At 50.8% G+C, this 115,581-nt stretch overlaps 6 protein-coding genes, 1 long non-coding RNA gene and 1 pseudogene across 7 annotated transcripts; 5 read left to right on the top strand and 3 right to left on the bottom strand.

Moving 5' to 3' along the window:
* Nucleotides 1–12,690: 12,690 nt before the first annotated feature.
* Nucleotides 12,691–28,508, top strand: LOC141936539 (uncharacterized). The gene is made up of 14 exons (XM_074853589.1): nt 12,691–12,821; nt 13,118–13,145; nt 13,471–13,693; nt 14,010–14,180; nt 24,030–24,091; nt 24,245–24,398; nt 24,772–25,028; nt 25,344–25,429; nt 25,878–25,972; nt 26,611–26,716; nt 26,974–27,079; nt 27,234–27,371; nt 27,720–27,868; nt 28,275–28,508. The coding sequence occupies exons 1-14, from the start codon at nt 12,691–12,693 to the stop codon at nt 28,381–28,383; spliced, it is 1,815 nt and encodes a 604-aa protein (XP_074709690.1). The 3' UTR covers nt 28,384–28,508.
* An 863-nt stretch (nt 28,509–29,371) lies between these two features.
* LOC141936538 (uncharacterized) lies at nt 29,372–35,439 on the bottom strand. Its single transcript, XM_074853588.1, has 5 exons — nt 35,331–35,439; nt 33,652–34,142; nt 32,048–32,254; nt 31,242–31,321; nt 29,372–30,944 (listed from the first exon to the last, which is right to left on the bottom strand). The coding sequence occupies exons 1-3, from the start codon at nt 35,437–35,439 to the stop codon at nt 32,093–32,095; spliced, it is 762 nt and encodes a 253-aa protein (XP_074709689.1). The 3' UTR covers nt 29,372–30,944; nt 31,242–31,321; nt 32,048–32,092.
* Nucleotides 35,440–35,481: 42 nt separating this feature from the next.
* Nucleotides 35,482–45,224, top strand: LOC141936621 (hydrocephalus-inducing protein-like). The gene is made up of 5 exons (XM_074853755.1): nt 35,482–35,567; nt 36,091–36,222; nt 40,522–40,746; nt 41,254–42,554; nt 42,841–45,224. Exons 1-4 carry the CDS (start codon nt 35,550–35,552, stop codon nt 41,782–41,784), a joined length of 906 nt encoding a protein of 301 aa, XP_074709856.1. The 5' UTR covers nt 35,482–35,549; the 3' UTR covers nt 41,785–42,554; nt 42,841–45,224.
* LOC141936625 (uncharacterized) lies at nt 36,446–39,876 on the bottom strand. Its single transcript, XR_012626771.1, has 2 exons — nt 39,749–39,876; nt 36,446–36,928 (listed from the first exon to the last, which is right to left on the bottom strand). It is a non-coding gene; the product is annotated as an uncharacterized LOC141936625 (long non-coding RNA).
* A 10,001-nt stretch (nt 45,225–55,225) lies between the features above and the next one.
* Nucleotides 55,226–64,271, top strand: LOC141936617 (TBC1 domain family member 22B-like). The gene is made up of 8 exons (XM_074853743.1): nt 55,226–55,553; nt 56,465–56,644; nt 57,146–57,216; nt 57,566–57,772; nt 58,221–58,286; nt 59,197–59,311; nt 59,697–59,790; nt 64,132–64,271. Exons 1-4 carry the CDS (start codon nt 55,280–55,282, stop codon nt 57,575–57,577), a joined length of 537 nt encoding a protein of 178 aa, XP_074709844.1. The 5' UTR covers nt 55,226–55,279; the 3' UTR covers nt 57,578–57,772; nt 58,221–58,286; nt 59,197–59,311; nt 59,697–59,790; nt 64,132–64,271.
* Nucleotides 64,272–66,825: 2,554 nt separating this feature from the next.
* On the top strand, nt 66,826–69,798 carry LOC141936635 (E3 ubiquitin-protein ligase Topors-like). Its single transcript, XM_074853768.1, has 3 exons — nt 66,826–66,853; nt 66,939–69,441; nt 69,745–69,798. Exons 2-3 carry the CDS (start codon nt 66,942–66,944, stop codon nt 69,774–69,776), a joined length of 2,532 nt encoding a protein of 843 aa, XP_074709869.1. The 5' UTR covers nt 66,826–66,853; nt 66,939–66,941; the 3' UTR covers nt 69,777–69,798.
* A 20,190-nt stretch (nt 69,799–89,988) lies between these two features.
* On the top strand, nt 89,989–95,191 carry LOC141936537 (serine-rich coiled-coil domain-containing protein 1 pseudogene; annotated as a pseudogene).
* Nucleotides 95,192–103,162: 7,971 nt separating this feature from the next.
* LOC141936622 (TBC1 domain family member 22B-like) lies at nt 103,163–107,731 on the bottom strand. The gene is made up of 7 exons (XM_074853756.1): nt 107,404–107,731; nt 106,313–106,492; nt 105,741–105,811; nt 105,185–105,391; nt 104,671–104,736; nt 103,646–103,760; nt 103,163–103,260 (listed from the first exon to the last, which is right to left on the bottom strand). Exons 1-4 carry the CDS (start codon nt 107,675–107,677, stop codon nt 105,380–105,382), a joined length of 537 nt encoding a protein of 178 aa, XP_074709857.1. The 5' UTR covers nt 107,678–107,731; the 3' UTR covers nt 103,163–103,260; nt 103,646–103,760; nt 104,671–104,736; nt 105,185–105,379.
* Nucleotides 107,732–115,581: the final 7,850 nt, after the last annotated feature.

The following is a 115,581-nucleotide window of genomic DNA, read 5'->3' as shown; positions in this document are numbered from 1 at the left end:
GATGTTTAAAGAAGAATAGGGGTGTCAGGGGCTCTATTTCCTGGGGACAAAGACATCAGAGGAGCCCTTGATAAAATTGAAATTAGGTCCCCAGGGAGAAGAGTTTGAGTTTTTAGTAGATACGGGTGCCGAGAAATCGACTGTAAAAAGTATTCCGAGGGGATGTAAAGTAAAAAAAGAAACTGCTCTAGTAATAGGAGCTAAAGGGGAACCATTTAAAGTACCAATTGTCGGGGATGTAGAAATAGAATCCCAACACCGTATCGTTATAGGGGATTTATTGTTGCTACCAGAGGCTGAAAATAACCTTCTGGGAAGAGATTTAATTACGGAGTTAAAATTAAAAATAATAATACAAGAAAAAGAACTAAAAATTTATACATTAACGGAAAAAGACGAACAACAGATAGATCCGAAGGTCTGGTATACGAAAGGAGAGACTGGAAAACTTGAAATAAAGCCTATTAAAATTAATTTAATTGATCCGGAGACACCAATTCGGATAAAACAATACCCCATTCCCCTAAAGGGCCGAGAGGGGTTGAAACCAATAATAGACGAATTATTAAGTAAAGGCACATTGGAACCTTGCATGTCTCCACATAACACACCTATTTTACCAGTTTTAAAATCAGACGGATCTTACAGATTAGTGCAAGATTTAAGGGCTGTGAATCAACGAACTGTAGCTCGTTTCCCTGTGGTAGCAAACCCCTATATGCTACTTAACCAACTATCCCCTGACTATATTTGGTACAGTGTAATTGATTTAAAAGGTGCATTTTGGTCCTGCCCCCTAGACGAAGGGAGCAGAGACTATTTTGCATTTGGATGGGAAGATCCATTTAATAATAGAAAGCAACAACTTAGATGGACAGTACTTCCCCAAGGGTTTACTGAATCCCCCAACCTCTTTGGACAGGCATTAGAGAAATTATTACTAACATTCAAACCATCCTCAGGAATAAAACTCCTACAATATGTAGATGATCTATTAATAGCTGGACAGACTGAGAATGATGTCAGGACAGGGACTATAGAATTATTGAACTTCCTAGGAGAAAAAGGATTAAAGGTTTCAAAGTCTAAATTACAGTTTGTAGAAAATGAAGTAAAGTACTTGGGACACCGGCTCAGTAAAGGGGAGAAGAAATTAGATCCTGAAAGGATATCAGGAATATTGTCTTTGTCACCACCCAAAACAAAAAGAGAAATTCGTCAGGTATTAGGATTATTAGGATACTGCAGACAATGGATAGAAGGATATAGTGAAAAGGTAAAATTTTTATATGAAAAGCTGGTGTCTGACAGGTTGAAGTGGACTGAGGAGGATGAGAATAGATTTCAGAAACTAAAAGAAACACTGGCTGAGCCTCCAGTGTTAAGTTTACCAGATGTTAAAAGACCTTTTCAATTATTTATAACTACCTCAAATCAAACTGCTTATGGGGTTCTAACCCAAGATTGGGCTGGAAGTAAAAAACCAATTGGATATTTTTCAAAATTGTTAGATCCCGTAAGCAGGGGCTGGCCAACATGCTTACAGTCTTTAGTGGCAGCCGCCTTACTAATTGAGGAGGCACGAAAAGTGACCTTCGGAGCCAATATTACAGTGTTTTCTCCTCATGATGTGCGTAGTGTACTACAACAAAAAGCTGAGAAATGGCTCACTGATAGTCGACTACTGAGGTATGAGACTATCCTCATAGAAGCACCAGAACTAGAATTGAGAGTAACCAGTGCTCAAAACCCTGCTCAATTTTTATATGGAGATCCTAGAGGTGAATTGAGTCACGACTGCATTGAAGCAATAGAATTACAGACCAAGATAAGACCAGATCTAGAAGAAGCCGAATTATCTGAAGGCCAAAGGTTGTTTATAGATGGGTCCTCTAGAGTTGTAGATGGGAAAAGGAAATCAGGATATGCAATAGTCGATGGAACCAAGTTAGTGGTTAAAGAATCAGGCCCTCTCAGTCCTGCATGGTCAGCTCCAGCATGTGAACTATACGCTCTATATCGAGCTCTTGAAATTTTGAAAGACACGAAAGGCACTATATATACAGATTCTAAATATGCCTTTGGGGTGGTTCATACCTTTGGAAAGATCTGGGAAGAAAGAGGAATGATTAATACTCAGGGAAAAGATCTGGTGCATCAAGAATTGATAGTTCAAGTGTTGCAGGCATTGAGAGGTCCTGAAGAAATAGCCCTAGTGCACATAAAAGGACATCAAAAAGGAACAGGATATCAAACTAGAGGTAATAATCTAGCAGATGAAGAGGCAAAAAAGGCAGCTTTAAGGGAACCAATAAAACTATATGTAATTGAACAGGGGGTAGATTATGGGAAAAAGGTATATAACCCTCAAGAACTAACTGAGATTCAGAAGTTAGGGGCTACTATGATAGATGGGAAATGGATTCTTCCAGACAAGAGGGAGATACTACCTAAAGGATATACTAGAAGAATAATAAATAGATTACACCAAAGCACTCATTGGGGCACTAAGGCTTTAAGTGATCATTTCCTAAGGCATTTTGGTTGTATTGGAATATATGAAATTGCAAAACAAGCTACTTATGGTTGTTTAACATGTCAAAAAATTAACAAAAGAACTATGAGACAGGCCGCAGCTGGTGGAAGGAAAACAGCTTATCGACCTTTTGAAAGGATCCAAGTAGATTTTACAGAACTACCAAAAGTTGGGAGGTACAGATACTTACTAGTAATGGTGGATCAGTTAACTCACTAGGTAGAGGCATTTCCTACCACCAGAGTGACTGCTCAATCAGTAGCTAAAATATTGCTAGAACAAATTATACCACGATTTGGAATTATAAAAGTATTTGATTCGGATCAGGGTACTCATTTTACATCTAAAATTATAAAATTAATTACAGAAGCCCTAGGCATTACTTGGGAATATCACACTCCATGGCATCCACAAAGTTCTGGACGGGTAGAGCGAATGAATCAGACCTTGAAACAACAGTTATCCAAATTAATGATAGAAACCAAACTCTCATGGATTAAATGCCTACCCTTAGCCCTACTTCATATTAGGACTATGCCAAACTCGGAGACAGGCCTCTCACCTTTTGAAATGTTATACGGAATGCCATATTCCCAAGGTATGCCTCTGGGGCATCCACTGATAGAAGACGTAACGATTCAACAATACATTAAAACTATTGAGAAAAATCGAAAAGAATTAAGAATGAAGGGAATATTGGCCCAGACGACTCCTTTAGGATTTGCAGCATAAAATACAACCTGGAGATAAAGTAATGATTAAAATCTGGAAGGAGGAAAGCTTATCTCCTAGATGGGAAGGACCATTCCTGGTGGTGTTGACTACGGAGACAGCTGTAAGAACTGCTGAAAGAGGATGGACTCGTATTTCCAGGGTGAAAGGACCAGTCACAGGTGAATCAAATTGGAAGATCGAGTCAACGTCTGGAGATTTGAAGCTCTGAATGCGACGGAGTTAAAATAGGACTGGACTTACCAAGGCAGACAGAGCGACATCAACAGTAGTAAAGATCCTGAATCGTCCACATGAACCCTGTGTGTATGTATATATGTTAAAAAGTTGTAACATTCACAGGTTTTTTTCGGTTTTAGACTGTTTTGCATGAAAACATAAGTCAGTTTATATAGTTGGACAAAGAAACTGAAAAAAGGGGAAGTAATAGAGTGAGGGAAAAGCTGAGAGTAAGTCCAAGTGAGGGCAAGACCGGGTTGGCCTCCATTTTTGCTGTTAAGAAGACACAAACCCGACCGTTGGCAGCAACCCAATGGGTCCAGGGGTAAACAGAAAAATGTGCCATACCGGACCTCACGATGGCGACTGGCTTTTTCCCCTCATTTTGTGTGTTGGCCTCGTGATGGCTAAAAAGGGTCAAAACACTACCAGCTTATCTGACCCCTTTGAAGAGAATGAGTTTGTTCTGTTAGCAAAAACTATAAGTAAAACTTTCAATTTAAGTCATTGTTGGGTTTGTGGGGGACCTTTAGGATTGTCAAGTTGGCTGTGGGTTTCTGTGCCGCTTTCCCCATCACAAATTGTAAGTAACTATAGTGATGTTAATAATACTACCTGGGAAGATAGTGAAAAATGGCCAGTTCAATTTCCTAACAAGGGTAAATTTTGTCTGAACCGAACTCAGAAAGGAGGAGGAGTTGATGTGGGAGAGAGTAAGTGTCAATGGACACTTACACATAAGTTAATTAACAAAGATAGAGGTATCTATATATGGTTGTGGCTTAACGAACAAGGACGCAGCAAAGGATTCAAGGGGTTCTGGTCAGACAAAAATGAAACCGAATATGCCAAACTACAAGGAAACAGTTTTTATAATCAAACTTGCAAATGGAAAAATGACACTGGGTCCTGGTATTGTACTATACGGATAAATAACAATTTAAACGAAGTTTTCAGCCCTTTGGGTGACAAAAATACGACTTATTTTCAAACCCCAAGGACTGCAGAGGGACCATTTGCCAAAGGTACGAAGGCCAAAAAAGGCCACTATTGGATATGCAGACATACTGCCTACAAACAATTACCGACAAACTGGTCAGGAATTTGTTATATAGGGATTATCCGACCTCTATTTTTCCTTCTTCCAGAGGCGGATGGCCCCCAATTAGGAATAAAATTATATGATAAATTAGGAAATAAGAGTATTACCCGTCATAAGCGATCCATTGATTTCAAAATAGGTGGAACACAGAAGTGGGGGGAAAATGAGTGGCCTCCTGAGAGAATAATTAAACACTATGGACCTGCCACCTGGAACCCTAATGAACCAATATCAGGGGCAAGAGAACCAATTTATAATTTGAATCGTATAATTAGACTGCAAGCAGTTTTAGAAATCATTACGAATAAAACTGCTAATGCCATAGATCTTTTAGCTCAACAAGCTCAACAGATGCGCACTGCGATCCTCCAACATCGCATGGTCCTGGACTACCTGCTCGCTGAAGAGGGAGGGGTATGTGGAAAATTAAATGTCTCTAATTGTTGCCTAGAAATAGATGATGTAGGAGAAGTGGTCCTTCAATTGACCACAGATATCAGAAAACTGGCTCATGTCCCTGTCCAAACATGGAGTGGCTGGAATGGCGATCTATGGTCCTGGTTACCTGGAGCCCCGTGGGTAAAACAGCTTTTATTTTACTTGTGTGCATTTGCTGCCCTAATGTTTATACCATGTATGATTCCATGTTTTATTAGATTGATTCATTCAGTTGTTCAAGGGATGCAAATCTCTGCAATACCAATGGATCCTGAATTAGCCAAAGGAGGAGAGGTAAACCCACTAATGATAGTTAAAATAAAGAAAACAGAACACCCAAATCCTGTACAACAAACCCTAACACGTTTTGAAACCGAAACACGAATCAATTTAATAAAACAAAAGGCGAGGGATTGTGAAGAATGTGGTGGTGATTCGTGTTAAAATATGATGACTTTGTTAAGAATTTACCATGTACATAAGTTAAAGGAGATTTGTCATGGTTTTATTGTTAAAAGGAATTTGGAGGTTTTTTTCCTCAGTGACAGGTGCTAAGTAGGTGGAAAATTACTGGCGGGACCCCCATCAGAAGTCCCCAGCAACACCGGATTGCGCAAGTAAAATATGATTGAAGGAATCCCGGCCAGGAGCCCCAGCAACATCAGAAAGCCCGGGAAAGTTTGAGGGACCCTGCTGCGCATGTGAAGGAGGGACTATAAAAGAGAGTGACGTAGCACCACCCGGTGCTCGTCGGTGCGGAGTGGGAAGCCCCCCCTGCCCCCCGGCGTGCCACATTTTTTTGCTTGTTCTTATTGCAAATAAATTTATTAAAGATATTTTCGCCTCTGCCTCGGCATTTATAACAGACTGTATGGGGAATTGTTGCAGAACCAGAGTGTAGGGCTGGGGACTCAAAATGTTTCAGCAGCAATGAAGAGAGAAGTATGCAAAGGTTTCAGCTGCCAGCCTGCACACACTGGGTGTGCATGTACTCGAATGCACGGCTGCATGGCCCCAGGCTGCAGAGGTCATTGTGTAGAAAAGCTCTTGGTTACTGGAATAATTCTCTGTTGGAATAAATCTGCATCTGGGCAGCGGAATGGGATATTTACCCTGTGACACAGAGGTACCTCTCGGGCAAAGGAAAATACTAAGTGATTTTTTTTCACAAATGTTAATTTTCATTCTGATTTCATGCTGCCTGAACTGTTTTGTCAAATCCTGACTGTTCTCCCCAGCTGTCCGTCACCCACTCTCATGTTTTGGCGGCTCGTGTCACAGACAGCCTGGTAAAAAGATCCTGGTTATTTTCTCTTTCCTTTTTTTCCCCTTTGAGAAGTCTCCTGAACTTTTTGCAGCTGTCCTGACTCTCCTCCCCTGTCCTCCCTGGGCAGCAGTGTGGCAGTTAGAGCTGCCCCCGCCGGGAGGAGGTGTGCTCTGCCGGCTGTTAAAGAGTTGGCAGCGCTGTGCTCTGTGCTCATCTCCAAAGCTTCTCTGTTCCCCTGGGCAGTGGATTTTAGTGTTCTGCCATTCCGAGTACAGTAACATCTGTACAGATACAGAACCTCTAGTTCATGGATTGGGTTCACGAAGCCCTGATTCTTTTAATCTCCTTTGGAAGCCCCACATTTTCTCTCTCCCCTCTTCTCTGTCAGACTGTTTCACAGCTGGCCTTCTTCCCCAGGCTTTGCCTCGTCCCCTGGTCAGACTCGAGCTGTTCAGTTCCTGCAGGCCCAGTGGCTGTTGGGGGATCTGAGCTGCTCAGAGGCAGCAGGGCCTGATCTCTAAAGGAAGCAGATTTTGTGGTCTGACTCTGATCTTGCTGAAGCTGCTTTTGTCACCCTTTCAGAAACCAAGCGAGGGCTGAATCAGAGCTGGCGGTTTGCTGAAGGTACCAAAGAATGGCGGGTTTAGAAGTCAATGCCTGATCCCGTGGACAACCTTAATGCTGTTTCTTTGGTAACTTGTCGGAGGTAGTTTATTGTGGGTTTTGTGTAAGGTGCTATAAAGCAATCCCATGCAGCTGGAAGCCAGAGGCAAGACTATTTATTTCAGGGCTTTGAAGATCTCCACTGCTGTGACAGCTGTCTCGCTGCTGCAGTGGTTGGGTTTTATTTTGCTTTGGAAAAACTGAACAAAAATATTCCTTCCATTTCCTTTTCCCTGAGGTGAGAGAATTCCTGGAAGTCTCCAACTAGAATTAAGGGGTGTCTCATCTTTTTTCCCTGGACTGGGCTGAGTGCAGCTCCCAGAAGGCCGGGGTTTGGAAGGCTGGGAGCGCTGACCCGACCAGTCCGAGAGGATCCTGACAGCAGGGCTGGGCTGCAGGTGTGGCTGCAGGTACTGCGGGGAGATGCTGGGTGTCTGGGTGGGCTGACCTGGCTGGTCTGGTGGTTTTGAGGGCGCTGTACTCTCTGCACCAGCTGCTGATAAGGTGTTTTCTGTCGGCAGGTCTGGTGGCCCATCAGTCTGTGTTCTCAGAGATGAGCCCGCAGGAGTCCCTCGCTGGGGCTTGGCTGCAGAGAGCTCTGTGGTATCTTGACAGTGTTTGACATTTCCCAGACAATGCTTCAACCTGCCAGTTGACGCTGTTTAACACTCTCCTCTGTAAGAGCCTTCCAGCGGGGATGCCTATCAACTCTGGCTTTCCCTTCAAAGAACTGTTACCAAAAGTCACTGTATCTTTGTCACTTGCCAAATGCCACCAATGAATCTCTACTTTTGTTGCTTTGGGCTTTTACGTGTTGCTTTTAATTAGGATGTGTGCTTTTCTGGGCAGGGGCTGGTGGGCAGCTCTCTGGTGACCAAATCCAGGAGGAAACAAGAGGGTTTCCTGTATTACCTCTTGTACTTGAAGGAACAATCCTTTAGCCCAGGTGTCTTTGGACGTGTCTTTTGGGAGGGGGCTACCAGGCCTCCAAATCCAGCAGTTTGTCGTTTATTCTTTGTCCTATTTCCGTTTTGCTTCTGGCCCTTAATCTGCAGCAGCAGATTGGGGCTGCATGATGCACAGAGGTTCAGGGCAGGGTCACCTGTTCCTCCAGGACAGGATCTGCTGATTCAGCTCAGTATTTTAAGCAAGATGGAGCCAAATGAATTCTCCTTGTAGCAAGAGCTGGTAGCCAGGATGGATGGGGAGTTCATTCACAGTTACTTCAACACTGAAGGAAATTCGATTTGTGTATTTAAAATTGCTTTCTTAACCAGTGTTTACCATCTTGGGGTCTCAGGGGTTAAAATACCTCTGGCAACTTGGATCAGTGTATGGGGATTTAAAAGTGCTCTGGATTAAGCAGGCAAATGAGTTAAACTGCATTTAGCTGGTTCCCTGGCTGTGAATAATCCAGCCAACCCTGTGCTGAAGACATTTGGGGCTCATCTGCTGTTTGCAGTGGAGGTTTCGGACCCTTTCTCAAAGCTGTCACCGGTCTGTAAGTTACGGCTTTACTGACCAGAAGGTAGGAGGCACTTTGGGAGAGGCTCCTTGTGATGGAGACTGGAGACCTCTGCTCTTCTGTCCTGGATGTCAGGCAGTGGCTTTCACAGTGGTCCCATCTCTCAGCTCAGCTCTGCTTTCTGTCATTAGGAGACAGCTTTGATTTGCCAGGGCTGAGTGAATTGAGACATCCCCTACTGCAGATCTGCACGAGACATACCCCTCTAGCAAGGTACAGGACAACCTTACAAATACAGAAAGCTAAACCTCCCACTAATTACTCAATGGGAATGCAGCAGGCAGATCTTTTTGTCTAGATTGCATCCGTGCTGCTGTTAGCTTCGGGAACCCAGTGCTTCCAGCCCTGCATCTTCCTCCCCGTTCTCCCCCATGCCCTGGGCAGATCTCTGTTTCAGGGTTGGCCCTGCTGTTCCATGAGCTGTGCCCTCTAGGCGTGGTTATCAAGTGTTAGGACAGACTTTGGGTGTTGCGCTGTGTTGTTGCAGTGGTTGTGTCAGTCAGATGTGGACAAGTCCCAAGTGCAGATGTGTGGTGACAAGTGCCCGTTATTTGGCCCTGACTGCAGGAAGAACTGAACCCCTTCAGCCTTCTCAGTCTGGGTGGCAATGAGTGATGGAAGCTTAGCTGAGCAGATCTTGGCGCTCAGTACGAGTTCCAGCTCTGCTTTTCTGAGCCCATGAGCTGGGCTTACTTACAGCTGGCCTGACTCTCAGGAATGCTGCCTGCTTTCTGACTTTTCCTGCCTTGTGGGGCTTGGGGGCTTCGGGAACCCTTTTCCTCCTTTCCTTTCCATCAGCCCATTTACCACATGCTCTATCAGGTTGTAATAGCTCAGTTAAGCTTTGGCATGAGGAAATGATGCTCCTTTTTGCCACTGGCCTGGCCGGAGCCTCAGTGCCAGCGGCTCATAGCCAGGCAGTCTGGGTCTGCATCTGTGCCCACAAGTGCTCCCCATGTGGGGGGTCATTCTGACCCGGCTCACTGAGGCTGGGTCCCTGTGAGGGTCAGCACTGCCGGAACAACAGTGGGCTGGTGGTTTTTAAGAGGGGTGTTGTTACACATCATCTGCTGTAAACAAGCGTGCGGAAGAGACCCAGGTGTGAAGCACGAGGCTTTGCTGGAAAAGCAGCTTGTGTGGTTGTGTGTATGGAACTGTGCTTTGTGCCCATTGAGAAGGTGAAGCGCTGAGTCATTTCTGGCTCGTCTTTGGCCTGTGATTTTGGGAAGTGGGGCTTTGGGTCTTGAGGGGTGTTCTGCAGGGCTCTTGGATATCTGTCTCAGTCTGTTTCCCTAAGGGACTGGTTTTTAGGCGTTGGAATGGGCTGCCCAGGGAGGTGGTGGAGTCCCCATCCCTGGAGGTGTTTAAGAGTTGGGTCGACATAGCGCTGAGGGATCTGGTGTAGTTGGAAACTGTCAGTGCTAGGTTAACGATTGGACTAGATGATCTTCAAGGTCCTTTCCAACCTAGATGATTCTGTGATTCTGTGTTTACATTATCTTACAGTCAACGAAGATTGATTATGGTAGAAACCAGGCAATTTCCTTTTGACTTTAATTTCAATATTCTTACGATGATCTTGTGGCCTCTCATCTAATAGTTCTGAAAAGCTGGTTGATGTCTATCACTGAATGGGCTACAGACCAAAACTGTTAATTTGGGTGCTTGGAAGACTTGTGTGTAGCTCCCACTCTGGCAGAAGGCAGGTGGGGAAGGGGCAAACAGGCACTTTCCCACGCAGCTCTGCAGTTAGCACTGACTTCTGCTGGCTATGAGCTTGCACGTCGTCTTTGCCAAAATGGTCTTCCTGGGAAGACTAACCCAGGTGGGGAGTTGTTTCCTTGGTTTCTGCGTTCAGCACCTGGAGCACAACAGGGTGGCTGCAGGTTGAGGATCTTGAGTTTCAGAAACTTAATCTAAGCTGGTTTGCGAGCGTGGTGATAGGAAGGCAGTTTCCTTCCAAAGTCTTTTTCTGCAAATCAAACGTCCGGGATTTTCTCCGGCAGAGGGAGCTTGGTTTGATTGATGGACAAACACATGTACACGCTTGCATTTCCTGTCCTATTTGTAGTTCACAAGAGTGTACGGCGCGCATCAAAATAAACATCAGTGCTGGCAGCTGGTTTGCTCTTGACCGTTTCAACTGGAGCGTAACTCCCTGCACCACCGTTTCCTGACTGATGCGCTGACATTTCCAAAGGTGCGTATCTAGGGAGATGCCTCTGGGCATTTGAAACAAGCTGGCAGCTCCCAGGAGAGCGCCGGTGCTGTGTTTGGATACAGGTGTGCAGCTCTTTTCCCTGAAATCCTCCTCGCCCTGTTTCTGGTGGCGCTTGGGGGGCTCCCCCGGCTGGGCGGGTTGCAGCTGCCGTAGCCACGGCGATGGGAAGGAGAGCGGGGATATCCCTGCCCACCCTGCCTTTGGCTGCTCCGCAGAGCTCGGTAACTGATTATGAGTTCGCCTGTTCTGTGCCCCGGTGACGGTTCCCGGGCACGGGGAGCTCGGCTCCACCCGTGGTCGCAGCCCGGGCTGTCTCCAGCGCGCCGAGGAGCTGCGACGGCTGCCACACGCGCGGCGGGGCTGAAAGGCCGAGGCAGGAGCACCAGCTCCATGCAGGGCCGGAAGGCAAAGCTCAGCCAGCACGCCCAGGAGCTGCGCACCATCACCGCCTGGCAAGGTGCTGCCCCTTGGGCTTCGCGGGGACGGGCCGGTGCGGGCGGGGGGCTCTCGGGTCCCCCCATCGTCCTGCGTGGTACCAACAGCACCTTCGTGTGCTCCAGAGCAAGAGAGGAAGGCTTTCACGCGGTCCTGCGAGGAAGAGCTCTGCAATCCTTCAACACCGCATGGTTTTGGATTATTTACTAGCTGGAGAGGGAGGAGTATGTGGAAAACTAAATGTATCTAATTGTTGTTTGGAAATGGACGATGTAGGTGAAGTAGTCCTTCAGCTGACCACAGACCTTAGGAAACTATCCCATGTCCCCGTTCAAACATGGAACGGCTGGAGTGGTGATTTATGGTCTTGGTTACCCGGAGCACCATGGGTAAAGCAGCTTTTATTTTATCTCCTATGTGCATTTGCTGCCTTGATGTTTTTACCGTGTGTTATTCCTTGCTTTGTTCAGTTAATCCAACATGTTGTATCTAACACCAACTCATATCTACTGTTTCACCTGATGGTCTGATGGTGTGAAGCAGATTCGGGTTGCTCGCCAATCAAAGCCTGAAGATATCTTTTAATTGTTTTTATTTGTCTTTGTTTAAATTTAGGATAGACGCTTTTATGCCTAAACCACACGTAACAACCACCTTTTTTCCCCTCCCTGTCCCCAAAGACCGGGAGCACATCCCTTGGCTCAGCCTGGGACACATCTTGTTTGGTTGGTTAAAAAACTGTTAGTTGGTAGTGTTAGTTACCTTTTTATATGTTTATTTAGAATATTGTTAACATTGTACGAATAGTGGTGGTGTTTGGTTACCTTTGTTTAAATCTGGGATAGAAGTTTCTAGGTCCAAGTGACCACGCGCCTTGGGATAAAAGGGGTGTGGAAAGGGATTTTCCCGCCGCGCATGCTGACCCCAACTCCAGCAGACCAGAGCAGCAGACGCGTGGACTGCCAGGGCCTCAGACACTTTGTGATATTTTGTTAGAACTGCGGGAAAAATGGAACAAATGATGGGATTAATTTTAATTCACTTTGCAGCCTTTGTCTTGTTAACCATTATCTTAATTGTTATTATAATACTTCTTTTTTGTCCCTGTGAATGTCAATCATGTAAACTGCCGTCGTGTTCTTCTGCCGATTTGTCGGAGCCTTAGAATTGGTTTATAAGATGTTTTGGTTTTATAACGTTAGTTAGTTTTGAGCATGATATATTTGTTAAAGATGTTATTGGTTATATGTTTGTTAGTTAAAGATGTTCATGTTTGTTATTGATGAAAAATCTGCTGGAAATCTTGTTTGTTGTATTTTGCACTTTTTCTGGCCTTTCTCTTTTTCTCTCTCTACGGTTATCTTTCACGCCACCACGAAGACACCAGTGTTGAGCCACGGGGTGGTGTAAGGGACTGTGTTATCTGTCTCAAACATTGCTGTCGCACCACCCCCATTTCCTGTCCTCGGCATCCTGCTGACGGAGGAATACGCTCTGAAGAAGACGAATTGCCGCCGACGGGACCACAACATCCGCCCGAAGATAAATCGGGATGAGGAAGACGTGCAGGCCGGCCCGGGACCACGGGGCGGCACGTATTGCAATGAGCTCCGAGGAAACGGGTGGACTCTTCGGGGAGATCGTGGGAACTGGGACAATAAAAGGACAGGGCACTCCTTTTTCGTGAGCACGCTGTTCACCCCTGTCATCTCATCCTTCCTCGGAGCTGAGACTTTGGCGGAGCTTGGAGCACCATCACCTGCACCGAGACCGAGCCAACAGGACGTCGCTGGATTCGTGGTGGTGGTCATTAGTCTCGTTGCATCTCTACCGTTTGCTTGCTTAGGGATTCTGACTTTTTTTCCTTTCTTGTCTCTCTGTCCTATCGCTGTTATCAGTTGTGTGTACAATAAAGTTCACAAGGCTGTACGGCATCTGACCGCGTTTGTGTCTTAATCTCGCTCTTGGGATCGTTTAAGAACCCTCCCCGATATCGGATCAGGACAGGTGGGCAGGGACGGGCAGAGCGGGCAGCACCGCTTCAGCACCCTGGAGAGCGCCCGGCGGCAGCGGCGCGGGGACCGTGCGCGGACGCGCCCCCGCCCGCGGAGTCCCGGCCCCGCCCGGAGCCGAGACACGGCCACGGCCACGCGCGACCGGCCCCGGGAGACGCGGCCGCCACCCCCCGCCGCAGGCGCAGCGGCACAGTCGCGCAGGGGCGGGGGCACACGGGCACCGGGGCCGGGCGGGCGCAGAGCCCCGCGCAGAGACAGCGCGTGCGCACGCACCCGCGCAGGCGCACACTGAGACACGCGCGCACACGCACGCACAGGGGCGCGACACCCGTGCGCGCTCCCGTGGGCGCGGCAACACCCGAACCCCCACAGACCCCACACGGCCCCGCACCCCACTCGCGCCGTCGCACACGCACTTTCTCACCCGCCGCAGCCCCCGTCCGCGCTCCCACAGCCCCCCCACGCGCAGGCACAGTCCCACGCGGACACCCAGCGACCCCCTGACACAGTCACACCCGCGCACGCACACCCGGACCGCGCGTGCTCCCGCCCCCCGACACGCGGACACACACGCCCGCGGGAGGGGCGGGGCAGCTGCCGGCCGCGGGGCGCGGGGGGGGCGGGCGCCGGCGCGGGGGGAGCCAGCCCACCCCGCGCAGCCCGTCCCGGCGTGCCCCGGCGCCGCGGCCCCGAGGCGGGGGAGCAGCGGCCGGCCCCGCCCGAGCTGGCGGCAGACAGGGACAGCCCGGACCGCTCCGGGGCTCCCCCGGCGCCTCCCGCCCCACGGTCAGGCTGCGCTCGCGCCCGCCGGGGGGGGGCGGCTGGTCTGTGCGCGGGCGCGGGGGGGGGCGCGGAGCGACGCGCGGGGCCGGCGCCGGGCTCCGCGCCGAGAGGGCCCGTCTGAGCGGGGCCCGCGTCCGCCCTCGGGGCCGCTCCGGGCAGCGCCCGCCCGCGGCTGCGCGCTGGGGACGCGCCGCCTCCGCCGCGCTCGGTTGGGGCCGCGGGCAGCGCTGCCGCGCTGGGGAAGGTAAGACCCGGTGTTTTTCCCCATTAATGTTTTTGTTTGTTTGTTTGCTTGATTATTTTTGTTTGTTTGTGTGTCTTGCTGTACTTAACCTATTTTAAAAACAACAAATTAATTGTTTAATTAGTAACAGGTAGCTGAACTCTAAAGAACAGGCAAATCTCCATCTGCTGGAGAGGACTTTTGCCTGTTAACTGAACTGTTTTGTGTACCGGCCTGTTACAAGAGCTGGAAGAATCACACTGTTTCATGGATAGTTTAAATAGATTTTCTGGTAAACTGGTTACAGGTGGTTATTTTCTTGGGTAAGATAGTACTGCTTCTCGTCAGGAGATGTCCTGATCAGTGTATGAAGTCAGGTAACGCTGGGTCAGATCAAAAATGCCACCAGTGAAGAGCGTGTTCTTGAGCAGCATCTTTCGTACTGACCTTGTGCTCTGCCCCAGCACACTGCACAGCTCCAGGGAGAGCTGAGAGCCTCTCTGGTCTGGGGCTGCTTCCTGCTGGGGCAGCTCAGGAGCTGCTGCTGTGAGTTGTTGTGCATGTATGTAAATATTCATGGCTTTGTGTAAGGTGTCTGTGACTATGAGTATGAAAAGAAGCGTGTGACCAGCTGTGAAGGTGTGGAGGATGTAGAAAGCGATGACTGGCTGGAACTGTCTGGCAGTTCAAAACTTGTTTGTTACCAGCGTTATTTTTAATCAGCTAAAGTGCCAGCTAATTGTATATGTACTTATATTGTCCATACAGTTTTTGGGACAAGCAAATTTTATATGTGTGGCTTTAATAATATACTGTGCAAGATATTCCCAAGCCAGCTGTGTGTTTTGTAATACAAGCATAAAGGAAAAAGACCTCTTGGAAGGAGGAGCCACAGTCAGAGCATCACGCCCCGTGGAAATCTCCACATTGCTTGGGTCACGAGGCAGCTGATTTCTCTCTGTGCAGTGACAGTACAATTGACCTCAGACTTTCCGTTGGCATTCTGAAGGCAATGAGAATCAGGCCTTTACCTTTAATCTTGAGTTAAGTCTCTAGATTATTCCATGTGGCATAGCATGAGTTTGTTAAACCTCCGGTTGTGTCAATGAGTCTCCTGTAGCTCAGCATCATAAAGCTCCTTGTAGGACAGGTATGATTATTCAGAAGGTGTATAATTCCTTAGCCTGCACACCCAATGAGCATTAGTACAGTCTTTCATACAAGCCTGCAATAATTGTTCTATCCAGTCTGGAAACGATGTAATGCAAATTCATTTTCTCTTATGTTCAGGATTTCAACTAATATATTGGCTTATGTGATAGGGTTGGGATTTATTTGGGCTCTTGGAGATTCATTTGCTTTTCCTATAGAAAGGCAGATTTAGTTCATAAGTGCATCTTTCTATTAAAAACCTGGGGCAGTAACAAGGTGGCGGTGTGAAAGTTGTCTTGGCAATATAGAATATGACAATCTGTCCTTAGCCCAGGATGTTGGTCAGGCCTGTGACCTGCTGAAGTCAGGCCTCCGATACTTTTTAGTTTTTATCAAGTTTTCCACTGAAAACTACTTGTGAAAATATACTTTCAAATGTGTTGGTTTACTCTGTCTAAACAGAATAAGATTAATGTAAAACACTAATGTAAATTCACACATTAATATTAATCTGTGAGCAGTCACTTTTCTGGTTACTGTTTTTTTTTTTCCTGATGTTTACATCAGGTGAGAAGAAATCTTTGTTCACAAAATAGTTTGTGTTAATCATTGTTTACTGCTGCCCCAAGAAATGCAGCGTGAAGAACTGGAAGGCTGACTCTGGGAAGACACTGATGTTTGGAGCGTGTATCTGAGATATCTCAGTTCCATTAGAAATCGGATTTCTATTTCTACATTTGGACACTTCTCAGCAACAAGGGAGTAGGGTCAATGAATCCGGGTGAATCGATGAATCCGGGTCACTTCTGATTTCCCCCCAGCAGTGGTGGCTGGGCATTACAGCCTTGGCTCAGAGCTCACTGCAGTTAATGGCCATCTCTGCCCTGCCGTCAGCGGGCTGTGGGGCGTCGTTAGACAGATACACAGACTGATGGTGCAGCTGGGAGCTCAGTAACCATGGAAACCAGCAGAATATACTGCAGGTTTTAGAACTTTGATTAGAATTTTGATTTTTTTTTTTTTTTTTTAAAGAGGAATAGGGTTTTTTTATCATGGTTTGACAACATGGTATGTGTTCATTATCTTGGGAAGTGCTTTTGCTCTGCAGAATGTAATGTGGGTAAGTCCCAGGTGATAACCGTGTTTAGGGAAAACAAGGTACTATGAAATGTTAGAATGAGTATAACAAAGCAACCTTTGTAAGTGCTTGTGTTGGCCCTAAGCTGTTAGTCATGAAAGGTGGGCTTGCTTAAGAGGAGGAAAGAAAGATAGATGTGATTAAAGAAAAAAAAATATAAAACTCTCTCCCTTCCAGACATCTGAAGCAGTTTAGGACCATTTGATCTGTGATCTTAGAAAACGTGTACTTTGAAACCCAGTGAATTCTCTTGCAGAGAGGGAACAATATAAATGCAATAGCTGAGGGTTAGATTGTGATACCCTTGTGTAAAAATCAAAACCCAGTGCTTCATTCTTTAACTGGTGCTACTTGACTTGGTGGAGCTGGTCAAGGCGCAGTTCAGTGTGACTCACAGAGTTTAGTCCCGACTGTTTAAGGGAAGGTCAGAGGCGTTTGCTGAGGCTTATCTAGACGGCCACAGCCCCGTCAGCAGAGTGTGCTGGTGTTTGGCAACACGAATGTTTCCTTGCAGGAGAAGAGGGTTTGTTTGTCCTGGGAATGGTTTGAGTAAATGTCTCTGGTGCTTGGTCTCCTTGGTGCATCCATTGAGGGAACACCTCCTGTAGTCACCCGTCTCTCCTCCTTTATGCCTCAGAGGAGATATTTTTAAACTCGAGAATTTGGAAGATTGATAACATTTGCAGTCAGTGGCAGAGAAGGCAGACTAGCTGGACAGCTGAGCAGAAAACCCCAGTCAGTGTGCCCTTGCCAAGCTCTGAGCACTGTGTGATGTGTGGAACAGAGCGGCTGTTCCTAGGCAGGAGGTGCCGTGGTTGGGCTCCACATGCCCACAGAGAGCTTCAGATCCCAGCACCTTCTGGGAGGGGGCTGCTCTGGCCCCACAGGTGGGTCAAATTCTTGTGCATGGGAGGTGTGCTTTTCTCCTTTGAGCCATCTGCAGATAATATAGACTGACACCAGATGTGCTCTGGCGTGCTGGGCTGTGTCACAGCCTATAAAATCTGACAGGATCCCTCGTGGCCAGGGCATAAGTCTCCTGAGAAAGGCTGAACATCTGCCCAGCCCACCAGAGCGATGCCAGGAGAGTGAAATGGTTTCTCCGTGACCTCTGAGGACACGGGTTTGAAGCTCAAAGTATGAGATGTGTTGGGTCTTATTTAGAACACATAAATGTTGCTGTTGTTTGGTGATTCCTCTCCAAGCTTTATTAAAAGCAGGAACACATCCCGGCTGTCTGTGCCCTGAGCTGTACCAAGGCTGCACACCCTGCTGGCTGCAGGGTCACTGCAGGTCCCTGCTCGCCTCTCCCAGTGTAAAGTTTTATGCTCTGTATTTCTGATAATGTAGGCTCATATTGCTGATTTTTCTGAATATTTCTAAGCAAATTTTTTCCTTGCATTTTGTCTTTTTTTGAGACTGTGGTAAGAACTTCTTGGTGTTGTCTGGGGGCTCTGCCCTGTATCCTTGGGTCAGAGGGTGAGCTTGTGGGGGTGCAATTCTCACCCCTCCCTGCCCCTCCTTATTGGGCTGCTTGGTGCTGGGTGTGATTCCCCTCACCTCCCCCAGCTGTGCCCCATCTGTGGAGATAAGGACTGAGAACGTTACCGAGCCTGGCTCCTGCCCTCCCCACTGCTGGGAATCGGTTATAACAGCCCCTCATCTCCTCAGGGCCTGGGATGGGGTCAGATGGGAACAGGAACAGAGAGACAGAAAATAATTAGAAGCTAATACCAAGTTTTGGCTGCAACTTTTCCATTCTTGACAGTTCACCTCTGTCCCTTCTCACAGCCTTTAAAGGTTTTTTATAACTAATGAAAAAGTAGGATGGAGAGAGGGAAGAATGGGGGAAAAGGAACAGAAAATGCAGAAAAGGTGGAAAAAGGAGAGGAAAAGTAACAGAAGATTGTAAGGGGAGAAGGGAGTAGCAGTACAGAAAAGGATCTAGACAAGAAAATTAAAACAAAAAAGTGAAGAATGAAATTCTGGTTTAGCAGGTGTAAAATGTTGTTCCTTTAGTTCTAAGAAACTGATGAAAGCTGGAAATTGACTTGTGGAAAACAGACTCTACAGCTCAGAGTTATACAGCAGGTATGTTTACTCCAGCGCTGGGGTGCAAGGGGATTTCTCCACAAAGCTTGCACCTCAACAGCACATTTTACCAGAAACTTATCGAGTGTGGATATACATATTCATTGATTACATAACACACACACACATATGCATGAGTGAGGCTGGGTTAGCTCTAGAGGCTGGGGTCAGCAGTTTGTGTTCTCTTTGCACCTGCCCATTGCCTCCTGGGGGGCGTCTTCAGGGGTCTTTGGGAGGAAGGCTCGTAGTCTTTCTCACCTTGTTTTTTCCCCGGAGCGTGCGCAGATTCTCTTGGCCAATTTCTTGAATAACCAGAGTGTTTTCAGCCGGTTTACTCATCCTGTCTTCAAAAGGAACCAATGGAACTTCTACCATCCGTACATGGCTATCTTTACTCATTACCGAGGCCCAACTCATTAGAGCACACCCGTTCCTCAAGGACAAAACCATGATATTTTGCTGAACACTGCAGTTCTTGGTAGATTTTCACAGTGAACTGCTTTGTTTTGATGGACACAGCAGTCCTTGGTAAAATTCCAGAGAACAGTCTGGGCAAGCAGGATTCTCAGCAATATTCAAAAATACTATAAGTTGCTGTAAGTAAGTAAATAAGGCTCAAAACAAGTGATCATTTCTCTGTATCACTAGAGCAATGCAAATAAGTTGTATTAAGATGGTAGCAACTTAGATCTTTTTTTACATCCACAGATATTTTTGAAAAAGTAGTTGTGACTTCTAAGTTAGGTCAAGTTATCTAAAAATCATAAACAGGACAATTTTTTTCTCATTTATATTAATGCTGGGTTAAAGAGCAGACATTGATTTGGAAACCCCCCCACCATGTCCCCACCCCCGTGCCACGTCACTTGGGGTGTCCCCTTGTCCCTTGGGGTGACATCCCCATGTGTGCCCCCATCAAGCTCTCCTCCAGAGCATCGCCGCCGACCTCGGTCTCTACCAATTGCTTCCACGTTTCGGCACCTTCATCCGGGAGGGGGTGAGCCCCAGGGGTGTTCCCAACACGTAGGGTGACCCAGGTGTGTCCCCAAAGGTGGGGTGGCCCTTGTGACAGCCCCCCACACTTTTTGGGGTCCCCCTTTCCCCTAGGTCCACGTTAACGTGGCGCAGAACAGCCTGGCGCTGCTCGTCTACCTCATGGGGATGGTGAAAGCTCTGATGGACAACGCCCACCTCTACCTGGAGAGGGTGAGTCTGGCCTAGAGAGCGAGGACACGGCGCCTGCCAGAGGGTGTTGCTGGGGCTGACGTGGCCGGTGCTGCCTCTGTGCTGCCCCGTGCTGTGTGCGGGAAGGGTGACACTGCTCGGCTCTGCCGGGCTGAGGTGGCTGCACATCCCTGCGTGCCTGCACGGCTGGAACCAGATGGGCTCTGCCACACCCACAGGTGTGCTGCTGCCTTTTTTAAAACTGTAGTAGGCATACCACCCATGAACTCTCGGGGAATCCCCCGTCCAATTCCCTCAGCGGTTTCTCTTCGCTCTTAAAACTTGCGGAGGGGAAGGAGACAGATTTTCGGGCTGTTCCACTCTGCGTACCGAGGGCTTATGTTTACCCGTTCCCCCGGTAAGGCCCATTCTCCGGCCGTAACTTATTAAGTCCTGAGCTATCTCTCCCCAAGTCATGCTTCTCCCCCTGCCCGTCTCCACCCTCGTGGGGCTAATGCATTCCGCAAACGATCTTGTAATTGTGCTGCATGTGATTTCAAAAAGTCCGGCAAGCCCCGAATCAGGGGAGTCATTTGATCGGGGTTAGCGATTAATAGCATCGGGGCAGGCTGCTGCGGAACCAAACGCCTGTCACGCATTATTTGGAGACAAGCAGCCTTCTGCAGACTTTCGGTCAAATGATTTATGGTTGGGGTCTCAATACATACTGGATCCCCCCTTTCCAAGGGGTCCAGACCCCCAGCCCAATAAGCAGCTTGTTAACGACCACGGCTCTCTGTGGTCGTCAGTAACTAAGAAAACCCCTGGCCCCCAGTACCCCTGGGCCTCATCTTCTGCTAACAAAATTCGGTCGCCACCAGTCAAAGACACCCTCCACACGTATTCAGTCTCAGTTTCCTGAGCTCGTCTGGTATATTTCTCCTGAATTTTCGCAAGCTCAGTCGCTGGATATGGTGTAGTTCGAACGGTGACCTGCGGAGCTCTTCCACCCTGACCCTCGGTGGTCTCCGTTTTAATTAATGGTCTTAAATTTGCCCCCTCATTTTTGGGGTCAAAAAATTTCTCGGCTTATCTCTAAATCCTTTGTTGGATACAAGGGTCTGGCTGCTGCTTTTGCCAGATTCGTAACTCCCTGTTCACTATCCGGAACAGAGCCGAGATCTGTCCGGTTGCAGGTTTCTTTTTCATTCCCCTCTTTTTCGGACCGTGAGATTTTTTCTCGGTCCAAGGCACCTAACAGAGCCGTGTGAAGTCGCTGAGTGGTGTTACGCTCAGCAGCTAATTGGCTTTTCAAAACTTCAGTTTGCTGTTGCCAGAGTTTAGCTTTTTGTTCAGTAACTTTACATTCCTCGACCAGTTGATCCTGGAGAGCTTTTACCAGATCTTGTAAGGATTTGATCATTTCCCCTTCTAGTTGTTTCTTAACACGTTTCTCTTTTTGGGCTGCAGTCAGTGCTGCCCCTAATACAGCGCACACTACAGCTTTTCCTTTGCCTGGTCGCGACCCTTGCACCCCCGCAAGTGCACTGATAGAGCTTGCCACTGCTTCTGGATGATGCCAATTATCGTGGGCCCAAACCTCTACTAAAGGAGGAGGACAAGCCTTATACTCCTTCAGTTTCTCAAAAATAGGGGAGCAGTCAAGCACCGACATTTCCTGCCCAGTCATGGCTTGCCACTGCTCGAACCTCTCCTGGCTTAGAGCTCAGAGGTCACTTCCCGATTCTCCCTGTCCTTATCGGATAGAGAATCGGTATCCCTCCGACCCTCTCCCAGCGTAGAGCTGAGGGGCCAATTCCCAGTTCTCCCTGTCCGAGTTGGTCGGATAGAGAACCAGTATCTCATAAGACTTTCCGACACCGAAGGGGATCCTGCCGACTACGCCAATTTTAGTGTCACGTCCCGCTCAGACGAGGGAGACAAGTGACTCAGATTCACAAATCCCCAACGGAGCGGACAACAAGTCTCCAAGTCCAAACATTTATTAGCTACCCACAATGAACTAATTGAACACACGATAGTTGGCTAAGTATATAGCAAGTTGTGGCAAGCAATACAATGTGCCTTGCATTTCTTAATGGGAAAGGGAAAAGAGGGAGACAGAGGGAATGGGGAAATACAGATCACTGGTCTGGGTGTCTGCGCTGATCCCGCCGGCGAGGGCTCCAGGAGGCACAGGAGGCAGCCGTCTTTTTTGCTTCACTGCACTCTCCAGGCCCCCCCCCCCCCCCCGCCCCTTTCTTTCCCCCCCTTGATTTATACACACTTTCCTCGGGTCCGTCCCCTAGGCCGACCCACATACCTACGTATCGCATGTACGGGGAGTGGTAAGGTGTTTCATGGGATGATGTAATTAGCATGATCATGTTAGCCCTCGTTAGCATATTGAGGGGTGTTAACTGTAATATGCATTTCGTGGATAATGAAGCAAAGGTCATTCACCGGACAGATGGCCCTTGAAATTTGTCCAGGTGCCCCAGAGCAGAGCCGTCCTGTCTCCACAGGGCTCCCTCCTCCAGCTGCATCTTGTGTTATTCGGGCAGCCTTTTCAGCTTCGACCTCCACACCATCCACCCTGGGACTCAGAGTTTTGTGTTGCGAGTGTTTGAGGCATTTCTTCCATCAGCCTCAACTGTTGCTTTCTCAGGCTGTTTTTCTTCGTTTCTCGCAGGCCTGGTTTCTCGTCTCTCACAGGTGGGCCCCTCCAGCCCCCTTCTGAACGCACGAAGCCCCTTTGATAGAGTGCACTTCACATTTGCTAGTAGCCATGGCTAATGATGATGTCAGTAGCTATAGGGACCATCTGGGAACAATCGCGAGGTCTTGAAGCAAGAAGAACAAGCTTCAATCTCCAAACCCTAGAAAATAGGTAGAATGTCCTGGACCTTGACGACAATCTCTGGGATTGTCCTGCGGATGAGTTATTTGACAACCTGGCAAAGTGACTATTCAATTACTTAACTTGGCAGTGAAATGAACTTTTCAGTGTCCTAAAGTGAACTACCTTCGTTATAAACCTAAAAACCACAGGTCAGAAAGACCCCCGCCCAGGTTAAGACCCTTCCCCCGAGCATGCGTAGGAGTAGAAGCATTAGGTGATCCGTGTTATAATGGTATGGTAATCACTAACCAATCAGTATCGAATAGGCGTGTTTGGAAAAGTTCTAACCTCTGCTTTTTGTGTATAAAAGGAGCATGAAAACCTGCTGTTGGGGTGCTTGGTCTGTGGAAATGTCCACTGAGGACCCAGGCCTGCATAAATACAGTACTGGTTTATTGCACGCCGGGCACGAATCCGCTTTTCGGGTAACACCTTCAGCATTAACGCAAGCTCCTTCCGGGCTTCCAGGAGTTTCCCCGTGGCCACCGAGAGGGGATGAGTTGAGATACGCAGGCGGGAGTGTCAGCGCAGCAGCCTGAGGTGCCCAGCGGGGCTGCCCTGCCCATGCAGGGTGGGGCGGGTCCCCGCAGCCCTCTGTGACACGGCGTGGTGTCACAATGGGACCCCCGCACCGCAGCGACATCTCCCTCTCGCCACTGTGCCCCCAGCCACACTCCCCGGCCAGGCCTGGGCAACGCCAGGGCTGCTCTGGCCAGCACTCTGCTCCGCAGGAGCTGCCCTGCTGCCAGGAGGAGGCGAGGGGAGGCCGTGGGAGAGCCTTGGAGACGCTGCCTGGGGAAGCAGCGACAAGGAGGAGGAGGAGGAGAAGGAGGAGGAGGAGAGGGGCAGAGAGGGGTTTTGTAGCAGGACGAGCACCTCTTCCCCAGCTGCTGCAGTGCAGGGGGGCAAAGATGGTTAAGTACCTGCTCTTTAGCCCCTTGGAGCACAAGGATCTCCCAACCCTCAGGGAGCTCACCAGCAGTGGTAAGGCCCGGGGGACCCTTGCAGGAGCGCTGTCGGAGCCAAGATGAAGCGGAGATGAGCTGTGGAAACCCTCAGGCTGGGGTTGGGGCTGTAGCGGGGGTCTTCTGGAGGGCACTGGCGGCTGCAAGGAGAGCCCTGCCTGATGGTGCCTTGGGCCTGGAGGGTGGCTTTGATAGCCCCGGCCTCTAGCCACCGCTGTCTGTGTCGAAGGGAACACAGCTGATGGCTGCCTTTCCTCCACAGGCCCGGCCTGGGCACAGGGCGGGCTTCTTGGAAGCTGGGGCAGTCAAGAAGGCAGCTGGGCAGCCCCGGCGGTGCAAATGTTTGCTCAGGGCGAGGGGGAGCTTGAGCGCGCTCCGCTGTCCTCTCCGTGGGTAGGGGGTGCTGGGTGGTCAGCCGTTGGTGACTCAGCATGGCACGCCTTGCCTTTGCTTTCCAGAAATCTGCCAAGTCTGGGCTGGCGCGTCTCGGTACATCCGGAGGGAGCTCTTGCAGAAGAAGGTGAGCCTTGCCTCCTGCCCGTGGCCTGTCCTGCCCCCTGGGCCTCCAGAGCAGGGCACAAAGCACCATCCCCAGAGCCACGTAAGTCACCTGGCAGCCTTCCTGCCTCTGCACAGCCCTGCCAACGCTCCCTCCTCTTGCTCGCGTTTTCAGGCGGTGGAGATCGGAGTTGGGACATTTGCTCTTGTCCCAGCACGTGCCACGGTGGGAGAGGACAAGGTTTTGCCTGTTGAGAGGCCCGTGTTCCAGCCACGCAGGCTCCTGAAGAAGTTCTACAAGCTCAAGTGTGCAAAGACCGAAATCCCTGGTAAGAAGACGGGTGCTGCCCCTGCACAGCCCCTGCATCTGGCTTGGTGCCGACACCTCCGGGACAAGGCCGAGCAAAGGCTCTTCCCACCTGGAGAGCGCTGAGCATGGGCACACATACAGTGACCCCGTACCCTGACCCTCCCTGGGGAGCCAGCCTCATCTCCCAGCTCCCCCTACGCTCCAACTGGTTGCTCAAAGCTTCTCTTTGCCTTCTGCTGCCCATCATGTCCGTTCCGGGGACATAGCCAAAGCTGAAAGGGGAGGGCTCTCTGGCAGAGCATTGGCCAAGGGGTGGGCACTGAGGGCACGTAGTCTCCGAGTGGGCTGAACTGCGGTGGGAGTGAGTTGGCTGCTCTGTCCTTGTTTCCTAGACGAGACACCACTCGTTCAGCTGGACTTTGAGCAGATTGCCGCCGACACCCACTTCCGCAAAGAAATCGTGGAGCAGTGTGTACACGAGACCCTGCTTTTCTTCGCCGAGGCCCTCCGAGACAACAAGGAGGTGGAATTCTCCTTCGAGGGCATTGGCATCCTTGCTGTGCGAAGGAAAGTGCTCAGCATGACCTTCTTGGATGACTGCCTGCTGGAGCTGGATGCGACAGGGAACATGCTGGCAGCTCTTCTCGGGGTGAGCTTGTCATTTCTCTGGGGCTGCTCCTCGCGGCTCTGTGGCAATGCTGCCAGAGCTCTCCCCAGCTGCTTTCTCTTGGCTGCCATCATCTGCCTCGCCACCTGTCCGAGACACACTCTCGATGAGCTAGGCCAAGTCTCGGTAGCACCTTGGCCTCTTCAAGGGAGGGGCTGACGACATCAAGGGAGAGGGTGGTGTGAGGCTTTCTGAGAGGCAGCCTTTGTGTCTGTGAGCAGTGAGACAGTTTGCCGCCTTTGTGTGCCACCAGCACGTGTTCTGGGCATCTGCTGACATGTCCCTGTCCCCTTGCAGGACCCCAAGATGATGCGCATAGTGGCCTTCGCGGGCAAAAACGATTTCAGTCGTCTCAGTCGAGACGGGGTCATCACGCTGCCAAGGTGAGCAGGATGGCTTCTGCAGCCCCTGGCTGCTCAAGGGAGCAGCCGCTGAGCCCCTGCTGTGGGGGCACCCTTTTGCCGAGGCTCCTCTCCTGAGAAACTCGGGCACGACCAGCTCCTTCCCAGGAGAGCTTCCCGGTCCGCCCGCCACTCGCTCGCTCCTCCCCGTCTTGGAGAGTGACGATGTGCCCTGAGAGAGAGAGAGAGACAGGTGGGAGGGTCTGCGGGGGGGCAGTGAGGGGGGGCGTGTGCTGGGGTCGTCAGCTTTCTGACAGGAGGGCGAGGGAAGCAGCGGCAGAGGCTGAAAGAGGCTGCGGGGCCTCACTGGGAGCTGCGTCCTCCGAGGATGTGGCAGTGGCTCCCACAGATGCCTGCCAGCAGCTTATCGGCGTCAGCCCCCGAGGGAGCATGGTGCCCTTTTGCCCAGCTGGTGCCTTCTTGTTTCCAGGCTTGAGGTTGAGGTCCCGCACCAAGCATCGGTCCCTGTGACTTCTCTGAAGCCCAGGAGAGAGTCGGCGCCTTGGGGCGGGGGTTCCCGCAGAGGTAATGTCCCGGCCGAGTGCGGGCAGGGGGCTGTGGGCTCCTCTCGTCCTCGCGAGGGCAGAGAGCCAAGGTCCCTGTGTGGGGTGTGGGAGAGGAGAAGGAGCTCTGCGAGCCTGCACGCCCGTCCTAGCACACATGGGGCGACCCATTCGGGAAGAGGCTCTGTGCTGACAGAGGAAGGGAGCCGAGGGCTCTGCGACCCCTTTTGCCCTGGGGGCTGCCTTCCGGCAGCTCTGCCTGGAGCTGCCAGCGAGGCCGGGCCGAGCCTGCGCTGATCTCGCAAGCCACATATTTGGGTCTGAGGAGGAAAACTTTTCTTTTGGCCCTTGCCCAATGGAGCCCTGGGGTTCCCCAGCACCTCCCAGTTCCTCCCAGTGGGGGTCCCCGGTGTCGGCAGAGGTGCGAGAGAGAGCCGGGGAAAAACCATGCCCTGGGAGGTGGGGGGCTCAGTAGGAGTTCAGCGCTGGAGCAGGTCCAGTGTGGGCAAGGGACAAGGACTGCCCTGGACCCGTGGTTCCCAGGGGGGGCAAGGACTGTTGGCGAGCTTTGCACAGCACGACCGAGCAGCTCTGCCGCTCATGCCGGCCCGCACGGTCCCAAAGACACTCTTGTGCTCTTCTCTTGCCTCCTGCTTGCAGTGAGCGTGCTGGATCCGGTGTTCCTGGCTCGGCGGAGGGTTTCTCTGGTCAGGCAGCAGGCGAAGGCGGGCGAGCAGGCTAAAGCCAAGGAATCTGGCCCAGCCAGGTGAGCCTCCTGGAGGACTGGTGTGGCTGGGGGCGTGGAGGCACACCGTGCCCTTGCTGTAGTGGCAGTGAGATGTTTCCCTTGGCCAGGGTGCCTGTGCTACTGCCGAAAGGCCCCGGAGACATTGTCCTGCCGGACACATGCTGCTCCTGCCCAACTGCCTGGTGGGGCCGGGGCCGGGGGCAGGCTGCGAGCCTGTCCCAGAGCAAGTGCCTCAGACTGGGCTCCCACAAGCTCAGCTTGCGGTGCCTCTGTAGGTTCCTGCCAGGAATCCAGAAGTTCCAGGAGGAGCTGAAGCAGCCCAGACCTCCAGCTTTGCCGCGATTGCAGCTCCCTGCCTGTGACGCGCAGCCCTCAGGAATGGTATGGCCTAGGGATTTTCCAGCCCTGTGGCACATTTCGGGGCTCTGGACCGGGGCAGAAGAGGCAGCAAGAGCTGCCAACTCTCCCAGCCCTCCTGCCCTGCCCGAGCCCGAGGAGACTAACGCTGCGTTTGTGGTGTGTGCATGGCCTCCAGGGAACGAGCTCCCTCCGCACCGAGAGGGCAGAAAAACGGCTCCGGCTGCTGATGGAGTTCAAGCGCCAAAAGATGGAAGCGGAGCTGTGGCACCATTACCGTGCCAAGAGAACGGGGCAGAACGTGGAGCGAGGCCAGGTATGGCATGCACCTCACAGCCGCCGGGAAAAGGGCATTTCCCCTCCCTGCGCCCTGGCACGGTCACGGCAGCAGTGCTGTGGCCAAGGGGCCAGGCAGGGCTCTTCTGTCTGCCCGCTGCCCTGCCCGCTGCCCTGCAGGAGCAGCTGTCCCTAAGGCCCCAGGCCGAAACGTGCAGTTGGCCGTGGCACAGGCGGTCTGTTTCGTGCCCGTACTTCTCTGCGAGGGGGCAGCACCGCTGCCGTGAGGACTAAGCCAAGCCTGTGCAAGTCACGCCCTGGCTGATGCCTTGGGAGCAGCCCCAGCTATTGGCAGCAGGGCTTTAGGAGAGTCCTTCTGCCTTTGCAGAGCCCCTGCCGCTACCTGTTTGAGGAGCCCCATTGCCCTCCCCACCTCCGGAGAAAGGCCTACGCCGAGGAGCTGCAGGAGAGGCTGCAGAAGGCAGCGAGATGCCAAAGCCCTGCAAGGCAGACAGTGCCGGAGGAGCGGGCGGCAGTGTAAGTGTAGTGTAAGTGCAGCAGCTGGGGAAAGCCTTGGGCAGCTCCCACCCCTGGAGGTGTCCGGGCTGGAGATGCAAGGCTGGCTCAGCTGGCTGGGCTCTGCCTTCCCAAAGGCGCAGGCAGCCTGGGCTGGCCCTCCCCGCAGCGACTGCCGGGCACCCGGCCCTCAGCTGCGATGCCCGCTCTGCCCCGGCTCTCGGCCCTGCCCGGCTGCACCCCCGGCTGTTCCGCGCTCTTCTGGCTACAGACTGGCTGGGGCACGAGGGCCCGCGAGAGGCCGCACAGAGCAGCGGGCGGGCCTCGGCCGCGCCTCCGAGGACTAGTGGCCTGAGCCGGGCTTTGAGGCACTGGGGGCCCTTCTCCCCAGCCACAGAGCTGAGGCCCTTTCTTCTGTGTCCTTCAGCAAGGGAGAGACAACGAGGCTGTTGGAGCGCCGTGGGAAGGCCCAGGGACTGCCAGCCACGCCAAGAAGCTGCCAGCAGCCCCGGGGAGGCCAGCGGCAGGGGCCTTAGCCATCGCGGCAGCCACCCTTTTCAGCGGGAGAGCTGCCAGAGACGGGTGGCGGGGGCGAGGAGTGCCTTCGCAAGGGGGAACGTGACAAATAAAGGCTGCTGGTGCCTGGGCCCAGCCACAGTGACCATGCTGCTCCCTGCATCGCCTTTCTCTGCGGCCACGGGGACAGGAGGGGCCCTGCAGCCCCCTGGTCAGAGGGGTTTCCAGGCAAACGGGCCGGGGGGACCGGTCCTGCCAGCCCAGCACGACAGGCCATGCGACCAGAACAGCGGTGTCCCACATGTGTGCTGCTGCCTGTAGCAGTTCTGTTCTCTGCTCTATGAGTTTTGGGAAGGACCTGGTGGCAGAGGGCTGCAGAGAGCAGGGGGGCGGTGTACTCCCCAAAGAGGCTGTGGTGCCACACTGGGTTTTTTCCTGCTGGCCGTTGGCAGGTGGTGCTGGGGCCGGGCGCTGCTGCCTGCCACGGGGCCTGCACACCCCGAACCGTAAGCAGAGCATTCAGCGGGGTCTGTCGGGGGTGGCCGATCCCAGCTTCTGCCTCCCCTCCCGCTTGGAAACCCCCATGTTGTCCCCCCCGTCCCTAGAGACCACCGTGCCCAGCCCCCAGAACCAGCGACGCTGTGACATCAGCCTCGTTGCCAAGGGCACCGCAGGCACCACAAGCCCTGTGGGCACTGCCTCGGCTGCTGCACTGATGGTGACAAGCCCTCAGTTCTGGCAGCTGCAGTCACACGTTTGTTCCCCCTCCTCATCGTGCTGGCCCTGTGCTGGCCTGTGTACAGTGCCTGGGACAGCTGTGCGTAAGTGGCCAACGCTCTGGGAGGGAGCTTGGACACCCTGATGGGGTTCCCTGGAGGGTGCCCGCTGGTCCCCTGTGGTCACACCATGGCGTCCCCAGCCCCACGCAGGAGCCTCGTCATGCCACGGCCAGCCTTCCCCTCAACCCCCCTTCAGACACCAAGGCCAACACCAACACAATCAGGCGGGTTCAGCTCCTGCCCCCTTCTACTGCAGAAGTTGGTGGAATTCTTCACTTGGTTGCAGGAGCTCCTGCAGAACCTGAGGGAAGGCCTGAGCAGCAGGATAGACAGGATCCAGTGCAGGCTGCAGTGCACCACAACCATCTCCTGCAGGGGCTCTGCCTGCTGAGCCAACGGCAGCCTCAGCGCCAACGGCCTGCTCAGTCCTGCCCACGCCCTCCGACTGCACAGAAACACCCATGTTTGTCTTAGCTGTTGAATAAAGTTGCCATGTTCCACAGCTCACCATGCTTCGGTTCCATTCCGTCTCCTGTCCAAGGCAAGGATTCCATGCCCGGCACCTGCAAAATGAGGCTGCAGGCAGCCAAGTCGGGCACAAAGGGAAAGAGTCACTCTGAGGGGTGATCCCGAGCCTGGTCAGAGGGGAGGGGGAGGGTGCGGTGGGAGAAGGGGCCACTGGTCACAGGGGGGCAGAGGTCTTGGGGACAGCAGCTGGAACACAGGGTGTCTCAGGACGGCTGCTGGTGGGACCCCGGTGTGCGTGACAGTGCCCCAGTGAACTTGAAACTGGACTCTCGTGACCCAACAGACACAGCTCTGGACAGAGCCAAGCTGTGCCTGATGCCAGAATGAGGGGCTGGACATCCCACCACCAATACCCCAGGCGCTTGGTGTCCCTGCTGTGCTGAGCAATCTCTGCACGTGCTGTGCCGGTGAATCCGGGGAGTGAAGGGTGTTTGTGTTTCACTGGTAAACACCCACTCCTGCCCATCGGGAAAGGCAGAGAAGGACTGGCCTGTGCTCCTGGCTATGGACGGGCTGGTTACGAACCCAGGGGCGCTGGTAAAGGCCTTGGCCTGTCTGTGTCAGTCTGTTCTGTCCTTCACATCAACCGTGTGTTTCTGTGCGTGTGTTTGTGTATCTGCCCTTTGGGATGCAGCATCAGTCCTTGGAACACACACACGGGGACAGCAGCAGCCACATCCATGAGGCTGTGACAGGAGAAATCTCCTGGGTGTGAGTCCCCCAGATTCAGCTCTAGTGGGACTGAAAGGAGAAATCCCCCGTGCTCAGCAGTGTCCTGGCTGCTCCCTGACAGAACGGGGAAGGAAACCCAGAGAAACTCTGCAGCAGAGATCACGATGGGCAGAGGCAGCGCTGGCTGTGAAGGCAATGGCGAGGGCTGGCAGCTGGGCTGGCACTGGACAGAAACTGGGCTGCCTGCTGACAGAAGGGCAGCAGGATGCGAGCTCAAAGCTTTACACAAAAAGTTATTTAGTGATTGTTCTCTCCAGTAGGCACCATTAAAGCATCTTGGCAGGACCCTGCCCTGCAGGCCCAAACATGGCTTCTCTCTCCTGGCCAGCTTTGCCTTGAAGAAACCTGCAGTAACGACATCACCAGAGCTCTCGGGGCCTGAGAAGATTCACTCTGCCAAGGGCAGCTCTGAGTAGCCCCAGACATCCAGAGCAGAGGGAAGAACAGTCCCAGGGTGCAGGGCTGAGGCAGACGGGGGCTTCTCTTCAGGGCAGCTCCTCTTCACCCGACAGATTGTCACCCTCCTCCTGCAGGTCAAGGCTCTGGGAAGGAGCAGGACAAAGAGCTGCTGAGAAGTACGAAAGCAACAGCTGCACTCTGCTGTGGGTCTGTCAGATTGGGTCTGGGCCAGCGTGGGCTCTTCAGAGGGTCCCCACCTCAGCCCTTCCACCCCAGACACCAGCAGCACACAAACCCCGGGGGTCACCAGCACAAGGCCACGCTTCCCACGCCCACCCGCAGAGTTTTACCCTCTGCCCCAGGCTCTGCTTTCCCCGAGGGAAAAGAGAGCAGAGCTGCGAATGACTCCAGAGCAGCACAGGAAGTGGAGCCTTTCTTACCTCCAGTTCTCCCGCGACCTGGCCCAGGAAATCTGAATTCTGTGGGTGAGCAGCTGCTGGTTCGATGCATCACTGAAGAGCTGATGGGAAGGAGAACGCTTGTCACTCTAAGCAGGGGGCACTGGGTGTCTGTAACACACGGAAACTGTTCCCACACCCCAACAAAAAACCCCAAACCTCTGCAACTCCCTGCAGCGACCGCCCCTCCCACGCAGCCCAAGAGCTGCCCCAGCCCATCTCCTGCTCTGTGCCTGCAGCAGCCTCCGTGTCCCTGGGCTGCACAGGGCTCTCAGGGGTGGTGACCCCAAGAGCTGGGTTCTACCTTCACTGCACTGGTGCCACCTGCATTTCTGTAGGTCCTACCCAAACCCCTCTGTGTGCCCCAACCCCACACATTTCTGTAGGTCCTACCCAAACTCCCATGTCCCCCACCTATTCCTGCAGGTCCTACCCAAACCTCCCATATTCTCCATGTCCCCCACATTCCTGTAGGTCCTACCCAAACTGCCCATATTCCCCACCCTCACCCATTTCTGTAGGTCCTACCAAAAACCCCCATATACCCCACTCCTACACATTTCTGTAGGTCCTACACAAAACTCCATATTCCCCACCCCCTATCATTCCTGTAGGGCCTACCAAAACTCCCCTATACTCCCCATCTCTACATATTCCTGTAGGTCCTACCAAAGCCCCCCATATTCTCCATCTCTACACATTGCTGTAGGTCCTACCCAAACACCCCTGTGTCCCCCACGCCCCCACATTCCTGTAGGTCCTCCCCAAACACCCCCATCCCCCCACACCTCGAGGACGAGCCACGTGGAGACGGTGATGAGGAGGGGCAGGACCTAGTAGGAGTCATATCCTGTGTGGGGTTTTTCTTCCAAGTATATCATGACGTCATGGCCGGCGGTGGTGTCACGCTCCTCCGCCACTTCTCCCTTGCAAGTGTTGCTCTCCGTGGCGACGTCATGGCTGTGCTGCAGCTCTGCGGAGGGAGGGCTCTGCCCCTGGGGGTGGGAGGGGTGGGTGCTGATGATGTCATGTGACATCACGTGCCCCCCCCCCCCCAGATGCTGCGGAGGCCCGTCTGGGCCTGGAGACTCCCCCTGAGGCTGGGCCTAATGCACCAAACCCTCGCCACCACAAGTGCCCAGTAGAGGGGGGACAGAGCAGTTGAGGGGGGGGGCAGATTGGGGGGGCTGGGGGGTAGACTGGGGGCTCTGGGGGGGCCACGGGGCAGGACAGGGATTTTGGGAGGGCACATTGCGGGTCGGGGGGGCCACAGGGTAGGACAGGGGCTCTGGGGGTGCAGACTGAGGGTCTGGGGGGGCAGATTGGGGGTCTGGGGGGTACCATGGGGCAGGGTGGGGGCTCGGGTGGGGGCTGTGGGTCAGACCCCCCTATAACCCCCCTTCTCCTTCCCCTGCCAGGCAGCCTCCCCATCCCCTACAGCCACCAAGGGGCAAACAGAGCCAGCCGTGAGTCTGGACCCCCTACTGTGGGTCCGGATTCCTTCCCCCCCCCCCCCCCCCCCCCGCCCCGTGGGTGTGGAGGGGGAGGAGCGGCTGGAGGATTTGGGGCTGATGCAAAACTTCCTCCAGTTCCTGCACCTCCACGTGGGGCTGCCCGGGTGGGGGCCATGGCCGTTGGTGAGTGGTGGGGGTCTCTGTGGGGCTGAGGGGGGGGTCTCTGTGGGGCTGGGGTGGGATCTGTGGGGTTGGGGGTGTCTCTGTAGGGCTGGGAGGGATCTGGGGGACTGGAGAGGGTCTTTGTGGGGTTGGAGGAATCTGGAGGGCTTAGGGGAGTCTCTATGGGGCTGGGGAGGGATCTGTGGGGCCGGAGGGTCTCTGTAGGGCTGAGGGGGGATCTATGGGGTTGGGGGGGGTGTCTCTGTGGGGCCAGGGGGGGTCTCTGTGGGTCTGTGAAACATCCCTGTGGGGGTTTGTGTGGTGGGGATTTGTGGGGGCTGCCTCGGGGCAGGTGTGGGGGGGGTCTCCCTGGGGGCTGACCCTAACCCCCCCCGTTGCCCCCCAGGGACGCTGGGCCCCGCCTGGCCCTGCTGCCGCTGCTGGTGCGTGGGCAGCGCGAGGCCGCCCGCCTGCCCGCACCCCCCCACCTCCAGCGGCTCCGCGGGGGCAGCGACCAGCTGCGGGGGGGCTCAATCCGCGCCACCCGCAGTCGGGGCGCTTGCCGGGATGTCCCGGCCCCCGGTGCCCCCCGGGAAGGACGGGGAAGGGGAAGGCGAGGAGGGGGAAGGGGAAGAGGGGAGGGAGGACCCCAGCCCCCCCCCAGAGCCGCCGGGTTCACACCCCCCCGGGCGGGGTGAGGCCGCGACGGGGGTGTGATGCCACCCCCGAGGTCTCCCCCCACCCCAGGTCCCCCCCTACCCGCTTTCCCACCTCACCTGAGCCTGCAGGGCCCGGAGGAAAAGCCGGAGCCGAGGGGCCGCCGCCGCCGCCATCACGGTGTCCCTGAGGGGAGCGGGGTCCGCCATGGCGAGTGTGGGCATTGTCAGGGCGGGGGCGGGGCCATCGGGCGCATGCGCAGGAGGCGGAGGGGGGTGCGGAGCGACGCCGCAGCCGCCATGGCGGGTGAGGGCAGCCCGTTCGGGGGCAGGGCCGGCGCGGCGTGACAGCCGCAGGGCAGGAAGGCACTTTCCTCCCCTCAGCTGCCGCTGCCGCCGCCATTTTAGAGGAAGAGCCGGTCGGGGCGGGCGCTGCCGCCTCCTCCTCTTGCTCCTCCTCCTCGTCCTCCTCTTCTCCCCACCCTCCTCCCCGCCGGCCCCTGAGGTAGGCAGGGGCTCCCCGCTGGGCGCCCCCTCCCCGCGGCACCCCCCCCCCCCCAGCCCTGCGCTGGGGACGGGGGTCTCCGAGTTCTCCCTGGTACCCCCGGACCCTCATGCACCCCTGTTCCTGCCCCGCCCCGCCCCCCCCCGCGGACCCCGGGGGACAGGGAGGGCCCCCCACCCGATCTCAGAGCGCTGCGTGTGGCACTGGAGGCGGCTCTGACCTGGGACCCTGGGGAGGCGACGCTGGCCGAGCTGAACCCGATTTTGGGGGCCCCCCCAAGACAAGTGTCGGCACCTGGACGGGGCCCGGCTGCTGTGTGACAACCTGTGCCTGGTATGGTGGGGGGGGAGACTCCAAAATGCAGGAGAGAGGCACCCAAAATGCGGGGTGGGGCACCCAAAATTGAGAGGGAGGGAACCAAAATACGGGGGAATGGGGTATGGGGGGTGGTGGGAGGGGGTTTGGGGGGATGTGGGGGTTTGGGGTGGCCGCAAGGTTTGGGGGGGCTGCGGACGGCGCTCAGCATCCTGGAGAAGTACAGCCGGAACCTGCTGCAGGGCACTGGGACGTACTGGGGTGTGCTAGAAGAGTTATTGGGATATACTGGGGAGCACTGGGACATGCTGGGGGCTCTGGGAGGGTTACTGGGACATACTGCGGGGCACTGGGAGATGCTGGAATATATTGGGGAGTGCTAGGATGGTCACTGGGAGGGATACTGGTACGTACTGCAGGGCACTGGGATATATTGGGGAGTGCTAGGAGAGTCACTGGGGCATACTGGGTGGCACCGGGAAGGTAGATGAGATGTACTTGTGGGCACTGGGACATAGTGGGGCGCACTGGGGCGATTACTGGGACTTAGTGCAGGGCTCTGGGACATACTGGGATATATTGGTGTGTGGTAGGAAGGTCACTGGGATATACTGGGATATATTGGAGAGCACTAGGAAGGTCACTGGTACATAGTGGTGGGCACTGGGAGGGTTAGTAGTACGTACTGCAGGGCCCGGGACATACTGGGATATATTGGGGAGCGCTAGGAGGGTCACTGGGACATAGTGGGGGCATTGGGAGTGTTACTGGGACGTATTGTAGAGCACTGGGATATATTAGGGAGTGCTAAGAGGGTCATTGGGACATACTGGGGGCACTGGGAGTATTATTGGGATGTACTGCAGGGCACTGGGACATACTGGGGGGCACTGGGGGTGTTGCTGAGTTGTACTGGGGTGCCCTTCCTGGGGGGTCCCCGAGCTTTGTGGGTGACCCCGAGTCCGGACCCCCCCCACACCTTTTTTACTGCAGAGCTGGCAGTGCCCCCCCACAACCAGGGCTCGGGGTGCGGCTGTGATGTCTGTCACCGCTCTGGGGCGGTTCCCCGCTCCCCCGACCCTCCCCATGTCCCCCCAACACTCCCTGGGCTTTCGGGGGGTGACCAACCCCCCCACACACCCCTTCCCAGGAGGCCGAGGGGCGGCGGCAGGAGGGGCTGCGGGAGGAGGGGCAGCGCATGGTCCCCCTGGTCAGGGTGAGCTGGGGCAGGGCCTGGGGGGGTCTGAGGTGTCAGGGGGTTCTGGTGGGGGAGTCTGGGGGTACCACGGGGGGTCTGGGGGGCTCTGGGGATCCTCAGGGGGTGCTGGGGCGGTCCTGGAGGGGTCTGGGCGTGATGGTGAGGGTCTGGGGGGGGTTTAGGGATCCTGGGAGTGTTCTGGGGGTGCCAGGAGGGGTCTTAGGGGGGGTCTGGGGGTTCAGGGGGGGTTGTGGAGGGGTCTGGAGGGTCTGGGGGTCCTGAGGGAGTCTGGGGGTGTGGGGGTGCCAGGACACATTTGAAATTTCTGAATTTTGAAATTTGGAAACCTCAGAACTTTAGATTTGAATTTTCCAAATTCCAAATTTGAAATGTCTGGTGTTATGGAATGTTGGAATTTTGAATTTGAAAATGACAAGTTTTGAAATGTCCGCTTGGTGGGGACGAAATCCCGTGCAGGCCACAGGATTCCGTGAGGTGCAGAGCGATCCCCTCCATCTCCCCCTTTTTGTTGTTGTAACAGACGCTTCAGCGTGCCACGCGTGCGCTCCAAGGGCCTGTGCGGTCGGTGATGGGGAATGCCGGGCAGATGCTTGACTCCCGGCTGCGTGGCAGGACGCAGACACAGCTCCAGAAAAGGTATCGACAGACACAGGTACGTATTTTAACGTTCCAAATGCACTGGAGTGACGTCAGATTGCTGTAATTCTGAGGAGTGAGTGCCCGAGGGCTGACACCACTGGCTGTTGAAGAGAGGGAGTCCTCTGGCATTCAGGGCAAGTGGCGATGATGTCTTTAGCCTGAGGCCTTGATAAAGAAAACTGGTTTTGTATTGCCCTGGCGTTTTGGTGGAAAAAATGCATGTGAAAGCCGAGCTTGCTCAAAGACATTTGTATTAGCCATGTAACATGTGCGTAGTAACCGGAACAAGGATACACACAGGTTCCTGACCAGCAAGGAACAGTAGGCGCTGCCTACCCTTCATGGTCAGTTTGGCAAACATTTCTGGACGAGTAGTGACTGTCTTGTGCATTTGGTGTGACAAAAAAAAAAAGAAAAAAAATCCATTCAACAATAACAAGAGGGTCACTAAATGTTTCATCCCACTGAAACAGCAGAGCGTAGGGCTGCCCTGGAGGGTTAAATAACATCAGTTGATACGGCCGGCCGGGCACACATCGCGATGCTGGTCTTTCTGAGATGGCGTTAGCTACCCGGTGGAGATCTTGTTTCGCTGTCTCTGAAAGTACTCTGGGTGATGTCAGTGAAGGATCTCCTCGCAAAATATCAAACAAGCTATGCAGATCATCATTAGTTAGGCCCAACAACAGCTGTATCCAATTTATGGCTCCCAGCAGTTTCTGTAAATCATTTAAAGTCTTAACATCAGTTTTAAGTTCAACCTGTTGTGGGACAATGGTCTGTTCACAAATTCTCCACCCCAGGTACTGCCACGGTGATGATCTCTGTACCTTCTCAGGTGCTATTTGTCACCCCACTTGAGATAGTGAGTCTTTGGGTAAAGCAAGAGCCTTTTCCATGATCTCCTGTGTTTCTGCTGCTATGAGGATGTCATCCATATAATGATCTATAACAGCCCGGGGGACCTGCATTGTAATGGGGCTCAAAGCCTTTGCAACAAACCACTGACACATCGTGGGACCATTTTCATGCCTTATGGTAAAAAACCCAGTGGTACCGTCTTGCAGGTTCACTAACATTAATACTGGGAACAGAAAAGGCAAATTTAGGTGCATCATCCGGATACAAGGGAATGGTAAAAAAACCCAATCCTTTAGATCAATTGTTACAAGATGCCAGTTTCGGGGAATCCTTGTTGGGGAGGGCATTCCTGGCTGTAACGTACCCATACCCTCCATGGCATCATTAATGTGTCGGAGATCATGTAAAAGTCGCCATTTACCACTTTTCTTTAAAATAACGAACTCCAGGGAGTTCCAAGGACTGGTGGTAGGTACGATATGTCCTGCACTTAATTGTTCCTGAACTGAATCATTAAGGTGACACAACTGTTCCACTGGCGAGGGCCACTGACCCACCCACACGGGTGATTCTGTTTTCCAGGTTAGTTTCAGGGTGGGTTTAGGGGTGGGTTGTGCTGCAGTGGCGATTAAGACAAATTTGATCCAATTTGAGTTCCCCATTGAGCCGTACAGTCACGACCCCATGATGTAGCAGGGGTTTCCAATATAAATGGATGAATATTTGCTACCCAGTTTTCTGGGCCCCTTACATGAATGAGATCTTTGCTTTGAAACGTTACAGCATGACCACCAACCCCGAAAAGCACTCGAGTTACCCGAGCTAACGGCCAATCTGCTCACAGATACTACGGTCACATCCGCACCAGTATCTAGAATGCCTGTCAGTTCAACAGATTCTTCTGCTTTGGTGAGGGCACATTTTATCAGAGGTCGACCTTGAGTCACTGTCTGAGCCCAAAATATTTGAGGAGTACCTGCTGATCCAAATCCTGAGTCACCCCGGCTTCTCGGCATACTATTAGGGGGAGCCGCAGTAAAACAAACAAGCTGAGCAAATTTTGACCCTTTTGTTACTGAACATGGGGGTACCAGGGTCCAGGCCATGATTCTTATTTCCCCTTCATAATCAGCATCTGTGACCCCTGGTAAAATGAACAACCCCTGTAAGGTTGTAGATGATCTTCTGACAATATCCCCTCAGGCAGATGGTACAAGGGTGCACTCTCCCCACAGAGTACGCACCTAAATTCAAGACAACAATGAACACAGAATTACTGCCTCCCACTAGAGGAGATATTTCACCTGTGACACTTCCAACACTGAGCCCGAACAAACAGGCAGCACCAGTGACCCAGCGGGCAGGCACTAGGGCGCTCTGTCCTAAGGAATGTTCCCTCGTCCTGCACTACCCCCCACTGGTACAGAGTCTGCCCTGCGCTGCGTTCCTCCCCGGCCACTTCCCTCGCGGGATAACGGAACTGCGGGTCAGAGAACTCCGCACTCCGCAGCTGGGCTGCGTCTCACACCTGCAGAACAGTCACACACCCACACAAAGGGGCCCTTACACTTATTACTCACACAACATAAAATGACAAATACTACAAATATCAAAACACCATTAAGAATATAGAAAGCCATTGCTTACTGATTATGTGGTGGTGGCAGACAAGGGACGCCGCATCCCAGTGTCAGCACCTGCCGCTTTTGGCGGTGGGGGGGGGCATGGGACGAGAGCACGGTGCTGGGCTCGGCCGCAGGCAGTCGCCCTGTGGCGGGGGGGACTCGGGGAGGCCCGGGGCAGCCGCCGCCAACTCCGCACTTGCAGGTGGGGGGGTGCAAATGCTGAGTACAGAGATCCAACACTCGGTTTTCCAGATAGAATACTGTGCCGGCGTTAGTACCGTTTTTAAAAGTGCCAGCCAGTTCCATGGGACCAATTGATACCCATGAGCGATTGCCTCCAGTATACCTGCTGTAAATGAGTTTTGAAGCCCATCCTCACTAACGCTTTTCTGTAGTTCTTCAATAACAGAAAAATGCAGTCCTCCCCAACGAGGCTGACGTCCTGGCTCATAAATTACAGGAGCAACAATCTTTCTCACCATGTCCATATCCCCTTGCGCCAAGGCTTCTTGCCTCACTTTTACCCACGGATCATCCCCAGCTAAGGGAGGACACAGGCCAGAGTCTCTTTTAGGATTTATGGTGTCAGGGTCTAAAAGATTATCACAGTCTACAGACTCAGCATATTCAGCGGCCCCAACTGGTAAAGCAATGGGTGGGGGCGATTCTGTCCCAGTAGTACCTAACTCTCTGTTTCCCAAATCCTTCATTTCGGCAGCCGCATGAAAAATTTGAGCTACAGCAGCATCAGAAGCAGTGTCAGCTTTCATGGTTTCCAACATCTTTTTAACTATTCCCCAAGTCTGAGCTGCCTTTGGTGTTTGAGAATTTCTTATAGTGATCACTTGTCGTAGTTCTCCCCCCAAAGAGTCCCAAAGTCCTAAGTCAAACATATTTTGTGGTCTGAAAAAAAGTCCTGTCCGCTGTCCCCATTTTAATAATTTAGACAGCGCTTCTGGGTTTGTTGATAAACCCTGCCAGTCCGCTAATCTCATTAAAAACCCCTGGACTGACTTTTCTTCCGTGGATACCGCGCTTCCCCTGGCTGCTCACCTTGTGCGCACTTTCGCGTCTGTTTCTTTGCTTCTTCACCCCGCAGCCGTTCCCTCCCTGCCTTGTGTTTACCTTCTATAAGAAGGGCGTTGTCCCCACCGTTGACTGAGTCGGTGGCCGTATATCACTTTGATCACACTGATAGCAGGTCACGTCGGGGTCACCGTTTGTGGGGACGAAATCCCGTGCAGGTCACAGGAGACAAGACCACAGACAATCAATATGATTGGAAGTCAAGCTCAAAGCTTTATTAGCAAGCAAGCCCTTACATACTCTTGTGCCTTCTAAAAATAGCAGCAAGCCCTTATAGACTGTTGTGCATTCTAAAAGTAGCTCCCCTTGGTACTTTCCACAAACATTGCTACCCGCACACAGCCAGTAGATAAGTTCCTGCTTTTGCAATTCCAAAAGGTCCCTTCTTTATCAGTTTCTTCCTTAACGAGCACATTCTTTTCTTCTGGCCTTCTGGTAACTATTTCTTGTTTTCAGACATCGTTAATCTTCTGCCCGAGTGCTGGTTGTACTTTTCCATTGTCAGTGTGGGCAGAAAGTTCAGTAAGCCAGCATGCACACCAACAGGGGACGGGCCCCTGAGTGAACTGTCCCCCAGACGTGGCAAGGCTCTGCCCCAGAGAGAGGGACCTGGAGCAAGGGAGGGTCCTGGGCTGCCTTCCAGCACTGCTGGAGCTCACCAGGGACCAATTTCCCCTGTTGCAGGTCCTGCCTTCCCCATCTCTGCCTGACCCAGTGGCTTCTCCTTTTGTTCTTCCCAGGCTGATCTTGTCTTTGAGTACCAGCCCCTGAAAGTGGGTGAGAGCACCGGGCGCCTGGTGCTCTGGAGCAGCGACTTGGGCTCCTTCTACTACAACCTGCACCTGAAAGCCACCGTGAGCGGGCCGGAGAAGCCCCTTTACTTCTACACCACACTGGGCTCTAGTCAGACCATCACTACCACAATAATGAATTACGCCCGGCAGAAGACCAACTACCACCTCCAGGTGACCCCAGCCTGCCCTGGGCCCTTGCTGGGAGGCAGCTCGTCCGGCCAGCATCAGCCCTCTCTGTCAAGGGATCCTGCCCCTCTGGCTTGGCCTGACAGAGCTGGGGTGGCCACGTGAGCCTGCGGGTCTCCCCACCAATGCTGCGCTTGTCCCCAGCCGGCCTGTCTTCACTTGCAGATGTTCTCTGCTGCCGTTTCTGGAGCTGCTCTTGCAGGTCCCGTGGCCCACGCAAGACTTCCCCGTTACTGCCAGGGCTGGGGTTTAAGGTCTCCCAGATCTTGAGTGCAGGGTTGTCCCTGCTGGGCATGTTTGGACAGTCCTGATGGGCATTCCTCACAGGCAGGGGGTGGGGGGGCCACGCGCAGTGACAGGCAAGGGACAGGGACCCTGGCCAATGTGACGGTGGGGACCTTCTGTTTCTTCCTGTGTCACTTCTCTGTATCAAGGTGCTGGCTCTGCTTTTGTGACCCACCCCCCCCATGGTATCTTCTCTCCCCTGTGCAGACCAACTGCGCCGACTTCCTGACAGAGAAAACCATTGGCGTGGCCCCTGCCAGCCCAGGAGGCTCAGAGGTGAGCGTGGACGTGACCTTGGAGCCCTGCCAGCTGGGCGAAGCCAGGGCCACGCTGCAGCTCTCCTCCCTGCTTGGTGGGGAATACAGCATCCCCCTCTTCGGCCTGGCCCTCCCCTCCAAGTCCCAGGGCCCCTTCCCCACCCAGGCTGATGACAGCACCTCCATCCCCTTCAAGAACATCTTCCTGCAGCCCATGGCCTTCCAGTACCGGGTGGAGAACCCGGCCTTCACCCTCAGGGCCCCGAGAGCTTGCGCTCCAAGCAGACCCCCTCCCTCTCCGTCTCCTTCAAGGGTGGCCTGGCCCCTGGCGCAGCCCCTGTCAGCAGCGAGATGGTGGTGTCCTGCCCTGGGGCAGGGGGTGTCTCCTGGGTCCACTACCTCCGGGGCCTTCCCCCTCACAGGTGACCCGTGCCCCCCCCGGGCGCCCCTCAGGCTCAACGCAGCGGCCGTTGGGGCGTGATCTGAGGGCGCAGTTACTGCTGCAGCGGTCGCTCTGGACCAACCCCCTTCCCTTTGCAATAAACCCGGTGGCTTTGTAAAAAAATGTGCTGGTTTTGGACTAAACTGCCAGTTTTGGACTAAACCTGCTCACTTTGGAGTAAACCCAGCGTGGCCCGAAGCGGCGGGGCTGGTGGTGCCGGGGCTGAGGTGGGAGCAGGAGGCCTCCGCACTGCGCGGGGGCGCTCTGCAGCGTGGCACAGGGGTCCCGTGGTCAGGCCAGGGTCCCGTGGTGGCTGAGAGGGAGGCAGTGGTCGGGTGCTGAAAGACAACCTCTGCGGGGGGTGGAAGGCAGCGGCCCTCGAGGCCAAGGAGGGACCCGCGAGATAGGAGCGGGGATGGTGCCACTGCAGGCTCCCCCAGCGCCCCAGGGACAGGGGGGTGGAGGCCGGCACAGAGACCCAGGGAGGGCCTGGCAGGGGAGCTGGGGGGGGGCGGGAGCCGGCCTGTGCTGCTTGGCTCACACTGCTGGCTCACACTGAGCCTGCTGTCAGCCCGCGCCCCTGCATCCCTTCCTGCAGGGATGCTCTCCAGCCACTCCTCTCCCAGTTATGCTTGTGCCTGCCATAGCGCCCTCCCAAGTGCAGAATCGGGCATTTTGATTTGTTAAATTTCATCCCATTAATGATTTGCCAGGGCTCCAATCTATCTAGATCCCTCTGCAAGGCCTCCTGTCCTTCAAGAGAGTAATCAGCACCTCCCAGTTTGGTATCACTGGCAAACTTGATAATGGTACGTTCAACTCCTCCATCCAGATCGTTGATAAGATACTGAACAGAGCTGGCCCTAGGACTGAATCCTGAGGAACGCCCATGGTGGCTTGTCTCCAACCAGATGTAGCCTCAGTCACTACAAGGCTTTGAGCTCTGCCCTTCAGCCAGTTCTTCACCCAGTGCACCGTGAACCTGCTCACCCCACAGTTGGACAACTTGTCCAGAAGGATGCTGTGGGGGACAGTATCAAAAACCTTTACTAGAATCCAGAAAAACTACATCCACTGCCTTCCCTTCACCACTAGGTGGGTGTGACCATACCTGAGGCGTGAGAGGCAGCTTTTGGTGGACACTCAGTGGGTGCTGTGGATGCCCCTGTGCTGACAGTTTGCGGTCTCTTCGACTGATCGTTTACGCAGAATGTATGGGTAATGCTTGCTGCTGCAATGGGACCAAATACACTATCTCTGTCCTTAATCACACTACGGTTGCCAACTGTTTTTAGAGAAAATGCTGACAGTAATTGCAACTCCTTAATGAAATATATAGGCTTACTAGTCACTAGTGAAGGATGTAGCTTAGACAAAATGTAGTTATTAATAAGGATGAAATGCTGTAAGAATGTGTGTATTCAACTTTCTTTGTTTAGCAATATTAAGAATTAAGAACTCAAGTGTTTAACCTTATTAGAAACTCCCTTGGTTCTCCCCCCTGAGTGGTGGCCAGGCTCTGGGTGGAACCCAAGAGGAGGATGAGATCAGATGTTTCCGTTCAAAGAAAATTGCCAGTTATTTTGGCCTGTTGATTCAGAGGCTGGACCTGCCTGCAGCGACTCTGGATGCCTCACCTACGGATGGAAGCATCATGTAGGATTTCCGCTTTGCGAGGAAGGGCACTCTGAATTCTCGCTGCATCCAGGGTTCCCCAGCAATTGTGGATCTGAATGTTAGTGCCCCATTAAGTAAGTGTGCTATTTTGTACCTTCCTTATTTTGTAACACTTAGTCATATGCTTTATGGCAGTGATGAGAGTGCTTGTGTGAAGAAGACGTGTACTGAATCTGATTTTGTGTGCATCATGGTCAGTGTGTGCCTAACAGATGGCAGTGTGATGGGATCTGGACTGCGAGGATGGGTCTGACAAGAGTGCTGAACTGTGCCAGGTGAGAACATGCTGGGTAAATGAAATCAGCTGTGGTCCTCAGTCAACCCAGTGTATCCCAGTGTCCTGGAAATGTGATGGTGAAAAAGACTGTCCTACTCTTTTCAACTAGTAACTGTAACTGCTGTATTATTTTTAGCCTTTTGTAGAATTATTTTATGTCTACTGTGGGTTTTTTTGAAGTTTGTCTAAACCTTAATTGATAAAGCTCTGGAACAAGTCTTGCAGGTGCAGCTGTAAAACAAAGAAGGGGGAGATGTGGGTGACATCGGCCTGTCAGCCCTGCACAGCCCCTGAGAAGCAGCCAGGCTTTGATGAGAAACAGGCCTTGGGAGAAAGATCAGAAACTGCCAAGTTGTGCCAAGGTGGTGGGGAAAAACAACGGCCAGCTGCAACACTGAGCTCTGGGAAAGTGCTGAGCTGTGAGAAGTTACCGCCGCGTGAACAGCGCGTGAACGAGAGGGTGATTGGTCTGCACAGCGCGTGTTAGAGGGGTCTGATGCTGGTAGGAGAAAAGGTTGATAGCTGTCTAATTGCTGATTTGCTAATGATGAAGTAAGAGCTTTGGCGAGAGCATAAGTATGTACTATTGGAAAAATAAATGGCTTTGCTTGTTATAACTCTCATAGAGTTGTGCAGGTCCAATATTCTCCCTCACTGAAGACTCTGACATTACATGGCTATTCGCAGACAGACGAACCAGGTATTCTGCAGGAAGCCAGAATCAAACTAAAGATGATGATACAGTTCTCATTCCCACTACAGGCCTGTAGGATCCTGATTGCTCTGGGTCATCCACCCTGGGTCTGAACCTTACTGGTTTACCTGAACAACCAAATCTGGCACATGCTAAAACCCTTTTACAGGAAATAATTGACATGATCCAGATTTCTATGGAATTCAAGGATTTACCCTCAACCTGAGCTGAAAAGTGCATTCTAAGTGCATTAATACCATCCACACAGGTTAGAACCAGGATCTCTTCTGCCTCTGTAGCTCCTAACTACTGATATCTACAGGAAAAGTGTTACAGCCCTCTGACAGGATGTGGCACAGGGATGCACCGTAGAGCACTGGAGGGCACTGGGATGAACTGCTGGGCACTGGGCAGCTCTGGGGGGCACTGGGATGAACTGGGACGAACCAGAGGGCACTGGGAGTTTGTTGGGTTATTAACAGCGCGTGGGCGCAGGTATTTACAGGGGGTCCCCTGGGGTGGGTGGCCCGTGAAGGGGGTCCCGGGACCCTTGGGGACATGGGGGTGTCCTGGTTTAGCCAGGATAGGGTTAAGTTTCCCCGGCAGTGGGGGGAAGCTCCAGCCGGGTTATTCAATACCATGCTGACGTCACCTCCGCGCACCGAAGCGCGGGAGCGTGGGAGAATCGGTGAACGTGTGTTTTGTGCCATCGCTCTCCTTACTGCTGGATCGGTACAGATCTTGCTCTCTTCATTGCTATTACTGTTATTGTTATTGTTGTTGTTTGTTGTGTCACTGTTGCACTGTTGTATTAAACCTCTCCTTATCTCAGCCCCGGGGTTTGTATTTCACTCCCTTTGTGGGGGAGGGGCAGTGGCCGCGTGGTCTCAGACCCCGGCAGGGACTAAACCATCACAGGGGGGCACCCAGGTCACCCCCTATCCCCCTCCAGAGGGGTCTCAGCACACTGGGGGACACTGGGGACATTGAGGGGGGGACATGGGGACACTGCAGGGCATCCAGGGACACTCTGGAGACAGCCAGGCCACCCTCTGTGTCTCCATAGAGGGGTCCTGGGACACTGGGAGACCCACAGAGACACTGAGGGACATCCCCTCATCACCCCCGTCCTCATAGAGGGGTCCCAGGAACATATGGGGACACTGCAGGGGGGGAACATGAGGACACTGATGGACCCCCAGGCCACCCCCTGTCTCCATAGAGGGGTCCCAGGACACTGGGAGACACTGGGGGGGACACTGGGGGACACCCAGGCCACCCCCATCCCCATAGAGAGGTCCTGGGACACTTGGGAACACTGCAGGGGGGACACAGGGACAGCGGTGGACCCCCAGGTCACCCCCTGTCCCCAGCAGCGGGGTCCCAGTGGGGTCACTGGGCAGACTGGGGGCACTGTGCCACCACCTGGGGGGTCCTGTTGGCTTTCCCAGTGGAGGAGGGAGGTGGTTGTGGACTGTCCCAGGCTCTGATTTGGGGGGGACAGTGGGGGAGGTGGTGGCAGAGGGGAACAGTTTGGGTCCTGGGGTGGGGGCACCCATGGGGGTCCCAGTGTCCCCCTTGGTGTCACTGGTGGGGGGCAGGGACACCACGATGTACTTCTAGATGCTGCTGGTGACAGTGGCACTGGGGACCGTGGGCACCGCTGACACCAGTTTGACCACAGGCTGGACACTGGGGACAGTGGTGGTGCCAGGGGAGGTGGCCGTGAGCACTGGGCTTGGGCTGAAGATGATCACCTGGGGGGCACGGGGACCGTGGGGGAAGTGGGGACAGTGTGGGACACAGGGACCGTGGGGGGACATGGGGACAGTTTGGCATTCCATTGTACATGGCTGAGCGAGAGAAAATTAATGCAACCTAAGGAAGTGAACTTTCCTCCTGTAACGCCTGAAGGCAAAAGCTCCAGCACTTCTCTGGGTGGCTGTGCTGTTGTTCTGCAGGTGAGTAAAGCCTCAGCTCCTCGTGGAGGCAGATCAGATGCAGCAGTCCTGCCATCCAGACCCCTCTCAGCACAGGCCTCCCAACAGCTCTTCAGACACCCCAGCAGAATTCCTACTTCTCATTTCCAACACAGCCATCCACAAACCCCCACCTCTGACTCCACTCGCCCACACACCATAAATTCTCTCACGCAATTTGTGTCCAAAGAAGGGACTGCAGAAGCCTGGACCTTAAGTACTAAATTCACTTGTTTGGTGCACAAATGCTACCGAGCTTATGGACAGACTCCATGTTCTGAGCTTCACCTTCACTGCAAGTTCAATAAGTGCCTGTTTTTTAGGGTCTGAAGTGAAAGTTGCCCCTCAGTCCGTGCGCGGCTGAAGCTCGGGCAGCGACACGCTGTGCATCCAGCCAGCCAGGGCTGGGTGTGATCCTGGGGCCTCGAGAGGAAGCGTTTGAACCTCAACAAGCTGAGAATGGAACTGCTGCACAGGTCAGGAGCAACGTGCTATTGGCACTTTTAACAAGACTGAAGTACTGTTGTGTTGTTGTTTTGGATCGCCAACATGGAGAAAATATATACACCTGTCACAGTTACATTGGCAGGGATTTTGTTATCCCTTTCCTCTGGGTTTTTAAATTCTAGAAGTAAATTCAAAGTCTTAATTAGACTCTGATGCCATAAAAATTTTATGATGCCATAAAAAATTAGACAAACTCTGCCCTAAGCTCTGGCAGGAGAAGCAGCCCAGGCAGTTTTTCCCTTGGGCTCTGTCTGCCATCAGCGATGGGATTCAACCATAAAATGGCTCCTTCCCCCACACCAATATCTCACCCCGTGCCGCAGTAGGGATGGGAAGCTGCTCCCAGTGCCCAGCCAAGGCCATCTGGCAGCAGAGCAGTTTCCTTCAGGCCTTTCCCAGCAATCCCAGTCTCCCTCCGGAATCCATCGGAAGCAGTTTGTGATTAAAGGTACCTGCTGGAGATACCTCCCGGGCTCAGGGATTTACAGGGAGAGAGGCAAAATGTAATTAAAACGGCCAGATGAGGCTGGGTCGCTCCTCCACCAGGACAGTGCTGAAGGACGTTGCCTTTCCAGCCCCAAACCGCTGCTCCCCCCCCCAATTTCAGCTTCCCCCGGGAATTCAGCACCAAGAGCCACCGGACAGCCCGAGGGGCCGCGGGGGGGTGAAGCCGCTTTTCTGGTTTTTTTTTTCCCTTTTCCCCCCCAAACCTCCCGCCGTTCCAGGGTCCCGCTGTACTCACCCAGAGCGGCTGCTCCCTCGCAGGGGCCGGGCGAAGCTCCGTCCTCCCGGGGGTCCCCACGGCGGGGCCGGAGGCGGCGGGGGCTGGGGGGGGGCAGGACGGAGCGGCGCTTCGCTCCCTCGGAGGGCGCCGGGCGCGGGGGGGGGCAGTTTCCCCACTGCCCCCTCCCGGGGCCGGGACTGTGGGGGCGGCAGGGGGGCGTGTCTCGGCGCGGGGCCGGGACGCAGCTTCTGCCCGGCAAAGGCGGCCGGTTCGCCGCCTCCGGCACCGAGAGAGCCGCTCCTCTCCGCCCGCTCCGCTCCCCCCGCCGGCGCCCGGGGCTCAGCGTCCCGTCCCCCCCCCGCCCGCCCCGGGGCACTCCCCGCCCGCCCCGCCGGGCCCTCCCGGCCCCGCCGCTCCCCGGGCCCCGCCGCCGCTGCCGGCCGAGCCCCCCCCGCCAGCGCCGGCCCTGGCGGGAACCTCCGCGGCTGCTGCCGCCGCCTCCGCCGCTGCGGATCGGCAGCCGGACGGGGCCGCCCGGGCGCGCACCCCTCGCGCACATCCCCGCGCAAACCCCACGCACCCCCCGTGCTCACAGACACACACGGCCCCCGCCCCCCCGCCCCGCCCCCGGGCTCTCCGGGCCGTACCTGGGGGGGCAGCGGGGGCCGCAGCGCGCACCTGCCCGGCCCGTCCGTTCGCGGCCGCGGAGCGGAGCATCCGCCGCGGGGAGCCCCGCGCTGAGGGACCGCCAGCACCCAGCGGCAGCGCGGGCAGCGCCGCCCGGGAACACGCGTGGGAGCCGCGGGCAGGGCTGGGCTGGGCTGGGCTGGGCTCGGCTCGGCTCGGCTCGGCTCGGCTCGGCTGGGCTCAGCTGCCGGCGGGGAGCCCAGGCGGGTGAGCAGGAGCTGTATCCCATCCTCAGAGGTGTGTGGTTCCCAGGAGTGGAAAGATGGGCCAAACAGCTCCTCCGGATCTCCCCAGGCCAGCACTGGAATGTGCCACTGCTCACAGCTCCTCTCAAAAAAAAGGTCTTCATCACTGTAATGGGTTAAAATCCCATGAAAGTGTAAGAACTGTCATCAGTCACCAGCTCTGCAGATGTTTAAAGGAATACCGATACAGTTTTGATGGAAAATTGTACATTGTGTTTTTAGTTTGGGGTTGGTTGGTTGGTTTGAAATCATTCTTGTCAGCTGTTTAGTTCTTTGTTATTTCTTTGACACTAAGTGACAGGATTTCTCCCATTCTTTTCGTTCTGGAATGCTTCTCAACGTTCTTATGTCAAAGAGAACTTTTGCCTCTGTTACAGACATGGACACTGACCATAGTCAGCAAGCCAAAATCTTCAGAATCTAAAAAATCATCATCAAGGCGGTCTGACCAGTCGAAGAAACCCCGTACTGAAACAATGACATCATGCCCCGCAGTTTGGGGGCAGGTACCACCTGCAGAAGAGCCAAACAGAGTCTGTGGACACAGGACCTGGAGGTGCTATTTATTGTAGACCATCTCAGAAACCTAAGCCTGTTGCCCAAAGAGATCTAGGTAAGTGTGTCTTTGGTCCTCCCCCCTTTTTCGTAAAAACAAAAGTAGAAAATGCAGTTCTTACCTGTTGCACTGCTCTAAGATGGGATGGCGACAAATGAAGACTTCAATGGCAGACCGCAATTCTGTGAGTGCCCTCAGGCCACTGAAGTGACTGGTGCTGCAAAACTTAGTTTTATCTATTTACAATCTATTTGTAACTTAGTTTGATCTATTTACAGTCAGTTGTGGGGAGCTTTTTACAATACACAGACTCCTCCAGGTCTTTTCTGTTACGCAGAGAACAGTCCAAACCTGCAGAGCCCTGAGTGCCCAGAGCACCCCAGGGTGGCTGTGTCTGTACAGCAGGTCCTGGCGCAGCACGGGGAAGGCACTTCTGGGCCGGTTTCAGGCTACTAGAATACTCTCTACGGCTGTGAGCTAAATACCCACCCAGAACACAGCCTTGGTTTATTGTTTCTTTTCTAGTGTTTCCAGTGTAAGGCTTTGGCTATTCTTTGTCACTCCAGCAGCTGGGGTTCACATGTCATGCAATTATTATGAAATCCAAACGTGATTGATTACCTATAGGAGAGTCTGTAGGCCAGGTTGGGGGAATCTGTTTATAATGTCGAAATACTAGATCCAAACAGAAACCAAAACTTACCGTGTGAATCACAGTGCAGCAGATGAAGATCAAAACTATGTCAGTTGATCCATGGTTGTGTTGCTTCACTCTGTCGTGGATTTGTTGGGGAGGAGCAAATCAATTAGGTGTGCAACGCCTCGTTTTTACTGTTGATAAAACGGGCATCTTGCAGTTTCAGCCTTACCTGTACGGATAAGGGGCAATTCATAAAAGGTTGACCACATGAGCAAGGCTTTGCATTATTGTATCTGTGGGATGGGAAAAAATGTGAGCCCTTGTTTTGCAATGTCATCCAGGTCACAGGGGAATGTCCTGGGTGCTGTTAAATCAGGCAGCATAAAAGAATAGTTGTCAGCACTGGTGCTGGCATAAAGGAGAGCCACAAGCCATGGTAGATGAAATTTTCAGTTGTCTCTTTGTGTGCTGGATTTGCAGTGGAATGTAGAATGTGTTTCCTTGATTTTAACGGAAGGTTTTGGTTCTGTTTCTATTGCTTTCAGTTCACTGCAGTGCATCTAAGAGAGTCTTGTGTGGCATAAACAATTGGAATGCTGCTGCTTAATGCTCTGCCAGGCAGTTGCTGCTGGGTTGCTTTGATGTCTTGTGTGTTGCTTTTGTTTTGGTTGGCATTCAGAATGGAGACAGTAAAGACAGTAACGTGCTGTTCATTGAATAATGCTGAAGCCTTCAAAGATGTTTGCTTCTGGAACCCCTCTCTTGTGTGAAGGAAACTTCAGTTTAGGCACTTTCACCACAAGGCTCAGATGAGTTGAGCAAGGACTACTGAAGAAGAAAGAACCTTAAAAACCTAGAGGACAGAATATTATGCTGTAATACAGAACCAAGGAAAGATCGATGGAATGTGTCAAGCTAGTAACCTGGTACTGAGCTGGCCTAAGACAATAGTGGTGTTCTTTATTAGCACAATTCCTGTGTGCTTACATCCAAAACACACGGTTTCATGGCTCTAGGCTTGAACAGATCCTCTATCCAATACAGATAGACAGTCCGAATGGTAAGTAGGTAACAGCGGTTACTTCTTAGTCCAGTCCTGCATCACCTCTGCTGCCAGGAGACTACCTATGTATATGAATATGTATAAAAGAAGAAAAAATCTAAAAGATAAGGTACAGGAAGCTAGTAGTAAACATAAGCCACAAACCTGGTGCAAGATGCGTCTTGGACGAAGGCATGATTTCTTGTATTGCAAAATGTAGAGTTTTTAATTTTGAGGTGTGGTCCAGTGATCAGCGATGTGGGGTCTGGTGGGAGGAAGCAATCTGCTGGGCCCTCTCCTCTCCTCTCCTCTCCTCTCCTCTCCTCTCCTCTCCTCTCCTCTCCTCTCCTCTCCTCTCCTCTCCTCTCCTCTCCTCTCCTCTCCTCTCCTCTCCTCTCCTCTCCTCTCCTCTCCTCTCCTCTCCTCTCCTCTCCTCTCCTCTCCTCTCCTCTCCTCTCCTCTCCTCTCCTCTCCTCTCCTCTCCTCTCCTCTCCTCTCCTCTCCTCTCCTCTCCTCTCCTCTCCTCTCCTCTCCTCTCCTCTCCTCTCCTCTCCTCTCCTCTCCTCTCCTCTCCTCTCCTCTCCTCTCCTCTCCTCTCCTTCCCCGACCTCCCTTCTCTCTCTGGAAACTCTCTGCCCAGCCTGTCCTTCCTCCTCCTGGTTCCTGCACTGTCTGCAGCCACCTGAGCTGCCTTGTGCACCTTCCCCTTCCCTCTGCGGAGACCTGGGAGCAAGTCCGGCCCAGCTCTGAAGGGCAGGAAGGGAGGAGTGGGCGCAGGGAGCAGCGGGGCCAGGGGGGAGGGTTGTGGCAAGCCGGACACAAGCTCCACTCGGCGGGCAGAGACGGGCCGGGCAAATAGTGTCCTCCAGGCCTGGAGTCTTCTCTGTCTGCTGCCCCAGAGACGGGCTCTGGCTGCAGAAGCGGCTGCACCAGCAAGCAGCAGAAAGCAGTAACTGTGGAGTGCAGCAGTAGTGCAGGAGGGTAAAACAAATCAGAAAGAGTGGGAGATGATTTGGGGCAAGACAGCCTTTGCGCAGTTTGGGAAAGACATTGCTCTTGTCCCTTTCGGTGGCACAAAACTTCTCTTTTCTTAAAGAACTGGAACCTGCCTTGTTTGTACAGAACACGGGTGCAGCAGCACAGGCTGCTGGGGCAGCTGCCCCGGGACAGACCCCACAGACCGAATTCAGTGAGGGCATTGCCGTGAAATTCCCAGCGGGCAGGAATCGACCTTGTGTTATTGCCCTGAGGCAATTACAGAGTCCATGGGAAGCAATTACACAAATAGCTGAGTATTCCTTTTCCTGTGTGTGCGTATTTTACATGAACAATTTGCCACCTATTTCTTAACTTTTGAACATTACTGTCAAGCTTATAGCTACTTCGTAGACATACCTGGGCTCCCTGCTAGGCAGGTGAGGGAAGGGGGAGAGTACGGAGGGCAGGCAGAGCTGTCAGAGTTCAAAGATGGTCATGCATTGGCATTTTGGCTTAAATTAGTTATGCCAGATGCCAGAACAGCAGCACTGGAAACGTAGTCAGAGCAACGGTGCATGATGAGAAGCAGCACAGCAAGTTTTCTTCTTGTCACCATGCTGATGTCCCCTCATTGCTTGGGAGAGATAGCATCTTTAATAATAACCCTGTAAAACAGCCTTAACAGGCTTGCTACAGCACTTGCCACATCATCCTCCCCTGAAAAACCTCCCTTGTCATCTTGAGCTGCTTGTGTGGGAGCACGGCCTGATGGGCTGTGCACTTAGATCAGCTCAGGATGCTTTGTTGGGGGAGCCTGAGTTCAAATTTTTTAAAAAGAGATGCTTGGGAGGTGGGACCCTCTGCCGTTGTATCGGCTGTTAGCCAGTGAAGGCATCGGCTTATTGCTTCAGAGCCCCAGGAAAGGGTTTCCTCACCCAGAGCTGGCTGCCACATCCCCTCCCCTATCTCGAACGCACATCGTTCGTTTGACTTGTGAAGTTCAGGCCTTCGCACGTGAATCAAAGCGGTTGCCCCTCAGCAGCGCAGGGACCCCCGCGCAGAGAGGAGCAGCATTGTGACTGCTGTCACGAGATGGCGCGAGCTTGGTGCTGGGTATCGGAGAGGCTCTGCCGGCTCCTCTGCTGCCAGGAGCTGCCATGAGTCATTGGGAAGCAGCGTAGGTCTGAAGGGGTTGTTTTTCTTACTCCTGATAATGTGCTTGCTGTGCCCACCCACAGGAGTGCCTCTGCTTAATAGCTGTCCTGACTCCTAGATGCTAATCAGTCAGCAAACTCTTTCCTAGGCTTGATTGCTGGTGGGTAAACACAGCGAACCTTTTCAGCGCTTCCGGCCATGAGGGACAGCTGCTGCAGCGGTGAGCCCACCCCTCGCCGGGCTTTGCCACCAGGACCTCTCTGTGCTGTGTTGTTTCCAGCCTCTGCCCTGGATCTCTGCATCTCTCCCTGCCAGCTGGGCCTGTTGCTGCTGCCTGCCCTGCATCAACTGGTTCCCAGCACGCTTTCCAGCTGCACTGGGCTGCCATCCCCCTCCTGCAGGGCTGGACTCTGCTCGTTTTACTGCTGGGCACCATCTGCAGCTCCTGGAAACCAGGCCAGCTCTGTTGACCCAAGAGGAGCCTGTCCCTTGTGTGCCAGCTCTGAACGGGCCCTTGTCTCCGCCGTGGGATGCGGGACTGTGCTGTGTACCAGGGGGTGAGGAGGAATTGTTTTCCAGAGATGGTTTTTCAGGGTGGGGTGACTGTGAGTAGTTACCCCAATGGAGGTAAGCTCAGGATTCCTGTCTTGCATCCAGAGACTCTACACCCAGTGATGAGCACTTGTATAGGAGCTCTTCTCTGAGGTGTTGCTCCCCATCTAGTGCCTGCAGCCTCAGGTTCCCTGTCCCATGGGTCCCTTTCCACCGGCAGGGGAGCTGAGGGATGGAGATGTGACTCATTTCAGGCCACACAGGAAGTAGTTAATTAAGCTGGGATTTGGACCCGAGTCAAACCATGTACCGTAGTGTTGGCTGCAAGCCTGAGAGCCAGTGTGGGGTTCAATCCCTCAGGTGTGTTGCAGAAGAGCCCCAGTGTCACTGGCTGGAGTCCTTCCCTGTCCCACAGGGCTCAGAAACATGAATTCCCAAACCTGGAAATCCCCTTGAAGGAAAAAAGAATGAACATCAGTGTGTAAGGCAGGGGGAGTGAGACACGTGGTCACTCAGAGTGAATCGGTGGTGTGGAAAAGAGCAGACCTCAAATCCCAGCTCAGGCTGGAGAGAGCCTAAGAGTTTAAACAAGGCTTCTCTTTGCTGCTGCAAAGAACAAATCTTCAGCTGAATGTGGCACTTTGGATCTAAGGCTTTGAAGACATTGATTATTGAAGCTGCTTTTGGTCTGTATTCAGCTCCCAACAACAGGCAAGAAGTGCAACCCCAGACTAGGCTGAGGAGATTGTTCGTGGGTGCTCTCTGGCTTTTTGCATTGTTGTCTTTTTTCTTTCCCTTTTCTGCAGCATTCAACCTGTCTGTGGAGCACAGCATCCTCTGCTGGATCCCCGGCTCACCAAAAAGTAAGTGTTTATCTTCTGGAGACGCAGGCCATGAGGCTTTGCAGGTTTTTTACTCAGTCCTGCAGTGGGTGGAGGTCTCCAGCACCCTCTGGCACTGTGATGTTCCAGCGGAGAAGGGCAGCAGTGGCATGTGGGGCTGCCTTGAGCTCTGCGAAAGCTTGCAGGGAAAGCTTATGTGCTGCTGTCCTTTGTGGCCAGAAATCCATATCGTACCAGCCACATCAAAGGAGGCAGGCGTATTTTTTAGCAATGGTGTCTGAGCCCTCTGCTCCCCTTCGGAGAAGAAAGAATTAAGGGAAGGGTAGGTAAAGCTGCCTGGTAGCTGCGAGGCTGGAGAACCGCAGCACCCTTCCTGGCAGGAAAAGGCAGAGCCGATCTGAACTGCCTCCTTGTCTCTATCTCGTGCTGTGTAGTGGTGGACTTTGACTCCTGTAGCTGAAGGGTGGATGCAAAGGCTCCTCCTGTGCCTGAGAGAAGAACCAGGCTGGCCTGTCTGCTGGGAGCCATCGCAGCTGTATCAGGAGCATCCACGAGCGCAGACTGGCTCTAACTCCTGACATACCTCTCCCCAGGTCGCAGGACTTTTTTTGGGTGTTAATCTACCAGTTTTCCCTAGGGTAGGGGGAGGCAGAGCTGGAGGAGTCATACGTCTCTCCCCTTTGCCTTTCTGAGCTGGGAAGCCTGGCACCTCTCCAGCTGTGCGCTGGCACCGTGGCCTCCGTGCCCTGCCATCATACCAGCTTGGGCTCTGCCTCCCGCCAGAGGGCAGCCCGAAGAGACTTAACATGTTCCGTGGGTTTGGGAGGAGGAATGGGGAAACTGGAAGAAGGGACTGGCTGGTTGGAGTGAGGACGTAGGGAAGGAAAGAAAATGGAGTGGTCTGACAGCACGGCTCTGATACTGTTTCTCTCTGGCTCCCAGCTTCATCAAGGACCTCTCCAAGGCCAACGCGCTGCCTATGAAAAGCAAGAAGGCCTCCAGCTTTCACGAGTTTGCCCGCAATACCAGTGATGCCTGGGACGTCGGTGATGATGAAGATGAGGACTTCTCTTCCTCCTCTTCTTTGCAAACTCTGAACTCTAAAGTGGCCAAGGCCACGGCAGCCCAAGTTCTGGAGAACCACAGCAAGCTGCGGGCGAAACCCGAGCGGGCCCAGTCCGCTCTCAGCGACGTGCCCACCAACTGCAAGGTCATCAAGTCCAGCAGCGAGGCCCAGCTCTCCAGGACGGCTGGTAAGAGCCGTCCTCAGGAGCAGCCTCGTGCTCTGGCGCTCCCCTGACTGATGCTGAACTCAGCCCCTTGCTGCTACTCGTGTGTTACGGGCAAGAGGCTGTGGCACAGCCTGTAGGCTCAACAGAGGCTTTTGCCTCCTTGTAGTATGCTGTACTCCAAGGAGCCATTTCTGGAGGCCTGGCCTTAATGGCTCAGTCTCCTCTGCTGCTCAGTATCCTGCGTACAGGCCCAGAGGATCCCATGTTCTGGGTGCTAAGGGATTGTGGAGATCTGTTAAGCTCTTGCTTGGGGTTGTTCACTGTCTGCTTCCTTTGTGTCCCAGTGTGCTGCTCTTAGTAAAGGTCTGGATGAGGTCCTGTTGACCCCAGGTCGGGGCAGTTTGGTCAGAGAACTGGGCAGCATCAGCCCCTGCTCATCGCAGGCAGCCAGCTGCCTGTGCTGTGGAAGTCACCCAGCAGGTCCCTGCTGCCAGCAGGTGGCATTGGCAGCCCATCGCCTCCTCTCTGCGCTAGCAATTAGCTTGATCACTCTTTAGATCAGCGGTGAGCAGAATAGATCTGAAGGTTGGTTCTTGTGGGATTCCCACAGCTCCTTCTGTCTCATCTCCTGTGCCCTTCTGCCCGTGGCTTCCCATGAGAAGAGGGAATTCTGATCCCCTGGCAGCCAGGTGTCTGATGCAGGAGGAAGGAAGGGCGGGAGAAATGGGGGGGAAATGATGGAAGAGCCACAACAGATGCCTGTGAACCAGCTGATCCATCGGAGTGGGCTAGCGGTGCTCTGTTTGCTGGGACTGGGGAAGAGAGGGGTGGAATCTGCAGCGGCAGGTCTCTGACAGTGGCCAGAAGAGCGAGGTAGGGTTGGAGAGGTGCAGACTCTGTCCCCACCTCACTGCAGCATCTGCTCCTTGCAGAGGAGGCCTGTGTGTGGACCCTCCTTCAGAAGCAGCAGTCCCTTCCCCTTCAGCCCATCATTCCGCTCGTTACCCGAATCTCTGACCAAAACGCTTCAGGTGCTCCCCCCGTGATGCTGAGGGAGAAAACCCGCCTGGAGAAGTTTCGGCAGCTCCTTTCCAGCCACAACAGGGACCTGGGTGAGTGTGGCAAAACGGGGGTGCCTGCGGGTGGGAAGGGGAAGGCAGAGGGGGCCTGCTGCCTGCTCCAGGTTGCAGTCAGGTCTGCTCTGGCGTGGGTGAAATGACTACTTGCAGTTGCTCCAAGCGGGATAGTTGCACAAACCGCTCTGTTGGCAGATGGTTATGTCCTCCACCAGCTGCCTGTGCGTTTCCAGTCTTTCTCCATCTCACAAATGATGGTTGTGATCAGTGGGGGCTGTTGGGCTCTGCATGAGAACTGAGGCTCTGGAGGATTGGAGCCCCTGCAGCCACCAGTCCTGTGCCCAGACTGAGATGAAAACGTCTCTACTCCCCTGGCTGCAGACCCACATCCCCCGTCATTGCTAATGTGGAGCCTTCCTGGAGGCTCAAGTGTCTCCAGAGCCTGCAGGAGCAGACTGGGCTTTCCTCTCCTTCTGGGTGTAGTGGTGCCTGGACGTGCCTAGGATCTAACCCCGTGCCACCACTGTCCGTTTGCAGATGAACAGAGGAAATGCAGCTGGCCCGGTGTGCCCAGAGAGGTCCGGTCCGTGACGTGGCGTCTCCTCTCAGTGAGTACTCGGAGCTGTGACGCGGGAGTCTGGGGGGAATGTGCTGAGGCAGGGACATGCGCTGCTAGACCTTCGTTGTGTCCCGTAACCAGGTTTGCTCATTTTGTATCTGTGCCCAGCCTACGGGTGAGCTGTACGGGTTTTTTTGGTCAGGGAGTGTAATTGCTACATCCTCTTTGAGCACAAAGCCCAGACTGGTGCTGGGAAGTGTGGTTCCTCTTGTTTTGGGAAACTGAATCCCATGAAGGTGGGTTGCTCCAAGATCAGTAAAGGCATCGGGGGCTGGGAAAGCCAAATCCCATGAAAGCTCTTTCCCCAGCTCCTGAGTCTCTGTGTCTGATGCTTCCAGGTGCACAGCTGACTGGCAGGATTTCAGGGGACGGTTTGTGGTGAGGGGTCTGCCCTGACACAGTTTTTCCTGCCACGGGGTTATGTCCCCACAAACATGAAGCGGCGAAAGCTGACCTTGCAGCGCAAGCAGGAGGAGTGCTTTGGCTTCATCCAGCAGTATTACGATTCCCGGGACGAGGAGCACCATCAAGACCCCTACCGACAGGTACGAGCCCTCTGCCCGTTGCCTGGCTTTCTGCCTTGGTTATGTCCCTTTCCTCCCTCTTGCTGCCACTTGTCTGTGTGGTCGAGGTCATGCGAGGACTTCCTCTAGCTGTAGCTATCAGGAGTCTTCTCCTTGGGGACAGGACACCATGTTTCTGTCTGTCTTCTTACAGGTAGTAGTTTAAGCCTTCCCTAAATCGACCTCATAACTAGAATTCAGACCCCAGCTCAGGGCACCTGCCCACGCCTGAGCAGAGGAGACTGGAGATTAAGCTGTTTTTCTGATTTTCTCAGTGCAGCCGTCATCTGCAGCCCTCACTGCGCTTGTCAGCAAGTGCAGCTCTCGCCTGGGGGGACACTGAGGGGTGGATTCCCCTCTGTTAGCCTGTGAGGAGTTACTGTGTCCCTGGAAAGCACGGCTGGTGTGTGTAACCCACCCTCTCTTCCAGATCCACATCGACATTCCAAGGACCAACCCACTCATCCCCCTCTTCCAGCAGCCACTTGTCCAGGAGGTAAGAGGGGGAGCAAAGCTCCTGCCCCACATTTGCTGTGGGGTATGTGTGGGGTTAGACCAGCACTGCCACGAGTGAGTTGGTTTTGCAGGGAAACTTCCCTGGCTGACAGCTCCTGATGCGAATGCCTGCTGAAACTTTGTCCCATGTTTCTGAAATCAGACTTGGAGCTCAGGAGTAATGAGATCAGCTCTTTTGTTGCGAGATGTAGCTAAAAACTGGTAAAAGACCTGAAGCTTTTGTTTTGAGACAAATTCAAGGTGTTTGAAGCAGAGGAGAACAGTTGTGTTTTGCTATGAAACCTCTTTTGTGTGAAGCAGGATGTGAGAAACACGGGCAGGGAGGGGTTTGAGAGGTGGCCAGGAGGTGTGAGCATCTGTCCTCTTTAGAAACGAGCTCAGCATGTGTGTATATGTCAGAGCACGGTGTCCTGGGGCTGGGGCAGTCTGGAAATAACACGCTGGTTGTTGGGGGGAGGCTGCTCTATTGGGAACTATCCTGACCCGTGATGTTTTGCCGGGATAACTGTGCTGATAACAGATAACAGCCTTGGCTTTCCACCTGACGCTCAGCAGGGTGTGCTGCTCTGCTAATGGGCAGCCCTGCCCTAGGGGTGGAAGGGTCTTAAGCCACCTGGATCTTGAAAAGCTGCGTTTGCACTTCTTCAAACAGAGGCTTTGAGGAGCCTGGGCTGCTTTGTTCAGTGAAGTGTGGGCTGGCCTGTGTGTGGGATCTCTGGGTCATACCAGAGTCTCTCCTAGGACTTGCATGCTTCTTATCTTAACGCGTATTGCTGCAGAAAAGCCTGTCAGCACATGATCTCCGCTCCCGGAGCTTACAAGTTATGCTTTTCTGCCTCTCCTTTGTGCACGGCTAATGCAGGTACCTGCTTTCCCTCATTCTTCCCTAGATCTTTGAAAGAGTCCTGTTTATCTGGGCCATTTGACACCCGGACAGCAGCTGTGTGCAGGGAATCAATGACCTGGTCACTCTGTTCTTCGTTGTGCTCCTCTCTGAGTATGTTGGTAAGTGACTTCTGCTGTTTGAAGCACGGTGCTGCCCCTTGACCACAGGGTTTGAAATGGTTGAAGCGCTGGCATCAGACAAGTTTGCCATGCTGGAGGGGATGATGTGTGTGTTCTTCCTTCCCAGAACATCACTATTTTTAAAGGTAAAATAACTTACTAGGTTCTAGGGACTGAGTGGTTTAAAGGAACAGTTACAGAAGCTAAACCTTTACTTCCCAAGTTGCTGTCTCAATTCCCATTCACGTATTAGTGAGCAATGTTGCCGTCTGACAGCTGCCTGCAGCTCACATCAAAATGAGATGGTGGTACAAGTCCAGTCCTCGAGGCTGAAGGGAAACCGGAGGAAAGCAAAAAAAATAAGCCCCTCTAATTTGTCCTGCAGGTTGGGACCCTGCGGGCACCCTTGGCTGAGTGCTAAGAACAGAGATGGGAGACGCACATGTGGCGTGCTCTGCCTGGAAAGACTCCTCATCTCGGTGAGTAAACTCACCGGTCCTTTGCAGGTCAGGGTGTGACTCATGCTCCAAGGTGCTTCTCAGCAGGAAGGACCCAACTAGCCAAGTGGGAATCTTAAAATGTGGTGGACGCTGCGTGCTTTCTGTTAGCTGAGAGATGTGTACCTGGTGGGTCAATTTTCTTTGAAAAGAGTCATGTTTAAAGAAGTCTACAATTTCTGAAAAACGCATACAATTGCTTTGGCATTCCTGAAAGTCCTTCCATCTTCCAAGTGTAACACACTTGAAGGCTTTGCAGGAATAAGGAAACAAAATCTGACCTTTTAGATGAATCAGCTCCTCCCTTTGCAGAGACAATAGCAGATCCGTAGATCGATACAGTGCTAACGTGGTGTCGTTATAAGCCCACAGGTGTTACCTCCAGAACTTACCTGTAATCAGAATATTGCTGATTTCATACCTTGATTTCAAGTCACTAAAAAGCTGCATAGGCCCTCTAGGGATAAGAAGATTGGAAAGGAAAGATTGGAATGGGCAACACAGGGAAAATAATCAGTGATGCCTGAGTTCCAGGCAACAGACACTCTCCTGGGAAAATGTCTTTTCCATCACTTATAGTTACAGCTGCCCACTGATGACCCCAGGGCCAGGGTGAGACATTAGATTGAGACCATCAGGTGTGCTGGATGGCACAACCTGACTGATTTAATGAGTTGTTCAATAGGTATTATAACTGCTGTGAATTAATCTCTTCACTGCATGACTGGATCTCATTGTCAGAAGTCACGTTGCCTGCTCTGGCAGACGGTGCAGCCTGGCAGATCGGCTCAGCAAGCAAGGCTAAGCCATTGGAAAGTGTCTTTTCTTAGGCAGAGTTGTGGTTCTACCTGCTACTTAAATACTAATCCATCCTTTCTCTAGTTCGTGAGGGTGGTATGGGGATGCTGCCCAATCTTCAGAGATGAACAAAATCAGAGTTTGTTACAGTGTTGGTCTCCTCTGGGTGAAAAAAACAGAGCAGAAGAACCCGCCTCACATGGAGTTTGCCCCTCTGCTCACTCCTGTGTCCTCACAAGTTTTATTTAGAGATACACAATTCACATGCCAGCTGTCCCTTGTGAATGGTTAGTGGCAACTGCAACTCACCCCAGAGAAGCACTCCTGATATTTCCTTCTTGTGCTAGCTCTGTCCTCACACAGAGGCCAAACATGGCACCTCTCATGCACAGGAGGATTTGGGAGAGGAGGGATCCGCAGTCAGTGCTGGGAAGGAGAGGTGTGGGATGAGACCAAGAAGCTGAGGACGTGCCTTTTTAGTCAACTTACAGTCCTACTATAACATCAGCAGACCCTGATGAAAGGGTAAAAAAAGCAAGGGGGTTGATTTTTGCACTGTCAGTTCAGACTCTGTTCGGGAAGCTGAACATATTTTATAAAATATGCCTGTGTAGGTACTTAAGCATGTTGGAATACATTGGGCTTGGTTAGTGCTAAAAATACCTTCTTGATTCTTTGTTCCCTTTGTTCTCATTACAAAGTAATTGATGAGTTTGTCTTTGAACAGTGAGGCTCACCTGATAATCTTGCAGCATTTAGACAGCTTTGTGGCTGGTTGCCTTTTTTCAAGGCCAGTGGGAGGATATGAAATACATTGACTGATGCATAACTCTTGGGGTGAGGCACCAGAAGCAAGTCAAGAAGGCAAACTGGAGAGCTAAGTTGCTGATTATACTTCATGTGTCAAATATTCTTCTCAAAAACAAAAGGCATTAGACATGAACTGGACAAACGTCTGTACTCTCACACCATGCACGGGTTAAATTCTTCCTCTTCACATGTTCTGTTTAATAAAGGACATTGTTTAAAGTTGATTAAATTAGTTTCACAGATCTTGGAAGCCATGGAAAGATGAAGAGCAGCAAAGAGGTGAGATGTTCAGGAAAAACTCCCTTCCTGTATCTGACTGTGAGGTTGCCCCATCCCAATGGCATCTCTCTGCCTTACGTTCCTTCTGAAAAATCCATTAATTCAGATCAGTTTTTTAGTAAAAGCTTTTGTCTCAGAAGACATAAAACCTCTGCACTGAGCCTGTGCAAGAAGTCGTCCATTGTCTTTGCCTGTTACAATAGAAGCCTCTTGCCCTGCAGCTTCTGTACTTGCAGTGCTGGGCAGTTTCAGGGAGACAAAGTAGAGATGTCCCAAACTCAGACAGTGATTAACACACACTTTCCCAGCACTGCCTACACTGAAATCACTGATAGGTTTTGGAGTTAGCGTTGCTCTGGTGTAGCAAGATGCCGTTACAGCTCTTGCCCTAATGCCTGATTCACATTTTTAAGGCACTCCCAAGAAATTAGAGAAGCAAGCAAGAATTCATTGAGCTGCCTGCCATAAGCCAGCTGAGGCTGGCCCGTAGGGGAAAACCAAGACACCAGATCATCCAGTAAAAATTGGATGGCCTGGGATGTGGTGGGAAACCCAGCTGGCTAATTTAGGCTAGATACCTAGATCTTGGATGGCTCATGTTAGAGACACAAGGCCTGTCTGGGTTCTGTGTTGGCCTAACCAGTTTCATACCAGAGTAAGTCAGTTTGTCCATGCAGGTGTGAGAGGAGAATGAGGTCTTTAAATGGGTAGAGATTTGTAAACATGGAGTAGAAAACAGTGTTTTGCTGATTAGGGATATCAATTAAACTCAGACACCAGAGTGAAAAGAGCAGGCGTATTTTACTAGACATAACTAAATAATATAAGAGAATAATACAGAAAACATACAGTAAGAGAAGACAGAATAGTGCACTTAAACAAACAGGAAAATGCAGGGTAATGCATCACTTCATTACTACCTGAGAGAGAGAATAGTGATTAAGAAAGATCCATCCCCACTCGCACCCGTTCCCACCATCCAGACCCGCAGGCGCTGGGCAGCCCCGGGTGCAGCGAGGATTTGTTGAGCCTGTCCCAGGGAGTGGGAGATCCTACGTGGGGCGTCCACCCGTAGCTGAGGCACCCAAAGTCGCTGTGAGCGGGTCCGGCCTTATATGCTACAAGTCAGCAAGCCAGAATAGCTGGCACCTTTGTTTTAAGCGGAAATATCTGGTTTAAATTTCATATTAGGTTCCCCCAGAGCCTGGCCAGGGCTCAAGGAAGAAACTGAGGGAATTTCTCTGCTTATCGGATCAGATTATGAGCAAGGTCTCACATCAGCCCTCGGGGACAGGCACCTGCCTCCATGACTCTGTTATTCTATTCACATACAAAGGAAGGGAAAGATACATTCATCACATCAGGTCTCGGGGACAGACACCTGCCTCCGTGACTCTGTTGTTCTATTCACATCCAAAGGAAGGGAAAGATACATCCAAGACAGCTCCATCCTCCATGCAGATTTCATTAGGGATTACATACTGAGTTAGCAGTTTCGGTGCAGGGCCTGTTGCTCAGGCTTCAACACTTCCACCTTTTACATCAGACTAGGTGGTTTGTTATAACTTAGTACAATACCTGTTAGCACAATGGTTATCAGTTATAAAATATACAGGATTCATCTATAGGTCAGCTCTGGCTTGGGCCTGTTGTCCAAGCCTTAGCACTTCAAATAGGTGCTCTCTTGTGGCTTTTAATTGCCACATTAGTTCTGTGTGCTGCTTGAATGCTTCATTCAAGGCTTTTAATAGCTACAAAAGACATCACCACCTCTGTTAAGAGGGAGAGTAAATATGGTGCCTGCTACGCTGTAGAGTCAGAGCTCGTGGCCTCTGTCCTTGTTACTTGCACTTCAAAACTTTTACTTCACTATTTTCAAAGGAACATTGTGTGAACTTAGCAAAAACCTGACTTCAATTTGAGCTTTTAAATTTAAATTTGTGGCAAGATGTGCTTAAACTCGTTATAAATGCAGCAAAGTAAGGAACAGGTTTTTTCTAGTTCTTTTCAAAGGCTTGACTGTGTGTGCGGAGTTGATCACGTCAGGAAAGGGAGTCGAACTTCAGCTGGTGGAGGTGGCCTCATTTCCTCAGATGTAAGAGGTTTCAGAAGTCTCTTGTCCCCTGGCAGGGATGGGGAGAGGCACCTGATCTAATGCTGACAGTTCTCTACATCCCTACGCATACCATCAGTCTTATTCTTTTTTCATCTGGGCCTTTTACACAACACTATCGGGGAAAGAAGCATTCCTTTCGGTGAAAAATGTGTTTGTGAAAACGTCAGTTATCAGCAGGCTGCAGGCACAGCTTGCTCTCCTCTAAAACTAATTGTAACTCATTTTTATTTAGCACTTGACACTGTCCATTTAATGCAGCATTGAAGTTTTATACAGGTTCCTAAAGCATCACTTACTGTTTCATTATCTGGCTTCAACAGCACAAGACGCACTCGGACCTGCCCCCACCGCGGCTCCCGCCGGGCCCGGCCCCTCCCCGGCCTCCTCCGCTCCGCAGCGCCTGCGCCCTCCGGCCAGGCCCAGCCACCGCCCGAAGTGACACTGCAACGGGGCGTCTGCGCGCTGCTCCTGACAGGCAGCGTGGGGCAACGGCTGCCATGGCAACGGCTTCCCTGGCAACGCTCCCACCGCCACCTGCTGAGAAATCCCTGATGCAGCTGAATCAGCCAGGGCAGAAAGGTGGCTGCGTTAGTGAGGTGCCCCGTAAAATACCGCAAACTTGGGGAGAAAACCAAAGGCGGGAGCAGCTGTAGCCCTTTCTTCCAGGAGGTGCAAAGCTTTGGCTTGGCTAAAAGCGCCTTAACTATGGTAAAATGTGATGTCTGCTCCGTAAACTTGTCAGGGCCAAGCATTTCTGATAAAGCATGATGTGAATCTGGCACAAAGCTCACCTGATTTTTTTAATTATTCTTTTATTTTTATTGTTGGGAGGTACCCAGGTCCCCCTGGGGGCACAGGGCAGCCCTGCAACGGCCTGATGTGGCTCTGGTGCTGTCACTCGCTGCCACCATCTCCAGAACTGCTGAGCACAGGGACCTGCCTGGGGGGGCCCTGCCACCGCCGGCCCCGAGCGACCCCACGGGCCCGAGCAGCCCCGTTCCTCTCGGCACTGGAGGGTGCTGAGCCGGGAGGTCCCAGGAGCCCAAGGCCGAGGAGATGGCCGCTGTCACTCACGGCGCAGAGTCCGGCACCTGCACAGAGACAGGCGGGGTGGTGGCATGTGCGTCATGGTGACACCTCTGTGAGGTCACAGCCCCGCGGCCCCCCCATCACGCCCACACGGTCCCCAGTATAAAAACCAGCCGCCCAGAGCAGGAGCTCCACAGCTTCAGGCAGGCTGCTGTGCACCAGCTGGGGCTGCCATCGCGGCGAGGCCAGGAACCACTTTCCTGCCTTCCCAGCTGCTACCTGCACGCGTCGCAGAGCTCAGTCACTGCCCTGCCCCGAGGAGGGCAGCGCTGTGACCGGGCATTCGAGAAACGAGAAAAAGTAGAGGAGCCTTTGGTGCAAGGTAAGTTGTTGGGACTTTTAGTCAGCCCTGACGCGCGCAGGCTGTTGGACTAGATGGGCATTGGTAGGCCCTTTCCAACGGCACGATTCGATTTGATTCAATTCAATTTGATTTGATTCGATTCGATTCTGGATCTGCCTGGCAATTGAGAGACTTGAGAAAAACTCCCTGGAGATTTTGGCCTGCATGCGGCCAAGGCACGTAAGCCCCCCTGATCATCAGCTCTCTCCGCCCTTCCTCTCCTGAGAGATGCTCCCAGTCCCTTCGGCATCCCTGTGGCCCTGTGCTGGGCTCTCCACGTCTCTGCCATACTGGGCAGCCCAGCGCTGGACACAGTACACTTGCCAAATGGGGCTTTTTTTTCCCCACTTTGGTCCCCAAGAGCCCTGCAATGTCACCAGAGAGTCACTGATCCCGGTACATCACCATCACCCCCTTGGAGGCGTGGGGCAGCCCCGAAGGGCCATAGTGCTCTACCCGTGCAGGGGGTCACAGCTGCCTGCAGGTGGGGGGACCGGACCTGGCCCCATCCCAGAGGGGGATCTGTCGGAGGGGGACGCCGGTCCCAACCTGCCACACCCCCACACTTGTGCCACTATCGCGGCGAGGCCAGGAGCCGATTTCCTGCCTCGCTTGGGAGGAGCCGCAGGACACTCCCAGCTCCAGACGCTGGGTGGGCCAGCGGCCCGGGACGGGGCGGGCGGGAGGCACGGGGGAGGGCGCTGGGCGGGGCGGTGTCCCGCGGCGGGCAGGCGCTGTCGCTCCAGGGAGGCAACGTGAATCGTTTCACTGAATGGGTTGTACTTTTCTGCACTCCCCCTCCCTGCGTGTGCGCTTGTGACACCCCGTGCATCCGTGCGGGTGTGCCCCGGGGTGTGCCCGACCGTCCCGGTCCGTGTCTCGCTGCCCCGCACGGCAGACTCGGTGCCCGGTGTCTGGCGGGCGGGTATGACGCGCTCCCGAGGTTTGGGAGCAGCACGGGGACTGATCTCCGCTGCAGAATGCCTTAAGGGAATGGGGATCCCCGAAATAACTGCAAAATCGGCGGATTTCTGGCTAATCGTGCTTGACAGCCTGACTAGATACACAGGTGGCGTGTACCTGAGGATGGGTGTGGGAAGGACCCCCGGCTGCTTCTGCTTCACTCCTATAAACAAAGACTCATTTGGGCTGGAAAACATCCCTGGGGGTGGCTCAGCCCAAGGAGCCGTATGTGGTCCAGCACGAGTGCCCGGCAGAGGCTCGTGTGGCTGCTCGTGGGCAGGGGGCAGGAGCAGGACAGGGCCAGCACAGCTTGGAGAGTTTAGTTCCAGCGCAATTACTTGGTTTGACTTTTGTCAAAATATGCTCTCGTCTTTTTCCTATGTAAACCCTGGTCTCTTTTGGAAGTGTGTTTCAAAGGACACCGTGTTAATCATAAACTCACTGCATCCAAGCAGTTTATGAGTGGGGTGGCAGACAGAGCCCTGCCTGTGCCCTTCACACACACCAGCATTAGTCACGCTCTGTTCAAAACTTGAACCCTGAAGAGCCAGATCTTACCGTGAGGAGAAGCCAGGCCAAGTGGTCAGGTCATGCTGCCTCTCTGTTCAGTTCTCTCGGTGCCCACACAGGGTTTTGCAGCCTTGAAGGTGACTGTTACAGGTGTCTGTGTCTAAACTTTAACATTTTTGTCTCTCTGAGATAGCGATGATCTTTGGTGTCTTTCTCTTGTAGAACATGGCTTCAGCAGATAAGGAGTTTTCAGAAGATGGCAATTTTTCACCAAAAGATGGCACCAGCAAGCTGCCAGCAGATGCATCTCCTGGCTCGAGATGCCCCATCTGCTTGGACAGATTTGACAATGTCGCCTATCTAAATCGCTGCTTGCACAGGTTCTGTTTCAGCTGTATCCAGGAGTGGTCAAAAAACAAAGCAGAATGCCCCCTCTGCAAGCGACCCTTTGTCTCAATTTTCCACACAATTCGCGCTGACGATGCCTTTGAAGAGTATATACTCAGCCCGTCAGAAAACAGCTCTGCCTTAGCGGGGGAACGCCACACTGGCAGTTCACCTTCCCCAAGGACAATGTCACCAGATAACGGGGTACTGTTTGAAGGGCTGTCTGACCAACCCATGCGGGAGAGGGTCGAAGAGATCCAGCTTATGCTAAGGACTCTGGCCTGGATGAGGCAGGCGAGCGCAGAGGGCACCACTCTGCCGCGGATTCCGGAGGAGGACATGATCAGCTTCCGCAGAGCTCTGTACCGCAGCGCTGTGCGGATTCATAGCATTCAGGATGGTGGCCGCTATCGAGTCATTTCAGCAGAGTTTTTCCGCCACAACCCTGCTTGCCTTCACAGGTTGGCTCCTTGGTTGCACCGAGAACTTACAGTCCTGCTCGGTGCCCGAGGACCGTTGGCTAACGCTGTGCAGCGCATTATCATGAGTAACGTGACCAGGTATGATCTGGACAGTCAGGCCTTTGCTGACGAGCTAAAGCCGTTGTTGCTGAATTGGACTGAACACTTCTTACATGAATTCATCGCTTTTGCCCGGTGTCCTTTTAACTTAGAAGCATACGATCTACACACCAATTATGACTGTCCTGCACCATCATACAATGAAGAAAACCACTCAGACTTACCAATTATTACACCTCCAGATATGGTGTATTCTCAAGGGCCAGATAACTGGTGGTCTGTGACTGGTCTTGGTCAGGCCCCCTGGGATGATGAAACTCCGGGGCCTTCCTATTCCATTTCAGAAGAGGCTCGTGCAACCACAGCTTCTCCTCTGGAGACGTCAGAAAGTTCTGATGAGGGCTCTGCTGCACAGAGTCGAAGAACCAAACTGCTGACTCAGTTACAGGCTGATGCTGACTTGAACGACAGTGACTCTTCCTCGGACAATTGTGTTATTGTTGGGTGTGTTAAGCCATTAGCTGAGAGGACACCAGAAGTGGTTGAGCTGTCCTCGGACACGGAGGAGTCCACAGAGGAAGAGCAAAGGGAAGGTGTGAAGAAACAGCAGCCAATCCAGTGTCGCAGCTGGAGTGACAATGAACCCAGCAGGAGGTTATCACCACGTTCCCCCACCTCTAAGGAGGATGTAGGTAGTTGCAGAAGCTGCTTATCTCCTGCCGTTGAGAAGACAGAGTCAAAAGATGAGAAGAACAAATGTGCAGTAGATGATCTGTCTCCACGGGACTTGAGCTGGAGCCCCTCTCTGGGGAGCGCCACAGTATGCTCCCCTTGGAATCACAGACTGTCTGGAAAGGGAAAGTCCAGGAGCCCACAATCCTGTTCACGGGACAGTCGCAGTCATGGCCATCGGTCTAGGAGGGAGCATCGTAGCAGGAGCCAACTTAAAAGGAGACAGTCGAGAAGCAGAGATAGGAGCAAACATAGGAGCAAAAGAAGCAGGAGGCGATCAAGGGCTCATGACACCAGAGAGTCTCTAAAAAGCCAGAGAGGCTTGCTAAGTCGTGAGAGTGCTCCATCCAGAGAAGGGAGCAGGTCACGATCCCGTGGCAAAGGCCATGGCAAAAGGAGATCAAGAAGCAGAGACCGTGATCGTTACTATGTAAGAGACAGTTATCAGAGTAGCTGCCAGTGGGGCTGTGCTTTATGTAGTCCAAAGGTGTTCGGAGATGACAGTGAATCCTCGGGCAGGAGGAGGACTCAGTCTAACACCCCCTGTTCAAGGCAATCTGATAGCCCAGGACACAGGATGCGATCACTTCTCGAAAGGAGAGATCCGCGTAGCCAGAGGGGACTCCGTGAGAGACACTGTGACTGCGATGGAAAATGCAGGTCAAGGAGTCAGTCAAACAACAGGTCAAGGACCCCTTCTGGAGGGACTGAGAGAACGAAAAGTGAAAGGCCTGGTGGAAAAAGGAAGTACAAAACTGGCCACTTGGAGAATGCATCCATGGGGAGCACAAGACTAGAGCGAGAACATGAACCCAAAACTTCCTCCAAATTCAGTGACTGCCTCAAAAATGAAGATAGCCTTTCAGGCAATCTAGCAAGCAGCGAGACAAGGTGTAAGAAAAAGAAAAAAAGGGTGAGGAGTCCGAGTGTCGAGAGGGTCGATGAAGGAAAAGCAACTGTGAGGCATCTTAAAAAGAAAGAGAAAAAGCATGAGAAGAAACACCGGAAATGTCACACGAGTAACTCAGCACATTCTGCTCCAGTCGTGATTACAGCTGATGGTGACAGCAGTGAGGAGCCAGAAGGTACCGAACGTGACAGCAGTGTCACTGGGACAGGCACAACTCGGATAAATGAGAGGGAAAACGAGGCACTGGGACATACTGAGATATATTGGGGGGTGCTAGAAGAGTTATTGGGCTATACTGGGGGGCATTGGCACATACTGGAGGCACTGGGAGGGCTACTGGGATGTACTGCAGGGCACTGGGACATACTGGGACATTCTGAGGAGTGCTGGGAGGGTCACTGGGACATACTGGGGAGTACTGGGAGGGACACTGGGATGTACTGGGAGGGCTCTGACTCTCCCCCTGTCCCCTCCCCAGAATCAGCACCCGAACTCATGGTTCTTCACTGACATCCTGGCAGCGGGGGCTGAGGTGAGCGGGGACTGGGAGGGACTGGGGAGAGCACACAGCTATATATTGGGAGGGACTGGGGGGACCACATGGCTATACTGGGAGGGACTGGGAGGAGGTTGGGCTGCACTGGGAGGGGTGGGCGGGGCACTGGGCTATACTGGGGGTGCCCAGGGATGTACAGGAGGCATGGAGTGTGGGTGTCACTGGTTCATACTGGTCCGTACTGGTGTGAACTGGGAGCGGCTCCTCTTCCCGCCCCCAGGGGCCACTGGTGGCCGATTCGTTGCCAATAATGGATGGGGACGGCCCTGCAGGTATGGGGCTGGGGCGGGGCTCTATAGGGGCTGGGGGGGCTATAGGGGGGGCTATAAGGAGCTTTATAGGAGCTGTGGGGGGTTGGAGGTGCTCTATGGGGCATCTGTAGGGGTGGAGGTGCTACAGGGGATGCTGGGGGGGCTCGAGGGCCTGGGGGGGGCTCCTGGGGTCACATGTGGGTCTGTAGGGCCCCTATAGATCCTGAGAGTGTCCCCCAGGTGGACCCCCCCAGCCAGCCCCCACGGGGGGACCCCAGGGTACAGCCCCCCCAAACCCCCCCGATCCCCTATGGGGGATTATGGGGATCTGTAGGGTCCCTCACCATCTTTTTTTTCCTCTCCAGCGCTATAGGGCCCCCCCCCGACTCTGGGGGTTTGCTGGCTGGAGCTGTGACCCTGTGGGGGCCCCACGCTGGAGCAGAGGCCCAGTGCGAGGAGGGAAGAGCAGCAGAGGCCGAGCGTCACCCCCTGACTGCAGCAGCCATGGCCCCCCTGCACTGCTGGGGGAGCAGCAGAGCCGGGAGTGAAGGAGTGAAGCTGAGCCTGAGAAGAGAGGGGAAGGGCTGCTTAGTTTTGTTTCTCCTCATCCTACTCAACATTTAACTGACAATAAATTAATTGTCCCTGAGTCTCTTTGGCCTGTGACAGTAACCGTGAGCTGACGTCCCTGTCCTTAACTCCACCCATAAACTTCCCCACCACGTTCTGTCCCCGCCCTGCGGAGGAGGGGAAGCAACAGAGCAGTTGGTGTCCCTCTGGCAGCACCAGAGCGGGTCAGACCCCGCTCGTGGAGGCAGGAACTCAGGAGAGGCACAAGGCACCTTCCTGCTTCCCCCGAGAGCTGCTGCTGCGCCCGCAGAGAAGGGCCAGAGCCAGCACACGAGCCCCTGCCTGAGCCTGGGCCTTTAGAGCCTCGGGAACCCCAGGCCGGACTTAATAAATACCAAGTTCATTTAAAAATTACTTTGGGTTTACTGGAAGTTGGATCGTAAGCTTTAATTCGGATGCTTTACGTTACCTTCCTTGAATTTAGTAGACAACGGAAGTAAAACACGTTCAGCTTTTCAGATTTTTAAGACTACTTGAAATTAATTTCATACATACAATTGAGTTTAAATTGAAGTTGCCTGTATAATTAAATATAACGCAGATCGAATTTAAAGTTCAATTTCTGAAATTTGGAAATTTCAAATTTCCATTTTTTGAAATTTCAAATTTAAAATTCAGACATTCCAAATGTCACACACTACAAACTCAAAATGCGGACATTTCAAAATTTGGCATTTTCAAATTCAAAATTCCAACATTCCAAAACCCACACATTTCAAGTTTAACATTCAGAAAATTCAAATTTACAGTTTGGAGGTTTCCAAAATTTGGAAATTTCAAATTTCAGACATTTCAAATTCAAAATGTGGACATTTCAAAATCCAGCAATTTCTAATTCAAAACTCCCACATTCCAAAACCTGGACATTTAAAATTTCAAATTTGGATAATTCAGATCTACAGTTCTGAGGTTTCCAAATTTCAAAATTCAAAAATTTCAAACATTTCAAATTAGAGATGCAGACACTTCAAAATTGGGCATTTTCAAATTCAAAATTCAAACATTCCAAAACCTGGGCATATGAAATTTAAAATTTGGAAAATTCAAATTTACAGTTTGGAGGTTTCCAAATTTTGAAATTCGGAAATTTCAAATTCCAGACATTTTTAATTCAACATTCTGGCATTTCAAAATACAGCACTTTCAAATTCAAACTGCCGACATTCCGAAAGCCGGACATTTCAGGTTTAGAATTCAGAAAATTCAAATCTAAAGTTCAGAGATTTCCAAATTTTGAAACTCAGAAATTTCAAATTTCAGAAATTTCAAATTTCAGAAATGTCAAATTCAAGATGCAGACACTTCAAAATTTGTCATTTTTAAATTCAAAATTCCAACATTCCAAAACCCCAGACATTTCAAATCTGGAATTTGGAAAATTCAAATCTAAAGTTCTGAGGTTTCCAAATTTCAAAATTCAGACATTTCAAATGTGTCCTGGCACCCCCACACTCCCCAGACTCCCCCAGGACCCCCAGACCCTCCAGACCCCACCCCAGCGCACCCTGACCAGGGTGACCGTGCACTGACCCTCCTCCCACAGCCACTCCTGCCACCGCCCCTCGGCCTTCTGGGAAGGGGTGAGGGGGGGTGCCGGTCACCCTCCCAAAGGCCGGGGGGTGTTGGGGGAACGCGGGGGGGGTTCGGGGGGGCAGGGAACCCCCCAGAGCAGTGACAGACGTCACAGACGCACTCCGAGCCCTGGTTGTGGAAGGTGCAGTGGGGGCACTGCCAGCTCTGCGGTAAAGGTGTGTGGGGGGGTCAGGGCTTGGGGTCACCCCCAAAACTCGGGGACCCCCCAGGAAGTGCAGGGACCCCCCAAACTGACCTGGGGGCTGGGGGGGCCGTCGGGCGAGGCGGGGGCACTTGCAGACCCCACAGAGTACACTGGGGCCGGGGTTCAGGAAGGTGCAGGAGGAGCAGGCACAGCCCCCACCTCGCTGCTGGTGTTGGGGGGGGCGGCCCCAGAGTCGGGGGGGCCCCTATAGTGCTGGAGAGGAAAAAAAGAGGGTGAGGGACCCTATAGATCCCTGTAATCCCCCATAGGGGATTGGGGGGGTGGGGGGGCTGTACCCTGGGGTCCCCCCATGGGGGCTAGCTGGGGGGGTCCGCCTGGAGGAGGGAGGGGGCGGGGGGACACTCTCAGGATCTATAGGGGCTCTATAGGGGCCCTACAGACCCACACGTGACCCCAGGAGCCCCCCCCAGGCCCTCCAGCCCCTCTACAGCCCCTCCAGCCCCTAGAGCCCCCCCAGCCCCTATAGAGCGCCCCCCCAGCCCCATACCTGCCGGACCGTCCCCATCCGTTATTGGCAATGAATCGGCCACCAGCAGCCCCTGGGGGCGGGAAGAGGAGCTGCTCCCAGTTCACACCAGTACGGACCAGTATGAACCAGTGACACCCACACTCCACGCCCCCTGTACATCCCTGGGCACCCCCAGTATAGCCCAGTGCCCCGCCCACCCTTGCCAGTGCAGCCCAACCTCCTCCCAGTCCCTCCCAGTATAGCCATGTGGTCCCCTCAGTCCCTCCCAATACAGCTGTGTCATCTCCCCAGCCCCTCCCAGTTCCCCCCAGTCCCTCTCAGCCCCCCACTCACCTCAGCCCCCCCACCAGGATGTCAGTGAAGAACTGGGGGTTCAGGTGCTGGTTCGGGGGGGGGGGGGGGGGGGGGGGGGGGGGGCGGGGGGGCGGGGAGGGGGAGAGTCAAAGCCCTCCCAGTGCCCCCCAGTACATCCCAGTGCCTCCCAGTATGTCCCAGAGCCCCTCCCAGTACTCCCCAGTATGTCCCAGTCACCCCTAGTATGTCCCAGTAACCCTCCCAGCACTCCTCAGTATGTCCCAGTATGTCCCAGTGCCTCCCAGTACATATCAGCGACCCTCCCAGTGCCCCCCACTATGTGCCAGTGACTCTCCTAGCGCTCCTCAATATATCCCAGTATGTCCCACTGCCCTGCAGTATGTTCCAGTAACCCTCACACTGCCCCCCACTATGTCCCGCTGCCCCCCAGTATGTCCCAGTGCCCTCCCAGTACATCCGAACAACCTTCACAGTGTGCCCCAGTATGTCCCAGTGCCCTGCAGTACATCCCAGTAGCTCTCCCAGTCCTGTCCACTATGTCCCAGTGACCTTCCTAGTGCTCCCTAATATATCCCAGTACGTCCCAGTGGCCCCCAGTATATCCCAATAACTCTTCTATCACTCCCGAATATATCCCAGTATATCCCAGTGCTTCTGCACTACGTCCCAGTAACCCCCCTAGTGCACCCCAGTATGTCCCAGTGCTCCTCAGTACATCTCAGCGACCCTCCCAGTGCCTCCCTGTCACGGTCCACTCGGTGGACTCGTGATGGTTCGTTTGCTACGATCTCGAAAGTGCAAAATTAAGGTGACCAACACCAAAGGGGATAGCAGTAATCAAACAGTGAAACTTTATTGTGTTGCCTGTGAAGCGGCACGCGATAGTTAGAGATGGGTGAGAGAAAGGAGAAAAGTAAAGTTGAGTTTAGAGAGAGGAGGGAGAGAGGTTATAGCTACCACCGCTGATCTCACGACGTCCTAACGGTCCCGGGTCCAGCTGACGCTGCGTCGTCGATCGTCGTGGTCCTTGGTGGGGAAGCTTCCCATTTTCATTGTCCAGAAGTCATCTTTTAGGCTCAGTAACACACCTTGCTCCACCTCTGCCTCAGGGGTCTCCGCCCTTCTCGAGCGAGGCTACCACGCATGCACGGGGAGGAGTGTCTGAGGCGTGGTCAGTCTTGGAGGCGGGTAACCTTCAACCAGGAGGTGTGTTTTGGTATTATAATGAAACAAAGTTCGTCTAAGGTTCATGATTTCTTCATCGATGTTATGGCAACAGTCGCGATCCATCTTTTTTGACAGTGGCTATGCAATTATCTCTAACAGCTCTGGCTGGGCCCAGGTACTGAACAATAGCACAGCACTCTTTGTACCGCATGGCTCAGGCACCAAAGAACAGCACTGCACTGCCTGCACCACACGGGTCAGTGCTCAGGAGAACAGCACTGCACTGCCTGCACCACACGGGTCAGCGCTCAGGAGAACAGCACTGCACTGCCTGCACCACACGGGTCAGCGCTCAGGAGAACAGCACTGCACTGCCTGCACCACACGGGTCAGTGCTCAGGAGAACAGCACTGCACTGCCTGCACCACACGGGTCAGTGCTCAGGAGAACAGCACTGCACTGGCTGTGCCACACAGTTCTGCATTCAGGAGCCTTTGCACCACATTCCGTTCCAGGGGTCGGCAGCTGCGCTCCAAACAGGCCGTTGTCAGGTCCCTCACTGTCCATGTCCCTGATGACAATGTTGAGACAATGCTGATCTTCTGACCGACTCTTACACCACCCCGTGGCTCAACATGGTCGTCAGGACATTGGAATTGCTTGGTAGTAGCATAGTAGAAGAGGAAGAAAGAAAGCAAAAGAAAGGGAGAGAGACAGAGAGAGAGAGAAGAAAGAAAGGAAATAACAGTGATCGAACAATCTGCAAAATTAAATTTATAAGATAATTATGATCAAAGCTATTTATATAAGAAAAGAATTAATGGGGTTTTAAAACATCAATTGATTTGGGGATATCCACATTGGATGGGACATCAAACATAGTGTGTGTGTTCAATACAGACATCAAACGTGTTAACTGATTCATCATTCTCCAGGTTATGACATACAATACTGCTGACAAAACCAAACTGATCAAAACCAATGTCAAGAGAACCACGATGGGGTGACACAACTTGTTCAGGATGCCTGTAGCAGTAGGCAACCATCTGAAAAGTGTGTCCCACCATCTATGTTCTGTATCCTTTTGCACTCTTTCCAAAACTCGGTGTATTTCTTTCACATTGTGATGAACAGTTATTAAGGTTTTCTGTTCGTTTTCCCTAATTTTTTCCAAGATGTCAATCAAATCCTTGTGTTGTAGTAACTGTTTTACCAAAGTGAGATTCATTCCAATGGGTGTAGGCAGCAATTCATGAATCAACGTGTAATTAGATTGCAAAAGTTGGTGAGATGTGACCGGGGCCGAATAGGAAAAGTCACATCCAATAATCTCAGTAAAATTACAAACACAGAAATTTGAATCATTTTTAGTCTCTACAACTACCTTGTCCACGGATAAAAAAATCACAAACAGTCCTCAAACATACACAGCCTTTGCCAATGTATATGAGTACTGTTTCAGGGTTTTCATTAGGATGAATCTCAAAATGACAAATATTTTGTTCAGTATCTAAACAAATATCTTGTGCCTCAATTGCATTGCCTTCACAGATAAATCCTTGTTGTTCTCGTACAATGCAAGATTCCAAATTGACAGTTTGCCATTTTTCATTCACCTTGCGGGCCCATACTCTATGATCAAAAGGATAGAGCATAGCTCCATTGTGGTTCAACCCTAATGCAATGACGGGATAAATTGGGTATAGGGTAGCATTATATATAGTAAGCACAACGGTTATGGCTGTGTTTGTGATGGGGTCATAGGTAAAGTTTACCATATTCCACCAGGATTGGAGTTTCTTCTCGAAATCAGTGGCACTGTCCCAAATTATTTTCCGAATTTCAGTGGGGAGTGCCTTCTTCACCTTCTCTTATAATTGAGGCGGCTACCGACTGCATCCATACTTGAGCCTGGATACAGCTGAGAGCCAAAGAGAGGTTATTCTGGATCACCCCAAGTGCATCTGCAATCAATTCATGGTCCTTTACATTTACCTTTTCCCACTTTGGTAATATATTTGACAACAGCCACTGGTTAGTCCCAATAAAGATGATCGCAAAGGCTGTTGTAAGTTAGCCAAATCACTAATTGAGGTAGTGTAGCAGATGAAAGTATTGACACGGTAATATTTAGTAAGAAATCTAGGTTTATTAATAACTAACAGCAACTTATTATTATAAAATAATTCAGAAATACTAAAAGAAAGAAAAGCGACTTATTCAGATTCTAAAATGACAAGATTCACACTAACTTACTTAACGGTACCTATATATACACATGCATGCACATAACAAAACAGACAAACATACAGAAACAAAGGTGTTTGGATTCAGTAGAATGAACACAGAACGGACATACACACACAGACACAAGGGTACGTACCCACACACACACACCCCCCCACACCCACCAGTAAAGAGAAGCTAGCTCAAAGAAAATTTCCCTCTCGAGTTTAGAGCAAATACTCCCAATGCCTTGGCATTCCTCAACGGGCGATAATTGAGACTCAAGCGGGGGACTTCGCCCTGGCCTTCCGTCTGGAGCAGACGACACCTTAAGGGTTTGGTACCTGAGAGGCGTCCCAGCTCAGGGGAGATGCTGGTCACAGGCCCCCTGCGATCCAGGAGAGCTCAAAGGGTCTCCCTGGTGGTCGCCATTTATAGGGTCCAAGATAATTGACTTTTGTCAAATGCCTTCTGGTGCCTTCCAGCAGTTACACAAGAATTTGATTAATGTGCGACTCTGTTATTGTTCCCATTTGACCACATCCCAGGCACAGGTGTGCCAGGCCCTGAGGAGTTGATGGGCCATTTTAACCATTTCCAAGCAATCGGGAGGGGCAGGAGCCAGGCTCGTTAACATTGTCAGTCCTTGTCTCCACAGACTGGTGTATAGCTCTGGGGATGTGGGTGGAATTGCACCTAGCACCAAGCAGCCCAACAAAGAGGGGTGGGGGGGGGGTGGGGGTGGGGGTGGGTAAGAATTGCACCACCACACTGGAAAATGCTGAACAAAGCTTGAAGGCCTGAAGCCATAGGCTGGGGTTCTCCCAGACAGCTGCTGCTTCAGCTGCAGCCATTGAGAACCCTCCGCAGAGCTGCCTCGGAAGGGTCAGGCGCTGCCTTGGGCTGGCAGCCGTTTTTAGGCTGTTCTAAAAGCCGGTGGGAGAGCAGTGCTTACCCCTGGAGTCCAGGCTGGGAGCGCTGTGTGCAGGTCATTGCTGCTGACCTAAATCCCAGCCCTGGGGTTCAGTGCTGTGCAGTGTGTGTGCTGCACAGCTCAGGGGGCAGCAGGCAGTCACTGCTAGTGCTTTGGGACTGGGACCACCAAAACTGCAGGTCAGGGGGAGACACGAAGGGAAAAGCTCTGCTGTGCCCTGCAGCCACTTACAGCTGCTGTACAGTTTTCTTACTGTTTCTGTTTGCCATGTCCTGATGGCTGTGGTAGTATGGTGTGTGCTATTTAAAGCTGAATGATAAACCAGAACCAACCCAAGGTGTTGCAGAAACCCACTTCTCTTGTCCCTTAATCAGCAGACAAGCCATTGCCGTAATGTGGTGGGACAAAATTTCTTGTCCTTCCGTGCTGCATCACAGCAAGAACAATGCAAGAATAGATCTCTCTCAATTTTTTCAGTACTTCAAGCTAAAATATCTCAGTTATTTTAAAATGTTCATTTTGAGATGTCAGTGATGATCCATGAGGCTGGGAAGATTCTTAATTTATGAAACCACTCTGGCTGTCACATCTCACTTTTCAAACTTAATGGATTCAAATTCCAGATTATTTTCCCCTTGCATTCTGGGTCGCTCATTTTATTTTGCTGATCTGTGATAGAGAAGGTGGCTGAAATAAAACAAGAAGAAAAATAGCAAAAATTATTAATGTCCAGGTGATAAGGATATGTTCTTGCCCTTATCTCTTCTTCTCGACACCCCTCACCACCTCTAACCTCACTTCTTTCTGCTTTCCATGCTTCCAGTTTGAAACCGGGTTTTTTATCTTTTGGCCTGCATTTTCTTCCCGTTGCTCTTTGCTGTGCTCAGATCCTGGTTCTAAAGAGATGGTGAGTCTTATTTTCAGCACTCGATGACTGACAATGGAATTTCTTTGATGAGGCAGACTGTGCCTGTAGAGTCTGTTCTTTGGCTCTGGCAGCAGTACAAGCTTTCCCGAGGGCTCGCTGCTGAATGTGATGCTCATCCCTAGTCTAGACAAAACCTTGGCACCTTTGATTCATTTACTGTCTCTTTTACATTTCCTTCCCTATATATCCAAACACCGATATTGCTTGCAGTCATGTTTAGAATATTTAGTACAAGCAATCAGAGAGCTTTTTGGCTGCTGTCTTTATTTTTAGAATCTCTGTGAGGCAGAGTGAGGGAGTTACCTCTGGCGAGTGCAGCTGTCAGCATGTGTTTTAGATTCCATCTGTGGCAGAACTGAATTTCTGCATGGCTCACCAGACCAACCTGCAGCCAGAGGACTGGCTCTAAAGGAATCCATGCTGTTGGTTCCTGAGGTCTTTGCCTCTGTCCTGAATATTCTGGCAGCCACAGCCACTGTTACACTAGCAAGCGCTGGTTTGGGGTCAAAAGATGTTGATGCATTTTATTGTGTTCTGTGTAACAGAAAAATCCAAACTATTGGGTAATTAATCTGTGTTTCAGATAGAGTTCAGTGTGCCTGAACTTGTAAAGCAAGGGCACGGAACAAAGCTGCTCCCCGTTATGAAGTGCAGGTGATGTGCTCACACATTAACCTGAAATGATGGGTAGCTGGGCAAGCAGGGTACAACTGGGTGTAACTCAGCCTCCCTTGTGTAAAGGGGTGAGTTGGGCACTCTGTTATTGTGTGTCCTGTCCTGCCTGGGGCAGTTCTGATTGTGCATTGTGGGCTGTGTTTACAGATGAAGTTCCGTACAACCCTTGGTGCTGAATCCTGTCAGGCTGATGTCGTTTCAGCTGCTGTCTGATGTTACCTCCTTGTGGCACAGCTGGGGCCGTCCTCTCTTGGGGGCGTTGTAGCTGTGGGCACCTTGGTGCCATCACTGCACCTGGCCTGTTACGCTCAGACGCTTCTCGGCACAATAAATGTTTCCTCCTTTCCTCACAGGGAGGTTGCATATATTCTCAGAAGTAGGGGTTGATTTGACATTTTACTCACCAAACTAGTAACTATAGCTTAATGAGTTACACTTTCCATTTGGCTTTTCCCATGCAATTTAAAGAGAGGTTATCAGGACAGGAGCTTGTCTGTGGGTTTTATTTCTCTCAAGTATTTCTACCTCCCTTAAATAGACAAAATAGTTCATGTAGGCCAAAACAGAGCACCAGGGAATTGTTGGCAGCTTCTCTTATAGTTTTTGCCCTGGAAATGCTTCCTATTACATACTGTGTTCCTGTACAGTCCGCTGCTAAATGGGGGAATGACTCAAGTAAGCATTCCTGGCCAGCCTTACCAGCCTTACCCTCTCTCATTCAACAATATGAATTCACAGAATCACAGACTGGTTTGGGCTGGAAGGGACCTCAAAGCCCATCCAGTTCCACCCCCCTGCCCCGGGCAGGGCCACCTTCCACTAGCCCAGGTTGCCCAAAGCCCCGTCCAACCTGGCCTTGAACCCTTCCAGGGAGGGGGCAGCCACAGCTTCTCTGGGCAACCTGTGCCAGGGCCTCACCACCCTCACAGGGAAGAATTTCTTTGTTATATCTAAGGCTTCAAAATTTTACACATGAACTTAAAATATCCATTAGGTTAAAATATTCCTGGTGTAATGCATCATAATTCTCTAATAATGGAAGCAATACTTTCCTGCAACGTTCCATCTAGTGTCTCGAGCTGCTTTTAAATGACAGAACTACACTGCCTAAGTATGATCCCCATGTTAAATGAGAGGGACAGGTTCTCATGGGTCCCTTGGGCACAGAGCAGATCATTGCTAAGTATCTGGGTATTTATTTAGTACTTGAGGTAAATGGAAACTGTAATGCACCATCTTTTTGTAAACTTCTCTGTGTTGAACTTTGTTTTGAATCCTGACATTAACAGAAGTCTGTGTCGTTTTGTGACTACAAAGCTGTGGATTCCCAAAGAGTTGATTCCTAAATCCAGAGGAAAGCAAATGAAATTAGGTGTTTATTTTTCTAGGACTCCTATGAACTTATATGCTTTTTTAAATCTTGTTAGGCAGCTCTGAGTTTGCAGACTGGTTTCTTCTTTCCCTTTCTGTGCTTGCTTTGTGGGCTTCAGTTTCATGCTTGGACCTTCTCAACCTTCATTTTTCAAAACCAAATGCAAGTCTTTACTATCTGTGTGTAAACTTCGTGTGTGTGGTTCTGGGCATTAGTGCTGTGGCACTTGATTTCCCTGGAGTGTGTTGTAGTCATTGCTGCAGGAATGTGAGCCACCGTGTTTTGATGTTTGATTAACAACTCGCGATCAGAATTTGAGTATATGAATATATTCAGTTGTCTTGAGTTTTCTTCTCTGTTTTTATTAGTAGGAAGATAGAAATGAGTCTGATAAATCTAGAAGTAATTCTATTTTCAATATAACAAAGGGGGAATTGCCTGAGCCTTTGCTAAGATTCATGGAAGTCTTAGGTAGAATGTGATAAGTATTATGATTTATTTCTAAATGCAGTATGATTGATTCCTAAAAATGTATTTTTCTTGTAAGTGGTGTCCACTGAAGTATATTAACATATAAAGAAACTAAAGCAACTAGTTTGCAGTTAAAATAGTAAAATTACATAGTATTAGGTGTGATGATTATGAATGTATTTAATATTGAGCCCCACGAGGCACGCATCTGATGTGTGGTAAAACCTGCGGGGAACAGGAATCATGTGGTTCCCTTTCATTAGAGTTTAGTGAGCTGTGAGTACCTTGCCTGGAGCAGTCAGACAGGATTGTAAGTTCATTTTGCACCACCAGACTTCTTTCAAGGCGTGAGTTGGGAACTGTTGTTCCCTAATGTTGAGCTTAGGGGAACTTGGAGAAGAGCCTCCTTGCTCCTGTTGCTGTTAATGGTCTATTATTTCGTGGTAACTAGTCAACAGCTGCTGCAGTGATGTACTACAGTTACCTTATTATTAATCAATGACCAATCTCTAAATTAGTCTGCCTAACGTTAGGCAAAGCTTTCACTGTTTGCTTTCATGAATACTATTAGACACATTGATTTATTTTATTTTTAAAATCATTTCACTTCTCTGGCTCCCCCAGAAGAGTTTTCATTGCTCAGCCCTGTTCACTGTGAGGATGTAAGGTGGCCACGGTCCCTCTGTCTCAGCGCTCTGTGTTCAGCAGCGGCTCTAAGCAGACGGTTGGGGAGAAGCAGGAATGGAGCACGGGTATATGGATCTTCAGAGCTGCATGATTAATTTGTCAGGGTTTTATCAATTTTCATTATAATCCATTAAGGGATTTTGCACTTGGTCAGCATAAAAAAAAGGTGCTAACAAAATCCTGCTTCCATCCACTTCAGTTGGGAGTCTCTGTACTAGGAGTGATTAGATCCTACACATCCAAGTGTTGCTTTTGCAAGAGTTAAAGAAGAATTACAGGTGGGGGGACTGAGGCTTGTAGGGATGAAAGGCCAAATGGTTTAAATCAGCGTGATTTACTTCAGTGGAGCCCATGAGTTTACACCAGATGAGGATTTGGTCCGTGTTAATGCAGTTAAGGTCACACATTCCGCCGGTGACAGAGGTGATCAGTGACCCCAGCCCTTGTTGTCACTGTGGTTGCCATACACACATCAGAAACAGGGAGTGCTTGAGACTGAAAAGCAACCAGGCTGGAAAATGTGCAGGAAGCTTTAGCATAAAAAATAAATTGTTGACGACATGAAGTTGTGATCCTGGAAGATAAGAGGAATAGACCCAGGAGAGCACAGGACAAGTACTCGCAGCTCTGCTGGGACCATGCAGTGCTGAGCCAGCTGTGAGATGGCTGTCTGAAGTGAGCAGAGGGACGCGTTTGGGATGCTCTGAGAGAGAGATTTTTGGAAGGAGCACATTAAAGCAGAACTTGAATCTGCACTGGCTGTGCAAATCAACTGGATCATGCTTTAGAGCCACTTACGCTGTCTTGTGAGCCAGCAGGATATTTTAAAGAAGTTGTTTGGGTTTTTTTGGGGGGGAACCTGATAGAGATGCTTTGAATGCCTGTAGGAATTGTAGCCAATATTGGTGCTTTGCTTCATGCTACCAACACATTTTAAGCTGTGGGTCTGGAGCTAGGGCCGTGATATTTCCTGTATTTTCCTTGTGAGAACACCAGCTGGATTCCTCAGCGGTGATCTGTTCCACTCCAATTCCAGAACAAATGACAGGCAAGTAGTCTCTCTCTCTCTCAATGTCCTGGGCTGAGGCAAATGCTAGATCTGCTGCTCTCCAATGTGCAGATGAGTGAGTGCTCTAGTGGGCACGTTACACCTATTTTTCCTGCGTAAAGAAAAAAGAAGATCCTTGAATACAGCTGAATGTCAAGTTGCTGTCTATAAATGAACACATCCCATATTTATGACTAAATTCTACTATTTAGTGTGAAGACCAAACAGAATTATTTTCCTTAAAGCCTTAATTGAACAAGATTTTCTGCTGTCTCTAAGCATCATAAAAACACAACCATGTGCATCATGAGTTGGGGTGAGAGGAGAGAAGGATGTGAGGGGAGATGGATGCCATTTGATCCTATTGAATCCTACCCAGTCACCAGACTACCACTGCCGTGTCCACCAAAGATGTCTCAACATCAGTCAATGTCTTTTTGTCCCATTATGATATAATTTCCATGTGCACTCAGGGACCTGCATAAGTCCATTTTACCTGTTAAAAGTGAATAATTCATTGCTGAAGCACATTTGGGAAAGGTAATCGGGAGTGGATGCCATGACATTTGAATCACAAAGCAAACATATACTCTTGGATACTTCTATTTCCAGGTTATTATTTATACTTGCAACTGTTTCTAATTGAACTATGAGTGTTGTGAATACCAGGTGTTGTAGAAATGCACTGTACACTTCTCCAGAATCTGGGTAAGTGATAAAGGTGAGGTACACGGGTTCTCCTCTATTAAAAACCAACACAACCCACCAAAAACCAGTGACATGAACGTGACTGCTGCTTCACTGGGGTGTGGTCATTGCCCTGTTTCTGACCTGTTTGTGTCTGATTGGTGACTAGGTGAGAGTTCGTTATTTATCTTCTTCACACAATCAGCTTTTTGCCAGTACAGGATCCCAGCTCTTACTGAAGAGTAACTGGCTGCTGGGTGTGTGTAAAGACTGCCAGGAAGTTTGGGTCACTCTGTCCTGGTATTTTGTACGTTATACAGAAGTGCTTTGATAACCTTTGGTGTGATACAGAGGCTTCTGAAGTAGGGAATGATTGCAATGTAGGTAGGAGAGAGCTGTGGCCTCTAGGTTTCTATAGAGGAGTTTCCCTGGTTCTCTTTTAGTAAACCCGCAGTTTACCTGGTACAAGAGGGATAGATTTACACACCCAGTGACAATGACTGAAAGAATGAGTCGTGTGTGACCTGTCTCATGCTAACGTTTGTCTTCTGTCAAATTGAAAGTCAAAAGAGGATATATAGATAACTTATCGGTAGTTTTCTTCTTTGAATGTTTGTTACACTCCTAATCTCCTCTCAGCCCTGGGAACGGCAGTTACGGATTTATGAAATAGCTGTCTGCAACGGGTACAAGACCAGTCAGAATGGGAGATGGAGTTTTGAGGGGTGTGTGTCTTCAGGTTTATTTATTGCAGATTTATCTGCCTGTTGCCTCTTATTTCCTGAAAGCACATGAGCATTTGAAAATAAAGATAGGCCTGGGCTGCAGGAGACTGAAAGAAATCTCGTGTCTTGCCTTGGGATACCGCAGTGCTCAGATTCTGTGTTCTTTTTTCCCATATATATAAAAGCTGTTTTGCTGAATTGGTTTTCAGTACAGAAGGAAAAAGTGTGTGGAGTTGTGTGTGTGTGCATGTGTAGACACACATGTTTTTTTAAAGGTCTAGCTCCCTATGTTGGGTATTCTTTTGTTTATAAAAACTGTTGAGAAAAGTTAAACTCCAGGCCAGTGCAGACATGGGATTATCTTATAAAATCTCACACAGAGAATACAGCTGTGGCTGCTGTTCCACAAAAGAAATTCTTGAGCTCTGTACCACGCTGCCAGGGATACATGTACAAGGAGAGAAAGGGGGAGAGTGTTATTCATAAAAGCAAATGGACTTGCTATGTATTAGAGGGAATTTCACTCATTTCGTTTGCAAAACCAAATTGTTTCAGTATCAACAATCCCACCTTTCTTAGCTAGTGTCTTTTATTGGACAGGCACTTGGTTTTGCAAGTATTTTCAGTAAGGCCCTGATAATCCAGTTACATTATCCTTGATAACAACTAAAGCCCTAAGATTTTATATGCAGGTGTTTGTTTGCTTTTGTTTTAAATGTAAAACAATATTTTAATGGCCTTTTCGGCTCTTATGTTCTCTTTCTGTACAGGATTGCTCACACGTAGTGACCTCTGGAGCTGTGCAGTTAAAAATAAGTCACAAATGTACTAGCAAGACAAATAATATTGGAATAAAATTGGAACAGTATTGCAGGCGACAATGCTTAAGTGCTGAGGACAACACAGTGCTGGAATCTGAATGGTGGAAGTTTAATGATTTGGGTGGGAGCCACAGGCCACGCTGTGATCTGTTGGCTAAAGGGCTGCTCCTTAGAAGTGCATCAGCTGCATTAGGACTTTGTTGACTCACCAACAATTAAAAATATGTATTTTCATGTGATTTTGTGGGTATTTGTAGTATCCTGGGGTAAACTTAATTTCTGTCTAAGTCTAGAGCCAGCTGGTGTATAGAGACTATGTCTGTCCTGTGGTCCTTGCCTCGGGCAGTAGGGTAGGGCTCACTTGAGGGATGGAGTATGTTCACAGTAAAGATTCACATGTTAGTCCTGTGTGTTTTAATTTATTATATGGTTCCTGATTCAAAGCATTAAAGAAAATGTGTCATCTTCCTGAAACTATGAGTGCAGCCTAACAATCATACTGCTGTGGAGGAGAGAGGCAGGGAGCAGATGAGTATTGACGTTCTGCTCTGATAGAAAGTTGAGGCTTTTCAGCTGCATGTCATGTCATCTCCCAGTTTAAACGTAGATAATTCAGTTTTGTTCTTTGTGTGGAAAATATTGTTTGATATTCTAGGATGTCCATCTTTAAGGAGAACATCTTTTAGGAAAGCTTTGTTTAAAAAATGTTGAGAGGTAGTCGCAGGTTGGTTATTTATAAAGGGAGTGTTTGTGCTGGCCTGTGCATTACAGTTCTCTGAATAAGTATGTATTGGCTTTCGGTATGTACGTGTAATTGTGATAATGGTAATATTCACAAATAATTTCAAGTCCTAAATGTTGCCTCAAAGGCGATGAGAAATGCAAAAGGCACCGACTCGCAGTCACTGAACAAGCAGCTCCGTGGCTCCATCTCCTGGAGTTCCCAACCGACAGCGAGTGTTGCTCCGGCACAGGGTGTGAGGAGCCACTTGGCAGAAGCTGAAATAAAAAATACTGGGGTTTGTTTTCCAGCTGGTGCATTGGTGGAGTAGATTTCTCTGGAGACACTGGTGTAATATTTTGACCATTTAACCTGTTTGAACACTTGCGGGGTTCTTTCTGTCGTTACAGTCACTGTCTGCAAGTTGAGCATTTTGTTTCTTTTGACACGATACAGTCATATATAAAACGTAGAGCTGGTTGTGTAATTCTTACCCTGTACATTTCTGTATTTTATATTCATACAACTGCTGTAGGCAAGATAAAGGCCTAATATTGTATAATTGGATGGTTCCTCCAAAGATCTCCTGTGTGGAAAGAGTAAGGCCCAAGTATAAAAAAACTTGGCCTCTTTGTATTCTCCGGCAATTAAATTCATGACTTGAAGTTATTTCTGAGATTAATTTGCATTTTGTAACATCTTGGTCCAGACAAGTGTGAAAGGAAACTATTTCCATATGATCAACTTCTTAAATTGCTAATAAGAGGGAAAATGTTTTGTTTGCACTTTGCCTGTTTCTCATTTGCATTGATTCCAGCACAGGAGCTCTGGAACTGAGCTGTAGCCAAGCTCTGCAGGAAGAGCAGGTCCTGAAATAATCGACCATTACTCTGGCTGCAATTAAGTGTTTTCAAAATAGTTTACTTACTTTCCTTCAGTATATCAAACTCTGTCTTGTGCAATGCCAGATGAAAAAATGTGCATCAAAAATCCATTCCATAAAACGCAAAATCTGAATGTCTGTCTAACGCAGCATTGAGTGAAGACTTCAGTTTCATCAATAACTGGATTTTAGAATTGAAAAGTATTACAAAGTAGTGGTTTGTGCATTTGACCAAGATTCAGATATCTGTACAGAATACTGTGTAGACTATTTTTTGACTGTTCACATTATATGATAATGATGCAAATTGTATTTTGTCCTAAACAAGGAGCCTGATCTAATTGAAAGCCTTCTTAGACTCTCACTTTTCCTTGATCCTTCTTCTTTACTTGACTTCTTGTTAGTATTCTAAAAACCTCATCATTTTAAGATAGAAGGGGCTTCTTCTTAGGTCCTAGATTGGCTGTAGGATCAGAGTTGTCCAATTTAAATTTGAAAGGGTCATCTGCAATGGCATAATACCATTGCAAAGGTGTCTGCTGTTCTTTTTCCTCTGTTGCAGCTTTTGAGATGATGCCAGTTGGGATGAGGATGTTAGATACAGAAAATTAGTGGTTTCATAGAGGATGTGTAGCTGAATTTCACTCTGGAAGGGTCACTGCTATAAAGTGGTAAGCAGAAATAATTATGTTAGGCGTGAAGACTGAAAGGAAACACCTTCTATTTTGCTCATCTAATAGGACATATATGGCAGTTTATAACCCCTCTGCAATGTGTCAAAAAAATTAGTGAAAGATCTTATTTCATTAATTTCTGAGGGTATTTATATCTTGAAATATATATTATTTTTTCCTGTGTTGCCAGCAGAATTGCCACTTGAAGTGGTAAACTTTGGCACTTTTACACTGCAAAATGTGCATATATATACAAAATAAACAGTTTATGCAAATATTCAAAATATTAATAAGATATAGACAGTATTCAAACTATTCAAACTGTATATGCACATAAACATTCACATATGCATGTAGACATGGATGTGTACGTGGATGTGTGTGTTGTCAGAAATGTCCTCCGATAGCTATTGCAGGCCTAGAAAGAGCAGTATATTATAACTGGCTCCTATTTTATGGGTGAGGATTTCTGCTGCTTGGACAGTAGGAGGAATGTTGGCAGTTTATTTGTGCCCTTCCTTCAAGAGGCGAGGAAGGAGGAATGGCTGAATAAATGCCATTTGTTATCTGCAGTTAGAGGCAATGTCTTCTATTAAAACTTGTTACACCTGGAAGGCTAAGGCCGTGAATGTGCACAGGTCAGTTATTAGGAATAATCTCTATTATTATTCAGACACAGCCTTTGTATTTCCAGTGGAAGTTACAATATGTGCTTTTTGCTCAGTTTTCGGCTTCCTTCTGTTCTCAACTCTGAGAATCTTGTAATTATAAACCCGGCTGGTTTGTTCTCCAGTGAACTGACAGCTGAGGTGTGGGTAGGAAGGGAAATAATGGGAGCAAATGTTTTGTCTGAGCAGAAAATGCCTGTAGTGATTTAATGTACTTTCAACATATTTTGCTCATCTACTGCAGCTGTAAAACTGCATTCTAAGGTGTGTTTTTCAGCAGTCATGATGTCTCCTTAACACGCCAGGAAAAGCCCTCCCCATCTGTGTGTAACCCTGCGGGGGGTGCATGTCCGTCCCTGTCGGCACACCTGCAGGTGTGCGGTCACACAGGCAAAAACCCGACACACCAGGTCTGGAAGTGGTGAAAGAACCACGAGGGTTTGTAGGGGAGGGTGGAGAAGGCTGCAGGAGGCTTCCCAAGGCCTGTTGTGGGCAGACTGAACTGTGGGCAGAGGAGGCAGCGGGTGCAGTGACCCCTGGGTGAGTTCCCAGGGCTCTGCTGCCCTGTGCCGCGGGCTCTGCTCCCGCTCTGGCAGCGGGTGGGTGCGAACCGCCCCAGGGCCAGGGCAGGGGAGCAGCTGCCGGGCATCAGCTCGGCTGCTGGGGGGGTTGTTCTGGGCACACCAGGGGGTGCCTGGGCCAGCGCCTCTGGCCCACTCAGACTGAGCTCAGCTCGGGGGTTTAGTCGCAGGACCTGGGTGTGGGCTAGGTCGGGTTGGAGCTTGTTATCAGAGATCACCAGTGACTTCTAGGAATTAGTGGTTGTTCCCGAGCTGTTTCTCTCCTCTGAAACTACAAAATTGCTTACTGATTCCTGGTGCTTGGGAATGTTGTGGCTGCTTGGCAGTGCATGGTCATACTGGAGCTGTACCAGCTTTTTACAAAAAAGTTAACTGTGTAGAAAGTACAGTCCAATGTCTAGTCAGAAATAGTCTCTGAACTTACTCGTTACCCTTTTTTTCACAGTAATATAACATCTATATAGTTTTCTTACTCCTTAAATATTCTGTTCCCATTTTTATTTTTATGCATGTGTGTATATACACACTCTATAAATATATATATTGTTCATAGATGTTTGTTGTAGCTGCATAACACACACTAAATTGCTCATTAGATGAATGAATTTGGTTTTGCACTTGACGTACAAACATTGTTTAGATAAATGACCCGATTTTTGTTCCTGTGTGCTGAACACTTGCAGCTCACGAAGCTGCGCTCTGGCATTGTACCTACAGCCTCTCCTGTTGTTGTGATTATATATCACGTGTTTTCATTGCTCCCTCTGTGGTCCTGTCTCTCACAGCGACAGTTTATTATTATGAGAACAAAAAGGAGATAGAAATGGTATATATTTCATAAAGATTAATTTTCTTCTAGTACATCTGTTGTGCTGATCAAAATAAGTTTTTATGGCTTAAATATTTATAAAAAATGCCAAGTGTCTGTGTATGAAACACTTTTTGCTACTTTCAAAAAGCTGCAAAAATAGCTAATTATAAGCAAGTAAGCTACAAGAGGATTTCAGAGAAGTGTTCAAATGAAATATTAAAGTTCAAATCTAGAAACATGATCCCATATTTGACAGTGAATTCCTAGAACTTATAGTTCCTTAGGAAGAATTTTTGGTGGTGCGTATTTTAGCTGGACTGCAGTGCCAGCATTCTCTCTGCTGTAAGGTGATACATACAGCCTTTAGCAGGAACACAGAAAGGAATTAAAAATCCATCTGAAAGTTCAGTGAAGATTGAAAAATTTAAATCCTCTTTTTTCTTGCAAAAAATCTGAGTATTTAGGAACACAAAATAATGTTTTGTTCTACTCAGATCATGAAAAATCAAGTCTCTAAGAGAGCTTACAGTTTATAAGACTTGTCCTAAGAACTTACAAAAACAAGGACATTTGGGTGAGACATTTGTTTATCGTTTGGCATGTAGATTTTATACTGTTACCCAGTGTCATCTGCATTGTATAATATATCATACATAATACTGTGTCTCTCATCTATAGAATGTTTTCAGACACATCTTTGCTCAGCTGCTGGGTTTTCAGCGCTGCCTATTGAACATCACTTTGAAATTCTAAAAATCTTCAGTAAACAACTTGCAGCTGTACATAAAATTGATGTTGGCATCTCATGTATTTAGGCTGACTTAAAGTCTGTTCAAGTAGACTTTGAGACTGAATCATTTATATTTTTCTTTTCTTTTCTTTTCTTTTCTTTTCTTTTCTTTTCTTTTCTTTTCTTTTCTTTTCTTTTCTTTTCTTTTCTTTTCTTTTCTTTTCTTTTCTTTTCTTTTCTTTTCTTTTCTTTTCTTTTCTTTTCTTTTCTTTTCTTTTCTTTTCTTTTCTTTTCTTTTCTTTTCTTTTCTTTTCTTTTCTTTTCTTTTCTTTTCTTTTCTTTTCTTTTCTTTTCTTTTCTTTTTTTTCCATCCCAGATTAGTTTATTGGCTGCGAAGAGCCACGGACACTTTGTGCCCTGATGGGGGATTCAGGATCCAGACGATCGACTCTAGTATCTCGGTTGCCAATATTCAGGAGAAGTATGAGCCGGAGACACGACTCCCTCCCTTCCTCACCTTCTCTGCTGATGCCACTGGTGTCCACACCCCCTCCCCATCCAGCACTAACTCCAGCTCAGGGAGCACAGGCAAGCGCCAGAGTATTTTCCACACTCCTTCCATCAGCTTCCGTAGCAAGAGAGGGAGCGAGCAGAAGCCTGACTCGGCTGGTCAGAATGTCAACATCTCAAATGGTGCCCAGTCCTCTCTTGGCACGTTTCAAAAACTGAGCTTAGAGAAACACATTAAAAGCAGAGGAAGGCATTCACTTGGCTTTGGCAGCTCACGTAGCAAGAAGATAACAAGGTCTTTGACAGAGGATTTTGAAGAGGGAAGGAGCCCTCAGCTGATAAGAATGTCTTTATCAATTGCATAACTCTGGGAAGAATGAGGGTGATGATCCAGGCTTTGCAGAGGCGCAGAGCCGGTACTCTGTCAAACAATCCACATGGAAACTTCTCCCTAAATCTTTTTCATCACACCACGGATTTTCCAGACCAGTTCGGGAGAGTCAACCAGTTCCCTCTGTGCAGCAATCCAGGTGCTTGCTGGAGGTTAAATCGCACGCAGAAAGTGAACCTGTGATGGCCGAGGCCTCTCCTCTGTGCTCGGCCCAGAGACAGAGGGCGTGGGAAGCTCCTTGCAGCCCCCGCTGCTCTCGGGGGACCTCATGGCTGCCCAGGCCCCTCCAGCTTTGTTGCCCTGACAGAGGATTCTGTTTTGGATGTCGATGTTCTGCCCAGCGGCGGGACTGGGGTGCTGCTCACAGAGGGGTTTGGCCACAAGGGCTCTACCTCTTGATCTTCTTTAATCCTGCTGCTGCTCCTGTGAGGAAATGGAGATTGTGGACAGTGCTGGCCATTCTGCTGGTGTATCGCCCGTGAGTCGTGCAAGCTCCTGGCGTTGAGTCTAACACCTTGTTCAAAACCCCAGCTGCTAATCAAACAGAAGTGTTGTTGCAAGCCAATGAACTACACGTGAACGGTGCCAGGCACATGCGAGAAATTAACTCGGGAAATGCACGTTCAGAAACCTTTGCGTTACAGCGCAGAGAAGAACCAGGGACGCTGTCTTCAAAAGCACAGGGGTTGGGTGGGGGCAGAAATGAAAGCACCGTCCAGGCACACGAGAGAGACAATTCCTGTAATGGAGTCTAAGATTGTTCCATGTTCTGAACCCCAGTCCTGTAAAACACAACAGGGCTATGAAACAAACCCTTCTAAAGGTATGTTTTGTGGTCTTTTCATTGGGGGTGGGGTGTGTGTGTGTGTGTTTGCCTCAAGTTCTTCTGTAAGAATTGTTTGGTCATAAAGTGTTTTTGTAGACTTGCAAGTGCTAGCTAGGAAGTTCAAAAGTTACGCATTGTCTCCTCCTCCCAAATTACAGGAATTAAACATAAAGTCTCTGATTTTTTTGAGCTCCCGTTTTACAGTTTGCTAACAACCCCCAGTGCTGTTCATGGCTTTGCTTTCCTATGGTGGAAAATGAATTCAGAGAGGGAGCACTGCTGCTCGTCTCTTGTTGAGGGCTGGAGCTGGGACTTTTGGGGCATGCCTAGTTTGGACTTGAGCCAAATAGTTGCATTGTTTGAGATGGAAACATTGCCAGAGAAATACACCTTCTTTTAGTCTGGTTATGAAAAATAACACAGTTTATCTTGTATTGATCTGGGTTTTGAAATTTCCTGACTCTTGCTTGCTCTACTGAACTGATGGTCTAGAGTAGCTTGGAGTAGATGTTTCTGTGGCAGAGTGTGAGACATCCTGTTTCTGCTTCCATCTGAAATAACATTGTGCAAGTTCTCATTATGTCCTCTGTGAAATGGAGAGAGTTAATTACCATCTAAATTTCACACTGGATCTTTAGCTAATGAAGAAAAATTTGGAAATATTAATGAGATTAAGTGGAGAGGCTTTGCCTAGAAACCCCAGTCTGTAGAGATGCAGATGAACAAAGGCCCTTGAGTGAAGGACACATGTCAGAAGGCATTTATCTCTGACAGTTTATTTTCTCAAACCAACCTAAACACTGGTGCTTTCTTGCATAATTCTGAGGCTGTATCTGGTGGGCCAGAATTTGTGAGTTAACAAGACTTCATTTATAGTGTTTGTATTAAAAGATGAAAGAGTGTAAACTCATATGAATTCATACCCATTTTTTTGCTTGGATATTTATCTAGACATGCTGATTATAAGCAATCAAAAGCAATCTTGCTTTTTGAATCGTTTGTCACTGCAAGGCTTGGTTGGATATCTTGTACGTAAATGGCAATATAAAGTCAAATTAATCCACTAACTTAGCTTTCACCAGAAGGGACCTCTTTTCCTCACAACCTTAGTCAAAATATTTCCCTTGGTGTCTGTTCGCAGTCCTGAGCACTTGGTTGGCTTCCTTGCAGCATTGACTCATCTGGGGTGAGCTCATCCTTTTGCACAGGAGTTACCAGAGGGTACTGCAGAGCAGCCAGGGAGCAGCTCGCAGTGATGGTTGGGAACACACCGGGCGTTTGAAACTCCCCCATTGACAGTTGGATGTGCACTCTGTTTTTGGAAGGCAGCTCACCGGAGTTGAAACTGTGACAGAGGGATTTTTGTAAATGGGATTCATGTTCACAGAAACACTAGAGCTAATACATAATAGAGCTAATACGTAAAAGTTGATGATTAATTGTTACGGTTTTATAGTGCTGTTCAAAATGCAATTTTTTTTGACTTGTGTGATGAAGAATGTATTTAAAATTAGAAACTGGCCAAGTGTACAAAAGGACCATTGAAAAAAGATATAAAATCCTGTCATATGAAATGAAACAAATACAGGAAAAGCTTACATGGCATTCAGTAAGATATGGTTATAAGTAGTTTTATCTGTTACAAACAGACTGGCTTGAATGTTTGGTTTTGCTAATATAGTGTTTAAAAACAGATGTGGATGCAAAATATTTCTTTGCATTTTTTTAAATAGATATTTTCTGTAGCAGGATTCATAGCTGATGTCATTATAGATAGTATTGTGAATGTGACATTAATGTATGAGCAGGTTTGATGTCCCATATATTTCTTAGTATGCCTTTATATATTTTTATGTGATAGGGATTTTTTTGAAAAGCCTTAGAGAAAATGTCTGTTCTCTCGCAAACGGCAGAAGAAGATAAGATTTTCTGTGTTACATTTCTTATGCTATTATGTTTTTCTCTTTCCCCATCTCTAAATTTGCCCTAATACCTCCAAATGTAATTTTTCCTCCTCTTTTCTGGTGTGTTACTGTTTAACAGCAGTAATTGGGACTGGGATTCAGCCTGCTGGCTGCAGGCTGGATTTGGAGGGTGCAGGTGCAGAGCTGAGCTGGGAAGGACAAACAGAAACCAAACCCAGTGTGCATCCCTGTGCTATGCAGTGATAACAAAGCTGTGACCTGGCCCTACAAAACCTGGACTCGCCTCTGGACACAGGGTGAGCCAGGCTGGGTTGTGGCAGCAGTGGACCAAGCGATAGTTTCTCTCATGGATTTTACGGTTTGGAAATGTCCTGGAATGAGGGAAGAAAGGAAAGGGTGGAGCAAGGGTCCCTCTGGATTCTGCGAGGAGCTGTGGACTTGGCTGTAGCGTGCCGAGTGTGCTGGTCACTGGGGGCTGAGCAGTGGCGTGGTGGCCCAGGGGACAGTTTTATCTGGGTGAGCAGGATCTGCTTCCTGCAGAACATGCTCTGTGCCATCGCCTCTCAGCGTAAGCATTTCAAGCAAAGCAGTGTTCCCATTAAGAAAATATTTGTAGAGAGTAGTTCTTTGTAATGATTGCTGGTTCCTTCTCTACTTGTGGTTGACCTTGCCAACAGCTTCAGTCCATACCGAGAAGGCAGATCTGTTGAGAAACGACTGAGATCCCCTTCAGAAGGTACTGCTGGAGGCAGTCAGCTGATCGTAAAACCAAAGGATGGAAATACAGAAGAGCTGAACAGCCTACAGAAGCAGAGAGCAAGCTCATCCTCTTCAGAAATGAACAGCACGGTGAGTTTTATTTCCATATGCCTAAGTTTTTGTTTTTCTGTGACTGGTGTAACTGTAATGAGAAGCAGCAACTTTACAAGTAATGGATGACAATAAAGGGGGGAAAAAAACAACGAGCTGTCTCAGGCTTCCAAAATATGATCCAGACTCAGCTACAGATATTAAAAAGCCTTTTTTTCAGGACATGATGTTGTGAAAAGGTTTGCATATTTTCTGTGAAGAGATTCTTGTCATGCTTTGCTGGTCAGCCTGGGAGAGGGAGACTGCAGCAAAATTCAGTGTGACTATTTCTGAGGTTAAATACAGTGAACTACTGTGTGGCAACACTTGGTTGTTACTGTGTTAGTTGCTTCATGAACTCATGTCTGGTACGAGGGAGATGAGATTTCGATCAGAGCTTGGATAGAGAGGAAGTTATCTGGAAGGAGGCTCGTTTGAAAGGTCTGAGCGATCCCTTTCGAAGCTGGTGATGAGTTTGAATGCTTTCACTCTGAGCACAGGGTACGGAGGAGAGGAAAGGATCTCTTGGACCCTTGAGGGTCCCGAGGACTGGAACAGCTAAGACAGATCAGATAACTGCAGGAGAGGACTTCTGAAACCTCTTCTAGTGAAGCAATAGTAGAAGAAACTGACTGACTGACAAGTTTGTGTGTTCCTATAGCCAGTGGGAATAAACATTTCAATGTGAGTGTAATTTATGCTTACATATGTGCTCTCCAGTGAGTGCAGGAAAGGAAATACTGATTGAACATCTGCAGCAATGGCATCTGCTCTTTAGCTTATGGGAATCATTAAAACAACTTTTATGGACATTATTAGATCAAAATATTTTATTATCATGCTAGCTGAAAAAAGAAGGATTCACTTTGTGCTCATATCTGAAAACAGCTTTTCACAGAAGGCAAGAAGCTCCAAGTTTCTTACACCTGCCTAGAGTTTCTAAACAGGTGTGTAAATAAAGGGGCTTTTCTGTTTCAGATTTACGTAATAGCTGTTATGTTACGATGATGCAAGACCAAACACACCCCTGAGAGACTCAGATGTGAGCACAACTGCTCTTTTGAAGAGAGAATTTTTTCAGTTTTCAGAGATGTGAAACTGATTGGTTCAAACTGATGTTGGATTTCCAGTTACGTGCTTTTGGTGGAGTTTTAGGCTTATTCTCCTCTTAGCAGTATCAGATTGTACAGATTTATCAGCATTCACTGATGAATTTTATACTCCCTGAGAGGGCAGGAGGCAAATTAATTTTAGAAAGGAAGCCTTTCTGGTTTCTAGATTGTTGCTAACTTGTCAGATAAAGTAGTACAGTAATGCAAAACTTACTTCAAAAAAAAAACCCTTGATTTTTTAATATTTTCTTTTAATCCACTGGATTAATACATCCAGAGATACAGCATAGAAATAAAGAGGTAGAATTGCTAAATCGTAGATGAAACCTTTGCGCTATTCAAGCATATAGGTACAGCATGTTTCTCTGTTTCTGCAGGAAGTTCACATCTAAGTATCAGTGAATAACATTTTTCAAAGCCAGAAAGAACATGATGACATTTGAAGATGCTGTTTCATGTAGGCATGCACAGTGTTACGCAGGTGTAGTGCCTGCCCTAAAAAGCTGGTTAGCTGTGGCTCAAGCATGTAAACCTGGTTTGCGTCGTTAGACCCAAGCTGTTAGGCAGATCTCTGTGTTAATGTTAATACTAGGCTGGACTGATGCCATAGGGCTTCATTCTGTTCAGCCCTGTGTTAATGATGGGACTGTGTTAATGATGGGACTAGGAAGGGACAACACAGTAACAGCAGGAAGTCAGCAAAATGTGCATGGGGGTAGGTGGTGATTTGAGTCTCTTTGTGTTTTGTGTATGAAATCCACAGGTTTTTTTCCAGTTTCACTAGCAAGATTGTCCACAAATTCACAAGTGCTTGCTCATGCTTATTGGTATTACAGTCACAGACCGAGAACTTTTACGTCAAGGTAACTGCGCATACTTATGCGTGATAAAAGCTTTTTTTAGTAAAAAGTGAGATATAAGTAGTAGTAAAACAACCAAAACCAACACTACACCCCCTTCCACACACACGCCTTCCACCCCCCGCCTCCCCAACCAGAAAGCAAAAGAATAAGCAGAGTTCCCTGGAAGGAAAAGGAATTTAAAATGGAAGAAATTGAATGTTCATAATAATACATATCTGAAGAGTAAAAAGGCCCCTGCAAAATACTTCTCACAAGCAATGTTTAGCACCACAGTAACAGATTGTTACCAGTGAATGATCCTAATGAAGAATAAATACTGGGTAAAGAATTGGAGTTACTAAATGAAGTGTTATTAAAAACCTTAACCTAGCTTTCTTGTGTACCTATAAAACCATTAGTCACTCCTCTGTGGCTACGTGTATTCATTTTGTTCACTTTTGAAAGGAGATGAACCCCTGGCATTCAAGGGCTGGCGAGTTGATGGGAGGTGGCCGAGGCTCCCTGGCAGGGCAGCGCTGCTGTTCAGTTCTGCTCCCAGGCACCCAGGGAGGGGCAGGAGCTGTGGATGCTGGTTTCTGGCATCATCCAGAGCTCGTGTGAGGAGCTTTGTGGTGTAGAAGATACCCTTTCCTCACAAACTGAAGAAGGTCCTCCAAGACCCTGTTTGCTTTCTTTTCCTTGTTGGCAAGTGGTGTGGGTGGCTTCTGCTGAGGGGCTGGCGGGAGTAAGGAGCTAGAATAACGGAGGGGGTGCTGGGTTTTCACAGGAGGTGAGAAGAAGGAAAAAAAGATTAGCGTCTGAGAAACTGTTCTTCCTCCTAAACAGCTTGCTCAGCAGAATATTCTTGCATGATTAACAGTGCTCTTTTTGAAGGCGATCGATAAAAGCTTGGCTAGGTGGATCTCCTAAATACTGAGAATGTGTATCAAACCTGCAAAGATGGTCACCACCTCCCCCAAGAGTGGCATTAACTCCTTGAGAGGTGTGGGAAGTAATGATAATCTGGGCAGGAGCAATGCTACTCACAAATGAGATTTAGGGAAATAAAAAAGTCTTTCAAAGTGACTCTGCAAACATGCCAATTCCGTAGTACTGTAAATAATGACCTGAAACAGCCCCTTGAGATGAACTGCTGAGGTTACTGATGATGGGTGGTTTCCATCAGAATGGTTTCAAAGCCATCATTCTTGCAGTGACCGATTTCTGCCACAAGATGCCACCATTTCACTACAAATGGTGTCAGACTGTAGCACTACAGTTGACACAAAGGTGAAAACTGAAGTTGAGGACAGGTTTTTGGAACAGTTCAATGTGGATCAGCCTATGCAGTATAATAGACCCTTTTGAAATGAACATGGTTGGTACTGATGCAGTTTAAAGAGATTTATATTGCTGTAGAAACTCTGGTCATTCAAACGTTCCAACTATGAAGTCGTCAGTTACAACTTGAAACATTTAGACATAACATATAGACCAGTTAACTGCGTCTCAGAAGATGGATGGCGGCTGTGGCTGACCTCTCTGCTCTCCAGTCAGGTGGTGCTTTTCTCCTGATGTATAAGAGAGGGAAAAAGAAAGAAAATGCAAAGCAGCATGGTGAAAGACCTGAATGACCTGAAATATGCAGCCCTACAAGACCAATGAAAAGAATGTAAATGTGGGTAGTTGAAATGTAGGAGAGAATTAGAATAACCACATCGAAAAAAATAGGATCTCACCCAGATCACGGTAAGTTCTGTAAGAGGATTAGGAGATGGAACAGCAGGGAAAAGAGTTGATGTGTACGAGGAGAAATTGAGGTGTGTGTGAGCGACGAATTTATCCATCACTTCTCACAGCAGTGGCTAATATGGAAAGGTGACTATACTAAATACCACCTTTGCCAGTAGTAGAGAGGAAATGTTTAAAAAAAAGAAAAAAAAAATTAAAAATTGCTGTTTTTAAAAAAAGTTGCTGATAGAGATTTTGAGACACTAACAAATTACAGTCATTAAAACCAGATAGTCATGAAGGGTGATACAAATGAAAGTAACTGTATGTTACTACAAGTTAAAAAAAAAGTTCAGAGGATTGTTAGAGCTCCTAGAGCACACTGCCCAGCCTCAGGACGTGAGCTGCACTGTGCTGTGTGCACACGTGTGTTGTTACTCTGTCAGAAATACGGCTGCACACGTGCAGTAGAACGAGACTGCCCACTGACATTTGGCTCTCTTGGATGTGTCTTTCTGTCCCTCTGCAATTGTTTACATGGAAAGTAACTGCCTGTGTTTGTGACTGCTCCCTTGCACACACCTGGCTATCACCACATGTGCCATAAACTAAAAGAAACCTTATTTTTCTGCTTTTTCCTGTCTCGGTGAACATGACTCCTGTCCTTTGTCCTGCAGGACTGCATTTCTCTGGGCCCTCTCTCGAGCACAGGTCTTTCTTCAGTTTCTCGTACTTTAATCCTCTCTAAACGTTGCCTTTTTTTAATTTCTTAAATTCAGCTACAGGTTTGCTTTTGCAGGTAAAAATACTTATGTTTGCCCTCAGTGCTGCATCATCCCCTTCTTTTGCCTAGAGCAGGGCAGCCTGGCCTGCTTGTGTCAGTCCAATGAGAGCTGCACAACTGATTTTTCTGGATTGTTGCTCTGCCTGTGCCGTTTCTTTCTTTGCATCTTTCCCATGGTTCCAGTACAAGAGATGAAACTGCTTGTTGCCAGGTAAAGGACTTCCATGGCCTAAGGCCATCCCGGCTTTTTCCCCCTCAGCTTTAACAGTGATACAAGTCTTCATTGCCTGCTTGTCAAACTGTCAAGTAGTTGCATTCCTGTTTTCTCCCTCACTGCCTGTCGTGCACTAGCTTAATGGCAGTTACCACAAAAGTTTCTTCATTTGCTTTTTCAAATTTAATTTTTTTTTTTTTGACTTGCCTACAAGTAACAGCACAATACTGAACTAAGATAATTTTTCAAGATGCGTGCTGGTATTGCATTACTGAGGTTTTTTTTGCTTATCCATCCCATGCTGACACTTGGTGAAGTGCTAAGGCTTGGACAACAGGCCCAAGCCAGAGCTGACCTATAGATGAATCCTGTATATTTTATAACTGATAACCATTGTGCTAACAGGTATTGTACTAAGTTATAACAAACCACCTAGTCTGATGTAAAAGGTGGAAGTGTTGAAGCCTGAGCAACAGGCCCTGCACCGAAACTGCTAACTCAGTATGTAATCCCTAATGAAATCTGCATGGAGGATGGAGCTGTCTTGGATGTATCTTTCCCTTCCTTTGGATGTGAATAGAACAACAGAGTCACGGAGGCAGGTGTCTGTCCCCGAGACCTGATGTGATGAATGTATCTTTCCCTTCCTTTGTATGTGAATAGAATAACAGAGTCATGGAGGCAGGTGCCTGTCCCCGAGGGCTGATGTGAGACCTTGCTCATAATCTGATCCGATAAGCAGAGAAATTCCCTCAGTTTCTTCCTTGAGCCCTGGCCAGGCTCTGGGGGAACCTAATATGAAATTTAAACCAGATATTTCCGCTTAAAACAAAGGTGCCAGCTATTCTGGCTTGCTGACTTGTAGCATATAAGGCCGGACCCGCTCACAGCGACTTTGGGTGCCTCAGCTACGGGTGGACGCCCCACGTAGGATCTCCCACTCCCTGGGACAGGCTCAACAAATCCTCGCTGCACCCGGGGCTGCCCAGCGCCTGCGGGTCTGGATGGTGGGAACGGGTGCGAGTGGGGATGGATCTTTCTTAATCACTATTCTCTCTCTCAGGTAGTAATGAAGTGATGCATTACCCTGCATTTTCCTGTTTGTTTAAGTGCACTATTCTGTCTTCTCTTACTGTATGTTTTCTGTATTATTCTCTTATATTATTTAGTTATGTCTAGTAAAATACGCCTGCTCTTTTCACTCTGGTGTCTGAGTTTAATTGATATCCCTAATCAGCAAAACACTGTTTTCTACTCCATGTTTACAAATCTCTACCCATTTAAAGACCTCATTCTCCTCTCACACCTGCATGGACAAACTGACTTACTCTGGTATGAAACTGGTTAGGCCAACACAGAACCCAGACAGGCCTTGTGTCTCTAACATGAGCCATCCAAGATCTAGGTATCTAGCCTAAATTAGCCAGCTGGGTTTCCCACCACATCCCAGGCCATCCAATTTTTACTGGATGATCTGGTGTCTTGGTTTTCCCCTACGGGCCAGCCTCAGCTGGCTTATGGCAGGCAGCTCAATGAATTCTTGCTTGCTTCTCTAATTTCTTGGGAGTGCCTTAAAAATGTGAATCAGGCATTAGGGCAAGAGCTGTAACGGCATCTTGCTACACCAGAGCAACGCTAACTCCAAAACCTATCAGTGATTTCAGTGTAGGCAGTGCTGGGAAAGTGTGTGTTAATCACTGTCTGAGTTTGGGACATCTCTACTTTGTCTCCCTGAAACTGCCCAGCACTGCAAGTACAGAAGCTGCAGGGCAAGAGGCTTCTATTGTAACAGGCAAAGACAATGGACGACTTCTTGCACAGGCTCAGTGCAGAGGTTTTATGTCTTCTGAGACAAAAGCTTTTACTAAAAAACTGATCTGAATTAATGGATTTTTCAGAAGGAACGTAAGGCAGAGAGATGCCATTGGGATGGGGCAACCTCACAGTCAGATACAGGAAGGGAGTTTTTCCTGAACATCTCACCTCTTTGCTGCTCTTCATCTTTCCATGGCTTCCAAGATCTGTGAAACTAATTTAATCAACTTTAAACAATGTCCTTTATTAAACAGAACATGTGAAGAGGAAGAATTTAACCCGTGCATGGTGTGAGAGTACAGACGTTTGTCCAGTTCATGTCTAATGCCTTTTGTTTTTGAGAAGAATATTTGACACATGAAGTATAATCAGCAACTTAGCTCTCCAGTTTGCCTTCTTGACTTGCTTCTGGTGCCTCACCCCAAGAGTTATGCATCAGTCAATGTATTTCATATCCTCCCACTGGCCTTGAAAAAAGGCAACCAGCCACAAAGCTGTCTAAATGCTGCAAGATTATCAGGTGAGCCTCACTGTTCAAAGACAAACTCATCAATTACTTTGTAATGAGAACAAAGGGAACAAAGAATCAAGAAGGTATTTTTAGCACTAACCAAGCCCAATGTATTCCAACATGCTTAAGTACCTACACAGGCATATTTTATAAAATATGTTCAGCTTCCCGAACAGAGTCTGAACTGACAGTGCAAAAATCAACCCCCTTGCTTTTTTTACCCTTTCATCAGGGTCTGCTGATGTTATAGTAGGACTGTAAGTTGACTAAAAAGGCACGTCCTCAGCTTCTTGGTCTCATCCCACACCTCTCCTTCCCAGTACTGACTGCGGATCCCTCCTCTCCCAAATCCTCCTGTGCATGAGAGGTGCCATGTTTGGCCTCTGTGTGAGGACAGAGCTAGCACAAGAAGGAAATATCAGGAGTGCTTCTCTGGGGTGAGTTGCAGTTGCCACTAACCATTCACAAGGGACAGCTGGCATGTGAATTGTGTATCTCTAAATAAAACTTGTGAGGACACAGGAGTGAGCAGAGGGGCAAACTCCATGTGAGGCGGGTTCTTCTGCTCTGTTTTTTTCACCCAGAGGAGACCAACACTGTAACAAACTCTGATTTTGTTCATCTCTGAAGATTGGGTAGCATCCCCATACCACCCTCACGAACTAGAGAAAGGATGGATTAGTATTTAAGTAGCAGGTAGAACCACAACTCTGCCTAAGAAAAGACACTTTCCAATGGCTTAGCCTTGCTTGCTGAGCCGATCTGCCAGGCTGCACCGTCTGCCAGAGCAGGCAACGTGACTTCTGACAATGAGATCCAGTCATGCAGTGAAGAGATTAATTCACAGCAGTTATAATACCTATTGAACAACTCATTAAATCAGCCAGGTTGTGCCATCCAGCACACCTGATGGTCTCAATCTAATGTCTCACCCTGGCCCTGGGGTCATCAGTGGGCAGCTGTAACTATAAGTGATGGAAAAGACATTTTCCCAGGAGAGTGTCTGTTGCCTGGAACTCAGGCATCACTGATTATTTTCCCTGTGTTGCCCATTCCAATCTTTCCTTTCCAATCTTCTTATCCCTAGAGGGCCTATGCAGCTTTTTAGTGACTTGAAATCAAGGTATGAAATCAGCAATATTCTGATTACAGGTAAGTTCTGGAGGTAACACCTGTGGGCTTATAACGACACCACGTTAGCACTGTATCGATCTACGGATCTGCTATTGTCTCTGCAAAGGGAGGAGCTGATTCATCTAAAAGGTCAGATTTTGTTTCCTTATTCCTGCAAAGCCTTCAAGTGTGTTACACTTGGAAGATGGAAGGACTTTCAGGAATGCCAAAGCAATTGTATGCGTTTTTCAGAAATTGTAGACTTCTTTAAACATGACTCTTTTCAAAGAAAATTGACCCACCAGGTACACATCTCTCAGCTAACAGAAAGCACGCAGCGTCCACCACATTTTAAGATTCCCACTTGGCTAGTTGGGTCCTTCCTGCTGAGAAGCACCTTGGAGCATGAGTCACACCCTGACCTGCAAAGGACCGGTGAGTTTACTCACCGAGATGAGGAGTCTTTCCAGGCAGAGCACGCCACATGTGCGTCTCCCATCTCTGTTCTTAGCACTCAGCCAAGGGTGCCCGCAGGGTCCCAACCTGCAGGACAAATTAGAGGGGCTTATTTTTTTTGCTTTCCTCCGGTTTCCCTTCAGCCTCGAGGACTGGACTTGTACCACCATCTCATTTTGATGTGAGCTGCAGGCAGCTGTCAGACGGCAACATTGCTCACTAATACGTGAATGGGAATTGAGACAGCAACTTGGGAAGTAAAGGTTTAGCTTCTGTAACTGTTCCTTTAAACCACTCAGTCCCTAGAACCTAGTAAGTTATTTTACCTTTAAAAATAGTGATGTTCTGGGAAGGAAGAACACACACATCATCCCCTCCAGCACGGCAAACTTGTCTGATGCCAGCGCTTCAACCATTTCAAACCCTGTGGTCAAGGGGCAGCACCGTGCTTCAAACAGCAAAAGTCACTTACCAACATACTCAGAGAGGAGCACAACGAAGAACAGAGTGACCAGGTCATTGATTCCCTGCACACAGCTGCTGTCCGGGTGTCAAATGGCCCAGATAAACAGGACTCTTTCAAAGATCTAGGGAAGAATGAGGGAAAGCAGGTACCTGCATTAGCCGTGCACAAAGGAGAGGCAGAAAAGCATAACTTGTAAGCTCCGGGAGCGGAGATCATGTGCTGACAGGCTTTTCTGCAGCAATACGCGTTAAGATAAGAAGCATGCAAGTCCTAGGAGAGACTCTGGTATGACCCAGAGATCCCACACACAGGCCAGCCCACACTTCACTGAACAAAGCAGCCCAGGCTCCTCAAAGCCTCTGTTTGAAGAAGTGCAAACCCAGCTTTTCAAGATCCAGGTGGCTTAAGACCCTTCCACCCCTAGGGCAGGGCTGCCCATTAGCAGAGCAGCACACCCTGCTGAGCGTCAGGTGGAAAGCCAAGGCTGTTATCTGTTATCAGCACAGTTATCCCGGCAAAACATCACGGGTCAGGATAGTTCCCAATAGAGCAGCCTCCCCCCAACAACCAGCGTGTTATTTCCAGACTGCCCCAGCCCCAGGACACCGTGCTCTGACATATACACACATGCTGAGCTCGTTTCTAAAGAGGACAGATGCTCACACCTCCTGGCCACCTCTCAAACCCCTCCCTGCCCGTGTTTCTCACATCCTGCTTCACACAAAAGAGGTTTCATAGCAAAACACAACTGTTCTCCTCTGCTTCAAACACCTTGAATTTGTCTCAAAACAAAAGCTTCAGGTCTTTTACCAGTTTTTAGCTACATCTCGCAACAAAAGAGCTGATCTCATTACTCCTGAGCTCCAAGTCTGATTTCAGAAACATGGGACAAAGTTTCAGCAGGCATTCGCATCAGGAGCTGTCAGCCAGGGAAGTTTCCCTGCAAAACCAACTCACTCGTGGCAGTGCTGGTCTAACCCCACACATACCCCACAGCAAATGTGGGGCAGGAGCTTTGCTCCCCCTCTTACCTCCTGGACAAGTGGCTGCTGGAAGAGGGGGATGAGTGGGTTGGTCCTTGGAATGTCGATGTGGATCTGGAAGAGAGGGTGGGTTACACACACCAGCCGTGCTTTCCAGGGACACAGTAACTCCTCACAGGCTAACAGAGGGGAATCCACCCCTCAGTGTCCCCCCAGGCGAGAGCTGCACTTGCTGACAAGCGCAGTGAGGGCTGCAGATGACGGCTGCACTGAGAAAATCAGAAAAACAGCTTAATCTCCAGTCTCCTCTGCTCAGGCGTGGGCAGGTGCCCTGAGCTGGGGTCTGAATTCTAGTTATGAGGTCGATTTAGGGAAGGCTTAAACTACTACCTGTAAGAAGACAGACAGAAACATGGTGTCCTGTCCCCAAGGAGAAGACTCCTGATAGCTACAGCTAGAGGAAGTCCTCGCATGACCTCGACCACACAGACAAGTGGCAGCAAGAGGGAGGAAAGGGACATAACCAAGGCAGAAAGCCAGGCAACGGGCAGAGGGCTCGTACCTGTCGGTAGGGGTCTTGATGGTGCTCCTCGTCCCGGGAATCGTAATACTGCTGGATGAAGCCAAAGCACTCCTCCTGCTTGCGCTGCAAGGTCAGCTTTCGCCGCTTCATGTTTGTGGGGACATAACCCCGTGGCAGGAAAAACTGTGTCAGGGCAGACCCCTCACCACAAACCGTCCCCTGAAATCCTGCCAGTCAGCTGTGCACCTGGAAGCATCAGACACAGAGACTCAGGAGCTGGGGAAAGAGCTTTCATGGGATTTGGCTTTCCCAGCCCCCGATGCCTTTACTGATCTTGGAGCAACCCACCTTCATGGGATTCAGTTTCCCAAAACAAGAGGAACCACACTTCCCAGCACCAGTCTGGGCTTTGTGCTCAAAGAGGATGTAGCAATTACACTCCCTGACCAAAAAAACCCGTACAGCTCACCCGTAGGCTGGGCACAGATACAAAATGAGCAAACCTGGTTACGGGACACAACGAAGGTCTAGCAGCGCATGTCCCTGCCTCAGCACATTCCCCCCAGACTCCCGCGTCACAGCTCCGAGTACTCACTGAGAGGAGACGCCACGTCACGGACCGGACCTCTCTGGGCACACCGGGCCAGCTGCATTTCCTCTGTTCATCTGCAAACGGACAGTGGTGGCACGGGGTTAGATCCTAGGCACGTCCAGGCACCACTACACCCAGAAGGAGAGGAAAGCCCAGTCTGCTCCTGCAGGCTCTGGAGACACTTGAGCCTCCAGGAAGGCTCCACATTAGCAATGACGGGGGATGTGGGTCTGCAGCCAGGGGAGTAGAGACGTTTTCATCTCAGTCTGGGCACAGGACTGGTGGCTGCAGGGGCTCCAATCCTCCAGAGCCTCAGTTCTCATGCAGAGCCCAACAGCCCCCACTGATCACAACCATCATTTGTGAGATGGAGAAAGACTGGAAACGCACAGGCAGCTGGTGGAGGACATAACCATCTGCCAACAGAGCGGTTTGTGCAACTATCCCGCTTGGAGCAACTGCAAGTAGTCATTTCACCCACGCCAGAGCAGACCTGACTGCAACCTGGAGCAGGCAGCAGGCCCCCTCTGCCTTCCCCTTCCCACCCGCAGGCACCCCCGTTTTGCCACACTCACCCAGGTCCCTGTTGTGGCTGGAAAGGAGCTGCCGAAACTTCTCCAGGCGGGTTTTCTCCCTCAGCATCACGGGGGGAGCACCTGAAGCGTTTTGGTCAGAGATTCGGGTAACGAGCGGAATGATGGGCTGAAGGGGAAGGGACTGCTGCTTCTGAAGGAGGGTCCACACACAGGCCTCCTCTGCAAGGAGCAGATGCTGCAGTGAGGTGGGGACAGAGTCTGCACCTCTCCAACCCTACCTCGCTCTTCTGGCCACTGTCAGAGACCTGCCGCTGCAGATTCCACCCCTCTCTTCCCCAGTCCCAGCAAACAGAGCACCGCTAGCCCACTCCGATGGATCAGCTGGTTCACAGGCATCTGTTGTGGCTCTTCCATCATTTCCCCCCCATTTCTCCCGCCCTTCCTTCCTCCTGCATCAGACACCTGGCTGCCAGGGGATCAGAATTCCCTCTTCTCATGGGAAGCCACGGGCAGAAGGGCACAGGAGATGAGACAGAAGGAGCTGTGGGAATCCCACAAGAACCAACCTTCAGATCTATTCTGCTCACCGCTGATCTAAAGAGTGATCAAGCTAATTGCTAGCGCAGAGAGGAGGCGATGGGCTGCCAATGCCACCTGCTGGCAGCAGGGACCGGCTGGGTGACTTCCACAGCACAGGCAGCTGGCTGCCTGCGATGAGCAGGGGCTGATGCTGCCCAGTTCTCTGACCAAACTGCCCCGACCTGGGGTCAACAGGACCTCATCCAGACCTTTACTAAGAGCAGCACACTGGGACACAAAGGAAGCAGACAGTGAACAACCCCAAGCAAGAGCTTAACAGATCTCCACAATCCCTTAGCACCCAGAACATGGGATCCTCTGGGCCTGTACGCAGGATACTGAGCAGCAGAGGAGACTGAGCCATTAAGGCCAGGCCTCCAGAAATGGCTCCTTGGAGTACAGCATACTACAAGGAGGCAAAAGCCTCTGTTGAGCCTACAGGCTGTGCCACAGCCTCTCGCCCGTAACACACGAGTAGCAGCAAGGGGCTGAGTTCAGCATCAGTCAGGGGAGTGCCAGAGCACGAGGCTGCTCCTGAGGACGGCTCTTACCAGCCGTCCTGGAGAGCTGGGCCTCGCTGCTGGACTTGATGACCTTGCAGTTGGTGGGCACGTCGCTGAGAGCGGACTGGGCCCGCTCGGGTTTCGCCCGCAGCTTGCTGTGGTTCTCCAGAACTTGGGCTGCCGTGGCCTTGGCCACTTTAGAGTTCAGAGTTTGCAAAGAAGAGGAGGAAGAGAAGTCCTCATCTTCATCATCACCGACGTCCCAGGCATCACTGGTATTGCGGGCAAACTCGTGAAAGCTGGAGGCCTTCTTGCTTTTCATAGGCAGCGCGTTGGCCTTGGAGAGGTCCTTGATGAAGCTGGGAGCCAGAGAGAAACAGTATCAGAGCCGTGCTGTCAGACCACTCCATTTTCTTTCCTTCCCTACGTCCTCACTCCAACCAGCCAGTCCCTTCTTCCAGTTTCCCCATTCCTCCTCCCAAACCCACGGAACATGTTAAGTCTCTTCGGGCTGCCCTCTGGCGGGAGGCAGAGCCCAAGCTGGTATGATGGCAGGGCACGGAGGCCACGGTGCCAGCGCACAGCTGGAGAGGTGCCAGGCTTCCCAGCTCAGAAAGGCAAAGGGGAGAGACGTATGACTCCTCCAGCTCTGCCTCCCCCTACCCTAGGGAAAACTGGTAGATTAACACCCAAAAAAAGTCCTGCGACCTGGGGAGAGGTATGTCAGGAGTTAGAGCCAGTCTGCGCTCGTGGATGCTCCTGATACAGCTGCGATGGCTCCCAGCAGACAGGCCAGCCTGGTTCTTCTCTCAGGCACAGGAGGAGCCTTTGCATCCACCCTTCAGCTACAGGAGTCAAAGTCCACCACTACACAGCACGAGATAGAGACAAGGGGGCAGTTCAGATCGGCTCTGCCTTTTCCTGCCAGGAAGGGTGCTGCGGTTCTCCAGCCTCGCAGCTACCAGGCAGCTTTACCTACCCTTCCCTTAATTCTTTCTTCTCCGAAGGGGAGCAGAGGGCTCAGACACCATTGCTAAAAAATACGCCTGCCTCCTTTGATGTGGCTGGTACGATATGGATTTCTGGCCACAAAGGACAGCAGCACATAAGCTTTCCCTGCAAGCTTTCGCAGAGCTCAAGGCAGCCCCACATGCCACTGCTGCCCTTCTCCGCTGGAACATCACAGTGCCAGAGGGTGCTGGAGACCTCCACCCACTGCAGGACTGAGTAAAAAACCTGCAAAGCCTCATGGCCTGCGTCTCCAGAAGATAAACACTTACTTTTTGGTGAGCCGGGGATCCAGCGGAGGATGCTGTGCTCCACAGACAGGTTGAATGCTGCAGAAAAGGGAAAGAAAAAAGACAACAATGCAAAAAGCCAGAGAGCACCCACGAACAATCTCCTCAGCCTAGTCTGGGGTTGCACTTCTTGCCTGTTGTTGGGAGCTGAATACAGACCAAAAGCAGCTTCAATAATCAATGTCTTCAAAGCCTTAGATCCAAAGTGCCACATTCAGCTGAAGATTTGTTCTTTGCAGCAGCAAAGAGAAGCCTTGTTTAAACTCTTAGGCTCTCTCCAGCCTGAGCTGGGATTTGAGGTCTGCTCTTTTCCACACCACCGATTCACTCTGAGTGACCACGTGTCTCACTCCCCCTGCCTTACACACTGATGTTCATTCTTTTTTCCTTCAAGGGGATTTCCAGGTTTGGGAATTCATGTTTCTGAGCCCTGTGGGACAGGGAAGGACTCCAGCCAGTGACACTGGGGCTCTTCTGCAACACACCTGAGGGATTGAACCCCACACTGGCTCTCAGGCTTGCAGCCAACACTACGGTACATGGTTTGACTCGGGTCCAAATCCCAGCTTAATTAACTACTTCCTGTGTGGCCTGAAATGAGTCACATCTCCATCCCTCAGCTCCCCTGCCGGTGGAAAGGGACCCATGGGACAGGGAACCTGAGGCTGCAGGCACTACATGGGGAGCAACACCTCAGAGAAGAGCTCCTATACAAGTGCTCATCACTGGGTGTAGAGTCTCTGGATGCAAGACAGGAATCCTGAGCTTACCTCCATTGGGGTAACTACTCACAGTCACCCCACCCTGAAAAACCATCTCTGGAAAACAATTCCTCCTCACCCCCTGGTACACAGCACAGTCCCGCATCCCACGGCGGAGACAAGGGCCCGTTCAGAGCTGGCACACAAGGGACAGGCTCCTCTTGGGTCAACAGAGCTGGCCTGGTTTCCAGGAGCTGCAGATGGTGCCCAGCAGTAAAACGAGCAGAGTCCAGCCCTGCAGGAGGGGGATGGCAGCCCAGTGCAGCTGGAAAGCGTGCTGGGAACCAGTTGATGCAGGGCAGGCAGCAGCAACAGGCCCAGCTGGCAGGGAGAGATGCAGAGATCCAGGGCAGAGGCTGGAAACAACACAGCACAGAGAGGTCCTGGTGGCAAAGCCCGGCGAGGGGTGGGCTCACCGCTGCAGCAGCTGTCCCTCATGGCCGGAAGCGCTGAAAAGGTTCGCTGTGTTTACCCACCAGCAATCAAGCCTAGGAAAGAGTTTGCTGACTGATTAGCATCTAGGAGTCAGGACAGCTATTAAGCAGAGGCACTCCTGTGGGTGGGCACAGCAAGCACATTATCAGGAGTAAGAAAAACAACCCCTTCAGACCTACGCTGCTTCCCAATGACTCATGGCAGCTCCTGGCAGCAGAGGAGCCGGCAGAGCCTCTCCGATACCCAGCACCAAGCTCGCGCCATCTCGTGACAGCAGTCACAATGCTGCTCCTCTCTGCGCGGGGGTCCCTGTGCTGCTGAGGGGCAACCGCTTTGATTCACGTGCGAAGGCCTGAACTTCACAAGTCAAACGAACGATGTGCGTTCGAGATAGGGGAGGGGATGTGGCAGCCAGCTCTGGGTGAGGAAACCCTTTCCTGGGGCTCTGAAGCAATAAGCCGATGCCTTCACTGGCTAACAGCCGATACAACGGCAGAGGGTCCCACCTCCCAAGCATCTCTTTTTAAAGAATTTGAACTCAGGCTCCCCCAACAAAGCATCCTGAGCTGATCTAAGTGCACAGCCCATCAGGCCGTGCTCCCACACAAGCAGCTCAAGATGACAAGGGAGGTTTTTCAGGGGAGGATGATGTGGCAAGTGCTGTAGCAAGCCTGTTAAGGCTGTTTTACAGGGTTATTATTAAAGATGCTATCTCTCCCAAGCAATGAGGGGACATCAGCATGGTGACAAGAAGAAAACTTGCTGTGCTGCTTCTCATCATGCACCGTTGCTCTGACTACGTTTCCAGTGCTGCTGTTCTGGCATCTGGCATAACTAATTTAAGCCAAAATGCCAATGCATGACCATCTTTGAACTCTGACAGCTCTGCCTGCCCTCCGTACTCTCCCCCTTCCCTCACCTGCCTAGCAGGGAGCCCAGGTATGTCTACGAAGTAGCTATAAGCTTGACAGTAATGTTCAAAAGTTAAGAAATAGGTGGCAAATTGTTCATGTAAAATACGCACACACAGGAAAAGGAATACTCAGCTATTTGTGTAATTGCTTCCCATGGACTCTGTAATTGCCTCAGGGCAATAACACAAGGTCGATTCCTGCCCGCTGGGAATTTCACGGCAATGCCCTCACTGAATTCGGTCTGTGGGGTCTGTCCCGGGGCAGCTGCCCCAGCAGCCTGTGCTGCTGCACCCGTGTTCTGTACAAACAAGGCAGGTTCCAGTTCTTTAAGAAAAGAGAAGTTTTGTGCCACCGAAAGGGACAAGAGCAATGTCTTTCCCAAACTGCGCAAAGGCTGTCTTGCCCCAAATCATCTCCCACTCTTTCTGATTTGTTTTACCCTCCTGCACTACTGCTGCACTCCACAGTTACTGCTTTCTGCTGCTTGCTGGTGCAGCCGCTTCTGCAGCCAGAGCCCGTCTCTGGGGCAGCAGACAGAGAAGACTCCAGGCCTGGAGGACACTATTTGCCCGGCCCGTCTCTGCCCGCCGAGTGGAGCTTGTGTCCGGCTTGCCACAACCCTCCCCCCTGGCCCCGCTGCTCCCTGCGCCCACTCCTCCCTTCCTGCCCTTCAGAGCTGGGCCGGACTTGCTCCCAGGTCTCCGCAGAGGGAAGGGGAAGGTGCACAAGGCAGCTCAGGTGGCTGCAGACAGTGCAGGAACCAGGAGGAGGAAGGACAGGCTGGGCAGAGAGTTTCCAGAGAGAGAAGGGAGGTCGGGGAAGGAGAGGAGAGGAGAGGAGAGGAGAGGAGAGGAGAGGAGAGGAGAGGAGAGGAGAGGAGAGGAGAGGAGAGGAGAGGAGAGGAGAGGAGAGGAGAGGAGAGGAGAGGAGAGGAGAGGAGAGGAGAGGAGAGGAGAGGAGAGGAGAGGAGAGGAGAGGAGAGGAGAGGAGAGGAGAGGAGAGGAGAGGAGAGGAGAGGAGAGGAGAGGAGAGGAGAGGAGAGGAGAGGAGAGGAGAGGAGAGGAGAGGAGAGGAGAGGAGAGGAGAGGAGAGGAGAGGAGAGGAGAGGAGAGGGCCCAGCAGATTGCTTCCTCCCACCAGACCCCACATCGCTGATCACTGGACCACACCTCAAAATTAAAAACTCTACATTTTGCAATACAAGAAATCATGCCTTCGTCCAAGACGCATCTTGCACCAGGTTTGTGGCTTATGTTTACTACTAGCTTCCTGTACCTTATCTTTTAGATTTTTTCTTCTTTTATACATATTCATATACATAGGTAGTCTCCTGGCAGCAGAGGTGATGCAGGACTGGACTAAGAAGTAACCGCTGTTACCTACTTACCATTCGGACTGTCTATCTGTATTGGATAGAGGATCTGTTCAAGCCTAGAGCCATGAAACCGTGTGTTTTGGATGTAAGCACACAGGAATTGTGCTAATAAAGAACACCACTATTGTCTTAGGCCAGCTCAGTACCAGGTTACTAGCTTGACACATTCCATCGATCTTTCCTTGGTTCTGTATTACAGCATAATATTCTGTCCTCTAGGTTTTTAAGGTTCTTTCTTCTTCAGTAGTCCTTGCTCAACTCATCTGAGCCTTGTGGTGAAAGTGCCTAAACTGAAGTTTCCTTCACACAAGAGAGGGGTTCCAGAAGCAAACATCTTTGAAGGCTTCAGCATTATTCAATGAACAGCACGTTACTGTCTTTACTGTCTCCATTCTGAATGCCAACCAAAACAAAAGCAACACACAAGACATCAAAGCAACCCAGCAGCAACTGCCTGGCAGAGCATTAAGCAGCAGCATTCCAATTGTTTATGCCACACAAGACTCTCTTAGATGCACTGCAGTGAACTGAAAGCAATAGAAACAGAACCAAAACCTTCCGTTAAAATCAAGGAAACACATTCTACATTCCACTGCAAATCCAGCACACAAAGAGACAACTGAAAATTTCATCTACCATGGCTTGTGGCTCTCCTTTATGCCAGCACCAGTGCTGACAACTATTCTTTTATGCTGCCTGATTTAACAGCACCCAGGACATTCCCCTGTGACCTGGATGACATTGCAAAACAAGGGCTCACATTTTTTCCCATCCCACAGATACAATAATGCAAAGCCTTGCTCATGTGGTCAACCTTTTATGAATTGCCCCTTATCCGTACAGGTAAGGCTGAAACTGCAAGATGCCCGTTTTATCAACAGTAAAAACGAGGCGTTGCACACCTAATTGATTTGCTCCTCCCCAACAAATCCACGACAGAGTGAAGCAACACAACCATGGATCAACTGACATAGTTTTGATCTTCATCTGCTGCACTGTGATTCACACGGTAAGTTTTGGTTTCTGTTTGGATCTAGTATTTCGACATTATAAACAGATTCCCCCAACCTGGCCTACAGACTCTCCTATAGGTAATCAATCACGTTTGGATTTCATAATAATTGCATGACATGTGAACCCCAGCTGCTGGAGTGACAAAGAATAGCCAAAGCCTTACACTGGAAACACTAGAAAAGAAACAATAAACCAAGGCTGTGTTCTGGGTGGGTATTTAGCTCACAGCCGTAGAGAGTATTCTAGTAGCCTGAAACCGGCCCAGAAGTGCCTTCCCCGTGCTGCGCCAGGACCTGCTGTACAGACACAGCCACCCTGGGGTGCTCTGGGCACTCAGGGCTCTGCAGGTTTGGACTGTTCTCTGCGTAACAGAAAAGACCTGGAGGAGTCTGTGTATTGTAAAAAGCTCCCCACAACTGACTGTAAATAGATCAAACTAAGTTACAAATAGATTGTAAATAGATAAAACTAAGTTTTGCAGCACCAGTCACTTCAGTGGCCTGAGGGCACTCACAGAATTGCGGTCTGCCATTGAAGTCTTCATTTGTCGCCATCCCATCTTAGAGCAGTGCAACAGGTAAGAACTGCATTTTCTACTTTTGTTTTTACGAAAAAGGGGGGAGGACCAAAGACACACTTACCTAGATCTCTTTGGGCAAAAGGCTTAGGTTTCTGAGATGGTCTACAATAAATAGCACCTCCAGGTCCTGTGTCCACAGACTCTGTTTGGCTCTTCTGCAGGTGGTACCTGCCCCCAAACTGCGGGGCATGATGTCATTGTTTCAGTACGGGGTTTCTTCGACTGGTCAGACCGCCTTGATGATGATTTTTTAGATTCTGAAGATTTTGGCTTGCTGACTATGGTCAGTGTCCATGTCTGTAACAGAGGCAAAAGTTCTCTTTGACATAAGAACGTTGAGAAGCATTCCAGAACGAAAAGAATGGGAGAAATCCTGTCACTTAGTGTCAAAGAAATAACAAAGAACTAAACAGCTGACAAGAATGATTTCAAACCAACCAACCAACCCCAAACTAAAAACACAATGTACAATTTTCCATCAAAACTGTATCGGTATTCCTTTAAACATCTGCAGAGCTGGTGACTGATGACAGTTCTTACACTTTCATGGGATTTTAACCCATTACAGTGATGAAGACCTTTTTTTTGAGAGGAGCTGTGAGCAGTGGCACATTCCAGTGCTGGCCTGGGGAGATCCGGAGGAGCTGTTTGGCCCATCTTTCCACTCCTGGGAACCACACACCTCTGAGGATGGGATACAGCTCCTGCTCACCCGCCTGGGCTCCCCGCCGGCAGCTGAGCCCAGCCGAGCCGAGCCGAGCCGAGCCGAGCCGAGCCCAGCCCAGCCCAGCCCAGCCCTGCCCGCGGCTCCCACGCGTGTTCCCGGGCGGCGCTGCCCGCGCTGCCGCTGGGTGCTGGCGGTCCCTCAGCGCGGGGCTCCCCGCGGCGGATGCTCCGCTCCGCGGCCGCGAACGGACGGGCCGGGCAGGTGCGCGCTGCGGCCCCCGCTGCCCCCCCAGGTACGGCCCGGAGAGCCCGGGGGCGGGGCGGGGGGGCGGGGGCCGTGTGTGTCTGTGAGCACGGGGGGTGCGTGGGGTTTGCGCGGGGATGTGCGCGAGGGGTGCGCGCCCGGGCGGCCCCGTCCGGCTGCCGATCCGCAGCGGCGGAGGCGGCGGCAGCAGCCGCGGAGGTTCCCGCCAGGGCCGGCGCTGGCGGGGGGGGCTCGGCCGGCAGCGGCGGCGGGGCCCGGGGAGCGGCGGGGCCGGGAGGGCCCGGCGGGGCGGGCGGGGAGTGCCCCGGGGCGGGCGGGGGGGGGACGGGACGCTGAGCCCCGGGCGCCGGCGGGGGGAGCGGAGCGGGCGGAGAGGAGCGGCTCTCTCGGTGCCGGAGGCGGCGAACCGGCCGCCTTTGCCGGGCAGAAGCTGCGTCCCGGCCCCGCGCCGAGACACGCCCCCCTGCCGCCCCCACAGTCCCGGCCCCGGGAGGGGCGAGCGGGGAAACTGCCCCCCCCCGCGCCCGGCGCCCTCCGAGGGAGCGAAGCGCCGCTCCGTCCTGCCCCCCCCCAGCCCCCGCCGCCTCCGGCCCCGCCGTGGGGACCCCCGGGAGGACGGAGCTTCGCCCGGCCCCTGCGAGGGAGCAGCCGCTCTGGGTGAGTACAGCGGGACCCTGGAACGGCGGGAGGTTTGGGGGGGAAAAGGGAAAAAAAAAACCAGAAAAGCGGCTTCACCCCCCCGCGGCCCCTCGGGCTGTCCGGTGGCTCTTGGTGCTGAATTCCCGGGGGAAGCTGAAATTGGGGGGGGGAGCAGCGGTTTGGGGCTGGAAAGGCAACGTCCTTCAGCACTGTCCTGGTGGAGGAGCGACCCAGCCTCATCTGGCCGTTTTAATTACATTTTGCCTCTCTCCCTGTAAA

The sequence above is a fragment of the Strix uralensis genome, chromosome 33 (assembly GCF_047716275.1).
Source record: "Strix uralensis isolate ZFMK-TIS-50842 chromosome 33, bStrUra1, whole genome shotgun sequence".
Lineage (NCBI taxonomy): Eukaryota > Metazoa > Chordata > Aves > Strigiformes > Strigidae > Strix > Strix uralensis.
The sequence above is the reverse complement of the archived record's forward strand: the minus strand, read 5'-3'. Positions and strand labels throughout refer to the sequence as shown.

Coding starts and splice junctions, on each gene's coding strand:
- LOC141936539 (XM_074853589.1), top strand. CDS start 12,691: ATGAGGAAGACGTGCAGGCCGGCCCGGGACCACGGGGCGGCACGTATT. Junction 14,181..24,029: donor GCGCTGCCGCGCTGGGGAAG/GTAAGACCCGGT, acceptor TTTGCTTTCCAG/AAATCTGCCAAGTCTGGGCT. Junction 27,869..28,274: donor CCGGAGGAGCGGGCGGCAGT/GTAAGTGTAGTG, acceptor TGTGTCCTTCAG/CAAGGGAGAGACAACGAGGC.
- LOC141936538 (XM_074853588.1), bottom strand. CDS start 35,439: ATGGGGAGGGTCGGGGGAGCGGGGAACCGCCCCAGAGCGGTGACAGAC. Junction 34,143..35,330: donor CCAGCTCTGCAGTAAAAAAG/GTGTGGGGGGGG, acceptor GGGGTGCATGAG/GGTCCGGGGGTACCAGGGAG. Junction 32,255..33,651: donor TCCGGGCCCTGCAGGCTCAG/GTGAGGTGGGAA, acceptor TCCCACCCCCAG/GGGCAGAGCCCTCCCTCCGC.
- LOC141936621 (XM_074853755.1), top strand. Junction 36,223..40,521: donor AAAGGTATCGACAGACACAG/GTACGTATTTTA, acceptor TGTTCTTCCCAG/GCTGATCTTGTCTTTGAGTA. Junction 40,747..41,253: donor AGACCAACTACCACCTCCAG/GTGACCCCAGCC, acceptor TCCCCTGTGCAG/ACCAACTGCGCCGACTTCCT.
- LOC141936617 (XM_074853743.1), top strand. CDS start 55,280: ATGAAAAGCAAGAAGGCCTCCAGCTTTCACGAGTTTGCCCGCAATACC. Junction 55,554..56,464: donor CCAGCTCTCCAGGACGGCTG/GTAAGAGCCGTC, acceptor TGCTCCTTGCAG/AGGAGGCCTGTGTGTGGACC. Junction 56,645..57,145: donor CAGCCACAACAGGGACCTGG/GTGAGTGTGGCA, acceptor GTCCGTTTGCAG/ATGAACAGAGGAAATGCAGC.
- LOC141936635 (XM_074853768.1), top strand. CDS start 66,942: ATGGCTTCAGCAGATAAGGAGTTTTCAGAAGATGGCAATTTTTCACCA. Junction 69,442..69,744: donor CAGCAGTGAGGAGCCAGAAG/GTACCGAACGTG, acceptor TCCCCTCCCCAG/AATCAGCACCCGAACTCATG.
- LOC141936622 (XM_074853756.1), bottom strand. CDS start 107,677: ATGAAAAGCAAGAAGGCCTCCAGCTTTCACGAGTTTGCCCGCAATACC. Junction 106,493..107,403: donor CCAGCTCTCCAGGACGGCTG/GTAAGAGCCGTC, acceptor TGCTCCTTGCAG/AGGAGGCCTGTGTGTGGACC. Junction 105,812..106,312: donor CAGCCACAACAGGGACCTGG/GTGAGTGTGGCA, acceptor GTCCGTTTGCAG/ATGAACAGAGGAAATGCAGC.